The sequence below is a fragment of the Kogia breviceps genome, chromosome X (assembly GCF_026419965.1).
Source record: "Kogia breviceps isolate mKogBre1 chromosome X, mKogBre1 haplotype 1, whole genome shotgun sequence".
Lineage (NCBI taxonomy): Eukaryota > Metazoa > Chordata > Mammalia > Artiodactyla > Physeteridae > Kogia > Kogia breviceps.
The window spans coordinates 14,145,139-14,289,317 of NC_081330.1; the positions used below are offsets into that span (position 1 = coordinate 14,145,139).

A 144,179-nucleotide genomic window follows, 5' to 3' on the forward strand; every position below is an offset into this window, starting at 1 on the left:
AGTATGAGGACATGTGGCCATTTCTTGGAAGAATTTCGCAGCCTACCTTCTTTGAGCCCAGTTGTGCCAGCACAGCTCCCCACGAGGCTCAGATCTGTCTGACCTAAGAGCCAGTTGGCATCTTCCTCTTGACAGAAATGAGATTTTCACTGGGGCTAGACTATATATTGACAGCTTCTTCCCAGACTGGCCCGTGAGTATCTCATTTCTAAGGTCCCCTGAAGTGCTGGCTCACCTCCGTTTTCCCAGAACACTCGCTTCCTTCTCTCTCCTCCCTCCCCAGCATCCTCCTCACTTCCTTCCTTTACAGCTTCTTGCACCCGTTGGTTTTGCGTGTGTGTGTGTGTGTGTGTGTGTGTGTGTGTGTATTTCTTCTTCTTCTTTTTTAATCCCAATGAATTTGTTTTGCAGATTTTGAAAAAGAAACCCAGTGTTATCCAGGACTTTCTTCCCCCCATTCATTCTATTTCCACATCTTTGAGTGTGAGCTCTGTGGTTTTCAAATCCCATAATTGGAGTGGCTTCCACCGTTGTCTAAGAAAAGTTCTTTTAGAGCTTTGCACTGCAAGCACGAGAAGAGAACTCATAAAAAGGAAGACAACAGCAGATGCAATCGCGGATGTGGCTTAGTCCTTGCAGCTGCCCCAGAGAGCTGTTCGGAGTGTACAGTCCTCAGTAATGAATCCAGAAGAACGCATCGTGACATGGCTTATATCTTTGGGAGTATTAGAGTCCCCCAAAAAGACCATCTGTGATCCGGAGGAGTTCTTGAAGTCCTCGCTGAAAAATGGGGTAGTGCTATGCAAACTGATCAACAGACTTAGGCCTGGCTCTATAGAAAAGGTAAGGGAAATTTGCAGTATCTCTGGAGATTTTTGATTGCCTGGGTCACGGGACGCTCCTACTTTAATCTTTTTCTAAGACTTCGACTTTCTTTCTGTTTTTGTAGTTGGAAAAAGTCAGAAAATGAAATGTTATCCTTTAGTAATTGGCCACCGAAGATTAGTACAGTAAAAACCTGTTACACCACTGGTGCCAGGGACAAGGAGAACACCCATGTCATGAGCTTGCTCTGTCAGAGAGATGCATGTTATACCTCCCTGTGTACTGAGGACATGTTCTGAACTTGGGGTACATGTGAGTCTGAGGAAAAATGGGACGATTTACAACAGATACAGATGGTGTTTATTGACGGTATGACTAAATTCAGTGTAGATTTTCTTCACAAAGAAATAAAATATCCATTGAAACAGAGGCTATTTAGCAACCAGGAGAAATAATCCAAAATGTTACAACACGTTCTGTTAAAACAATAGAAACCAAATATATGTTTCAAATGCAACGTGTGTTCAAAGTGAAACTAACCTTACTCTCTTTTAAAATTCCAAAATTGTGAATGTTGGAAACCCATGGTCACGAGGATGTGATTAAAGAGGTGGGCACTTTACGTATAATTTCTCAAACTTGAAAAAACAGTGATAAAATGGTGGGAAAATGTTGAGAAATGTGATCAAATGTAAAGAACAGTGAAGGGGAGAATATACATTTTAATAAATTATCAAGAGGAGGACGGAGGGTGGTAATAGGTTGAAAGGAGGAACCAGGATAAAAAACCTTTCAGGGTCTCTCTAATTTGCTGTTACTACGCTTTGGCAGAAAGCATGAGAAAAAGTTTGTAAGTAGAGACGGCTTGGGACTAAGGGTTTGGTGACATTTGAAACAAGACCGACCGTTTAGATTTTTGCATCACTTCCTTCAGTGGTTAATTTCTCTTCCTGGATTGATAGCAACTGTTGGCCCCGCCTTAAAAAGCCTACCTTATCTACTTATCAGTGAATGATGCAATTATGTGATCTGCACATGATGACAGTCTCCAAGTGATATTTGACTCTGTTTCCCTAGTACTGTCTGGAGCCCCAAACTGAAGCTGACTGCACCAACAACGTCAATGACTTCCTGAAAGGCTGTGCAGCCCTTCAAGTGGAGGTAAGCCCACCCGGGTTGCCTTCCTCGTGGTCACTGTTTTTCACTCTGCTAATGAAGATGGTGTTGTAGTAAAAGTACTTGGTTTCTTTTCACTGTGAAACAGAGGAAGCATTTTATGGGAACCATGGTTAAGATCAGTGGTCCCCAGTCGTGGCTTGCTAGTTTGTTTTTTCCAGAAACCAGTTCCAAAACAAAACAAAATAAACATTCAAAATATGTACCTTCTGGACTTCCCTGGTGGTCCAGTTGTCGAGACTCTGCGCTTCCCCTGCAGGGAGAAAGGGTTCGGCCCTTGGTCAGGGAACTAATATCCTGCATGCCACCAAAAAAAAAAAAAAAAAAAGAAAAGAAAAGAAAAAGAAAAAAAGAGCAAAATATGGTACCTTTTATCCTACTGTATAGCACAGAGAACTATATTCCATATCCTGTGATAAACCATAATGGAAAAGAATATAAAAAAGAATGTATGGATATGTATAACTGAATCACTTTGCTGTACAGCAGAAAGTAACACAACATTGTAAAGCAACTATACTGCAATTAAAAACAAAACAAAAAACAAAACAAAAATATGGTACCTTTAAAAAACAGCACCCAAGCCCTGAAAGCAGGCTTCTGGTGCCGGAGCTTGTACGGTGTGAGTCCCTACTTAAGTGGAGCCCAAAGCAGGCCACTGGCTGCTCCAGAGGGTTATTGTAACCCCCCTGAGTTGGGAAGAGTGGAAAGCTTATAGTCACTTTTTCCCACTAACACTTTAGAACAGAGGCCTTGAAAGAACCTGGCCCTGAGGTAGAAATTGTAAATTAAATTACGTTGCATTCTTTTATGTTATGTGGATCCTTACAGTAAGTATAGGGGGTGTTGCTGAAAAGGAGGTGATACTTTCGCCTGTGTGTCAAATTATTTAATGTCTCTGTGCCTCAGTGTTTCTATCTGTAAAATGGACACAATAATAGCTACCTTATGGGGTTGTGGTAGGGATCAAATGAGATACTGCATAATAATTTGGAGCTAAGACCTCCAACCTCCAAAGATCTATGAAGTAATGTATGTAGAGTGCTCAGCACAGGATCAAGGACGTAAGAAGTGTAGATGTGCATTAGTAGTATTACTTGTGGAGAAGTATTAGTAGTGGTTTGAGCCTGAATTCGGATATTAGACTGCTCAGGTTCAAATCTCAGTTTTCTCCCACTAGTAGGTTTATGACGTTGGGCATGTTACTTTACTATGCCTCTCTGCCTCAGTCTCCCCACCTGTAAAATGGGAAGAATAGCAGCTCCTGTCTCATAGGATTGGTGTGAGATTTCAATGAATTTGTGTCCTGGAAGAGTACGTGTTACATAGTAAGTCTTCTCCAAGTGTTAGCTATTAGTAGCAGTAGTACAAGTACCTTTGCCCCAGATAAACTTTGCTTCCTTCAGAATTTTTCCTAAAGTTAGCCATAGCATCAAGCTATGCTTGGCTCTGAATATTTTATTCCAGATTTCCCTATTGCCAAATTTTAGCACTGTGTGTGTGTGTGTGTGTGTGTGTGTGTGTGCGCGCGCACGTGTGTGTGCATGGGCACATGAGTGTGTATGGCTTTTGAGGTAGGTGTAACCTACTCTATATCCCTTATGGAATCATGTCTGCTATGAGCAGATCATGGTATTTTCTTTTTTATTTGATAAATAAAAACATGGTGAGGTTGCCAGTGATTTATGCACTCTGAAGATGCCAGAAGGTATACCGAGCTTCTCTGTGGTTCTAAGAATACTAGATGATACAGAAACACCTCCTGGGGGACTTCCCAGGTGGCGCAGTGGTTAAGAATCTGCCTGCTAATGCAGGGGACATGGGTTCGAGCCCTGGTCCGGGAAGATCCCACATGCTGCAGAGCAACTAAGCCCGTGCGCCACAACTACTGAGCCTGCGCTCTAGAGCCCGCGAGCCACAACTACTGAGCCCACGTGCCACAACTACTGAAGCCTGTGCGCCTAGAGACCGTGCTCTGAGAAGCCACTGCAATGAGAAGCCCGCGCACTGCAACGAAGGATAGCCCCTGCTCACTGCAACTAGAGAAAGCCCATGCGTAGCAATGAAGACCCAACACAGTCAAAAATAAATAAATAAGTTAATTTTTTTAAAAAAGAGGAACACCTCCTGGGTCTGGCATTGTTGGAGAACGAGTCATTTCACATAAGTGGATTTTTCTGATAACTAATGCTTACTCCATTAATTTTTAGCCACTTTGGATACAAATCTTTCTTAAAAAGTATAACATAATTTTCATTTCTTACATGAAAGGCACCAGGCATATTTTGATTTCTTTTTGAGAATTCAGGCAGGCCTGAGCATCAGATGAATATTGTAAGGAGGCAATATCTAGCATCATGGTTAAGCACATACCTTCTCTAGTTTGACAGACTTGGGTCAGAGTCTTGGCTCTGACTGTGTGACTCTGGGAAAAGTTACTTGGCCTCTCTCTCTGCTCCAGTTTCCTCATCTGTGTAATGGAGACATTAGTAATATCTACTGCACAGGATTGTTTTAAAGACCAAATGAAATAATGCACTTAAGACACACTTCATGGGCTTCCCTGGTGGCGCAGTGGTTGAGAGTCCGCCTGCCGATGCAGGGGACATGGGTTCGTGCCCCGGTCTGGGAGGATCCCGCATGCCGCGGAGCGGCTGGGCCCGTGAGCCGTGGCCGCTGAGCCTGTGCGTCCGGAGCCTGTGCTCCGCAACGGGAGAGGCCACAACAGTGAAAGGCCCGCGTACCGCAAAAAAAAAAAAAAAAAAAAAAAAAAGACACACTTCATATGTCACTCCACATAAGACACGCATAATAGCTGCTCACACTGTTATTACTAGGTAGTGTTGTACACAAAATTATGCCTGTAAAAAAAAAGCAAAATTGGGCTTCCCTGGTGGCGCAGTGGTTGGGAGTCCGCCTGCCGATGCAGGAGACACGGGTTCGTGCCCTGGTCCGGGAGGATCCCACGTGCCGCAGAGCGGCTGGGCCCGTGAGCCATGGCCGCTGGGCCTGCGCGTCCGGAGCCTGTGCTCCGTGGCGGGAGAGGCCACAGCAGTGAGAGGCCCGCGTACCGCAAAAAAAAAAAAAAAAAAAAAAAAAAAAAAAAAAAAAAAAAAAGCAAAATTATGTCTGTAAGGGGTGTATAGCAGCCATACCGAGGCACTCCTAGAACCCTGAGAGAAGCCTAATAAAATCAGCACATAAGGAATGAGACTGAAAGCAAAGCTGGGGTGTACCCAAGCAGCCAAGAATACTGACCATCTAGTCTCAAGCTCCCAAGTAGCTAGGGAGACAGACCTCAACATAAATATTTGCAAACTTAAAAAAATTAATTATTTTAAAATTGAATATATTTGACATAGAACATGGTGTAAATTTTTTTTTTTCAACATGGTGTAAATTTAAGGTGTATGATGTGTTACTTTGATACATTTATATATTGTAATATGACTGCCATTGTAGCTCACAGCTCCTAAGTATAGTACAATACTGTTCACTGTGTTCACTACAGCGGGCATTAGAGCACTACAGCGTATTTGCTACTCGTTGCAATTTGCTACCATTAAACAACATCACTTTTCATACCCTACCCCCACCCCTTGGTAACCACCATTTTTTTTTTTTTTTTTTTTTTTGCGGTACGCGGGCCTCTCACTGCTGTGGCCTCTCCCGTTGCGGAGCACAGGCTCTGGACGCGCAGGCTCAGCGGCCGTGGCTCACGGGCCCAGCCGCTCTGTGGCATGTGGGATCTTCCCGGACCGGGGCATGAACCAGTGTCCCCTGCATCGGCAGGTGGACTCTCAACCACTGCGCCACCAGGGAAGCCCTAAATTTAATTTAATTTTTAAAAATTATTTTTTATTGAATGAAAAATCCTTTAAATTCTATAGTGCTTTACAATTTTCAAAAGTTTCACACACATGATTTCATATAATCCCATAATAACCCCCTTTTTCCCCCTCTACCCCTATATTGCCCCTCCCACCTTCCCTCTCCCCACAGGTAACCACTAATTTGTTCTCTATATCTGTGAGTCTGCTTTTTTTTGGTTTTATTCACCAGTTTGTTGTATTTTTTAGATTCCACATATAAGTGATATCATACAGTATTTGTCTTTCTCTGTCTGACTTATTTCACTTAGCATAATGCCAAGTCTATCCATGTTGCTGCAAATGGCAAAATTTTCTTCTTTTTTATAGCTGAGTGGTATTCCATTGTGTGTGTGTGTGTGTGTGTGTGTGTGTGTGTGTGTGTGTGTGTGTGTGTGTATAATATACCACATATTCTTTATCCATTCATCTGTTGATGGACGCTTAGGTTGCTTCCATACCTTGGCTATTGTAAACAATGCTGCTATGAACATTGGGGTGCATGTATCTTTTCGAATTCGTGTTTTTGCTTTTTTTGGTTATATACCCAGGAGTGGAATTGCTGGGTCACATGGTAGTTCTATTTTTAGAGAAACCTCCATACTGTTTTCTACATTTCTACAAACCTACAAACCTAACATACACCTAATATACAAACCTACAAACCTAATCTACAAACCTAACATATAATGTTTTCTACATTTTCTACATTTCTACAAAAACTTTATTTTTGAGAAACCTCCATACTGTTTTCCACAGTGACTGCACCAATTTATTTATTTGCTTATTTATTTATTTTAAATTTATTTATTGGCTGCATTGGGTCTTTGTTGCTGTGCACGGGCTTTACTTGTGGTGAGTGGGGGCTACTCTTTGTTGCGGTGTGTGGGTTTCTCATTGTGGTGGCTTCTCTTGTTGTGGAGCATGGGCTCTAGGGCACATGGACTTCAGTAGTTGTGGCACGCAGGCTCAGTAGTTGTGGTGCATGGGCTTAGTTGCTCTGTGGCATGTGGGATCTTCCCAGACCAGGCTCAAACCCGTGTCCCCTGCATTGGCAGGTGGATTCTTAACCACTGCACCATCAGGGAAGCCCCGCACCAATTTATATTCCCACAAACAGTGTAGGAAGGTTCCCTTTTCTCCACATGCTCCCCAACATTTGTTATCTGTGTTCTTTTTCGTGATAGCCATTCTGACAGGTGTGAGGTGATATCTCATTGTGGTTTTGATTTGCATTTCCCTGATGATTAGCGCGATGTTGAGCATCTTTTCATGTGCCTGTTGGCCATCTGCATTTCCTCTTTGGAAAAATGTCTATTCAGGTCTTCTGCCTATTTTTTAATTTGGTTTTCTGTTTTTTCGATGTTGAGTTGTATGAGCTGTTTATATATGTTGGATATTAACTCCTTATTGGTCTTATCATTTGCAAATATTTTCTCCCATTCAGTAGGTTGTCTTTTCATTTTGTCAATGGTTTCCTTTGCTGTACAAAAGCTTTTAAGTTTGATTACGTACCATTTGTTTATTTTTGTTTTCATTTCCTTTGCTTTAGGAGATAGATCAAAAAAAATATTGCTGTGATTTATGTCCAAGAGTGTTCTGCCTATGTTTTCCTCTAGGAGTGTTATAGTATCCAACTTTAATCCATTTTGAGTTTTTTTTTGCTGTACGCGGGCCTCTCACTGCTGTGGTCTCTCCCGTTGCGGAGCAGAGGCTCCGGACGTGCAGGCTCAGCGGCCATGGCTCACGGGCCCAGCCGCTCCGCGGCATGTGGGATCTTCCTGGACCGGGGCACGAACCCGTGACCCCTGCATCAGCAGGCGGACTCTCAACCACTACGCCATCAGAGAAGCCCCATTTTGAGTTTATTTTTGTGTATGGTGTTAGAGAATGTGCTAATTTCATTCTTTTACAAGTAACTGTCCAGTTTTCCCAGCACCACTTATTGAAGAGACTGTCTTTTCTCCAATGTATATCCTTGCCTCCTTTGTCACAGATTATTTGACCATAGGTACGTGGGTTTATCTCTGAGCTTTCTGACTTGTTCCATTGATCTATATTTCTGTTTTTGTGCCAGTTCCACATTGTCTTGATTACTGTAGCTTTGTAGTATAGTCTGAAGTCAGGGAGCATAATTCCTCCAGCTCTGTTCTGCTTTCTCAAGATTTTTTTGGCTATTTGGGGTCTTTTGTGTTTCCACACAAATTTTAAAATTATTTGTTCTAGTTCTGTGAAAAACACCATTGGTATTTTGATGATAGTATCTTTTGAAACATGAAGTTTTAAAATTTTGATGAAGTCAAATTCATGGTTTTTTCTTTTGGTATCATAGCTAAGAAACCATTGCCTGGTGCAAGGTCATGAAGTTTACTCCTACATTTTCGTCTAAGAGTGTTCAAGTTTTTGCTCTTACATTTAGTTATTTGATCCATTTTGAGTTAGTTTTTGTGTATGGTGTGAGATAGGTGTCCAAATTCATTCTTTTACATGTGGATATCCAGTTGTCTCAACATCATTTGTTGAAACGACTATTCTTTCCCCACTGAATTGCTTAATTTAGCTGTGTAGTAAGTTTTCAAATCAGAAAGCATGAGCCCTCCAACGTTGTTCTTTATTTTCAAAATAATTTTGGCTATTCTGGATCCCTTGTGTGCCCATATAGATTTTAGGATAAGTCTGTCCATTTGTGCAAAAAAGCCAGCTGGAATTTTAATAAGTATTATGTTCAGTCTGTATATTACTTTGGGGAATATTGCCATCTGAACAATATTAAGTCTTCTGATCCATAAACACAGGATGTCTTTCCACTGATTTAGGTCTTCAAAATTTCATTCAACAATGTTTTGTAATTTTCAATGTACACGCCTTATACTTCCTTGGTCCAATTTATTCCAAAGTATTTTATTCCTTTTGATACTACTACAAATAGAATTTTTTTCTTAATTTCATATTTGGGTTGTTCATTGCAAGTGCATAGAAATACAGTTGATTTTTGTATATTGATCTTGTGTCCTTCAACTTTAAGTTGTTCATTAGTTCTAATAGTTTATTGGATTCCGTGTGATTTTCTTGTACAAGATCATGTCATCTGTGCACAGAGATACTTTTGCTTCTTCCTTTCCAATCTGGATGCATTTTATTTCATTTTCTTGACTAATATGCCTGGCTGAAACCTTCTATACAGTGTTGAATGGAAGTGATGAGAGTGGACACCCTAGTCTTGTTTTTGATCTTACGGGGAAGCTTTCAATCTTTCACCATTAAGCATCATGATAGTTGTGGGTTTTCAATGCTCTTTATCAGGTTGAAGGTATTCCCTTCTATTCCTAGGTTTTGAGTGTTTTTATCACGAAAGGGTGCCAGTTTTTGTCAAATGCTTTTTCTGCATCTGTTAAGATGACCACTGATTTTGTCCTTTATTATACTGATATGTTGTATTACACTGATTAATTTTCATCTGTTAAATCAACCTTGCATTCCTGGGATAAATACCAATGGATCATGTTGTATATGCACATAGAGATTTGTGCACATCTGTCATTATTCTTGACGCATCTTTCTTCATAGAAATGGAATTACTGTGTGAAAATTTGATACTCTCAAATTCCTCTACAAAAATGCTGAAGTTATACTCTTACCAACAGTGTAGAAAGTGCCTTCTTCTTCATGTCCCTGGTGGCCCTGGGTATTATTTATCTTCAATGTTTGCTAAAACGTTGGGTGAAAATGGTAGTTCATTTATTGCTATAATTTGACTTTCATGATTCCTAGCAAGTATGGATATCTCTCATGCCTTTATAGTTCATTTGTATTTCCTTTTCTGCAAACCAAATACTTCTTTCTTATTTATTTACAGAATGGAGAGGGCAGGGAGGACACTCAGGCCTCAAGAGAAAATCTTCCAGAACATATGGAAGAATCCTCATGTCTAGGTAGAGTGTCGCTAATGTGACCAGGAAGCCCCTTGACAACACTGTCCTAGCAATGCTAGTTTTGTCTTTGTTCTGCGTTTGAACTTGGCGGGAATCAGGGACAGATACAGTTCTTGCGATCATTTGAGAGTGGCCAGGGTGCTACCTCTCTGACTGCATGGTCCTGGCTACAGCCCCAGGAAGGACTGGTCTGTCTCAGCTCTAGTCCTCTGGCTTTCCTTTCAGCCAGCCTCATCCCCAACAGGTACTTCTGCTTTGTCACCTGCACCCTTATGACCCGCACATTGCCAGGGATACCCTACCATCTCCTGTTCTGCTCCTGGGCCAACCCTACTTTGTAAAAAAGATGTTTTGTTCATGAAGGATATCATTGAATGCACATGAGGCTCAGTTAGTGCTTCTGTCTCTCTCCCTCCTTCTCTCTCTCTCTCTCATCAGCTGGTATCAGTATGGCTTTTTCTTTGCCCCCACCTGCTCACTGCCTCCTGTCTCCGTGAGTCACCCCATCTGCCTTGTCACTGGAACAGCAGGGGCGCCCTCCCCAAAGTGGGGCCTGTGGGATGGACGATCTGCCATTTCCCAGGGGCTGCTCTCATCATGAGTCAAGGCGAAATCTCCCGTAAGAGAGCTCCGGCTCTAGGAGAGCAAAGCCTCCCTGGAGCCAAGTGCCTGGAGTGAGGCACAAGGCCAGGCAACTGAGCAGTAGCTGCAGTGGGTGGCAGCAGACCTTCCTTCAGACCCTGAACCTGCCACCTTCTTTCGGAGAAGTGACAGTCCCCTTCCCTCGGCCTCGGTTGACTCATCTGTAAAATGAAGAGACTGGAGTAGTGATTGGTAATGTCTGACTGTTGGACACTTTTAAACTGGCCCGTTTCCATCAGTTTCTGCTGGGGAAAGCTTTGTATATTTAGCCGCTCAATTTGAGCTAGTGGGAAGACTAAAGAGGATTTTGTAAGTTGTTGGTCTTTTTTTTTTTTTTTTTCTTTCTGTTGAGCCAATCTGACACTCCTACTGGAATTGCCGTGAGTTACATCAAATGACACCCATGACTCTGGCCATCCTAATCTACCGACTGCATTGTATCTCTGTAAAACTTGGACTTCAAGTAAGGTCGGAAATATTTCCCATCTATCACGAACCTTTTCATTCTCCATCAAAGAGACGATCTGATGTGGGGCCTGTTATCCGAGAGTCCGGAAGGGCAGCCAGGACAGCTGGGGGAAAGGAGGGATGTGGAGGGCCGCTGGAGAGGGCTTCCTTCCTGGGGTGTCTCAGCGGCTCACCATAGAGCTTGGGGGGTCCGAGCTGCGTCGCGGGCTGGAGGAGGAAGCGGGCCATCAGGCAGGGCTGCTCTGAGGCCGAGATTCCCACCCGAGGCTCTGGCAGAGGCCCGCCGCAGGCCAGGCGGCGGCAGCCCGGGGCTCGGGGCCGAACCGGGCGGCAGCAGCATGCGCAGTGTGGCCGCCGCCGCTGCTGCTCCGCGGTTTCTGCTGCTGCCACGGCTACCCGGGCGGCGGCGGCGGCGGCTGCTGCTGCTGCTGCTGCTGCTTCTGCTGCTTCTGCTGCTCTACCCTGCGCCGCTGTCACTTCCAGTTCCTACTTCGGCGATCCAGGTCCGGGTCACTGCTTCCACGCCGCTGCCGGTGCCTTCAGGCCGCTCTCCCTCCCGGGCTCTGGGCGCCGGGCTGGAGGGGGCCAGCGAGGTACTGAGAGCAGGGTCCGGAGGGGCCGCGAAGGTGGCTTCCCAGAGCAGCCGCTGCCCGCCCGCCGCCGCCCCTCGCGCCCTCGACCGGCTCGCCGCCAGCGCACCCAGCGGGGCGCGTCTCCCGCACCCAGCTTTCCGCCCTCCCAGCGGCCCCGCCGTTCTGGAAACAAGAACTTGAGGGCAAGAATCTGGCTTCCCTTTTATTAAAAAAAGGAGGGGCATTAAAAAAAAAATCCCCGGACTGGAGAGGTTGCGGGCGCCGCACGGAGTTTGGAGACGGGCGCCCCCTCCTCGCCCGCGTCCAGGAGTAAAGTTGCAGCCGCCCCTCCCCGCCCCGGCGAGCCGAGCCCAGCTCTCCAGTTTCGCCCTGGTGGCGGCCGCGCTCGGGGCAGGGTCCCAGCTCCGGCCGAGTGGAACGGTTCCCGCAGCCTTGGCACGGGCTCGGCCGCCCGCTCGCCAGCCCTGCGACTCGGGAGGGCGAGCGGCTTCCCGGAGGCGGCGGCGGCGCGGCTGGACCGAGCGAGCAACCGGAGGACCAGCGGGCAGCGGCCGAGCCAGGTGACCTGCCCCGGGGCGAGGGGGTCAGGGGAAGGGAAGCGCGCGAGGGCCTGGGGTGGGGGCGAAGGACCCCGGTTGGAGAGGAGCCGCCCTTCTTCCCCGGGCCGTGGCCGCGGGGTCCGTCCTCCGCCAGGGCCTCGCGGGGCTCTGAGCTCCGGGGTGCGGGGAGCGGGGGCGGGGGCCGCGGGCGGAGAGCTGGGAAGCGCCAAACTTAGGGGCGAGTTGTCCGGCTCTGGCCGCGAGCTTTGCATCAGACCGGATTCCTTCTTTCCCCCGGAACCAGGGCGGGAGTCAACAGTACTATTTTTTTGATACTAACTTGGCCTCCCCCCACCCCGCAACCCCCGGCATCTGTACATTTGGGGATATTTTCGGTGTTGAGTACACAGGTCTGTCGCAGGAATGGTCTGTGGATGGGGAAAGTCCTGTATCTCCAAGGTGTTCAACGTGGCTGTGGTTAATTTCGAGTTTTCATTTTCCAGTCATTTAGGAACCCAACAGGTATGTGAGCGATTTCGTTTCTTAGCTCTAGAGTGGAGAGCCCTCAAGTTTATCTCTGTCTCTTCGAGAATCTTATATTTTTATTTTTGGCTTGATATTGTTTCTGGATCTAGGGGTGACTCACATGATTTTTTTTTCTTTTCTTAATGCGTAGTGGGAGTAAAAATAGAGTCCTAAGGGAATATATTTTTCTATGCAACTATGTATATTTTTGTCAAGAAAAGCTTCACATAAACCAAAAACCATTACAGAATAGGAGACAACTTTTAAGGCAAGATTCTAAGGTCCAAACTGCTTTTCTAACTTATATTTGCCTGGGAACCCCACAATTTGTCCTTGAACTTCCTGTCTTAATTGTTGACATTGACCATGGTAAGAGGAGCTCGGATGACATCATTTGCTCGAGCCACAGTTCTGGTGTTCCGTGACTGAGTGCCTGTCTCCAAAACGTAAGGCCTGGGCTTGCCCTTGTACTTCAGCTGAGGCATTTCCAAGGATTTCTCTTAAAGCAAAGTATTATGCTACATGCCAGGCAGTGCTGCAGTCTCTTCTTACATAAGCGAGCTTCAGGCTGGTGGAGTCTCTGCGTGCACTTGGAGCAGTTAATATCAGAGAGTTCTCAGTCTTGGGGAGGGAGGGTGGTGGTTGGTGATTGGAGTTTGGAACAAAGTAAATTTCCAGTCTTGCCTTTCTTTGCTGCTTCAGTTTTTGGAAAGCTTTCTATTTATCTTATCTGAAACTCACTGTGCCCTTGTAAAGGCTGTAGGAGAGCCTTTCATGCACTACTTTCATTGGCCAGAGAAACAGAAAAGTTTAGTGAAGCAAAGTCATACAGCTGACGGGTGGTAATCATCAAAACTCTCACCTCAATCTCCTGCTCTCAGCCCAGGATTCTGTTTTGTTTGTTTGTTTTTACGAAAACATGACATGTTATACAAAAGTGTTTCATTTGGCACATTTCATGGATGGTATGTCTTCCAAGCTATTAATTTTTTCTATTCTTTCTGCCAACTCACATGGCTGGCACTGTTCTTAGGAGTGAGGACAGGGACAAAGCTTTCCAAAGGAGGGTCTGTGGTTTGTATTTACCTACCGTCTGCCGCCCCTCCGTTCACCTTCGGGGGTAGCAGGTGCTGAACAGAGAGAGCGACCAGGGCCCAGAAATGTCCGACATTCGTTTGACATCACTAGCCCAAGTATAATATTACTTCAGTCTTTACAAAGAAGCTCATTCAGGAGGAGAAATTGGAGAGCGTGAGTTTTGTTCGTTAACAGGAATCTGCTCATCACTGGAACTTAGACACGAAGGAGGAAAAGGAGTTGAGTCCCTACCATTTCTCAAGCACCTACTGTGTTCTAGGTACTGTGCTAGGTGCTTTAAGTATATTATTTTATTTAATCCTCACAACAGTCCTGGGAGGGAGGGGATATTGTTCCCATTATACTGAGGTTTGGGGATGATCCCGGCAAATGGCACACACTGCCAGTGCAAAATGGAGCCAGAATGTAGTCGTTGATGTACCTTACTTCAGAGCTTGTTCCCTTTGCTACGTGCCAGGCTGTCCCCCCAGAGGAGCTATTGATAAATACAGGACCGCCTAACCTTGGTTTGCACACATGGCCGCACGTTAGAGCCACCTGGGGTGTTTTTAAAAAGTACAAATGTTGGGGTCTCCCCACACTGAGCTTTTGGGTTAATTGGTCTGCAGGGAGACCCAGGCCTTGGTATTTCTTATTCTTTTTTTTTTAATGTTTCAACGAATTTTGTATTGCCATGTAGCATGAATTCAGGAAACTGCACAAGTCCGAAGTAGGGTTTGATGAATCCTTACAAACTGAACACATCTGTATAGTCAGCACACCGATTAAGAAACACACCATCAGCAGCATTCAAAAGCCACCCGCCCCGTGCCCCTTCCCAGTCACTACTCCTCACCAGTGGACACCACTGCCCTGACTTCTAAGACAATAGATTCCTTTTTTTCTGTCTTGTACTTTATCTGAGTGGAATCATAGTGTGTATCTGTTTGTATAAGCTCTCTCTCACTCAGGGTAATATTTGTACGAGTTCCCCATGTCAGTCTTTCTTTTTTATTGCTAGTGGTATTACACCATGTGGATGCCCCCTATTTCGTTTCTCCGTTCACCTGTTGATGGGCATCTGGGTTGTCTCCAGTTTGGAGTTGCTATGAACAATGCTACTATGAATATCCCCGCGCATGTCTTCTGGTGCACATTTCTGCTGGGTTTATACATAGGAATGGAACTGCTGGGCCATAGGGTGTGTATATGTTTGGCTTGAGTAAGTGCTGCCCCAACGTTTTCTGAAGTTATTATTTGGTTTTGAAAGCTCCCCAGGTGATTCTAATGCGCAGCCAGAGTCAAGAACTATTTCCCTGGTTTATCTAGAGTTCAGCCATCTAGCAACCTCTAGTGTCTGCCCCCGAGCTGAGAACCTCCTCAGCGTCGGATTGTCTAGGAAATCTTCTCTGCTGGATTGGGCAGTTAGCATCCATTTTCCCATAATCCCTTGTGCCCAGCTACCTTTTCGCTACCTGCCCGCTCTCACCATGGTAATCTGTGGACACATTTCCATCTCTACTAGCCTTGGAGCTTCTCAAAGGCAGGAACCAGAACTTGATCATATAACACCAGCAATCAGTACAGAACGTGGCACATAGCGGGTGCTCGGTAAATGTTTATTAAATGAATGATTGCTAGAATGACTGAATGGTCGGGAAAGCTCCGGGCTGCAAAAGAGATGCCCCATCTTTGTCCTTAGACTTGTGCACTTTTATTCCTAGGAGACTGCCTCAGACCCTCACTCAGAGGCTAATTACTTTTATTTATTGAAGCCTGTTAGAATTATGGGTAATCTGGTTGCTCACCCCCAAACTGGTTAGAAATAGCAAATTAGATTACATGAGATAAGGTATGTGGAAGCACTTTGTAAACTGGAAAACAGCATTTGAATAGAAAGTTGTGATAGAGGGAGAAGAGAGGTTGCTCTAGATTAGACTTGCTGGCGATGGCAGAAAGAGTCTATGTGTAACATGGAAGCAATGAAATCAGCAGGAGACAAAAACTATAAAAAACAGACTGCCAGACATAGCCATCAGGGCCGTTTTGGTGTGGGATCAGGCAACCCAACACATGCTGTGTGGTCTAGTGGCCAGAATTTGTAACTTTCTCTGCCTTGGTCTGGGTCTGATTCCCGGTCAGGGAACCTTTGTTCTTGAGAAGTGGTATAGTAGTACAGTGGCTAAGAGCTTGAGCCTTGGACTTGAACTAACCTGAGGCAGTCACTTATTAGGTATATGCTAATTTCCTTGGTGGTAGTGGTAGGTAATATTAGGTATATATTACTTTATTATTATTAGGTATATGCTAATTAGATATATGCCACCTCTTAGCATTAAATGAGCGAAGGCAAGTAAAGCACTTAGCACCAGTGCCTAGCGCTGAGTAAACTCTCAATAAAAGCTAGTTCCTAACTGGAATTTTAATGTATCCCAGTAGACTAGCGTTCACAAATGATAACATTGCATTATCAAAAAAAAAAGTTCACTTTTTTGTTGACAGTTACGTTAGGCAAACTCCATTTAAGAAGTGAGTCGTGCTTTATAGAAAGATTTCCTTTAGGAATCTTAACATTAAAAAACCTTGGGGCTTCCCTGGTGGCGCAGTGGTTGAGAGTCCGCCTGCCGATGCAGGAGACACGGGTTCGTGCCCTGGTCCGGGAGGATCCCACGTGCCGCGGAGCAGCTAGGCCCGTGAGCCATGGCCGCTGGGCCTGCGCGTCCGGAACCTGTGCTCCGCAGCGGGAGAGGCCACAACAGTGAGAGGCCCGCACACTGAAAAAAAAAAAAAAAAAAAAAAAAAAAAACCTTGGATACGGGAGGAGGTAAACTGTGGGCTCTGGGGAATGATGGCTTCTCCAGGGGTCCTGAGGTTTTACACTAGTTACATTGAGAATATATATATATATATATATATATATATAATGTAAACATATATATTTTAAACTTTGGGCTGCGCCATGCGGCTTGCGGGATCTTAGCTCCCCGACCAGGGATCGAACCGGGGCCCTTGGCAGTGAAAGCACGGAGTCCTAACCACTGGACCGCCAGGGAATTCCCACATTGAGAATTTAGACGGAGATGAAAGTTAAACCAGGAAAAAAAAATCCAGCCATTTTGTTTCTCGGGTCTGTGCTTTATTTGGCAAAGATCGCTTGTTTTTGGAAAATAAAGTCAAAGGTTAAAATCCCCACATATTTTCTAATTCTTAACATCTCTCTTCTGAAGACAAAATAAAGTTGACCGTTTCTGGGAATTTTAGATGAAGAGTGGTGGTGGGCTTGACCTCTCTTGTCATGGTGAACAGCAGAAATGTTCATCCTGTCAACATTATTAACCTCTGGCACTCACTAATTGAAGTGTTTTTTTTTTCTTTTTCTAGACTTGAAATTCTCAGTGCCTCACTTCATAGAAAATAATTTGAATTTAGATTAGAGGGTGTTGAAATGTGTTTAAAATTATTTGTAGGTCATATTTACTGTGTTTGCATATTTTATTTGGAAGACTGCATAAAGGCAATTTAAATTTCGGTGATGTTATAGCCCAGTGATATCCATGGGACACAGACTGGAACCTGTGACTCTAATTTCTGACAATCTATGTGTAATCTTAAGAGTTTCATGAACTCGTCATAAGAGTTCCTGTTAAGTCTCCAGCTTAATGTCTTGCTGTAGTTCTCAGTGCTTAGTGTGACCAATTTTTAAGTGCTGAGAAGAATTTGTATATGGTTGCCTTTATAACAACTCAGGATTAGAAATATGTTTGGGGATCCAGTTCTAAAGAGGAACTGGAGAAGACAAAGCGACAGAATTCTTCCGAGACTATGAATTATTCAGTTGTTAACCACAGTAACTTCTTTAGCTACCATTTTGTGTGCTAATAATAGAAACGGTTTGGACGGATTCCTCTTGGAATTGAAAAATCAGGAAAGCCTTTCACTCTTTTCTAGTCTATGCATAACCTAGGAGAATGTGTAAAAAGGATATTTTCAGTTTCTCTTGTTTACCTGGATGAAATGGTTGGTGTGTCTTTTAAAACAAATGCATTTAAAGAAAGAAAAACAAACAAACAAAAAAACCAAATGCATTTGTTTTATAATTACGATAGCTTGAAATTTAAAAATCCACCCCAGAGCAAGATGCTTCTTGTTTTAGTTGAATTAAACAATTCAACAAATGGTTTTTTGTTTTGGGTTATGACTGACAAAAACTTTCCCCCTTGCTCCCAGGAAATAAGTAATAAACCTGTTGATTTGGGCATAGTCGAGGGGAGAAAATAAAAATCAATTGCCTCTGTACAAAAACAAAACAAAAAGAAACAAACAAACAAAAAACCCCACGATATGTAATACTTAAAAGGGAAAAATATAGTTTCTTAATTGGGTTGAATGTATGCTGATAATACCAAAAGGAAGGCATTTTATTGCAAAATTTGATCAATTGAATCTTCCTGATGGGAGATGTCAAAGTTATCTTGTTCTAAATCTAACTCAACTCTAATTTTTTTTTTATTATTAAATTTATTTATTTATTTTTGGCTGCGTTGGTTCTTCGTTGCTGTGCGCGGGCTTTCTCTAGTTGCGGCGAGCGGGGGCTACTCTTCGTTGCGGTGCGCTGGCTTCTCATTGCGGTGGCTTCTCTCATTGCGGAGCACGGGCTCGAGGCACGTGGGCTTCAGTATTGCAGCACGTGGGCTCAGTAGTTGTGGCTCACAGGCTCCAGAGCGCAGGCTCAGTAGTCGTGGCGCACGCATGGGCTTAGTTGGTCCACGGCATGTGGGATCTTCCTGGACCAGGGATCGAACCTGTGTCCCTTGCACTGGCAGGCAGATTCTTAGCCGTTGCACCACCAGGGAAGCCCCTTTAATTTGGTTTTAATGTTGATTCTAATCCAGGCTGTTTCTGGGGGCAACAGAGCACAATACAGCCCTTTATTCAAACCAGGCAATCTTGGCCATTCTCCCCTACTCCAGCCCCATTCTAATTTGTTCATATGTTATCACTGAGGCTACCCCCCAGGATCAATCTGAGAGGTGAAGACCTTGCCAGCACAGCATAAGGCATGCAGAGCCATTGGTGATGACCTTGGGGTTAGTACCAAAAGAAAGTACAAGGTCTGGCCTTTGAATTGCAAATGAAGAAGAGTGAGGGCACTTGCCCATTGCTTAGGGCCTTTGCTTACCTACGTTTTTAGAGGAAGTGTATGTCCACTCAGTCCAGAAGCTGCTGCATATCTGCATTTCAGTCTTGGCATTGCCCCTTCCTCTGTTGTCATCTGGAAGATAGACTTACAACCCCAGACATCTGTCTAATTAGCTCCCCACTTTGTCATACCCTGACAAACTGGACCCTTGCACACAGAGGGGTGTGTGGGTTCAGAGCTGTGGATCACCCCAGATGACATAATAGTCACGTGTCATTTTTATTGACTTCTTGGCAGAAGATTTACCTTCCTAACTTAGTTCTGCTTAGAGAAAGAGAGTAAAATCCCAGCTTTATACTTTCTTGGGGACTTGAATATTATTACAGAGATCAGACATGTCAACTGAGGGATTGAATAGGGCAATAGGGAAGAGAAGGAATTAAATTAAGGTGGGAGGAAATGCAGCAGTTTGCAAAGCAGTGAGTGAAAGTGTTATAAGGACTTGTCTCACCCTAGACAATAACATACAGGTTTCCTTATGCTTTGGAAGCACATGGATATCACTTTAAGAGGCATCTCGAAGGGGTCAAGCTCTTAACAGCTTTTATGAAGAGCCCGGCCTGTGAAGCAGGTCTCAACACTGAGGAACATTCTGTCTTGTAATTTGTCTGTTCTTCATGGCTAGGTTTCCAGCAAACTGGGGCTACTTACCAATAATTTCTGAGAAATGTATGCAAACCAAGAGAATGTGGTATTTTACTAACAAAAGAAATTTGCCACTTCTTTGGAGAAATGTGTGTTGTGATAGTGTAAATCAACATTTTTACTGTAAAATGACCAGTTTGCATTCTTTGATGATATGCTGGTATTTGGGAATGCATTGGGGAAAATCCTGACTGGGGATTAAAAAATCATCTTCAAGCAAAGAGAACAGAATGAAAAACAATGTTTGACAGTTGGTATACTTGTGGGTGATTTTATTTGCTAGATTTTATATAGCACCCTTTTTATTTCTTATCTTAAAACAAATTTATGTATTAGTGCCTGGCATATACCAGGTGTTCAGTAAATATTTGTTGAATGGGTAATGAGTGGATGGATTTTTAAAAATTTATTTTAGATAGATTGCATATCTAACAATCTATATGTAGATTATCGACAGCTGACTTTATTCATAGAAATGACTCTTTAGTGGATGAAAATAAAGCTAAAAAGAAAGCCAGGTCCTTCCTAATACAGTATTACTCAGTTTCTTTATGTCTAGCTGGAGCACCTGTCTCATGTTTTTAAAAGTTAAAAAAAAAAACCAGAAAATGAAAGGTATGAGAGATTAGGTGCCACAATGTCATTTGGAAGACCTTCTCTGCCTTTCCAGTGCTCGGGTCACTTCTTATTCCTTACGTTACCCAAACTCTCTCGATTTCACTGGGCTGTCCACGTGTGAGATGTGCACATCCAGGACTCCATAACTTTGATTCTCCCAAGCGATCCCAGGTAGTAACTTCACTTCCTTTGGGCGAGGTAAATGTCAGCCTTCTTCGCTTCTCTCAATCATATCCTTCAAAAAGAAGCAGCTATCTTCCCAAGTGATGGAAAATATATGAGCCCTGATTTATCAAGTTCTACCAGGAAAAAATTACCTTCTCCTTGTCTTTCCTTCTGGGGAAGGTATGACCACAGGACAGGTGTTTCTGGCGGAAGAAATAGCTGCTTAAGTTTTTGGTTGAAAGGAAAGAGGAATGAATAGTCAGCAAGTGCTTGTGCACCGTCTACATGGTGAGTACTGAGAATTATGGAAAAAGGCAGCACGTGTATGGGAAATAGTGGAGTTTCGCAGCGTGTAGAAGTGGATGGCTAGGTAGCCAAGCTTCCAGAATCTAGAGCATAATACAGAGTTGTGAGAAAGAGAAGCCCTGTGTGTACTGAGGTGTAGTGTTGGGGGAAGACCCCCGTGGAGGAGAGTGATGGAGAATGGGCTCCTAAGGACCACTAGGATTCAGACGGTTGAGGGAACTTTTTCATAAGGAGAAGTGTGCATAGCAGAGGGAGGCACCGTGAAGGAAGCAAAGGATTCTGGGGCATACAAGGAGGTGATGATGAGAAACAATGAGCTTGCTAGGTGTGGGACCAGCTTGAGAAGGACTTTGAATGCTGACTCGAAGAGCGTGGACTTGACCTTGTAGGCACTTATAGGCTGGGTTACCTTAGGCTGAGAGACGTGGATTTTAACTGAAAGCACCATTCCTGATGGCTTGGCTATCTGAGCTCCCGAGCACCCACCTTCCTGTGTTTGGATGGTTTCCTAGGCACAGATCCTGTTTGGGGTCAGGTGGAGGAAAATTAATTCGTTAATTAATTGGTTGATTGATGCCTGTTAGGCATTGATGGGCATCTCTGCAAAGGGCAGACTTGAAAAAGTGACTCACATAGAGACGTAAGCAAAGTGCACCAAAAGTCTTTGCCAGACGAATGGTTGAAGGTGATCTCGAAAGAAAGAGAGTAGGAGAGACTTTGTTACAACATCCTTCCCACCCGGATTAGCTGGTGGAAGAGGCACTTCAGGTGTGTGATTTGTAGACTTGCCAATTGCCTATCACCTCTTCTTACTTCTCGTGGGTTACTTCGCCGTGTTTTGCCACATCCCACTGTGCCCTGCTGGGACTCAGAGCCTCTTTTAGAGCAAGGGATGAACAGGTGAATGTGGCTCTTAGTGGCTGTCATTTAAGCTATTTTACAATAAACTGTTAAAAAAAAAAAAAAAAAGATAGCCCAGCCCAGCCAAACAGTAACATGTCACAGTTCTTTCCAGTGTCCCTTGTCTATCGTGCCCACATCATGGTGCTTTGGGAGGAGATTGAAAAGGAGCCTGTACTACCTGGGACAGGCCAGTAATCGCATTGGCAGACGAGTTAATGAAATCCACCACCATGGAGTTTGAAGCATCTTTGGTCACGTCATGGTCACAGGGCTTCAGTTTGCAGATGAGCACAGGTGTATATTCTTTTAGATAACAGACGTTTCCCGAAAAGTCACATGGAAATGGATTTTTTTTCTTCCTTAACGATATTTCTTTTTTGCCTTGACTGTAATTTCGGCAATGCCTTTTCCTCAATTATAATTAATCACCAATTGGCGGGAGCTTCTAAACTTTCATTAACTCATCAAACATGTATCGAGCGCCTACTATGGGACAGGCGCTCTTCTAGACGTTGAGGATCCAGCCGTGAAAAAGGTTGGGAAGAACTGGCTTCATGGGGCTTACATTCTAGGCGCAATTTATATTTAACTTTCTCTGACAGTCCCTCCCATCAAGCCACCAGTGAATGACTATGTATCGAGTGTCTCATGTGTTGAATGCTGGACCGGGGCTGGGGGGCCCTTTGCACTGCAAAGAGTTGGCTTTCCAATGGGAGAGCCAGGGCTAATCTTAACCCTCACAGAATAAATAGAGAATATTACAGTGGTAGGTGATTGAGAGAGTGTGTGTGTGCAGCATCTACCCAGACAGCAAGGCTGTCGCTGTTCAGAAGAAAGAGAGGTGAGGGTGAGTCCGTGGAAGACTTTAAGGCAGCCCGCGGATGAGACCGCTGGAGGAGGGGCTCCTGTCCTCATCGCCCCCCTCCCTCCCTCAGCTTTGGGTAGGGCTCACTTAGCACCAGTCTCTCCTGTGCATGGAATTTGTCCCGAAGCAGCTGCTTCCGCTAGGTTCTCGGGCTCCAACCCTAAATCGCAGGAGGCTCCTAGGAAACCAGGGGCTGCAGGAACCCTATCTTCACAGGAGAGTCTCCTCCTTAACCGCCTGGACGGTTAAGCAGGCAGGAACTGTCGGCTCTTAACACTTTCTGAGCTTATTTTCATGGTCTTCACACGTGTCGCTGGATTCATCACGGGGAATTCCAAAATATTAAATAGGACTCGGAGTGTCTAGGGTATTTTTTTCTTTTGCATTCCTCCTTTTGAAGCTCATCCTTTGCGTGAAAGGACAAGGAAGAAATATAAAGGATGAGGACGTTGATCTGGGACCCCATGTTCAGGCATTCTTCAGTATAAAAACGGATTATTTTCCAAATATTTGTTTTTAAGTTATTGTTAGGGACACAGAACACATTTTCCCATAGAAACAAGGTGCTACGCGGTGATTCTGTTTTCTGGCTGGCCCACAGCGGCTAGTTTAATAGCTAATGTGGCTGAACTATGGATGTCATAGAGAGTAAGTGGCGCAGGAGACACTATGTCCCCGGGAAAATGTGTTCCTCATTCCAATTTGCACAGCTAAGAAGTAAGTCCCCTTCTCCGACACGGTGGTGGCTTGGGGCTTGGGAAGGACACCCCCAGCTCTGGCGCACAGATGCTCCAGCAGCTGGGGCATCACCCATCCGCCTGCATCCCTCAAAACTGGCAGCCAGTGTGGCTCTAGTGACAGAGGCACAGGAGGAGGGGCGGGGGGAGGGCCACAGCGGCCAGCGGGCTGAGAGGCAGCTGGTTCTAAGCCTCGGGCTCCCCACCCTTGGCTTGGCAAACGCTATTGATCAGAGAGATTTCATCTTTCCCTTTCCTTCGTGCCTACTCTCTTTTCGGTGAGATTATCCAAAGCCAGTTGTTCTTTCTCTCTTTAATCCTGCGACCATCCCCACCAAGATGCCTGTATCACTCCTCATTCATTTGCCACTTTCCTCAACACTTGCTACTCAACTGAAGATAACTGTTGTGGAGAAAGCGGTTTTTGCCCTAGGTGAGTGCTAACAAGGAAGAATGGCGATCGCAAGGTGGGATGCATTGCTGTCAGTGCTGCTGAGGAAGCCATCCCGGAGGGGATTTGGGGACTTCTCGATGAGGTGTGAGCAGTGACAATTACGCTCAGACCTCTGCTCCTATTACAGGAGCTCTGTGGAGCTGGACTTCCTAGCTCGGGATGAGATGAGGTCCAAGTCATCTAGAAGCCTATATTACTTATCTAAAGTGACTCTGTATAAATGCACAGAGACAAAAGGACATAGATGGTCAAAGCTGTCCACAATTGCAATTCGAGTCCCACGCGGCAGGGGTGGCAAGTTAAAGCCAGAATTTATATATAGGCCATTTAAAAAATGACATTTTGAAAAACTCAACTATAAACAGGTAATAATTATGTTAGGCCGTGATACTCCAGACTCCCTTTGCTTTGATTCTGTATTATCCAACAAATTTCTAATTGTGATTTGGCTTACTGTGTCGATTTCTCTATTGGGAGAGAGTGATCTGACCTATAAAATGGGAGTATCCAGTCCTCTTCATGGTTCATTTTTTTTTAATTAGTAAATTGGCATTTTGGCTTATGCATTGGCCTTTTGTGAACGTGGTTAATATGAGTCTATTTTCAAGAGCCTTGAGAACTGAAGGCCAGATTCTGGACCTTGGAGACCCAGCCAAGATGCTGCCTTTGGGAGCCCCTATTCAGATGATGGACCAGCAGGCCTCTTCCTGCGCTCCTTTGGTCAAAGACATCTCTCACTGTCCTGATGGGAAACAGAGCCACAAAGAAAGTAGTGTTGCTTTCCTTAGGTCCTCACAACCGCTCGGCAGTGAGAAATCTGGGATTGGAGTCAAGGTCTCCTGACCCTCACATCAGGGCTCTTTTCAGTATACTGATGTTATTGCAACTACATGCATAAGTCAGATCTTGTTCCCTAAATTGCTGAAATGGAGAGAAAGGAAGGAAATAAGAGAGAAATAGAGAGCAGGGTTTGCTCCATATCACATCGGAACAGTTATTATTTAAAACCAGGCAGGGTACAAATGCCATCCACTGTATTCTAGTAAGTGGAATACCGGTGGCGAATTGAGTCCAGTTTCTGAGCTGAGAGCATTATTTGTTGCTGACTTGGTGGCTGCTTTTAGTAGAAGCTGAGTGGAAGCATCCCAGGTCGTGTCCACAGAGCCAGGAGCACTGCCACCCGGTGAAATATGACTAAGCAGCTCAGATTTGCTTTCTCTGTCGCACAACGTAATGACATTTCCTCCCAAGTTCAGGGGTTAACAGAGGCAGCGTGCTCAGCCGTGAGGATAAGCCAGTGTGATTCAAGACGGGCTAAGTTAATTTAAGATCTTATTCAGTAAGAACAAGGAAGAGATGGAATGTTCCTGAAATATTTGGAATTTTTTTGAAAAATGGGCCTGAAACATAAGCTATGTCCATGTGGTCCCACTGAATCACTTGCTCTGCAGTTGATTGGACTTTAATAGTTGAGTGATGGAGCCTATTGTGATCACTTCAAACCCTAAATTAACTTTATTCTTTTTTTTTTTTTGGCCATGCTGCCCAGCGTGTGGGATCTTAGTTCCCTGACCAGGGATCGAACCCGTGCCCGCTGCAGGGGAAGCACAGAGTCCTAACCACTGGACCACCAGCGAAGTCCCCCTAAATTAACTTTTTTTTTTTTTTTTTTTTGTGATATGCGGGCCTCTCACTGTTGTGGCCCCTCCCATCGCGAAGCACAGGCTCCGGACACGCAGGCTCAGCGGCCATGGCTCACGGGCCCAGCCGCTCCGCGGCACGTGGGATCCTCCCAGACCGGGGCACGAACCCGCGTCCCCCGCATCGGCAGGCGGGCTCCCAACCACTGCGCCACCGGGGAAGCCCGCCCCTAAATTAACTTTAAATGAAGTTCACTGAATGGTACTGAAGCCTCGTTAGTGGTGTCACAGGCATCACCCATCACTAGGCATCTGAACTAGCGTGCGGTGTGGCTTCTTCTCTTAACCAGGATGTGGCTGGGGCCGTGACTGTTCACCTCATGCGCTGAGAGCACGATGCCAAGGAATGGTTTCACTTGGTCCTATATAACCATGGGCTGGATGCCGCCCTCCCCCTGCCCCCCCCCCCACCTCAGCTAACACCTCACTTACGTGGACGATGGAACCAGATGAACAAATAGAAGTAACTCAGGGCAGCCCTAACCCCCTTCTGGCAAACCAGGTGCCTGCTGGGTCAGGGCTGCCCCTTGAAATGAGAAGGACAGCACATGAGTTAGGCAAAGCCCCTGGAGAGACAGTCTTCTCATAGAGGCCATTTTCTCTTTGTCACAATTAGTTGATTTAAGTCATCTTAGAGGTTGTAACAAGCTTGCTGCGTATGGTACAGATGCCGCAAGGGATTTCATATCGACGGCAGCAAGGGATTTCTTTTTGTGTACAAACTCACAGATTTGTTTCTCATCTTTTTCATGTCTCATGAAAACATAAAGTATGCATACAGGGCTAAAATGCCTCTTGGAGCACTTTCTTGTGTATTTTTATTGGTTCCATCACTTTCTTGATTCGTGACTTAACTACTTATCTGAGTCACTGTTTACTTATCTATAAGATGGGGGGAAATAATTGTACCCACATTACAGGCTTGCTCGGAGAATCAAGGGCAATGAAGTCTCCAAGCATGGTGTCAGCATATAGTGCATAGCAACGGCTTGATAAGGCAAGAAATCATAGCTGTAAGATTACCAAGTGGCTGGGGGGAGTGTCTTCTCCTGTGCTTCCTTGCTTTTCTCAGTTTGGGGAAAATGTCATAAAATAGCAAACATGTTGAAACTGAAAACTCCTCCAAAAAAGATCTATTTGTAAAGCCATATAAATATTAACTTCTGTGCAGCTTATACTGGCAGATCCCCAATGGTTCAGAATTAACACCTGGTGTTTAGTGGATGGAAAATAGGTTTTGCTGTCATTGTGGATCTCCAAAATGGAAAAATGTGGGGATACGTTTAAAAATGAAATGCCTTGTCTGATTTCAGCTGCCGATGTAGGATTAGACCTTAGGCTGGCTCTATGTAAATACTTAAAAAAAAAAACATCTTGAATGAACTTTAATCCTAGTCTCTCTTATTGCTCACCCAGCGTAAAGTAAATGTTTTTTTGTCGTTGTTATACTTGAATCTTGCCTCATCCCATTGCAGGCGTGGGACCTTGAAACCATCGAGCTGTAGTCTAAGAAGCAATCCTTTCTTTCCTGTCTGCCTCACCGTAGTGGTAAATGGAGGGAGGGAATCCTGCCGTTCATCCGACCCTCACAGATCCAACTGGAACCAAGCAGCTAATTTCTGCACCAAAATAGGAATCAAGAAAGTTCAGCTAATCTGGGACTCAGTTTCATACCAGAGACACCAAACAGGCGAGTGAGGCTTGCACAGAGTATAGGGAGATGAGTGTCGTCGGGGCTTTGTATTGTGAAATCACATAACGGCGTCAAAGTACCAATTTGCATTACCTTTTAACCATCCCACTGCTTTGCAGATAGAAAAGGGGAATTGGTTCTCCATTTTGCACATATAAATGATTGGGATTAGGCCTAGGCAAGTGGCTTGTATTGGAATCTACTTCTCTTTGCTCTCCCTGCACCGTCTCCATGCTGGGTTTCCCTTGCTTTTATCCCAGTTGGGCGCCAGTGCCCTTAGTTTTTCTCCACATCATCATCTCTAAGCTTGGTCTCACACCTCTCGTTTCCACTAAGATGTAAAAGACTGATAACAGCTGCAAGTATTGCACTCGGGCTTCCCTGGTGGCGCAGTGGTTGAGAGTCCGCCTGCCGATGCGGGGGACGCGGGTTCGTGCCCCGGTCCGGGAGGATCCCGCGTGCCGCGGAGCGGCTGGGCCCGTGAGCCGTGGCCACTGAACCTGCACGTCTGGAGCCTGTGCTCCGCAACGGGAGAGGCCACAGCAGTGAGAGGCCCGCGTACCACACACAAAAAAATAATAATAAAGTATTGCACTCCCTCCAAATAATATTTCCATTTTAGTAGGTGACCAATCTCAAGCGCATGGAAGAAAGGTCTGGGGTGGAATGTTCGGAACTGTTCCATGTGAGGGTGCAGGTGCCATAGAGGGCGTTCGTGGTTCTATCTAACCTTCCATCTGCTCGGAAATCATAACCCTCAGGCATTGCCTTCTCTGCTAGTCCCGAGAGACCTATTCCAACTCCTTCCTGTGTAGTTCCGAGTGCTTCAGAACAGCACCTGTGGGTAAATTCTACTGTATTGAGGTTTTCTAAAAAGGGAACTGTGTGTAGTGCAGGCAACTTCCCGCAAGCAGACACAGTGCCTCTTGTTGATGCACGTTTCATTTTCTGATCAGTTTATTTGTTCTCAACTTCAGCCAAGTACCAATACAACTGAACACCAGGGAAGTCCAACGTTTGCATTTTGGTCTGTAGCATTCAGGAACGTATTTGGATTGTAGCGTCATTTAACTCTTTAGTAATATCGGCATTCCCCCTTTGCTAGAACTGTATTAGCGTTTCATTTTGAGATGTGATTGGGCTCTTCGGTCATTTTAAGTTTGAATGCAAAACATTCATTGATTAAATGAATAAAGAGTGTGGGGGCTTCCCTGGTGGCGCAGTGGTTAAGAATCCGCCTGCCAATGCAGGGGACACGGGTTCGAGCCCTGGTCCGGGAAGATCCCACGTGCCGTGGAGCAACTAAGCCCGTGCGCCACAACTACTGAGCCCGCACTCTAGAGCCTGCGAGCCACAACTACTGAAGCCCGCGTGCCACAACTACTGAAGCCCACGCGCGCCTAGAGCCCGTGCTCCACAACAAGAGAAGCCACCGCAACCAAGAGCAGCCCCCGCTCGCCGCAAATAGAAAAAGCCCTCGTGCGGCAACAAAGACCCAACACAGCCAAAAATAAATAAATAAATAAATTTATGGTTTTTAAAAAAGAGTTGTAAGTCTCAGAAGGGGCACACAGTTGCATATATTGTTTATACTGATGCCCCCCCCCAAATTTGAAAAAAAATAGATACTCTATATTTTCATTCGAGAGACAGATTTTAGGTCTTCTAGAATATGTACACAAAGAAGATAAAATTGGGTCTTGACGCGGCTCCCAGAAAACATGAGGATCAGAAATGGAACAAATGTCTCTACCTGATGGGAAGACAGATCCTTCAGAATCTTAGGCTCATTACCAACCATGTCCCACGTGCAAAGGTACATTTTATTCCCATCACCACATTGGGGGAAAAAAAAGGATGCAAACTTCTAGACATCCTGGAATGAAATGTTTTTTGAAGGTGTATTTCCATCCAGAAGGTGGGCGTCTGGTTACCTATAGATATGTATAGATTGGCATCATTGGTTGGCAGATTAATAGGTTGTGCCTATGCTTGAGCGTCGTTCTCGTTTCAAATACATGTTTATGAGACTAGAAGACACCTCCATACATTTTAAAACATTGAATACATTTTAATTTTTATATTTTTAAAAATTTTAATTTTTTTTACTGAAGTATAGTTGATTTACAGTCTTTCAGGTGTACAGCAAAGTGATTCAGTTATATATCTATATATCTATTCTTTTTCAGATTCTTTTCCATTATAGGTTATTACAAGATATTGAATACATTTTATTTTATTTTTTTAAACATTTATTTTATTTTAAAAATTTATTTATTTTTATTTTATTTTTGGCTGCATTGGGTCTTCATTGCTGCACGCGGGCCTTTCTCTGGTTTGGTGAGCAGGGGCTACTCTCAGTGCGGTGTGCAGGCTTCGCATTGCGGTGGCTTCTCTTGTTGGGAGCACGGGCTCTAGGCGCGCGGGCTTCAGTAGTTGTGGCACGCAGGCTCAGTCGTTGTGGCTCGCGGGCTCTAGAGCGCAGCCTGAGTAGTTGTGGCGCATGGGTTTAGTTGTTCCGCGGCACGTGGGATCTTCGCAGACCAGGGCTCGAACCCGTGTCCCCTGCATCGGCAGGCGGATTCTTAACCACTGCGCCACCAGGGAAGCCCTGAATACGTTTTTAAATTAACAATTGTCTTTCAAATAACAACTGCTTGGTATCTTCCCTAGGGAAAGTGGGATATCAGAATGATGGTTGCGACAGTTCAAGTGAAATGTTGTATTTCTTTAATGTTTTGCTGCTGGCAGTTGAGTAATACCAGGAAGGTCAGAGGTCATATCTGGAAAAGTCATCTAAGGCCAGGAAGAACCTATAGGCTCAGGCCGCCCAAGGGTCAAATCCATGAAGATGAGCTGAGAGGGCCAAGGTCAAGGGACAGAAACTGGGCATTGAGGCTGGCAGCAAGAGGCAGGCCTGGGCATAAAGTTGTGCGACATGGAGTTGGGACCCAGTGGGTGGCCTCGGGGAGGATGTGCAGCAGAGAGGAGGGCCCTGCAGACAGTGCCCTGGCTGAGAACAGTGAATGAACTGTACAGAGGAAAGCGTGTCACAAAGGCTTCGCCTCCTTCTGTAGGTGATCGGCATTGACTGTAACCCAGCACAGAGTTTCCAGTAACTGGGCTGAGAGTACTGATGGGCTCAGGTCAGAAGAGCAGGTCTGTGCATTTCCTAGTGGGCCCTGGACTCCGACGTGGCTCTCATTTCCCATTACTGCTTCTCTCTGACTCACTGCTGGCCCGCCACATGTCATTAGGCGGCTAAGCTGCTGCTTTCATTTCTCCCCAAAGGTATAGAGAGGTTTGGGTCTTGACTTTTACATTTTTTTTTCTCCTGAGAGCTAGAGGAAGTGGCCTTCTGATAGTTTGGTTTGTTGAGTTGAATACTTACAGTGTCTTGACAGTTTCAATTTTCTTTCTCATAGGTATTTGATCCTGATGACCTTCATGCAGGGGTCAATTTCTCCAAGGTTCTGAGCACTCTTTTAGCTGTCAACAAAGCAACAGAAGGTAAGCAGGGCTTGGGACATATGGGCTCTGGGTGACACATTTGGGTTCACATGTCTCTGATTACCCCAGGAGCCAAGTATCTATGGCCAGGATTGTGCGATTGGGGTAGACTTCTCTCCTCCCCCTAAAGAAACCCTGATGGGTGCCAGATACTTTAATCTGTCATAGTTTACGATTTAAACATAACTGTCACGGAGGTTATTCTAATGCCCTTAATATAATAAGAACCAAGAAACAATTTCATTCAAAGCTACTGAATAGGCAACGGAGTATAACAAGACAGAAAATAAAAAGGAAAAAATATCAGTTCCCTTTTTCATAAAGTTTACAAAATGCAGCCGTTACTTCCCTTTCCCCGCCAGAGACATATATTTTCTCATAGTTTTCTGTATGTCTTTGTCCATGTTAAGGAACCCTTCAGTAAACTTGTACTGGAAATGAAACCTCAGGTTCATAGTGAGTGAAAAGAGCATCATTTATTCAAATGTTTAGTATCCATCACATTGATGGAATGAAATATAAATCCTAGTAAATGCGAAGCAAATGATGACAGCCTTAAAGTATAACTTCCCTCCTTCCGTGATGTAGTATCTAACCTACAGCTGGGCAGTAATAACCATAGTTAAAGCGTGTTGAGCCCTTACCATGGGTCTTGGCTGTCCTAAGAGCCATCGGTGGTCTCATTCAATCTTTGAAACAAGCCTGGGAGTAGGTGTTAGTATTAGGTCCGTATTACAGATAAGGAAAGTCAGACCCATAGTGGCCCAAGTAGAAAGTAAGCAGCAGACCTGGGATTCAGACCCACATCTGACCGACTCCAGAGCCCTGATGCTCAAACCGTTGGAGAGTCTACAGGCTGTGTGCCCAGCACTGCCAGGTGCTACAAAGGAAGTGTAAGACTTGGTCCCTGCCCTGGAGAAAATTACCGTCTATTTAGGGAGACCCAACTTACCCACGTGAAACAATGAGAGAACAAGAACAGACAATATAATCAAGTGCCAAAGAGGCTGGAGCATCTAGGAAGCTATCAAGTAATTATAGTTTTAGTCAAAAAGCTGTATATAATAGCAATAAATGTAAAAATACTTCTCTGAAGTAGTTCTTTTGCTCTCTGGAAGAAAATGCTTTGGAGCTATTGCAAGGCGTGTAGCAGAAAGTACAGCTAATTCAAGTAACTATATTTAACACACATGACAACTATCCAGTTCTGGGCAGGGAGGAGATCGTATAATTCGAACATTATGCCATACAAATGATATGTTCCTTTGCCAAACTCTCCTAGCAAGTTTTACAGTCTCTTCCCTTGCCATAGATATTTATAAAATACAAGGAGGTGAAAGTTAAAACCCACAGCATCAAGGAAATTAACTTGGATACTGAGCTTGTCGCCTCGGGAATGTTTGGGCTTTAGACTTTTGCAGTTTATATCTTTTAAAAATAAATGGAGAGGAAAAGAACCCTCATTTGAATTTGTCAAGAAGCCAGCTCCTCCCTCCAGTACGGCTCTCGGCATGCTGAAAACACCCAGCTCAGCGCTGGGCTGATCGAATTTCACAAGGTTTCAAGGAAGAGAAGACTCTTGAGTTTGATTTAAAAAAAAAAAAAAATCAAGATTGCATCTTTCTCAAACACACATTCTCTCTCGTTCTCATTCTCCCCACCCCTTCCCTCAGGCATAAGAGGGAGTTTACATTATATGTGCCATACAGACCGTTCCGTGTGAAGAAGAAAAAGAACCACTCAGTTATAGGCCAAAAAACAAAGCGAGAAATTTGAAATATTTCAAAGTAATAAGAGCCACAAACAGCTGTTTGGTACCCAATATAGTTCTGCCTGGGCTAACAGGGCATACTGTTGCAACGGGTTCAGGAGGGAAGAGTTGAAGGGAAATGGGTTAAGAGAAAATGTGGTTCTGTCGCTGTTTTTCATTCTACTGGAGAGCAATGGCCAGTAAGGTTAAGAAAAAGAAGTTGGCCACCAAAAAGGGAGGTGGGGGGGGATGAAATAAGCTCGGCATGTTCATCATAGAACAGTCAGAATTATGATCAGGTTGCCTTTGATAATGTCCCGCGAAAGATAATATTCAGCTGTAGATGTTTTTCTGACACAAGGGGTTCTCTTTACGGTGCCTTTTCCTCTTTTCACAGATCAGCTCTCAGAAAGGCCATGTGGACGTTCCTCTTCTCTTAGCGCTGCTAATAGTTCTCAGACAAACCCACAGGGAGCAGTTTCTAGCACAGCTCCAGGGCTGCAAAGGCAGTCAAAGCCAGTGGTAAGTCTGGTCCCCAATTCTCCCTGCCTGTTTTAAAATTTGTAAACTTCGATAGCTATCTCGGTTACATCTCCATAGGTGGTGACATAGCCATCCTGTTGTTTGGGGCGTTGTGAGGAAACGAATTTGGAACCTTGCCCCAATTCAGGCTGGCCCATGGGAACAAATCGAAGGCATGTGGGGCAGAGAGTCTGAAAATCGGGGTTGAAGCCCCAAAGTCCTGTCCCTTTCTAGAACTGAGCAACTGAGAATGCTATGCAAATGTCAGTCATTAGGGCGACTTCCGGAGGGAAGTTTGCTGTTATTTCCCCTCTCCTCCCGGCTTATTAGGAGAACTAAACAGTGCCTGGCACATAGAAGGCAATCAATGTATATTACTTGCTCTCATCATTGCCGCTGTAATTTTCTTTCTCTCTTTGCATTCCTGTTGAACCCAGGATGAACTCCTATATTGGGATAGCTCGGTTATCTTTGCGTTTGGTCTTAATGGGAGCTTTCCTTTGGGAGGGAACGCCCTAGCTTCTGCTCTTTTGAGACCTTTATTCCTCGTCAAAATCCACCCACTTGCTTTAAGCCATCATGAGCTATTACTTCCAAAGTACTTTAATTACTTCCAAAGCACTTAATCTTTTGAGATTGCAGATCTCTTTCAGAAGCTGATGAACTTGGGCCCTCTCAAATTGTATGCAAAATCTCCTGTGTGTGAGCTTACTGGTCTGTGTTTTGGGTCAAGGCTTATTGTGCTATCAGCTTCTCAAAGGGACAAGTGACAGGTTAAGAACTCCAGACTTAGGTAAATGTGGGATATTTGATCTTTGCGTATGACTAAGTCTTAGCCAATTTAAGATATTCTTAGTAATTGGAAGGGGGAGGCAGATTTTATGAGAGGAGGTTGGTACCTAATCTTGGTCACGTAATTATGTAAGACTTCGGGTGTTGGGTAGAGGCAGAGTGGGATAGTTTATTACTCTACTTTGTTTCCTGGCTCATTTAAATAAGTATTTTTGGGGACTTCCCTGGCAGTCCAGTGGTTAGGACTCGGTGCTTCCACTGCAGGGGGCCTGGGTTCGATCCCTGGTCGGGGAACTAAGATCCCTGCAAGCCGAGTGCCGTGGCCAAAAAAAAAAAAGAAGTATCTTTAGATAATTGGTGGGGGAGAAGAAATAAAAGAGATAAAATAATAAAATATATATTTGTATTATTTATAAATAATAAAAAAATATATGTATTATTTTATGTATATTTATTTAAATATACATAAAATAATAAAATAAAAGAAATAAAAGCTATGAGCCCCTCCAAAATACACATTCTCACAAATGCAAAAGTTTCCCTACAATTTTGAGGGCTTTATTAATCCCCTTCCCCTCATTCCCCCAAGGCCCACCCATGTTAGGCCCATTCCTAAGTTAAAAACTCAAGACTGAGATGGACCTGGGGTTTTATCCTTGGTCACCCTACTTTATTTGCCTAAATTCATAGACTATCTGTCCCTGCCTCATTGAGATGAGCGCCTAATCTGGTGTGACTTTTGTTTCTCCAGGAGATGACGGAAAATGGAAGTCACCAGTTGATAGTAAAGGCAAGATTCAACTTTAAGCAGACTAATGAAGATGAGCTGTCTGTCTGTAAAGGGGACATCATTTATGTCACTAGAGTTGAAGAAGGAGGCTGGTGGGAAGGCACATTAAATGGGAGAACAGGCTGGTTCCCTAGTAATTATGTCCGAGAAATTAAATCCAGTGGTAAGTCAATCTTTTCAAAGCTTTTTTGACTGTGACTTTTGTACTTTCTTGGTCTTCGGACCAAAAATCTTGTAGCTTTCATCAGTTAACAGAATTGTTTGTACTTGTATGTGTATGTCAAAAATAAGACGAGAACAGAACTGGGAAAAAAAATCTATGATTAGATATCTTGAAACCAAGTTGTACTTAGACTGCATCAAGGCAGCAAAACCTAAAAAAGCAAAAGAATTCAAAGCTCAGACAACTGTTCCACCTTAACTGTGTCCCCTTCTGTCTACTAATTCTAGCCCGTGTAATATAGTACAAAGCCCTTCCTGCTACTCTAAGAATCACCATGGCAGAATACAACAATAAGAGAGGTCATGTGCTAACTTCCTTTTTTAGCCCTAAGCTCTTTGAGCAGACCTAAGTCTAAATGCCTCAGAGATGTGTAGGAGAAATAATAATCATAGGACTGCAGGAAGCTGCCTGGCCACTTTGATTCTGAAAAAGATTGCCCTTAATTCATTAATGATACCCAGAGAATGCAATCTAATCACTCATCAGTAATCTTTCTAGAACTTTGTTGAGTAACGTACTTGCCTTTTATTATTTAAGAAACTAGGTCCTGGGCTTCCCTGGTGGTGCAGTGGTTAAGAATCTGCCTGCCAATGCAGGGGACATGGGTTCGAGCCCTGGTCTGGGAAGATCCCACATGCCGCGGAGCAACTAAGCCCGTGCGCCACAACTACTGAAGCCCGTGCACCTAGAGCCGGTGCTCCACAACAAGAGAAGCCACCGTAATGAGAAGCCCGCGCACCGCAACCAACAGTAGCCCCCACTCACCACAACTAGAGAAAGCCTGCGCGCAGCAACGAAGACCCACCACAGCCAAAAATAAATAAAATTAATTAATTAATTTTAAAAAAAGAAACTAGGTCCTGCCTATATTTTTTTTAAAATCCCTAGCATTATAAAAATGTCACGATACAGATAAAATAAGGTTCAGTTATTCACATTATTATATCTCTTCACTCTTCAAAGCTATTTACCCAAGGGCTCCTTTTAAGTAGTTAGCGCCTCAGTATATTTTTTTCTTTGGTTAATGTCTTTATTGCTTTTTTAAAAAATAAATAAATAAATTTATTTATTTATTTTTATTCATTTATTTTTGGCTGCGTTGGGTCTTTGTTGTTGTGTGCGGGCTTTCTCTAGTTGCGACGAGCGGGGGCTACTCTTCGTTGAGGTGGCTTCTCTTGTTGCAGAGCACAGGCTCTAGGCGCACAGGCTTCAGTTGTTGTGGCGTGCGGGCTCAGTAGTTGTGGCTCACGGGCTCTAGAGCACAGGCTCAGTAATTGTGGCGCATGGGCTTAGTTGCTCCGCGGCATGTGGGATCTTCCCGGACCAGGGATCGAACCCATGTCTCCTGCATTGGCAGGCGGATTCTTATGCACTGCGCCACCAGGGAAGTCCCTTTATTGCTTTTTTTAATGCCTCAAAATTAATACTATTATTTAATAAAATTATAGGCTCACTGTAAATAAGTTACAACTTATAGAAATAGATAATGTAGATAATAAAAATTCCCCTCTCCTTCACCTCCTCCCCCAGATAACCACTGTGAGGAGCTTTTCCCTAAAGCATTTGAGATAAAATTTAGTTTCACGCTTTTCTGTGTTGTGTGTTGGGTGAAGGTGGGGCATTTCCTTTAATGGAATAAGTGTTTAGTAACAGATTTATAATTATATATGTATGTGTAGATGTCTTAGCAGTTTTTAATTCGCTTGGCCAAAAAGTTTGTTCCAGTTTTTCCATTAAGCTGTTACAAAAAACCGGAACGAACTTTTTGGCCAATGCAATATTAACCGGGAATCGAGACGTTTCTGTTGAGCCCTGAAGTATTTTCACAGGCTGTGCTTGAAATTTCCTCGGTTTTGATGATTTTCACAGACGATTTTTACCCCTTGCTGCATCTTTCAATTGGTGTAATCTCGTTGTTAGGATCTCTAAATAATTTTACAGATTCACTCTAACTTGGCTTCATCTGTAAAACTAAAAGGAACAGCTCTTGCTTCCTGGCCTGGGAGTCCCAAGCATTGTTTGAGGAGTTGTGAGGGGCAGACAGACAGCACGCATTCCTTATAGTGTCCCTTATTGAGATGGCTTGTAGCCTTGTAGTGTATATTCTGGCCCCTGCCTTGTGGACCGACTGCCCTGAGCTGTTTGTCCTGGTCTTTGAGCCCTTCCCTTAGAGCTTTTCCTATACTCTCTTTGGTTTATAACTCAGTTAAGGACTCACCTGGCAGCTTTCTGGCTCTGGTTTGAGCACCTAGGGAACCTAACCCTTAGAAGCATTCTATGCAACTGTCAAGGATAGGTCTGGCTAGCTGGGGCCAGGAAGTCTGCTCATCAGGGAAGGCCTCAGACTGGAAGAAAATGGACCATCTCTCACCAGTTTATTGCAGTAGCTTCCTAACTGGCACCCCTGCTCCTGTCCTTGTCACCCCTGTAATCTAATTTAAACTCAGTAGATCCAGAGTGATCCTTTCAAAGTGTAACTTGAGTAATATAATGGCTCCCCATCTCAAAAAGAGTAAGGGTCAAGGTCATTCCCAATAGCCTACAAGGCCCTCCAGGATTTGGCCTCTGGTGGCCCCTCTGGCCTTCTCTTTGACCTCTCTCCCCCTCACTCATCTCACTTCAGCCACACTGGCCTCCTGGTTGCCTGTTCCAGACAGGCTCCTGACTCACCTGCTGTCCCTCCACCTGGAACGCTCTCCCCAGATATCAGCACAGCTGGTTCACTTACCTACTTCAGGTCTTTGCTCACTCGTTGGCTTCACGGTAGCACCTTCCCCAGTCACCCAGGAGAAAAGTGAACCCTATTATCACTGCCACTATCCCCCTTCCCTTTTGTAGTTTTTGTTTACCATTTCTTTCTATCTAACATAGTGTACATTTACTTATTTATTTCATTTACCATCTGTATCCGACCATTAGAATGTAAGTACCACAAGGGCAGAGATGTTTTTCCTGTGTTGTTGGGCTCAGTAAGTATTTGTAAAATGAATGAATATTGTGGGGCAGTTCATTCAATTCTTTTAAAAAAAATAAATAAATTTATTTATTTATTTATTTTCTGCTGCATTGGGTCTTCATTGCTATGCGCAGGCTTTCTCTCGTGGCAAGTGGGGGCTACTCTTCATTGCAGAGCATGGGCTCTAGGCATGAGGGCTTCAGTAGTTGTGACACACAGGTCAGTAGTTGTGGCTCGCAGGCTCAGTAGTTGTGGCGCACGGGCTTAGCTGCTCTGAGGCATGTGGGGTCTTCCCGGACCAGGGATCAAAAGGTCATTCAATTCTGTTTATCTTGTTCATTGAGCATCTCTTGGGTACTTGGTGGGGAGGGGGCTATAAAAATCTGTCCCCATGGACCCTTGCCCCCAAGGAGCTTACAGTCTAGTAGTCAAGATAGGTGTGTACACAACCAACCGTGACAGGATAAGGCAGAGTCACACAGACGAAGCTCTACATACGAAGCTGTTGGAGGAGTAAAGAAACAATGTGATTAACAATAACCTCAGAGGGAAAGAGCACTTGATTTGGGTCTTGAATGATGAAAAGAGGCTTATGATGGGCAGAAGGTTAGAAGGAGTCACTAAGTTCAAGTTGGGAAGTAGGGAAGCGTGGAGTGGGTGGTAGGAGGATTTGGGCCGAGGGTCTGGTGAGTGAAGAGAAGGGGTGGCGCCTTGAGCTGGAGCTACATTAAGAAGGGTGTCAGTGACAAGCTGTAAGCAGGGGATTACCTGTGGTTTAGGGAGATCTTTCTAATCGTGGTGTTGGGGCTGGTTGGCAGGGAAGTGTTGGGGATAACCAATGAGGATGTTAGGAAACCAGTTAAGACTACTGCTGAGGTCCCAGCAATCCAGATAGTGGCGTGGGTGACTTTGGCGACAGTGGAGAGGAAGAGAAAGTGGATGGATGCAGTAGATATTGTGAAAATAGAATCCAGAAAACTGGCTGATAATCAGGTACGAGGAAGAGGGAAGAGGTGAGCATAATGCCAAGTCTAGGGGTCCAGCTTGATGGTGAGCTCCTTAAGGGCATGTGATGTCATCCACCAGCAGAGGACTAGGATATCCGTCTCTGACCTGGGCACCGGTCAGGCGCAGAAACCTGAGGCATGCCCCTTGCCCTCATGGTGTTCATAGTCGAGTGAGGGGAAGATCTCATTAGCATATTGAATGGTAACTTCCAAATACAGGGTACTCTGGAGAGTGGTGAGCAGAAGAGGGGTGCCTAACTGGTCCTGACATGTACGTCAAAGGGAAATTATTCATCTTTGTATACCTTCCTATCTCCATAGTGCCTAATGCAGTGCTTTAGACATACATGCTGAACTCCATTAATAGAGAAGATAGGAGGAGTGTGTGTGTGTGTGTGTGTGTGTGTGTGTGTGTGTGCGCGCGTGCGTGCTGGGGGGTGATTGGTACTGAAGATGATGAGTTGTTCTGGACATGTTGAGTGGAAGCACCAGCGAGTCATCATTCTGAAGATGTCTAGCAGGTTGGCAGTATGGATTTGGAGCACGGGAGAGAGAGAAGAGGAGCAGATGAAACCGACAGCGGACAGCATGAAGTGGTAGATGATGAGGCGTCCAATACATAGCAGATCATCAGTGGACAGAGAGAACACTGTGGCTGGAGAGGTCGGGAGAGGCTTCCCGGAGGACATAGGGCTTGAGCTGAACCCTCAAAGACACGGTGACTGTGTGGATAGGCCCAGAAGGAGAATCTAAGTTGCAGTGATTGGTTGGGGAGATCAAAACCCATGAAGGAGCTGTGGTAGGTGAGCAGAGCGAGTTTAGGGGACCGTGGAAGAGATGAGCCTGGGTGTCATGCAAAGGTCTTGCTGGCAAAGTAGGCGTCAGGTCTTTGCTGACTTGAATTCTTTCCCACCCAAGTCTTGCCTCCACAAAACAGTAAGCAGGCCAAAAGCTACCTAGGATGCTGCTGAAGGACAATAGAAATTCAGTGTTGTGCTGTTTTATGCTTGGGCTAGAAAATACTTGTCAACTTTGGGATTTCTTTCCACAAAGTCCATACTGCTATGTAAGCTCAGGAAAGAAAATTCATTTTTAAAGAGTTAAAAAAAATGATTCTAAGTTAAATGCCTAGCTCAAAGAAACAAAACCTTCAATTTGGAATTTTAAACTCCTCTGCCATACAACTTCTGGGTCCTTTATGAAGCTGAATCAGGCATGGGGCCATCTGCTTACTATTGGGGCAGATGTCTAACACTGAGGTCACTCAAGTGGTCAGGAATTCTGACCAGGAATTCATGGTAGCCTGGGGTACCATTCAGGCTGATACTACAGGTTCTTTAGGATTGTCTTAGAAACCAAATGGAGCAACCGTAGCCCGAGACAGCCCTTAACCCTGCAGATGGCTGTGCCACGGAGAGCTGTGCAGTGTTTTCTTCCCTTGACAAGAGCACTTCATGCTCTGGAAGTTTGCCCTTGGGGAGTGGCCTTTTATGTTTTAGATTTGACTGTAACTTTTGTCTAGAGATGATTATGGCCAAAGCCCTGGGGACATCTTCTTCCTTTCTTCAGGAGGAGGTTGATTTCTGAGGACCTACAGAACCACCAGTGTAATAGTGTAGAAAGTTAAGAAATAGAATATTTGAGTATAATGTTTTACACACACACACACACACACACACACACACACACACACACACACACACACCTTTGAACATGAGCTTAAGACTGAAGATAGAGTAGGTTTTTGTGACCATGATGGTAAAAACCTCTCACCAAGGATGATGGAACCGGACACTGGTGACATTAGGAAGCCCTTGCTACCAGTCAATTTCTTGTTACATGAGAAAAGTAAACCCTATTTTGACTAAAAATATTTTTTCAAGGATCTTCATGAAAAATACCTGTATGAATAACTTAGTCATTATATAAACTACAGAAGATATATTAAGGGCCCTTGCTCCTTTATTTCATTTGAGTCAGATACATTATAAATAAGAGAATTAGCCATTTATCCAATTTTCAGTCCTTTTCTTCAAAATCAGTGGTAACTTGTAAATTAACTTGTGTATACATCAAAGTCATGTCTGCCACTACATCAGTAAGATAGCAAGTTATATCTCTCTTTTAAAAAAAATTTAGTTAATTTATTTATTTTTGGCTGTGTTGGGTCTTCGTTGCTGCATGCGGACTTTCTCTAGTTGCCGTGAGCAGGGGCTACTCTTTGTTGCGGTGCGTGGGCTTCTCATTGCGGTGGCTTCTCTTGTTGTGGAGCACAGGCTCTAGGCACATGGGCTTCAGTAGTTGTGGCACGCGGGCTCAGTAGTTGTGACGCACGGGCTTAATTGCTCCGTGGCATGTGGGATCTTCCCGAACCAGGGCTCAAACCTGTGTCCCCTTCATTGGTAGGCGGATTCTTAACCACTGCGCCACCGGGAAAGTCCTATATCTCTTTTTTAATTTGTGGCTTTGTTACCGAGAGAGGCTACATGTTTTGTCAGGACTTTGCATTAAAATTTTCCCGGCAAAATATCCATGCCAAGGGCTTCCCTGGTGGCGCAGTGGTTGAGAATCCGCCTGCCGATGCAGGGGACACGGGTTCGTGCCCCAGTCCGGGAAGATCCCACATGCCGCGGAGCGGCTGGGCCCGTGAGCCATGGCCGCTGAGCCTGCGCGTCCGGAGCCTGTGCTCCGCAACGGGAGAGGCCACAACAGTGAGAGGCCCGCGTATTAAAAAAAAAAAAAAAAAAAATCCATGCCAAGAAAATATTGAGGCAAGTATGATTGGAGCAGATATTTTAAGCAAGTTCTGTTTTCTACAACTGATTCAGTTAAGGGATCATTAAATCCTTCTAAAACTTCTTCTTAGGTAAATATAGATGTCAAGTGAGGGGATTAGGTAGATGGCTAATTAAATTTGTATCAAGGCAGATTAAGAAGTGACTCTTCCTACTTATTAAAATCCAAAACTAGGATTGGGCTTTATATTTAGACTTCCTGTTTTAATCCTCTGGGTGCATTACATAGATGCTTCATGTCCAGAGAAAGCTAGTTATCACTAGATTTCTTTTTGACCTGTCACCACCAACAGGCATAGGAATCTGTACCTCAGCAAGGGAGGGGAATGAATCGAGAGTTAATGGGAAAAGGATCTTTGCATCAGAAGTAGGAGGGTTGGGCTTCCCTGGTGGCACAGTAGTTGAGAATCCGCTTGCCAGTGCAGGGGACACGGGTTCGAGCCCTGGTCCGGGAAGATCCCACATGCCGTGGAGCAACTAAGCCTGTGTGCCACAACTACTGAGCCCACGTGCCACAGCTGCTGAGGCCTGCGCACCTAGAGCCTGTGCTCCACAACGGGAGAGGCCACCACAATAAGCCATTTGAATTCTTCACTACATTGACTAATTTTTTTTTTCCCACGGATTGAATGGAATTGATCAGTTTTTCAATGGCCTTAGAAACACCATGTAAAAGGTTTATGTTTTCATGTTAGGTCATATCGGGGAGGAATACATTTTCCTCTAACCCTTCTTGGTTCTCCTGTCTGCTCTGAGAACTAAGCCAATGTGAGATATTAACAGGAGGAAATCCAAGTTTAATAACATGTACACATGGGAGAGACCCAGGAGAACTGAATAAGTCGCCAAAATGGTGAAACCCTCACCTTAAATACCAACTTCAGCTAAAGACGAAAGAGGATGTTGGGGGTAGGGGTTTGGGACTTCAAAGGGGTGGGAAGGCAATTGACATAGAGATGGAAAAGCAAATGTTTGGTAAATAAACGTTTGCCGGGCCAGACAGAGACAGTGGGACACAGAGTGGACTCTGATCTCTGAGAGTTGCCCCCCTCACACCCAGCACGCGTTCTTTGCATATGTCTCTGCTGATAGCTCTGTTCCAGGAACAGGCCCTCTCCCTAAATTCTCTAGGCAGCTAAGGGGGTGGTGAAAAGAAAGACATCCTGAGTCTTTAGAGCCTTGATCGTTTTCAGCTCGAAATAATCCACATGCCAAAGAGACATTTTGGGGTGGCAACTTTTGCTCCCCTCCCATCACTTTGAACCACCCCCAGGGACTGGACTTGTCTCCTCTGAACGTCCACATTCTTATTCCTTCTCTGCGTGTTGCCGAGGGGTGGGTTTCAGCTAGGACTGCACGTGGCGGGAGTAGGCAGTGGTGGAGGGCAAAGGAGGTACAAGAGGCAAGAAACTGTCACTGAAACCTAATGCTGGTGTTTTTCTCTTTGCATCCACCCCTTGAATTTTTTTCATGGGGCCAGTTGTTTGCAAGGACTACATTTTTTTTTTTTTTTTTTTGTGGTACGCGGGCCTCACTGTTGTGGCCTCTCCCGTTGTGGAGCACGGGCTCCGGACGCTCAGGCTCAGCGGCCATGGCTCACGGGCCCAGCCGCTCCGCGGCATGTGGGATCTTCCCGGACCGGGGCACGAACCCGTGTCCCCTGCATCGGCAGGCGGATTCTCAACCACTGCGCCACCAGGGAAGCCCAGGACTACATTTTTAAAGACTTCCTAAGGTTGTCCTTCCAAATCTGTCTTCCTTCTTCTCTTGGTATTGATTCCCCATCCTACCCCGAGACTGTAGGGACAGCCAGACCTTCCAGCACTACGCTGAGTGAGAGTGGTGAGAGCAGACATCCTTGTCTTGTTCCTGATCTTAGGGGGAAAGTATTCAGCCTTAGGTCTTTCACTGCTAGTTAAGATGCTAGCTGTAGGGTTTCCGTAGATGTTCTTTATTGAGTTGGAGAAGTTCCTCTTTATTCCTTTTTTTTTCTGGAAGTTTTTTTTTTCTTGAATGGGTGTCGAATTTTGTCCTGTGCTTTTGCTGCATCAATTGCTATTATCATGTGACTTTTCTTTTTAAACTCTTAATACCATGGGTTTCATTGATTGATTTTTTTTTTTTTTTTTTTTTTTTGCGGTACATGGGCCTCTCTGCGCTCCGGACGCGCAGGCTCAGTGGCCATGGCCCACGGGCCCAGCCGCTCCGCGGCACGCGGGATCCTCCCGGACCGGGGCACGAACCCGTGCCCCCTGCACCGGCAGGCGGACTCCCAACCACTGCGCCACCAGGGAAGCCCTCATTGATTGATTTTTGAATATTTAACCAACATCCATGAGATGAATTCTATGGTATACAATTCTTTAAAAATATCACTGAATTCTATTTGCTAATTCTTTGTTAACGTTTTCTGCATCGAAATTCATGAGGGGTTTGGGTCTGCGGTTTTCTTTTTTGTACTGTCTTTGTCTGGTTTTGGTGTCAGTGTAATTAATAGTGACTATAAAATGAATTGGAAAGTCACCCCTTCTCTTTATTTTCTGTAAGAGATTGGGAATAATTGCTATGGCTTCTTCCTTAAACATTTGGTAGAACTCTCCACTGAAACCATATGGGCTGGAGATTTCTTTTTTCCACAGTTTTAAATTTATAACTTCAATTTCCAGAATAATTATAAGGCTATTCAAATAGTGTATTTAATATTGGGTGAACTGTGGTAGTTTGGGTTTTCTGAGGAATTGCTCCATTTCATACCTAATTATCAAATTTATGTGTTTTAAGTTGTTCATGGTATTTCTTTATTATCTTTGAGGCATCTCCAGAGTCTGTAATGATATCCCCTACTTCACTCCTATTGGTAATTTGTGTCTTCTCTCTTTTTTCCTCTGTCAGTCTTGCTAGAGGTTTGACAATTTTATTTTATTAAAAATTGTTTTTCGCTGTAATATTTTTTTTATTGAAGTGTAGTTGATTTACAGTATTGTGTTAGTTTCAGGTATACAGCAAAGTGATTTGGTTATATGTATATATGTATATATCTGTATTCTTTTTTTGATTCTTTTCTGTCATAGGTTATTACAATATATTCAATATAGTCCCCTGTGCTATACAGTAAATCCTTTTTTAATATATATTTTATTCATTTATTTATTTATGGCTGCGTTGGGTCTTTGTTGCTGCGTGTAAGCTTTCTCTAGTTGCGGCGAGCAGGGGCTACTCTTCCTTGCGGTGTGTGGGCTTCTCATCGCAGTGGCTTTTCTTGTTGCAGAGCACGGGCTCTAGGTGCAGTCTTCAATAGTTGCATCATGCAGGCTCAGTAGCTGTGACGCATGGGCTTAGTTGCTCTGCGGCATGTGGGATCTTCTTGGACCAGGGCTCAAACCCTTGTCCCCTGCATTGGCAGGTGGATTCTTAATCACTGCGCCACCAGGGAAGACCTACAGTAAATCCTTGTTAACAATTTTATTGATCTTATCAAAGCACCAGCTCTTTTTACATCTTGTTCAGCCACCCAGGAATCTCCATGGCAGCCACTGTTTTCTTTCAATTCATGTTTCTCCGTTCTACTTCACATAGTTAACATTTTTTTTTCAGTTACAGTGACCAGTTTCTGTGGCCTTTCCTTTCCTCTTCTGTCTTGGCACGCTCTCCATTACTGTTTACCCTTCCTTTTGGCCTTGCTTTCAAAAGGTGGTCACATCTTGCTGGTTTCTCTAGAACGTTTCCTTTTTATCAAGACTGGTTTACATCATAATTGCACAAAACAACCGAGTTCTAAGTAGCATTAAAGGTACATTATAGAAAACTTGCCTAATAAAAAATTGAAAGAATTTGGTAACTGTCGATTTTGAATATGCCTATGAATGCAAAACCGTGGTGTGCTGGGCAGTACAATACTTGGGTTCGATTCCTGACTCCGCCACTTGCAATCTCAAGTAATAAGCTGGGTGGCTCTGCATTGCTCACATTTACCCAGTAAAGCCTTGTGAAGCCACCATGTGGAGCCAGGCAGACCTTGAAGTTGCATGAAGCTTTCCAAACCTTGATGCCCCAGTTTGGGGGCATTGAGGAGTGCCAGATTTGGCCCTCATTCCTGCCTTTTTGCTTTATTTCCACTTTACCCAGCCCGGCCCAGCTGGACAGTTCACTGTCACAGGAACAGTCCTGCCTTGAGCACCGCCACTTCTACAGCTGTGATTCTGGAATCTTCCCTGCCTAGAAAACTCTCTACTGTCTTCTCTGCCTGTTTGAATTCTAGCCCCGCTCCAGGGACACATCAAGTACCCCCTGCCCACTAAAGTCTTCTCTGACCATCCCAGATCAACCTGATGACCCCTCTGAACTCCGGGGGAAAGCACTGCTCATGCCATCGACTGGGCCCTTCAGTAGCTTCATCTCTGGGCGTCCTGTTGGTTAGGAGCACAGGCTTTTGTCAAGACACACCAGGGCTTCAGTCTTGGCTTTGCCATTTCCAAAATTCATGCCCTTAGGCAGCTGACGTCACTTTCCTGAACCCTAGTGACCTCCTCTACAAAATAAGATCATCTCTGCCTTACAGGGTAGTTGTAAAGATCAAATAAAATGTCTTAAAAGCAGTTAAGTGACAAATAAACATAAGGGATATTTTAAATATACTAATAATTAGAAATTAAGGTTAAATGGGAAAATGTTCGTGAAATAATGTTGTAATAGGAGGATTACAAAGCTGAAGGTGAAGTAAGAAAGGTCTGTGTGTGTTTGTGTGTGTGTGTTCACAAGCACATGTATAAAAAGAATGGGAACACTAATATGTATAAAATAGATCATTAATGAGAACCTGCTGTAGAGCACAGGGAGCTGTACTTCACTTCGCTGTACAGTGGAAACTAACACAACATTGTAAAACAACGATACCCCAATAAAAAAATCTATTTTAATAGCAAAAAAATAAAGAATGGGAAGACGTACTTCAAAATGTTACTCTGGATGATGGTTAGCTCTGGGTAATGGGTTAATTGTTGGTTTTTCTTTTCTATATTTTGCATTTTTTAGGGTAGGAATGTAATAGATATAAGACTAGAAAATATTGTTTTTAAAAAGAAAAAAAATCAAGTCCTGATGATAATATTTGGTTATTTATACTCCACCATACATCAGAAAGAGTTGGTTTTTAAAAATTAATTAATTAATTAATTTTATTTATTTATTTGGCTGCATTGGTTCTTCGTTGCTGTGTGTGGGCTCTCTCCAGTTGCAGCGAGCGGGGGCTTCTCTTCGTTGTGGAGTGTGGGCTTCTCATTGCAGTGGCTTCTCTTGTTGCAGAGCACGGGCTCTATGCACACGGACTTCAGTAGTTGTGGTGCACGGACTTGGCAGTTGTGGCTTGCGACCTCTAGAGCGCAGGCTCAGGAGTTGTGGCGCACGGGCTTAGTTGCTCCAAGGCATATGGGATCTTCCCGGACCAGGGCTCGAACCCATGTCCCCTGCATTGGCAGGTGGATTCTTAACCACTGTGCCACCAGGGAAGTCCCCAGGAAGAGTTTAAAGCAGCATACAATATAGCAAGATAAAAATGGAATATAAAACAAAATGAAGCAAAGGAGAAAATGAGGGTAGGGAAGACAGTCTGTAGTGACACTGTTAAACATTTATGGTCACTGTCTTGTATTTTTATTAAGTGGTTTCTTTTTTTTTTAATAGATTTTATTTATTTATTTTTGGCTGTGTTGGGTCTTCGTTGCTGCGTGCGGGCTTTCTCTAGTTGCAGCTAGTGGGGGCTGCTCTTCGTTGCGGTGTGCGGGCTTCTCATTGTGGTGGCTTCTCTTGTTGTGGAGCAGGGCTCTAGGTGCATGGGCTTCAGTAGTTGTGGCACGCGGGCTCAGTAGTTGTGACTCACGAGCTCTAGAGCACAGTCTCAGTAGTTGTGGTGCACGGGCTTAGTTGCTCCAAGGCATGTGGGATCTTCCCGGACCAGGGCTCAAACCCATGTCCCCTACATTGGCAGGTGGATTCTTAACCACTGCGCCACCAGGGAAGCCCCTAAATTTATTTCATTTAGAGTGTAAATATATGCCACAGAGTACTGTGGTGTTTGAGAGGGGATAGTATAGGATATTCTGAAAACTAGTCAGGTCTGTTTAGGATTTTCAGTTCTAATAAAATTGTGGGTTATCGCACTAGATATAGTATTTATTATATAAACTATATTTCTTTAACTACTGTATGACAGAAGTGTGTGTTTACTTATTCATAGAACTCATCAGAAACCACATATAAAGATGTGGCACTAAAATTGTTTGAATTATCTAATAAAATCTTAGGGGGTCTTAAAGCAGCTTAGTGTTTGGCTGTGAAACCAAGAAGTCTTATATAGAGGCAGGGACATGCTGCATATTCTCCCCAATCTTCTTTCTTCTCTAGGCCCTTGGTACCTGAGTAATACCACTTTGCAAAATTCAGAGAGGGTATTAGGTGTAGTGAGAACCTATAACCAAAATGGCTTCTTTTGTTTGAATTTTATTTCATTTATTTTTTATACAGCAGGTTCTTATTAGTTATCTATTTTATACATATTAGTGTATATATGGGTAAGACAAACTTTGTAAAAGAGAGGTATCTTTTTATAGCACAGCATAATGATATTAAAATAATACATAAAAGAAGAATCTGTGCTAGTTTTCAGTGTATTAAAGATTGTGATTATTTTGTTTTTGGCCCAACAGACAGCCCTAAGAAAGGATGGCTGCTATTATTCTTGTATAGTAAGTTGCAAGATACAAATATACATATTTGGTTAGCACTGGCTTTGCTTATCTGTTTTGAATAAGTTGAATGGAGAGGCAGACTGGAGTGAAGAAACAGCCCAAACTGGAACTGAAATTCTTGCCTTGACCCTGTCATTAAGAAACTCTAGCTTGACCAGCTGTAGTTTAATAAGATTATACTTTCACTTATTTGGGAATGTACATTTCCATTGAGCCTTCCACTTGACAATATTTATGGTATGTTAGTTGCCCTATGTTATAAACTGTTCATCTTACACCTGTATAATATTAACATAATTTAAATGTCTTTTTCACAGAGAGACCTCTCTCCCCCAAGGCTGTCAAAGGATTTGAAACTACTCCACTTACCAAGAATTATTATACTGTGGTGAGTGTTCAGATGATGAACCAAAATTTTCTTGACTCTCTACATGGAGAACCACTGATGTGTTGAGGTGACACCAGTGGAAGACTGGAGAAAGTTGCATTGCAAGGGTCTCCACTAATGACAGTGGAGCTCTTTTATTTGTAGGCTTGTTACAGACGTCTAGAAGTTTTACAACCACTGTACTGAGAAATTCAAGGGTAGCACAAAGGTTCAGAGCAAGGTCTACTACACTGCAGCAAAAGAGAAATCAGCTAATATGTAGACATTATGGGGAAATTTAGCAGTTAGATCTAGCCTTACCAGATAGTTAGGAGGTGAATTCCCAAGTTCCTCTAAGGCAATACGTTTTAAGTGATTGCATACTGTGATTTTATTTTAGAATCAATCAACCAGTTATGATAGCCTCTGAAATATTATCAACCTCGTTCTTGAGGAGAGCCCAAAGGGAAGACTGCCCTTTGGCACAGAGGGAGAAATGAGGTGGCTCTGGCTTGAACACAGATATGTCAAAATATATTAGCTATAAATAGGGCATGTGCAATACTCAAAATAAGTTCCCGTTTGAAAAAGAAATCATACCCTTTTCCTTAATCTACTCTCTGCTTTCCTCCATGTCTCCTTTCCAGACTTGGCCCAGTCAGCAATGAAAAGGTCAAGTCATCATGACCTCTAAGTCTCCCTGTCTGGTAGCCCTGTCATCTTCCCCATCACAGCTGAAATACAGTTTCACTTTTCACCCAATGCTCTATGTGCATTTGTACTACGTGCTCCTTTCATCGTGTCCATGGATAAACAGTTTTTATTTTTATTTTTAAATTTTGTTTTATTTTTGGCCACAGCACGCGGCTTGCGGGATCTTAGTTCCCCGACCAGGGATCGAACCCGTGCCCCTTGCAGTTTTTAAATAAACAGTTTTAAAATATCTCTATACATTTGGTTTCAAAAAATGGAATTTCATTCTTCAGTGAATTTGCTCCATAATGATGACATGAACAGTAGTTGGTATGAAAAATCAAGTAGGAGCTTCCTAGGTAACCTGGACAATAATCACAGGGGATAATTTTGTCACTGTTCTTCCTCTTACATTTCCGAGGTTAAAACGTTACCCAACAGAGCTAGGCTTCCTTCTCCCTTCATCCCTGACCACTTTTTCTTTTTAAACTGGCAATATTTTGATGCCTTTTTTTCCTACACCTATATAGCTATATATCATTACATAGTTGCAATCATACTATATACAGAATTTGTGTCCTGAGTCGTCACTTAACATTATATCATTTTCAATTATCTATTTACCTTCTATTTCCTTTTTTTTCTTCCAGTTTTATTGACATACAATTGACATGCAGCACTGTGTAAGTTTAAGGTGTACAGCATAATGATGTGACTTCCATAATGATGACCCCAATCAGTCATTGAATATCCATCATCTCATAGAGTTACAAAATTAAAAAAATTAAAAAAAATATGTTTTCCTTGTGATGAGAACTCCTCAGGATTTACTCTCAACAACTGTCATAAAGAGCATACAACAGTGTCAATTCTATTGATCATGTTGTACATTACATCCCTAGTACTTATTTATCTTATAACTGCAAGTTTGTACCTTTTGACCACCTTCACATAATCCGCCCCCTGCCTCTGGTCCTGACCACTTTTAGCTTCCAGGCGACCCCCAAGGATTTAATTTTCAACGGGAGGGCACAGTCAAATGGTGGGTGAAAGTGTTCCCGTGGCTGCTTCTCCCTGCCGACCTGGAGCACACCATTGCTCTGCTTTCAGTCTCTCTCTGCCTCTGCTGAGTCTACCAATTTAAAATGCTGGGATTATCCAAGGCACACTAACCTCTGTGATTCTTATGGGCGTTATGTAAACCCCATATATACTATATACCAACTCTGGATGTACTGTAGTTTCTTTTTTAAAAAAAATTAATTTTATTTTTGGCTGCGTTGAGTCTTTTTGCTGCCCGCGGGCTTTCTGTAGTTGCGGCAAGTGGGGGCTACTCTTCGTTGCGGTGCGTGGGCTTCTCATTGCGGTGGCTTCTCTTGTTGTGGAGCATGGGCTCTAGGGCGTGCGGGCTTCAGTAGTTGTGGCACGCGGGCTCAGTAGTTGTGCCTTGTGGGCTCTAGAGTGCAGGCTCAGGAGTTGTGGCGCACGGGCTCAGTTGCTCCGCGGCATGTCCGGGATCTTCCCGGACCAGGGCTCGAACCCGTGTCCCCTGCATTGGCAGGCGGAGTCTCAACCGCTGCGCCACCAGGGAAGCCCCAGGGAAGCCCCTGTACTGTAGTTTCTATCACCCATCTCCTGTTGGAGTTCATGTACATTATTTCCAGTTCCTCACTATTATAAACAATTCTGCCTTGAACATCCCATATGTGTAACTTTGGCAAAGTATATAAAGATCTGTGAGGTGGATTCCTAGAAGTTAAATTGTTGAGCCAAAAAATATATATATGTATTTAAATTTTGATAGATTTTGTCTCACACCAAACTTAATAAAACAGAAGGTCTTGGAGAGCCCATCATGGCCTGGGAAGGAACTGTAGAGCTGCGGTGTAAATATTGCTGAATTATTGAGACCAGTTAGACATGTTGTTGTAACTAGATATCATGTGAAGGGATTTGGGTTGATTGTTGGTGTTTTTTTCTAATTCACATTTTTGAGTATTTGGGCAAATTTTTAGCAGCAGCTAATTCAAAATATGTTCCGAGTGTTCTGATTGCCCTCCCAATCTGTATTGAATACCTTAGACAAACTAAAATAATTCTAGGTTACCCACAGTATAATACCCACAGTATTTGGAGACCTGGAAAATCAAGTTCACCCACATATATGCTGTCCCCATCTGATCTTTTTTTTTTTTTGGTAAAAATGTAACAAATTGTATTTCCCATATGATCTTATATTAACTCTTATCCTCTCTAAGAGTCATTAATTGTAGACATTTTCTGTTGCTAGTACTATAAGGGCACCAGTGACTGATTTTTACTTCATTTTTTTAAAAAACGGGAAGTATTTCTTTTCTGACTACATAACATTATGTAAACAATGATTTTTAAAATAAATCAGACAGTTCAGGAAAAGTATAAAGAAGAAAATAAATATCACCTGTAATCCCACCACTCAGATGATCACTATTAACATCCTGGTGAATCTCATGACAATCTTTCTTTGAGGTAGATGTGTATGTGTGTGTGTGCGCGCACGTGTGTGTGCATATATACATATATATAGCCTATGACGTGTGTGTGTGTGTGTGTATTTTAAACAGGAATTATGTATACTTCATTATTTCTCCTTCATGGAGATTGTTCTATTCTCAGACCCTGACAATACTGTTGCTGACCAGACCTGTTCCTTTTTGGGTTTTTTTTAACATCTTTATTGGAGTATAATTGCTTTACAATGGTGTGTTAGTTTCTGCTTTACAACAAAGTGAATCAGCTATACATATATATATATATCCCCATATCTCCTCCCTCTTGTGTCTCCATCCCTCCCACCCTCCCTATCCCACCCCTCTAGGTGGACACAAAGCACCGAGCTGATCTCCCTGTGCTATGTGGCTGCTTCCCACTAGCTATCTATTTTACATCTGGTAGTGTATATATGTCCATGCCACTCTCTCACTTCATCCCAGCTTCCCCTTCCCCCTCCCCATGTCCTCAAGTCCATTCTCTACGTCTGAGTCTTTATTCCTGTCCTGCCCCTAGGTTGCCACAAACCTTCCATTTGTGGAAAAACCACAATATCCATGAAGCGCAATAAAGCAAAACGCAATAAAACAAGGTCTGCCTATACTAAACTCTGGGAATGAGCATCTGGCTGCAGAGTGAGAGATGACATTTCCCTACATCCAAATAGGAAAATTTAATCAGTAAGGGCCAGTATTATTTATTTTTTCTGACTTTCTTCTCCTTTATTGTAACGTGTGGCAGATGTCTTACCAGAACCTCCGTGCGGTCGGAAAGGTGGGAAGAAATCTGAGACCCGTTCAATCACATCAGAATCCCAGGAAACCTCCTGTAGTTCTTGCTCCTGACACCCATCTTCTGTTTACCCCCCTTTTCTCTCTCACTCATCTATTTACCCACTTGCTCCCACCCTGAATTTTCTCTACGTTTCTAGTGCTTATCTACCCTTCTAAAAAAATAAACTTTATTTTTTAGAGCAGTTCTAGGTTCACAGCAAAACTGATCCATTGGTTAGAGATGTCCTGTATATCACCTACTCACACACATCCACAGGCTCCCCCGGGATCAGCATCTCCCACCAGCGTGGGACATTTGTGACAATTGAACCTACATTGACCCATCATTAGCACCAAAGTCCAGAGTTTACATTACCATTCACTCTTGGTGATTTTGTGGGTTTGGACAAATGTATAATGACATGTATCCACCATTACAGTGTTGTTCAGAGTAATTTCACTGCCCTACAAAACCTCTGTACACCCTCCCTTTTTTAAAACCACCAGCCTAAACTACCTTACACATCTATCCAGCTATTCCTTCTCCATATCCCCTATTCTTTTTTACCTACCCATTTCCTGCCTAACTCATCCATATCTTCCATCTGAGGTCAGGGAGGTAACAAGAGTTTTCAGAGTCCATCTCTGTTTTGCAGAATCTGTCCATGACAGGGCAAGAGTGCCGCTTGTTTTGTGAAAGCCAAGGACCTGGAGGGGTGAAATTGATCACTGCACTTGAATGTAAACAGGCGGGCTCTTCTGCCATATGCGTCAGATATGACATAAATACTGTAGTGTATTGCCTTTTCCCGTCTCCTAGGAGTTTACCAACATGAACCCGTTTTTGCAGGCATCATACTTATCTCAGAATTCCTATAATATGATGGTTTTCCTTAGATTAAGGTTTCCTGGGGCCATTATAATCTTCCTTTATCATGGGATGTATCTCTGTTTCCAGCTTTTGTTTATGCATTTTAGCCTCTTAAAATAATTTCTTCAGACTTATATAGACTTGTTCCCTTATGGAAAACAGAGTTATAAAAAGGAACTCACTCTAAAGCCTTTCCAGGAAATGGAGGAAATATATTTTACTGGAAAATCAATAGCCCAGGATGGAGGTACAAAAGGCCTCCACCTCTTTTTTCTATGGCTTCTCACCATCTGTTTTATTCTGAATTTAGTCAGAGGTTAATTGAGCAAAAGGATACTCTGTTGTCCTTGTGAAGATGGAGTCAGAGAGGCAAAGGCAATGTCTGGGCACAGTCCATTTTAGTATTTGAGTGGATTTCATCTAGATCAGATTGTACTGCTCTGAACTTGGTTGGCCTGCCAAAACTGTTTGCGTTCTGACTCACCACTGAGGCCTTCTGTTTGGGAACACATAGCCTTCTCTGTCTGCTTCCCTTTTTATCCTTTTACAGTAGATGCCCTGTGGCCTGAAAAATAAAGAACCAGTCTCCACAGTTCGTCAGTTGGTCTTCTGAGATTGAGGAAAGCAATAAAAATCCAAGTGAATTTGGGAGAGAATCCCAGGCATCCACCCTGATGAGCATTTCTACTAATCAGACCACAGCAAGGGCAATGCTATTTAGTACATCATCATTCAAACAAATTTTGCATTTTTTAATGAAGGACTCATTAATCACCTGTGTCAGTTTAGCTTGTAAAGTCAGCATTCAGCCACCCTCAAGACTTGCAACAATATGAGTTTAGTGTATGTTTCCATTTGCCTCTCCAGAACTTACTCAAAGGCAGCAGGGAGTGTCTGCCTTCCTACCTCCGTTTGTTCCATGTGAGTGGTTCCAGCACAGATGGAACCTTTAGAAAGTGTGCTGTTTTGCCTAGCAAATAAATCCACTGGAGCAGGACAGTTGGCACCTTTCTTGCAACATCTTAGTGCTTTCTCTTAAAGGAACTACCTGTGATAGCATTTTAAAGGAAGTTAAAATAATAAAACTGTTTCAATGAGGGGAGGCAGGTTGAATTATAGCAACCATGGAATTAAAGCAGTGATGTTTAATTGTCTTAAAAATCACATTTTATGATGTAAATAATATCCGTGAATTTTCTAATTTAAAAATTCCCTCAGACAATGACTGTGTTTTGTTTCGTTTTCTTTTTTACTTTGTTTTTCTTTTTTTTCAGTGGACATTATACTTTGGGTAGTGTGACAGTTACAGACAACAGTGCTTGAAAGCAAGGTTGAGGATGTGAGATGGCTCATTACCAGACATGGTCTCTTTAGAAAAATGTGAACAAAGGATGTGATGAGATGACTTCATTCTCTCCTGAATATAAATGGGAAGCCAGGCCACCATCCTCTTTTTCCTCCAGTACAAATACTATAGACAAATGTTGCTAAAACGGTAGTCTGCATATGAGTTTTACCTCTTAATAAAATGTGGTACTGTTGAATTCTAGTACAGCTCGCGGGCCTCTCACTGTTGTGGCCTCTCCCGTTGTGGGGCACAGGCTCCAGACAGACGTGCAGGCTCAGAGGCCACGGCTCACGGGCCCAGCCGCTCCGCGGCACGTGGGATCCTCCCGGACCGGGGCACGAACCCGCGTCCCCTGCATCGGCAGGTGGACTCTCAACCACTGTGACACCAGGGAAGCCCTCTCTCCATTTTTAAGAATAAAAAAATGAATCCTAGTGCTGAGCATGAGTATAAATGATTATTTAACACATTGCAATGAACAGCAGCCCAACTGGGCAGAGACCGCTAACGATGGACACATTTGAGTTTGGAAGGACACTACTGGATGAGGACTTGGAGTCAGAGAAAAATCAGAAAAATTTCTATTAACAGATGAGAAATTTGTGCTTTGACTTTAAAATAACAACTATAATGACACATACTTCACATACCACAAAAATCACCACTTTAAAGTGTACAATTCACTGATTTTTAGTAAATTAACAGAGTTGTGTGATGATCACCACCATCTTACTCTTACTTTCCAGCATTTTCATCACCCCAATAAGAAACCCTGTACCCGTTCGTAGTCACTCCCTCCAGCCCTTGACAACCACTAATCGACTTCCTGTCTCTATGGGTTTTCCCTATTCTGGATGTTTCATATAAATTGAATCATACAATATTTGTTCTTTTGTGTTTGACTTCTTTCTTAGCATAGTATTTTCAAGGTTCATCCATGTTGTAGAATGTATCAGTACTTCATTGTTTTTTTTCTTAAAGAAGGAAAGTATTTTTTTAAATTAATGAATTAATTTGGCTGCGTTGGGTTTTAGTTGCGGCATGTGGGATCTTCGTTGTGGTATGCAGACTCGTAGTAGCAGTGCGTGGGCTCTTTAGTTGTGGCGCGCAGGCTCTAGAGTGCACAGGCTTAGCTGCCCCGCAGCATGTGGGATCTTAGTTTCCCGACCAGGGATCGAACCCGTGTCCCCTGCATTGGAAGGCGGATTCTTAACCACTGGACCACCAGGGAAGTCCCTACATTGCTTTTTATGACGGAATAAATCTTCCATATTATGGATATATACCAGGTTTTGTTTATGGACCTTTGGATTATTTCCACTTTTTGGTTATTATTTATAATGCTGCTGTGAAAATTGATGTGCAAAGTTTTGCACAGATATATGTTTTCATTTCTCTAGGAGTGGAATTACTGGGTCATATAATAACTCTATGTCGAACTTTTTGAGGAACTGCCAAACTTTTCCACAGCAGTTACAATTTTTGACTTTCCCACCAGCAACGTATGAGGGTCCCAGTTTCTCCACACCCTCACCAACACTTGTTCTTTCTCTTTTTTTCTTTTTATTATAGCCACCCTAATGAGTGTGAAGTAGTATTGTGGTTTTGATTAGCATTTCCCTAACGGTTAACCATGTTGAGTATCTTTTTATGTGCTTATTGGCCATTGGTATATCTTCTGTGGAGAAATGTCTGTTTAAATCCTTTGCCAACTTTTAACTGATTATTTTTATTGTTGAGTTGTAAGAGTCCTTTATATATTCTGAATAGTAGAACCTTTTCAAATATATGATTTGTAGATATTTTCCCTATTCTGTGGGTTGTCTTTTTACTTTCTTGATAATGTCCTTTGATACATAAAAGTTTTCAATTTTCATGAATTTCAGTTTATCTATTTTTTCTCTTGTTGCTTGCGCTTTTGGTGTCATCCAAGAATCCATTGCTGAATTCAAGATCAGGAAGATTTCCTCATCTGTTTTCTTCTTCAAGTTTTAACTCTTGAATCCATTTTGAGTTAATTTTTGTATATGGTGTGAAGTAGGAGTGCAAATTCTTTCTTTGTATGTAGTTATTCAGTGGTCCCAGCACCACTTTTTTTTCTTTAAAGAGGGATTGCACAATCAAAGGGTACATGTGTTTTTTGGTTTTTTGTTGTTTTTATTTATTTATTTATTTAATTTATTTTTGGCCGCGTTGGGTCTTTGTTGCTGTGCACGGCACTTCTTTAGTTGCGGAGAGTGCAGACTACTCTTCATTGTGGTGCCTGGGCTTCTCATTGTGGTGGCTTCTCTTGTTGTGGAGCACAGGCTCTAGGCGCGTGGGCTTCAGTAGTTGTGGCACGCAGGCTCAGTAGTTGTGGCTCACAGGCTCTAGAGCACAGGCTCAGTAGTTGTGGCGCACGGGCTTAGTTGCTCCGCAGAATGTGAGATCTTCCTGGACCAGGGATCGAACCTGTGTCCCCTGCATTGGCAGGTGGATTCCCAACCACTGCGCCACCAGGGAAGTCCCAGCACCACTTTTTATATGCCTTTTTTTTTACTTTTTATTTTATATTGGAGTATAGTTGATTAACAATGTTGTGTTAGTTTCAAGTGTACAGCAAAGTGATTCAATTATACATATACATGTATCTATTCTTTATCAAATTCTTTTCCCATTTAGCCAGAACCATTTTTTGAAAAGACTATTCTTTCCTTATTGGAAGTTCACAGCACTCTTGTGCAAAATCAGTTCACCATGAGTTCATTTCTGGACTCTCAATTCTATTCCATTGGTCTATATATCTCTTTTATACTAGTACTAAACTGTCTTGTTACTGAAGCTTTTTAGTAAGTTTTGAAATTGAGAAGTATACACCCTAACTTTGTACACTCTTCTTTTCCAGGATTTTAAGTGTTTGTGAAGGATTGATGTGAATTCTTTAAATTTTTGGTAGAATTAATCAATAAAGCAATCTCATCCTGGGCTTTAACTTATGGGAAGTTGTTTTGAATATTAATTCAATCTCTTTACTTGTTATAGAGATATTCAGATTTTCTACCTCTTTGTGAGTCAGTTTTGGTAGCTTGTGTCTTTTTAGAATTTTCTTTTTACTTTTTTAGTGATTGCCCTAGAGTTTGCAATATACATTTAGAACTAGTCCAAGTCCACTTTCAAATAATACTGTATTGCTTCACAGGTGCAAGTGCAAGTACTTTATAATAACAAAGTGTTCCTAATTCCTCCTTCCTATCCCTTGTATCATTTGCTGTCATTCATTTCACATATACATAAGCACACATAAGCATTATATACATATTTATATAATCTAATACATTGTTTCTATTATTATTTGGAACAAACTGTTATCTGATCAATTAAGAAGAAAAATAAAAGTTTTTTTATTGAGGTATAGTTGATTTACAGAAAAATAAGTTTTTATTTTATCTCCACTTATTCCTTCTTTCATGCTTTCTTTCTTTATGTAGATCTGTTTCTAACCTATAACATCTTCTTTCTCTCTGATCTTTATTTTTTATTTTATTTTAAAAAAAATCTTTATTGGAGTGTAATTGCTTTACATTGTTGTGTTAGTTTCTGCTGTATAACAAAGTGAATCAGCTATACGTATACTTATATCCCCATATCCCCTCCCTCTTGCATCTCCCTCCCACCCTCCCCATCCCACCCGAACTTTATTTTTTTAATTTTTTTTTTTTTTTTTTTTTTTTTTTTTGTGTGTGTGTGTGGTACGCGGGCCTCTCACTGTTGTGGCCTCTCCCGTTGCGGAGCACAGGCTCCGGACGCGCAGGCTCAGCGGCCATGGCTCACGGGCCCAGCCGCTCCGCGGCATGTGGGATCTTCCCGGACCGGGGCACGAACCCGTGTCCCCTGCATCGGCAGGCGGATTCTCAACCACTGCGCCACCAGGGAAGCCCTATTTTTTTTTAATTTTAAAAAATTGTAAATATTTATTTATTTGGCTGCGCTGGGTCTTAGTTGCAGCAGGTGGGATCTTTGTTGTGGCATGTGAAGTCTTAGTTGCAGCATGCGGGATCTAGTTCCCTGACCAGGCGTCAAACCTGGGCCCCCTGCATTGGGAGCACAGAGTCTTAGCCACTGGACCACCAGGGAAGTCCCTCTCCGAACTTTAAAAAAAAAAAAAACCCACTTTTTGCAAAGCAGGTCTGCTGGCAAGAAAATTCCCTCAATTTTTGTTTGTCCTAGAAAGTCTATTTTTGCTTGACTTTTGAAGGAAAATTTCACAAGATACAGAATTCCAGGTTGGTGGGGGTCTTTTTTCCCAACACTTTAAATATTTTACTCCACTCTCCTCTTGCTTGTATGCTTTCTGACAAGTAACATATAATTCTTATCTTAGCTTCTCTATAGGTAAAGTATTTTTATCCTCTGGCTTTTTTCAAGATTTTTTTTCTTTATCTTTGATTTTTTCGGGAGTTTGAATATGGTGTGCTTAGGGGGCATTTTGCATGGGGGGCATTTATCCTGCTGGGTTTTCTCTGAGCTTCCTGGATCTGTGGCTTGGTGTCTGACATTAATTTGGGGAAATTCTTAGTCATTGTTGTTTCAGATATTTCTTCTGTACCTTTCTCTCTTTATTCTCCTTCTGGTATTCTCATCACACATAGGTTACACCATTAGATGTTGTCCCACAGTTCTTAGATATTTGGTTCCATTTTTTAGTTTTTTTTCTGTTTGCTTTTCAGTTTTGAAAGTTTCTATTGGCACATCCTCAAGCCCAGAGCTTCTATCCTCAGTGGTCCAGTTTACTAACAAGCCCATCAAAGGCAGTCTTCATTTCTATTAGAGTGTTTTTGATCTCTAGCATTTCATTTGTATTCCTTCTCAGTATTTATTCCTGCTTACAATACCCATCTGTTCTTGCATGTTGTCTACTTTTTCCATTGGAGCCCATAGCATATTAATCATTGTTATATTAGAATCCTGGTCTGATAATTCCAATATTCCTACCATATCTGATTCTGGTTCTAATGTTTGCTCTGTCTCTTCAAACTGTGGTTTTTTTAACTTTTCATATGCCTTGTAATTTTTTGTTGGAAGCCAGATGTGATGTACTAGGTAAGAGGAACTGCAGTAAACAGGCCTTTAGTAATATGGTGGTAAGGTATGGGGTCAAGGGAAGTGTTCTCAAGTCCTATGATTAGGTCTCAGTCTTTTGGTGAGCTTATGTCCCTAAATTGTGAACTTCAGCAGTATTTCTCTGTCTTTTTTTCCCCTCCCTTAGATAGGACAGGAAGGCTAGAGGGAGCTGGAGTAGGGTATTTCTCTTCCCCTAGGTATATTAGGCTCTGATAAAACCCCAGTAGGTTAGGGTTTGGTAAAATACTTTCTCTCTTGAGGGCAGACCTTGTTATGAAGAATAGAATGCTCTGGTAAATTTCAAAATGGCTACTTTTCCCTTCCCTCTCCTGAAGCACAAGGGAGATTTTCCTCCTGTCTTCATTGTGATAACCTGGTACAGCTTCTGGAGGTAAAAGTCACAGAAGTGTGGGTGTGCTCCTCTGTGACTGGACCCCCTAGAGTTTTTAACCCTCAGATGTTTGTGCACTGAGCCCCCAGCAATTCATCAATTACAGTTCATGTTTTCCTACCCTGATACCACTTCCCATGGAGGCTTCTGTTCATGGTCTTCTGGTCCAGCAAGTTATGATTCTCTATCTGCCTGTCTGTCTCTCCAATTTTAAGTGTACCATTTTTGCCTGTGACCTCAATTCCCTGACAGATGTAAGCAAAGTTTTTTCTAGTTGTTCAACTATTTACTTGTTTTTAGGATGGAGTGATGACTTCCAAATGCCTTAAATGCTGGGCTGGAAACCAGAAGTCCTCTTTCTTCTTTTTGATGTAGGCATTTACAGCTATTTACAGTCTCTAAGAACTGCTTTAACTTCATCCCATAAGTTTTGATGTTGTGTTTTCTTTTTTATTCATCTCAAGATAGTTTCTAATTTCCTTTGTTGTGCTTTGACTTTCTATAGGGGTAACATTTCTGTTCCATCCCTGGATTAATTTCACAGAGCACTGGTACCTCCAGGCCCTTAAATTTACACTTACACCTTTAGAGAGTAGGCATTCCTCCCTGAGGAATAGAGAAACTGAAAGTAGACATGAGTGGCTGGGAGGAGGGGCTACAACTTAAGCCCTAGCTTTTGAAGCCACCCTGTGGCCTATGTCCTTGTCAACTAGGAGTGATATTGCCCTTCAGGTGACATCTGGCAATGTCTGGACACATTTTTGGTTGTCATAATAGGGTAGGGGGTGGCATGCAACTGACATCTGGTGGGTAGACTCCAGGGATGTTGTTAAACATCCTACAGTGCACAGGGCATCTGCTCACAACAAAGAGCTATCTGCTCTGAAATATCAGTAGTGCTGCCATTGAGAAACCTTTTTTTAACCCCTTAAATTGGAGGGACTGTTTCCCAACTCACCCAGCACCTACCTGTACAGTGTCTCACACTTACCTCTTCACAATGGTCCCTGAGGTAGGTGAAATGTCACAATCTGAGATGAGCCTTAAAACTGAAGCAACCTGTCCGTTGGTAGCAGAGCCCGGATGACCACCTTCCATTCCAGTTGTTTCCCAAAAAACCCACAGCTACCTGGGCCTCCAATTGCTTTGTCCACTCTACCTATCAATAGCAGATTATCATGCACTGTCTTGTGAGTATATGTCTGGCATATTGGTAGGCTAAGGGGCTTCTCCTGGCTAAGAATGCTTCACATTGTCTTGTGAGCCCATGTTTAATGTCTCCCTCTGAGGACAGAGTTTCTACTCTGTCTTCAGGCATGGCCTTTGGCACCAAGGAGGCACTCAGTAAATTTGTGTTGAATGGATTAGGAGATATGAGAGAAAATACACCAAAATGTTAACTTGGTGATCTCTAGGAGCTTAGAATGAAGGTTATAGCTGCCTCCAGAAGAGGCTGGGAAATGAGGTGTGACCCCAGGGTTGGTGGGGGCAGAGAAGTTGTGGACCTGTACATTGGTTGTTTTGCCGATAGGGTTTTCATTTGGCTATCATTAATGATACTGGTAAGCATCATTTTCCTTGTTAAATTCCTCACATTTCAGCTTCCTTTTCTCTTTGAAATGTTCGTACGAGCACTTTTTACCTTTATTAAAAAACCAGTTTTAACTGCTTAAAAATTCAGTGTCCTCAGATTTTGTCACCTAAAGATTTTCTCAAGAATGTAATTTAAAAAAATCTTTTTTGATGTTTGACGTCAGTTATCATGAAATTACCCTGACACTGAATCTCTATGTCTTGAGGTAGCTGGCCTCAATTTCCTCATCCATAGAATGGGAATGATGATCCTTTGTTAGCTGAGACCTTTGCTGAGGATAAAATGATTTAAAGCACGTGAAAGCATTCTGAGCAGTACTGTGTAAATGGCAAAGCCCCTCCAATTATGGGTAATTCTGAAAAAATGTGTTCGTATGAGTTATGCAGTTTAACCAGTTGACATGCAATTATTAGAGTAGTTTACTAGAATGAAACAAAGTGCATTCAGATTTTGTGCTCCTTACTTACAGTGCTAGCTGGATAAATAGGACATTTTTTTTCTGATAATTTGGTTAAAAGATCTAAAACTCCATTTTACCTTGGACTTCTCTGACAGTTACAATACCTTGACCTTTGTTTCTCCATAGGTGTTACAGAATATCTTGGACACTGAAAAAGATTATGCTAAAGAACTTCAGTCTCTTCTTGTTACTTACTTAAGACCCCTGCAGTCCAATAACAAGTAAGATTTATATTTTAAACCTCTCGCTAAGCAAAGCAAGATAATGTCAGTAGATGGAGTCATTACTCTTATGTCACTGAATAATTGATTTTGCCCTTTAGAAGAATTTCCACAGATCACAGGTTGCCAAGAACATGGTCAAGCCAACAGAAATTATGCAAGATGTAGCTTTTGGAGGAGCTTGGCTTTCTTTCTCTTCTGGCTGTGGAGGGAATGAGCCGATCTGCCTTTCTGTCTGTCACCATTTTTATCTTGTACGTTTTAGAAGTGATACCTCTAGTTTTACCTTCTAGAAAAAGGACTTGCTGGTGTTTTTATGCAGAAAGCACAGACACTGGAAATTCTTGTGCTCGCCCTGACCTTGGCTTGCCAGGGCAGAAACTCTTTCCCATGCTCCCAGAGTGGAAAAAGTGTGGCATTTTGTGAATGTTCCTAAGAGCAATTCAAGCCAGTATTTCCACCCAGGCAAAACTGAATGAGAAAGAGGTGTTAAAAATATTCAAACCTTATCCTGGTCTTAGAAATCTGAAGGCCTAAATTGAAAACTTACTTTTCACAAAAGAAAAATATTGAGCGTTCATTTTTTAGTGCTTGTAGGCCTGGCATATGTAACAAATAATAGCTAACTGCATTTATGTGTGTTTTTTTATTTTGATGGATTAAACTTTACTGGAGATTATGATCTATAAGTCAAATGGTAAATTTAGCAGTCGATACATAGAATGGAGGACAGAAACCTCTTCTTGTACCCCAGTTTAAGAGTTTCTTTTTGCCAAACAATTGCCTAAACTGTTGGCTTCAGGCTTAAAGAAGTTTAATGTATTTCAGTATTTTCTCCCTTTTTCTACATCATGCTTGTTTAGGCATAATGTCCTGTTAAATTTCCTACTCGGTTATTTTCATGGTACTATGGGAATCTTACTTCAGTATGAAAGGATTTTGTATTCTTGTGTTTTATCAGAGTTTAAATGATCAACAACAAAGTGGCTTTTGTTATTATTATGTAAAACATGAAGTGCTCTGAGTCATAGCCCTTAGGGCTGAATGGAACCTCAGTGAATCATTGGGTCTAGTGCCCTGGAAGAAATGACTATCCTCATTGAATAAATAAAAAAAAAAACAAACAGGGCTTCCCTGGTGGCGCAGTGGTGGAGAGTCCGCCTGCCGACGCAGGGGACGCGGGTTCGCGCCCCGGTCCGGGAAGATCCCACGTGCCGCGGAGCGGCCGGGCCCGTGAGCCGTGGCCGCTGCGCCTGCGCGTCCGGAGCCTGTGCTCCGCAATGGGAGGGGCCACAGCAGTGAGGGGCCCGCGTACCACAAAAAAAACCCACAAAAAACTAATTTTAAAATGGGCAAAGGGGCTTCCTTGGTGGCACAGTGGTTGAGAGTCCCACTGCCGATGTAGGGGACACGGGTTCATGCCCCGGTCCGGGAAGATCCCACGTGCCGCGGAGCGGCTGGGCCCGTGAGCCGTGGCCGCTGCGCCTGCGCGTCCGGAGCCTGTGCTCCGCAACGGGAGGGGCCACAGCAGTGAGGAGCCCGCGTACCGCAAAACAAACCCCCACAAAGTCTAGAGAGGCTCACTGTCCTGCCCATCACACGGTCAGTCAGTGGCCAGACTCAACCCACTGCGTCTCCTGCCGCCGAGTAAAATGTGGTTCCGTGTTCTAGAGGTGACAGGCAGAGGAGGAGAGGGGAACTGAAGTGGTCACCCTGGCAGTGAAGATGGTAAGATTTCAAATGAAGGAGTGACTGAGTTAGCAATCAAGAAATAGTCCAAGGAGAAAAGGAAAGAGCCACGGCAGAGGAGGTGAGAGACCCGAGTCAGAACCGCACTGTTCCCAAGGAAATTCAAAATAAACTTCTAGTCACTTTCCATTGGTTCTGCCTTGTAGACCCCAAAGTGATATGAGCAAAGGGGACTGCTTATCGTTTGATCCTGAAAGGTCCAGATAAGCCCCCAGTCAGGTTCTTGCCGCTAAAGGGTTTCGCTTTTGACACCCGTGAGAAGAGGGGTTTTCCAGCTTGTGGCTCAGGAGGGCATCAGAGCAGAGGAGGTCTGGGGGTTACTGGTAACGTCTGTTTGGGCCTTCCTTTCCTTTGTCAGCAAAAATTACCCTCCTGGAAACCCTCCCCTTGTATTATTATATTAAGGAGAAAGAACATGTGGCAGACATTGGCCTTTTAAGTAAATCTTCAGAAACGCTTTGGGTCCAAATTCTGGCTTCACCATTCACTGGCTTTGGGACTTTGGCTGATTTGCTTTAACCTCTCTGTGCCTGGATTTCCTTCTGTGTAAAACAGAGACAGCAATAGTACCTACCTCATAAAGTTGTTGGAAGGTTAAGACGAGTTGTTATTTCTAAAATGCTTACCTCAGTGTTAAGCACTGTATTAGTGCTGGCTCTTGTTTTTATCACCTATTATTTGGTAGGGGAAGAAAGGATGAGAAAATTCTTTGTCCAGAGGCACTGGATTAAAATGGTTCAGTTTGTGTTCGACTCCATTCCATTCCAAAAGCAAACAAACGCATCAGTACTATTTTCTGCCCTCCTATTTCTGCTCAAGATTTCCTTTAGTTGGTTTATGAATGGCATATGTAATGTCTTTCAATTACTTTCCCAGCTCCTCTAGAGGAGAGTATTCAAAAGTTTTTACACTTATTCCCAGCTATGATGTATTCTACCCATTTAAATACGTAGATATTTTTTATTGCGATACAATTGACATAAAACATTATATTAGTTTCAGGTGTACAGTGTAATGATTCTATATTTGTATATATTGTGAAATGATCACCACAATAAATCTAGTTAACATTCATCATCACACACAGTTACAAAACTTTTTTTCTTGTGATGAGAACTTTTAAGATCTACTCTCAGCAACTCTTTCCACTATGCAGTACAGTATTATTAACTATGGTCACCATGATGTACATTACATCCCTATGACTTACTTATTTTATAACTAGAAGCTTGAACCTTTTGACCCCCATTCCACCCCCCTTTTGACCCCCATTCCACCCCCCTTTTGACTCCCATTCCACCCCCCTCCCCCCACTTTGGCGACCACCAATATGTTCTCTGTAGATGCTTAGATGTTAAGCACTTATTCATTTACTCCTTGCTTTGTAAAATACCTAAATGTCCCTTATAAACACTCATTTTCTTTAGGATCATTATTCTTGTTATGGAAAAGGGAAATCAAGGAAGAAGCTTTAGAAAGTTGCTTGAGATCACAGAGTTGGTGTCAATTAAAAAGCAAAAGTTAAAATATAGGGATTGGGCTTCCCTGGTGGCGCAGTGGTTGAGAGTCCGCCTGCCGACGCGGGGGACGCGGGTTCGTGCCCCGGTCCGGGAGGATCCCACGTGCCGCGGAGCGGCTGGGCCCGTGAGCCGTGGCCGCTGAGCCTGCGCGTCCGGAGCCTGTGCTCCGCAACGGGAGAGGCCGCAACAGTGAGAGGCCCGCGTACCGCAAAAGAAAGAAAAAAAAAAAAGGGATTGCTTCCCTTCTCCCATTTGCCAGTTACTAGCAAACTATCAGCTAACCAGACTAGAGGTAGATAACTAGAGTCATCCGCAAGTTCTCTTCACTGAAACTACATATATATATTTTTCAGTCTGAGTACTGTGGAATTTACATCTTTATTGGGAAACTTCGAGGAAGTATGCACGTTTCAACAGACGCTCTGCCAAGCCTTGGAAGAATGTTCAAAGTAAGTGTCGCACGTTGCCATCAGGATAGCTAACAACATTGGTTTTTTTGGTGTGTTTTGTTTTCTTTTCACTGTTGTCTTAGATAGGGGCACTTTCTATTTATGCATTTATTATGCATTTATACATTTATTACAACTTTGAAAAATTGCCCCAGTAGAGAGAAAATCTACTAGGTGGTGGTATTCACAGAGTCAACCCACTAGTTGCTTATTAGGACTCTACATCTGGTCAGTTATTTCTCACTTTATTTCAAAATCATATTGACAACTAAGGTCTAAAGTGACCATGGATGATGCCTTTGTCATCGATTAGATATTTTTCTTTTGTATGTTGCGAATTACTTTTCCAAGTAATACCTTTATGTGAACCACAACGCATCACTGATGGCCAGCTAGCTCGTTGAAGTGTTCAACTTCTTAACTGCAGAGTGACCTGGGATGATCATCAAGCAATATGTTTCTGGAGCAAGATTCGTTTTCCAAGTAGTGGATCTCGGAGAATTGGTGACTTTCATCGTCTATAGGGAATTTGGGGCAATTGCCCGTTTCTTGAGCTTAATGAGACACGGGTGGTTGTCCAGGGACGAAGCTGGTGCGAACCCCCTCTAGAGACCTAAGGAACCACTGCAAATGCTGATAGGGATCCATATTATTGGTATGGAAACATGGTGACCAAGTGAGAAGAGCAGATTACTATTTAGATTTGTAATCTTTGCTTTTCATTTTATATAGAAACATGTAGAAGAGAGTCCAAGGAATATGCCAACGTTGTGATAATAGATATCTCTGAATGGTGGAATTCCGAGTAATTTTTTTTCTTTCTTGTGTTTTTTTTATTTTTCTGCAAACTAAAATGGGTGCCATGTAATTCTAAACATCCGGATGTCACCTTGCCTAGCAACACCAGGCCACCAAGACTACATAATACTCCTTTGTGATGTGTCATTTTTGGATTCAGTTAGTTTTGTCTGTACTTGAACTTCATGCAAATTAATCAAGAGTATTTTTAGTGTGCCCGGCTAAATTTGAATATTATAATTTGAATAAGCATCTTAAAAAACCCTAGTAATTCCAAATAAGTTTTTTTTTTCCAAACAAGTATTTGACCCTATATATTGGAGCTATGTTTGGTGGCTAGAGTTTAAAACAGTGGCCGAGAACTTGAATTTCATAGATAAAATGGTTATAATATAGAAGTTTCTTTTTAACTTTGGCAGAAGAATTCATAAGGTTTGCATGTTGCCAGGTTTAATTGGAATCATCTTCCTTTATTCTGTTTCCTATTTTACATTCTGTGTTTCACTTGTTTTGCTTACAGGCTTCCAGAAAACCAACACAAAGTAGGTGGTTGTCTACTGAACCTCATGCCTCATTTTAAATCTGTGTATCTGGCTTACTGTGCAAATCATCCTTCAGCTGTAAATGTACTCACCCAGCACAGGTAAATCATTAACATTTCCCCCAAAACGCTGTTTTGCAGTGATATCCTTTTCCAGGGCTACCTCATTTGGAAATCCAAGATCTCTCACTGAACCCCATTCAGCATACCAGAAATTGATTCATTGTTATATGGGTTTATTGTCCATTCGTGCAACAAATAATTTATTGAGCACCTACTATGTGCAAGGTCCTATAGTAGTTGATGGGGATACAGTAGTGAACAAGGAAGAGAAGGTCCCTTCCCTCATGGAGCATAGACTCTTGAGAGAAATAGACATGAAATTAAATGTTGTAAACATGTTGTATTAGAAAAGGGTAATTAAAAGGAGACTTTGAACATGGTATCAAAGTGTGGAGTGAAGGAAGGGTCGGGGAAGGCTTTCTTGAAGTAAAATTCTATTTAGAGCCAATGGTTTAGCGTTCCCCATCCCAGTGAATGTTTTATCCAAGTTGCCGCAGAGCTAAGCTGCCTAGCTTCATCTCTTTTTCACTCTCCCTTTGTCTGGTAGAGGAAGTCTCAAGTAGTAATATGGCTAAAAGGCAGGTATCAGCAGGGAAAGGTGGAAGGAAACTAACCCTGTGAACTGGGTGTCAGGTACTCTAAGCAAAGGTCTCTGATGACAATTACACATGAATATAAATTGTTTCCGATTCATGGGGAACAGCAGCACAGTATCTCCTTTAAGAGTCCTTGCAAGGGACCCAGATAAGCTCACATCTCTCCTACCCTTCCTCACCCTCTGACGACTCACCCTTGACACATTCACTGATACATTCACCTGGGCCAGAATTCTGTAGGATAGGCTTGAAGACACAGTTTGGGCTTTGAAGCCATGTGCTAGGAATCCAGGGGGCACAATAAGAAGAACACACAGAGACTCTTATGACTGAACTCGGAGACTAGATTCAGAACCGACATGATTGTGGAGGCTGCTCAAGACTGAAAAGATGATTCTTCTCTTAATTTGACTTGTACTCCCAGACCCAGGCTGGAACAGTAGGTGACAACAGCCCTCAGAAGTGACGGAAACTTTGGCTTTGTCCTGGTTCATTAGCAGCTTGATTGGCTTTATAGAGCTGTTATGTAAGGGCATTTTGAAGGTAGAATTCAGTAGGTCCTACTTGAAGGTGAATTTTACTTCCCTGATGAAAGTTGTGAACTCTTGTGGAATAGCAAATATGGAAGTTGGAGTTTAAAGAAAGAGAAGCCATGACTCTGGATGATTTAGGCAAGTGGCTCAACTGCTTAGAGCTAATAATAACACTGACAATGTGCCAGGCACATGATGTAAAAGCCTATGAGGGAGTTACTATTATTACCATCTCTGCTTTACAGATAAGACATTAGAAGGTTAAGTAATCTGCCCAAGTACTCATAGCTGTTAAGTGGGTGAGCCAGAATTAGAATCCCGGTCTGTCAGACTTCTAGAAAACTGTTTCATTACGACATGTATTTCACCTACAAAGTGAATAATCTAAATGCAAACTTAAAGAATGATCGTAAAATGAGTACCCGTGTACCCACCACCCAGCTTAAGAAATAAAATTTTACCGTTTCTTTTTTAATATGATAACTTTACTGAGATATAATTCACATACCGTACAGTTCACCCATTTAAAGTGTACAGTTAAATTATTTTTAGTATATTCAGAGTTGTGCAACCATCACCACAATCAATTTTAGAAGGCTTTTGTCATTCTCCAAACAAACCTATACTCATTAGCTATCGCTCCCCATTGCCAGCCCAAGGCAACCCCGAAAATAATTTATGTCGCTATGGATTTGCTTATTCTGAACATTTCATTTAATCACACAACACCTGGCCTTTTGTGTCTGGCTTCTTCCACTCAGCATAATGTTTTCAAGGTTCCTCCATGTTGTTGCACTCAACAGTACGTTGTTTTTTTAAATTGCCATCCATACAATGAAAAATATGGATTGTGAATGGTGCTACTCTGAAGATTCATGTTCAAGTCGTTGTGTAGACCTATGTTTTGATTTCTCTTGGGTAGATACGTAGGAGTGAAATTGCTGGGTCATACGGTAGCTCTGTGTTTCACTTTTAGAGGAACTGTGAGACTGTTTTCCAAAGTGGCGATACCAATTTATATTCCTACTGGCAATTTATGACGCTTTCACTTTCTCCACATCCTCACCAACATTTGTTATCATCAGTCTTTTTTATTTTTTTATTTTTTTATTTTGTTTGGCGGTACGCGGGCCTCTCACCGCTGTGGCCTCTCCCGTTGTGGCGGAGCACAGGCTCCGGACACGCAGGCTCGGCGGCCATGGCTCACGGGCCCAGCCGCTCCGCGGCATGTGGGATCCTCCTGGACCGGGGCACGAACCTACGTCCCATGCATCGGCAGGCGGACTCTCAACCACTGCGCCACCAGGGAAGCCCCCTCATCAGTCTTTTTGATTATAGCCATTCTAGAGGGTATGAAGTGATGATATCTCATTTTGATACTGATTTGCATTTCCCTAGTGACTAATGATGTTGCGCATCTTTCATGTGCTTTATTGGCAATTGGTGTACCTTCATTTGGGGAAACGTCTATTCAGATCCTTCGCCTATTGTTAAATTGGGTTACTTGATTCATTACTGAGATATGATTCACATACCATAAATCCACCATTTTAAAGTGTAGAACTCAGTGGTTGTTAATATATTAGGTTGTGCAACCATCACCACTATTTTGGTCCAGAACATTTTCATCACCCCAAAAAGAAACCCCTTACCCAGTAGCAGTCACTGTCCATTTCTTTAAGGGCTAATGATGTTAAACATTTTCTCCCTCAAACCCTTTGTCCTTTTATTAGGTGGGTTATTCATCTTTGCATTGTTGAGAAGCAACATTTCTTTATATATTCTTCTTTATATACTCTTATCAGACGTGTGATTTGCAAAAAACTTCATTTTGTGGGTTTGCTTGGTATCTTTTTTTTTTTTTTTTTGTGGTATGCGGGCCTCTCACTGTTGTGGCCTCTCCCGTTGCGGAGCACAGGCTTCGGACGCACAGGCTCAGCGGCCATGGCTCACGGGCCCAGCCGCTCCATGGCATGTGGGATCTTCCCGGACCGGGGCACGAACCCGTGTCCCCTGCATCGGCAGGCGGATTCTCAACCACTGCGCCACCAGGGAAGCCTGCTTGGTATCTTTTGAAGCACAAAAGTTTTAATTTTAAGTTTAATTTTGATGACATCCAATGTATCTATTTTATCTATTTTGCTTATATTTTTGGTGTTAGATCTAAAAAATTGTTGCCTAATCTAGGTTATGAAGACTTATGCCTATCTAAGAATTTAATATTGTTAACTCAAGTTTAGCTCTTTAATCCTTCTTGAGTTAATTTTTACATATGATATGCATTAGGGGCCCAACTTCATTCTTTTGCATGTGAATATCCAACTGTCCCAGCACCAGTTGTTGATTTCTATTCTTATAAATTTGTTATTGTGTTTTATGTCATAGAATTGATAATGTTCAGTTCAACTACATCCTTACTAATTTTCAACCTGCTGGACTTGTTGATTACTGATAGAGGGATGGATCACAATAGTGGATCTATCTATTTCCCTTTGCAGTTCTATCACTTTTAAAAAATATTTATTTGTTTATTTTGGCTGTGCCACGTCTTAGTTGTGGCATCGTTGTTTGTGAGTGTTTTTTTTTTCTGCGTTGGGTCTTCATTGCTATGTGTGGGCTTTCTCTAGTTGAGGCGAGCAGGTGCTACTCTATTGCGATGCACGGGCTTCTCATTGCGGTGGCTTCTCTTGTTGCAGAGCTCGGACTCTAGGCCTGCGGGCTTCAGTAGCTGCAGCACGTGGGCTCAGTAGTTGTGGCTCACGGGCTCTAGAGTGCAGGCTCAGTAGTTGTGGCACATGAGCTTAGTTGCTCCACGGCTTGTGGGATCTTCCCGGACCAGGGCTTGAATCCATGTCCCCTGCATTGGCAGGTGGATTCGTTTTGTTTTGTTTTTTTTTACATCTTTATTGGAGTATAATGCTTTACAATGGTGTGTTATTTTCTGCTGTATAACAAAGTGAATCAGCTCTACATATATATATATATATATATATATATATATATATATATATATATATATATATATATATATATATACACATATATCCCCATATCCCTCCCCTCTTGCGTCTCCCTCCCACACTCCCTATCCCACCCCTCTAGGTGGTCACAAAACACTGAGCTGATCTCCCTGTGCTATGCGGCTGCTTCCCACTAGCTATCTATTTTACATTTGGTAGTGTATATATGTCCATGCCACTCTCTCACTTCATCCCAGCTTACACTTTCCCCTCCCCGTGTCCTCAAGTCCATTCTCTACAACTGCATCTTTCTTCCTGTCCTGCCCCTAGGTTCTTCAGAACCATTTTTTTTACTCCATATATATGTGTTAGCATACGGTATTTGTTTTTCTCTTTCTGACTTACTTCACTCTGTATGACAGTCTCTAGGTCCATCCACCTCACTACAAATAACTCAATTTTGTTTCTTTTTATGGCTGAGTAATATTCCATTGTATATATGTGCCACATCTTCTTTACCCATTCATCTGTCATTGGACACTTAGGTTGCTTCCATGTCCTGGTTATTGTAAATAGTGCTGCAATGGACATTGTGGTACATGACTCTTTTTGAATTACGGTTTTCTCAGGATATATGCCCAGAAATGGGATTGTTGGGTCATATGGTAGTTCTGTTTTTACTATTTAAGGAACCTCCATACTGTTCTCCATAGTGGCTGTATCAATTTACATTCCCACCAATAGTGCAAGAGGGTTCCCTTTTCTCCACACCCTCTCCAGCATTTATTGCTTGTAGATTTTTTAATGATGGCCATTCTGACTGGTGTGAGGTGATACCTCCTTGTACTTTTTTTTTTTTTTTTTGCGGTATGCGGGCCTCTCACTGTTGTGGCCTCTCCTGTTGTGGAGCACAGGCTCCCGATGCACAGGCTCAGTGGCCATGGCTCACGGCACTAGCCACTCCGCAGCATGTGGGATCTTCCCAGACCAGGGCATGAACCCATGTCTCCTGCATCAGTAGGCGGACTCTCAACCACTGCGCCACCAGGGAAGCCCCTCATTGTACTTTTGATTTGCATTTCTCTTATGATTAGTGATGTCGAGTATCCTTTCACGTGTTTGTCGGCAATCTGTATATCTTCTTTGGAGAAATGTCTATTTAGGTCTTCTGCCCATTTTTGGATTCGGTTTTTTGGTTTTTTTGATATTAAGCTGCATGAGCTGCTTGTATATTTTGGAGATTAATCCTTTCTCAGTTGCTTCATTTGCAAATATTTTCTCCCATTCTGAGGGTTGCCTTTTCGTTTTGTCTATGGTTTCCTTCGCTGTGCAAAAGCTTTTACATTTCATTAGGTCCCATTTGTTTACTTTTGTTTTTATTTCCATTTCTCTAGGAGGTGGGTCAAAAAGGATTGTGCTGGGATTTATGTCAAAGAGTGTTCTTCCTCTTTTTTCCTCTAAGAATTTCATAGTGTCTGACCTTACATTTAGGTCTTTAATCCATTTTGAGCTTATTTTTGTGTATGGTGTTAGGAAGTGTTCTAATTTCATTATTTTACATGTAGCTGTCCAATTTTCCCAGCACCACTTATTGAAGAGGCTGTCTTTTCTCCATTGTATATTCTTGGCTCCTTTATCAAAGATAAGGTGACCATATGTGCGTGGGTTTCTCTCTGGGCTTTCTATCCTGTTCCATTGATCTATATTTCTTTTTTGTGTCAGTAGCATACTGTCTTGATTATTGTAGCTTTGTAGTATAGTCTGAAGTCAGGGACCCTGATTCCTCCAGCTCTGTTTTTCTTTCTCAAGATTGCTTTGGCTATTTGGGGTATTTTGTGTTTCCATACAGATTGTGCAATTTTTTGTTCTAGTTCTGTGAAAACTGCCATTGGTAGTTTGATAGGAATTGCATTGACTCTGTAGATTGCTTTGGGTAGTATAGTCATTTTCACAATGTTGACTCTTCCAGTCAAAGAACATGATATATCTCTCCATCTGTTTGGATCATCTCTAATTTCTCTCATCCATGTCTTATAGTTTTCTGCATACAGGTCTTTTGTCTCCTTAGGTAGGTTTATTCCTAGGTATTTTATTCTTTTTGTTGCAGTGGTAAATGGGAGTGTTTCCTTAATTTCTCTTACAGATTTTTCATCATTAGTGTATAGGAATGCAAGAGATTTCTGTGCATTAATTTTGTATCCTGGTACTTTACCAAATTCATTGATTAGCTCTAGTGGTTTTCTGGTAGCATCTTTAGGATTCTCTATGTATAGTATCATGTCATCTGCAAACAAGGACAGGTTTACTTCTTCTTTTCTGATTTGGATTCCTTTTATTTCTTTTTCTTGTCTGTTTGCTGTGGGTAAAACTTCCAAAACTATGTTGAATAATAGTGGTGAGAGTGGACAACCTTGTCTTGTTCCTGATCTTAGAGGAAATGATTTCAGTTTTTCACCATTGAGAACGATGTTGGCTGTGCATTTGTCATATATGGCCTTTATTATGTTGAGGTAAGTTCCCTCTATGCCTACTTTCTGGAGAGTTTTTATCATAAATGGGTGTTGAATTTTCTCAAAAGATTTTTTTTGCATCTATTGAGATGATCATACAGTTTTGATCCTTCAATTTGTTAATATGGTGTATCACATTGATTGATATGTGTATATTGAAGAATCCTTGTATTCCTTGGATAAACCCCACTTGATCATGGTGTATGATCTTTTTAATGTGCTGTTGGATTCTGTTTGCTAGTATTTTGTTGAGGATTTTTGCATCTGTGTTCATCAGTGATATTGGCCTGTAGTTTTCTTTTTTTGTGACATCTTTGTCTGGTTTTGGCATCAGGGTGGTGGCCTTGTAGAATGAATTTGGGAGTGTTCCATCCTCTGCTGTATTTTGGAAGAGTTTGGAAGGATAGGTGTTAGCTCTTCTCTAAATGTTTGATAGAATTTGCCTGTGAAGCCATCTGGTCCTGGGCTCTTGGTTGTTGGAAGGGTTTTAATCACAGTTTCAATTTCAGCTTGTGATTCGTCTGTTTATATTTTCTATTTCTTCCTGGTTCAGTCTCAGAAGGTTGTGCTTTTCTAAGAATCTGTCCATTTCTTCCAGGTTGTCCATTTTATTGGCATAGAGTTGCCTGTAGTAATCTCTCATGATCCTTTGTATGTCTGCAGTGTCAGTTTTTACTTCTCCTTTTTCATTTCTAATTCTGTTGATTTGAGTCTTCTCCCTTTTTTTCTTGATGAGTCTAGCTAATGGTTTATCAATTTGGTTTATCTTTTCAAAGAACCAGCTTTTAGTTTTAATGATATTTGCTACTGTTTCCTTCATTTCTTTTTCATTTATTTCTGATCTGATCTTTATGATTTCTTTCCTTCTGCTAACTTTGGGGTTTTTTTGTTCTTCTTTCTCTAATCGCTTTAGGGTGTAAGGTTAGGTTGTTTATTTGAGTTTTTTCTTGTTTCTTAAGGTTGGATTGTATTGCTATAAACTTCCCTCTTAGAACTGCTTTTGCTGCATCCCATAGGTTTTGGGTCGTTGTGTTTTCATTGTCATTTGTTTCTAGGTATTTTTTTATTTCCTCTTTGATTTCTTTAGTGATCTCTTGGTTATTTAGTAGTGTATTGTTTAGCCTCCATGTATTTGTATTTTTTACAGTTTTTTTCCTGTAACTGATATCTAGTCTCATAGTGTTGTGATCAGAAAAGATACTTGATATGATTTCAGTTTTCTTAAATTTACCAAGGCTTGATTTGTGACCCAAGGTATGATGTATCCTGGAGAATGTACCATGAGCACTTGAGAAGAAAGTGTATTGTGTTGTTTTGGATGGAATGTCCTATAAATATCAATTAAGTCCATCTTGTTTAATGTATCATTTAAAGCTTGCATTTCCTTATTTATTTTCATTTTGGATGATCTGTCCATTGGTGAAAGTGAGGTGTTCATGTCACCTGCTATGATTGTGTTACTGTTGATTTCCCCTTTTATGGCTGTTAGCATTTGCCTTTTGTACTGAGGTGCTCCTGTGTTAGGTGAATAAATATTTACAATTGTTATATCTTCCTCCCTTGATCATTGTGTAGTGTCCTTCTTTGTCTCTTGCAATTGTCTTTATTTTAAAGTCTATTTTGTCTGATAGGAGAATTGCTACTCCAGCTTTCTTTTGATTTCCATTTGCATGGAATATCTTTTCCCATCCCCTCACTTTCAGTCTGTGTGTGTCCCTAGGTCTGAAGTGGGTCTCTTGTAGACAGCATATATACGGGTCTTGTTTTTGTATCCATTCAGCCAGTCTATGTCTTTTGGTTGGAGCATTTAAACCATTTACATTTTAGGTAGTTATTGATATGTATGTTCCTATTACCATTTTCTTAATTGTTTGGGGCTTGTTGTTATAGGTCTTTTCTTTTTCTTGTGTTCCCTGCCTAGAGAAGTTCCTTTAGCATTTGTTGTAAAGCTGGTTTGGTGGTGCTCAATTCTCTTAGCTTTTGCTTGTCTGTAAAGGTTTTAATTTCTTCATCGAATCTGAATGAGATCATTGCTGGGTAGAGTAATCTTGGTTGTAGGTTTTTCCCTTTCATCACTTTAAATATGTCCTGCTACTGCCTTCTGGCTTGTAGAGTTTCTGCTGAAAGATCAGCTGTTAACCTTATGGGGATTCCCTTGTATGTTATTTGTTGCTTTTCCCTTGCTGCTTTTAATATTTTTTTCTTTGTATTTATTTTTTGATAGCTTGATTCATATGTGTCTTGGTGTGTTTCTCCTTGGATTTATCCTGTATGGGACTCTCTGTGCTTCCTGGACTTGATTGATTATTTCCTTTCCCATGTTAGGGAAGTTTTCTACTGTAATCTCTTCAGATATTTTCTCAGACTCTTTCTTTTTCTCTTCATCTTCTGTGACCCCTATAATTCGAATGTTGGTAAGTTTAATGTTGTTCCAGAGGTCTCTGAGACTGTCCTCAATTCTTTTCATTCTCTTTTCTTTGTTCTGCTCTGTGATATGTATTTCCACTATTTTATCTTCCAGGTCACTTATCTGCTCTTCTGCCTCATTTATTCTGCTATTGATTTCTTCTAGATAATTTTTAATTTCATTTATTGTGTAGTTCATCAGTGTCTGTTTGCTGTTTAGTTCTTCTAGGTCCTTGTTAAACATTTCTTTTATTTCCTCCATTCTATTTCCAAGATTTTTGAACATCTTTACTATCATTACTCTGAATTCTTTTTCAGGTAGGATGCCTGTTTCCTCTTCATTTGTTTGGTCTGGTGGATTTTTACCTTGCTCCTTCATCTGCTGTGTATTTCTCTATCTTCTCATTTTGCTTTATTTACTGTGTTTGGGGTCTCCGTTTCGCAGACTACAGGTTCATAGTTCCTGTTGTTCTTGGTATCTGCCCCCAGTGGATAAGGTTGGTCCAGGGGCTTGTGTAGGCTTCCTGGTGGACGGGACTGGTGGGCAGGTGGATTCTTAACCACTGCACCACCAGGGAAGTCCTATCACGTTTGTTTTTTTTTTTTTTTCCCTCATGTATTTTGATGTTCTGTTGTTAGGTGCATTGATGTTAAGGATTGCTTTGTCTTGTTGGAGAAATGGCCCTTGTATCTTTATGTAATTCTCTCTCTTTATCCCTGATAGTTTTCCATGTTCCGATGTCAGCTTTTTCTGAAATTAATATAGCTAATCCAGCTATCTTTTAATTGACGTATTTAGACCATTCACATTTAAAGTGATTATTGTTATAGTTGGATTAATATCTAAAATGTTTGTAACCATTTTCTATTCATTTCCCTTGTTCTTTCTTTACTGCCCCCCTTTTACTGCCTTCTGTGGTTTTATTATTATTATTATTTTCTAAAATTTTGACTGTGACACATGGCATGTGAGATCTTAGTTCCTCAACCAGGGATCAAACCTCTGCCCCCTGCAGTGGAAGCATGGAGTCTTAACCCCTGGACTGCTAGGGAAGTCCTGCGTTCTCTGGTTTTAGTGAAACATTTTATATGATTCCATTTTCTCTTTCTCTTTTTCTGAAAAAATTTTAGTGATTTCCCTAGAGTTTGTAATATCCATTTACAGCTAACCTAACAGCACTTTCACATAACACCATTTCACAGGTAATGCAGTTACCTTATAACGGAGTATTCTAAATTTTCCCCCTCATCTCTTATTGTTCTCATTCATTTCATGTATCCATAACATAAAATCACTCAATATACTGTTGCTTTTATTACTTGGAACAGGTATCTATTAGATCTATTAAGAATAAGAAAAAAGATTTTATTTTACCTGTAATTTATTATTCTCTGACACTGTTCCTTTTCATGTAGATCCAAGTTTCCTTGTCTCTGAAATACTTCTTTTAACAATATTTGATAGGAGGTCTACTGGTGACAGTTTCCCTCAGTTTTTGTTTGCTTAAGAAAGTTTTATTTTGCCTCCACTTTTTTTCCTTCTATTTTTATTGTGGTAAAACAAACATATAACATGAGATCTACCCTCCTAACAAAATTTTAAGTGTACAATACAGTATTGTTAAGTATAAGCACAATTTTGTACATCAGATCTCTAGAACTTTTTCATCTTCCATAATGGAAACTTATATCCACTGAACAGCAACTCCCCATTTCTCCCTTACCCCAGCCCCTGGAAATCACCATTTTACTTTCTGCTTCTATGAGTTTGACTACTTCAGATACCTTATATAAATGGAATCATGTAGTATGTTTCCTTCTGTGACTGGCTTATTTCACTTAGCATAATGTCCTCAGAGTTCATCCATGTTTTCACATATGACAGGATTTCCTTCTCTTTAAAGAGGTATGCACGTGCATACCACATTTCTTTATCCATTCATTCATCAATGGCCATTTATATTATTTCACAACTTGGCTATGGGAATGCAAATGTCTCTTCGAGATCTTGATTTCAGTTTATTTAGATAAATAACCAAAAGTTGGATTGCTGGATTAAATGGTAGTTCTATTTTCAGTGTTTTGAGGAACTTTCATACTGTTTCCACTGTGGCAGCACCAATTTACATTCCCACCAACAATGCACAGAGGTTCCAACTTCTTCACATCTTTGCCAACATTTGTCTTTATTTATTTATTTATTTTTGGTTAGTGGCCATCCTAATCAGATGTGAGGGGATGTCTCATTGTATATGTGTATGTGTGTTTACAATAACTATTACACTTCTCTACTTAAATGTATACAATCTCATGTAGTAAGGGTCATGATCTCTTTTCCTCAAATAAATACTAATGTAATATTTAATTGAAGTATAGTTGCTGTACAATATTATATAAGTTACAGGTGTACAATATAGTGATTCACAATTTTTAAAGGTTATACTCCATTTATAGTTATTATAAAATATCATTGTCATTTTGATTTGAACTTCCCTGATGATTAGTGTTGTTGAGCATCTTTTCATGTCCCATTTGTATGTCTTCTTCTTCTTTTTTTTTTTAGACACATTTATTCAGCATCATGATCAGACTATTACATTTAGCAATCAACAGCAGCATGGGTGCAAAAATTAAAACCCTTTGTTGGAATGATTTACACTTTCCACAGAACAGAAACTAAAGTAACCTGTTATACAATTAGTCACAAATACAGTCCCCGAGTTTTTTTGGCCATACACATGAGTATTGTCTAAAACATGTCTTCTTTGTAGCAGCTAGGCCCTGCCACCACTGTGCTTGGCTGAGTTCACAAATCTGTTGTAACCTGTAGCTTCCCCGTCACTTCTCTGGCTCTCCTCTCCTGCTAAGCTTTGTTTCCTGGCAATAATCAAAACGTTCTGCCACTGCCATAGCTACTGCTGCTGCTGGAACCACCATAGCCACCTTGGTTTCGGGGTTTGGCAAAGTATTGGCCTCCACCACCATAGGGGCCAGAACTTCTGCCTGTAAAGTTTCCTCCTTTCATGGGTCCAAAATTTGAAGATTGATCGTTGTAACTGCCAAAATCATTGTAGCTTCCACCACCTCCAAATTTGCTTCCATCATTACCGAATCCATTATAGCCATCCCCACTGCCAGCATATCCACCGCCACCGTGGCTGCCACCAAAGCCACCTCGACCTTTACTGAATTCGTTTATTAGTTTTACCAGGTTTTGTGTAGTCTTTAGGGTTTTCTACATATGAAATCATGTCATCTGTGAACAGAGATCATTTTACTTCTTCCTTTCCCGTTTGGATGCCCTTTATTTTTCTTTCTTGCCTATCTGGCTAGGACATCCAGTACTGTGTTGAATAGAAGTGACCAAAGTGGGCATTTGTGCCTTGTTCCTGACCTTAGAGGGAAAAGCTCTGTTTTTCACCATTGAGTATGATGTTAACTGTGTGCTTTTCATATATTGCCTTCTTATGTTGAGGCAATTTCCTTCTATTCTTAATTAGTTGAGCATTTTTGTTTTTATCATGAAAGGATGTTGGATTTTTGTCAAATGCTTTTTCTGCATCTATTGAGATGATCATATGATTTTTATCTTTTGCCCTTCGAGTATGATGTATCACATTGATAGATTTTTGTATGTCAAATCATCCTTGCATCCTAGGTATATTTTCCACTGGTCATGGTGTATGATGCCTTTAGTGTGCTATTACATTTGGTTTGCTAGTATTTTGTTGAGGACTTTGGCATCTATATTCATCAGGATACTGGTGTATAGTTTTCTTTTCTTGTGATGTCTTTCTCTGGCTCTTGTATCAGGGTAATGCTGGTCTCATAAAATGAGTTTGAAAGTGTTTCTATCTCTTTAATTATTTTGGAAGAGTTTGAGGAGGATTGGTGTTAATTCATTTAAAAAATATATATTTATTTATTTATTTTTTGGCCATGCCATGGGGCATGTGGGATCTTAGTTCCCCGACCAGGGATCAAACCCATGTCCCCTGTGGTATAAGTGTGGAGTTTTAACCAATGGACCACCAGGGAAGTCCCCAGTGTTAATTCATTTTTTTAAGTTTTATAGAATTCACCAGTGAAGCCATCTGGTCCTGGGCTTTTCTTTGTTGGGAGGTTTTTTTGTTTGTTTTTTGGTTTGTAAATTAATTTATTTTTGGCTGCATTGGGTCTTCATTGCTTTCTCTAGTTGTGGAAAGTGGAGGCTACTCTTCATTGTGGTACGTGGGCTTCTCATTGCAGTGGCTTCTCTTGTTGCAGAGCACAGGCTCTAGGCACGCGGGCATCGGTAGTTGTGGCACGTGGGCTCAGTAGTTGTGGCACACAGGCTTAGTTGCTCTGCAGCACGTGGGATCTTCTGGGACCAGGGATCAAACCCATGTCCCCTGCATTGGCAGGCAGAGTCTTAACCACTGTACCTCCAGGGAGGTTTTTGATTACTAATTCAATCTTCTTACTCATTATTGGTCTGTTAAAATTTCCTATTTTTTCATGAGTCAGTCTTGGTAGGTTGTATGCTTCCAGGAATTTGTCTATTTCTTCTAGGTTATTCAGTTTGTTAGTGTATAATTGTTCATAGTATAGACATACCTTGGAGATATTGCAGGTTCGGTTCCAGACCACTGCAATAAAGCTAGTCACATGAATTTTTTTTGTTTGCTAATGCATATAAAACTTATGTTTACACTATACTATAGTCTATTAAGCGTGCGTTAATATTATGTTTAAAAAATGTGTATATCTTAATTAAAAAATAATGCTATTGGAAAAATGGCGCAGATAGATTTGCTTGACACAGGGTTGCCACAAACCTTCAATTTGTAACAATCGCGATATACACGAAGCAAAATAAAGTGAAGTGCAATAAAAAGAGGTATGCCTATAGTCTCGTATGATCCTTTTTATTTCTGTGGCATCAGTTTTAATGTCTCTTATTTCATTTCTGATTTTATTTATTTGAGTCTTTTTTCTTAGTGTACTAAAGGTCAATTTCATTTATCTTTTCAGCTCTAATCTTTATTATTTCCTTTCTCCTGCTAACTTTAGACCTAATTTTTTTGTTCTTTTTCCAATTTCTTGAGGTATAAAGTCAAGGTGTTTGAGATCTGTCTTCTTTTTTAATAATAGGCATTTATCACTATAAACTTCCCTCTTTGAAATATTTTGTTGCATTCCATAAGTTTTGATATGTTGTATTTTTATTATAATTTGTCTCAAGATATTTTTTAGTTTCCCTTTTGATTTCTTCTGTGGCCCATTGGTTGTTCAACAGAGTGTTGTTTAATTTCCATATATTTGTGAATTTTCCAGTTTTATTTCTATTAATTTCTAGTTTCATTCTATTGTGGTCAGAAAGAATACTTGGTATGATTTCAATGTTTTTAAAGTTGTTAAGTTTTGTTTTGTGATAAAACATGTAACCTAACCTGGAGAATGGTTTTGGGGCACTCTAAAAGAATGCATATGCTGCTCTGTTGAGTGGAATAATATTTATATGTCTGCTGGGTCTATTTGATCTATAAGTGTTTTTCAAGTCCTTATCTTCTATCTGAATGTTATATCCATTATTGCTAGTGGGGTATTAAACTTCTCTGCTATTATTGTGTTGCTGTCTATTTCTCCCTTCATTTCTGTCCATATTTGCTTCATATATTTGGGTGCTCTGATGTTGGTTGCATATATACATATTTTAATTGTTATATCTTTTTGGTGAGTTGATCCTTTTGCTGTGATACTTTTTTTGTCCTTCTTTGTCTCTTTTGACAGTTTTTGATATAAAGTCTATTTGTCCAATATAAGTGTGGCCACCCTTGTGCTCCTTTGGTTACCATTTGCATAGCCTGTCTTTTTCTATCCCTTCACTTTCGGCCTGAGTGTGTCTTTAAAAATAAAGTGAGACGGGCTTCCCTGGTGGCACAGTGGTTGAGAGTCCGCCTGCCGATGCAGGGGACACGGGTTTGTGCCCCGGTCCGGGAAGATCCCACATGCCATGGGGCGGCTGGGCCCGTGAGCCATGGCTGCTGAGCCTGCGCGTCCGGAGCCTGTGCTTGCAATGGGAGAGGCCACAACAGTGAGAGGCCCACGTAACACAAAAAAGTAAAAAATTAAAAAATTTAAAAAAATAAAGTGAGACTTTTGTAGACAGCATATATTTGGGTCTTTTTTTAAAAATCCATTCAGCCATTCTATATCTCTTAATTGAGGAGTTTAATCCATTTAAATTTAAAGTAATTATTGAAAGGGAAGGACTTACTATTGCCATTGTTCATTGTTTTCTGTCTATCTTGTAGCTTTTCTGTCTCTTGTCTCTTGCTGTCTTCCTTTCTGTTTTATTGATTTTGTGTAGTGACATGATTTGATTCCTTTCTCATTTTCATTTGTGTATCATCTATAGATATTTTCTTTGTGGTTACCTTAGGGCTTACATAAAACATTTTATAACAATCTCTTTTAAGTTGATAAAAACTTAACTTCAGTCACACACACAACTCTACACTTTTACTTCCCCTCCAGTTTATGTTATTAATGTCACAAGGTACATCTTTTTATATTGTGTATCCATTAGCATCATTTTATAGTTATTTTTATACTTTTATCTCATAATTTCTATGCCAGAATTAAAGCAATTTATGTACTATGGCTAACAGTATTATAGTATTCTGTATTTGTCTATATATTTAACTTTACCAGTGATCTTTATACTTAAGAATGCTATTGTGTTGCTGTTTAGTGTCCTTTCATTTCAGCTGAAAGGACTCTCTTTAGAATTTCTTGTAAAGCAGGTCAAGTGGTGATATACTCCCCCAGCTTTTGTTTATTTGAGAAAATCTTTATTTCTCCTTTGTTTATGAAGGATAATTTTGCCAGATATTATATTCTTGGTTGGCAATATTTTTCTTTCAGTACTTTCAATATATCATTCCACTCCCTTCTGACCTGCAAAGATTCTGCTGAGAGACTGGCTAATAGTATGGGTATTCTGTTATATGTGACAAGTGTCTCTCTCTCTCTCTCTGTCTCTCTGTCTCTCTCTCTTTTTGAGTTTGACTTTTTATTTAGATTCCACATGTAAGTGATACCATACAGTATTTATTTTTCTCTGTCTGGTTTATTTCACCTAGTGTAATGCCCTCTTTCTTTCTCATGGCTGGTTAATAGTCATATATATATATAACTCACAGCTTTTTTATCCATTCATCTGTCCATGGACACTCAGGTTGTTTCCATATCTTGGCCATTGTAAAGAGTGCTGTTATGAATATTGGGGTGCATGTATCTTTTCTAATTAGTGTTATTGGTTTTTTGTTTTTTGTTTTTTGTTTTTGTGGTACGTGGGCCTCTCACTGTTGTGGTCTCTCCCGTTGCGGAGCACAGGCTCTGGATGCGCAGACTCAGTGGCCATGGCTCACGGGCCCAGCCGCTCCGCGGCATGTGGGATCTTCCCAGACCGGGGCACGAAACCCATGTCCCCTGCATCAGCAGGCAGACTCTCAACCACTGCGCCACCAGGGAAGCCCTGGGTTTTGTTTTGTTTTTATTTTTGTTATATACTCAGGAATGGAATTGCTGGGTCATATGGTAGATATACTTTTAATTTTTTGAGGAACATCCATACAGTTTTCCATAGTGGCTGCACCACTTTACATTCCCACCAACAGTGCAGGAGGGTTCCCTTTTCTCCACATCCTCTCCAGCACCTGTCATCTCTCGTCTTTTTGATAACAGCCATCCTAACAGGTGTGAGGTGGTACCTCATTGTTGTTTTGATTTGCATTTCCCTGATGATTTGTGATATTGAGTACCTTTTTATGTACCTGTTGGTCATTGGTATGTTTTCTTTGGAAAAATGTCTGTTCAGTTCTTCTGCCCATTTTTAAATCAGATTGTTTGGCTTGTTTTTTTTGTTGTTGTTTGTTTGTTTTGCTATTGAGTTGTGTGAGCTCTTTACGTTTTGAATATAGCCCCTTATCAGATTATGACTTGCAAATATTTTCTCCCATTCCATAGTTTGCCTTTCATTTTATTGATGGTTTCCTTTGCTGTGCAGTAGCTTTTTAGTTTGATCTAGTCCCACTTATTTATTTTTTCATTTGTTGTTTGTGAATTTTATAAGTACTAGGGGCTTCAGTTTCTTCTAGTTTCTTTGTTTTTTTCCTCCCTCTGTATCTTTGTGTTTCCTAAGAATTCCTTCATAAATAGAGTCTGTGTCTTGCAGCTCTCTCAGCTGTAATCCACCATTGTTATATTGGAGCCATGTTGATGTGGTGTAAGGTGTAGTCGAGGGGATGGATTCTATAATATTATGAATAAATTTCACTTATTTAGTGGACCGGTGCCCCTGAGCTTGGATCTGTAGAAGAGTTTCCTAGACTTTTTTTTTCTCCTCTCACATATGACAGGAAGTTGAGAGAGGGTCAGATAAGGCTCTGGCAACATAGATTTCCCTTGGAGAGCAAGCCTTTGTTATAGAGAATTTTCTGGGAGCATTTCAAAATGGTTAGTTTTCTCTCCCCCTCCCTGAAACACAACGGGATTTTTCTGTGATCTTCTCCATGAGAACCTGCTTGGGTTCCTGGATGCAAAACCCACAAAAATTTTGGTCTCTCCAAGACTGGGTCCCTGGGAGTTTTTAATTGTCAAGCTAGTCCACGCTCAGACTCTTGCAGTTCATCACAATTTCCATTTGAGTGGTCCTACGTTACTGTCTCCAGTGGATTCTCCTCAGCGAAGTTGATCTCAGTTCTAATTCTTTGTGTTTGCCTGTCTTTCTAGATTTGGGGGTGGTGGTTTTCCCTGTGATCTCAATTCTCAGTGGATCTAAGAAAAGTAATTGATTTTCAGTTTGTTCAGTGTTTTTCTTGTTGCAAGGATGGTAATGATAACTTCTAAGCTCTTTGGATGTCAGAGCTGAAACCCAATGTCCTTTTATGGGTTTTTGAATTATTTTATTTTACTTTTTTAACGAATTTGTTTACCTTACATTTAGTAAATGTATAGAGTTGTGCAACCATCACCACAATCCAATTTAAGAACATTTCTGTCACAGAAGATCCCTTATGCCCATTGCAGTCAATCCTTGCTCCCAGCCCCATGAATTATTTTTTTAGTGTTTGCTTTGAGGCTTTCCATATATATATCTTAATTTGTCTGAATCTGCTTCATGTTTACAGTAACTTAATTCTAGTGAGATATAAAAATGTTACTCCTAGTATACCTCTATTTCCACTTCTCTTTTTGTGCCACTGTTGTTATACACATTATGTCTATATGTTATGAACCCATTAATACATTGCCATCGTTATTATTATTATCATTTTAAGTTTATTTATTTATTCATTTGTTTAATTTTTGGCTGCATTGGGTCTTTGCTACTGCACGTGGGTTTTCTCTAGTTGCCTTGAGCAGGGGCTACTCTGTTGTGGTGTGCAGGCTTCTCATCACGGTGGCTTCTCTTGCTGCGGAGCAGCAAGGCTCTATGCACGCGGGCTTCTGTAGTTGTGGCTCGTGGGCTCAGTAGTTGTGGCTCACGGGCTCTAGAGCGCAGGCTCAGTAGTTGTGGTGCATGGGCTTAGTTGCTCCACGGCACGTGGGATCCTCCCAGACCAGGGCTCGAACCCATGTCCCCTGCTTTGGCAGGTGGATTCACAACCACTGAACCACCAGGGAAGCTCGCCATCGTTATTATTAATATAATTTTCTATTAATGGAACTGATAGAAGAAAGGAGAGCGAGGATATATTTATAGCATTTGTTATATTAACATTCTTATTTACTGTTTGTGTGAGGAGATACCTCATTGTAGTTTTGATTCGCATTTCTCTAATAATTAGTGATGTTGAGCATCTTATCATGTGCCTGTTGGCCATCTGTATGTCTTCTTCGGAGAAGTGTCTACTTAGGTCTTCTGCCCAGTTTTAGATTGGGTTGTTTGTTTGTTTGTTTTTGTGGTATGCGGGACTCTCACTGCTGTGGCCTCTCCCGTTGAGGAGCACAGGCTCCGGACGTGCAGGCTCAGTGGCCATGGCTCACGGGCCCAGCCGCTCTGTGGCACGTGGGATCTTCCCGGACCGGGGCACGAACCCGTGTCGCCTGCATCGGCAGGTGGACTCTCAGCCACTGCGCCACCAGGGAAGCCCGGGTTGTTTGTTTTTTTGATATTGAACTGCATGAACTTTTTGTATATTTTGGAAATTAAGCCCTTGTCAGTCACATTGTTTGCAAATATTTTCTCCCAGTCTGTAGGTTGTCTTTTCATTTTGTTGATGGTTTCCTTTGCTGTGCAAAAGGTTAAAGTTTGATTAGGTCCCATTTGTTTATTTTTGCTTTTATTTCTATTGCCTTGGGAGACTGACCTATGAAAACATTGGTACAATTTGTGTCAGAGAATGTTTTGCCTATGTTCTCTTCTAGGAGTTTTATGATGTCCTGTCTTACATTTAAGTCGTTAAGCCATTTTGAATTTATTTTTCTGTAGGGTGTGAGGGGTGTTCTGACTTCATTGATTTACATGCGGCTGTCCAGCTTTCCCAACGCCACTTATAGAAGAGACTGTCTTTTATCCATTGTATATTCTTGCCTCCTTTGTCGAAGATTAATTGACTGTAGGCCTGTGGGTTTATTTCTGGGCTCTTTATTCTAGGGGTAGTTTTTCGAGACCAGTCTTTGAAATTTGCTGGTTCTCTCTACTGACCTAGCTGGCCTCTTGTGTAGCTTGTTGTTCTTAATTAAGAGGACCAGCCTTCTCTCATTTTCTTACCACCAAAATCTTCATTGCTTTTGCAAGAGAGACCTTAGGCTTGAATTTCCCCACAGTTTTTCAACTAGAACCAATTCCTTTGAGGAAAGCTCTCTGTTCCTATAGTCTGTCTGCCTCTCCCCTGGGCAAAATCTTTGAGCCACTACTCTGGGTGCTAGGCAGGGTAGTAGCCTCTGGTCTTCTCTGTTTACCTTTCCCAGCACAGAACCTCTACCCTACAAGTGAGCTGGGGTGAGGGTAATTTGGTGCCAGTATTTTCAGCCTGTGTCCTCCCTCTCCATCCAGTCTCTCAGCCACACTCACTAGGCATTCAGCGTCTTCAACTCAGAGCTGAAGCAGTTGCGATACGCTAGTGAGATATTGTGTCCTTGGGTTGGGAGTTGAGGGCAAGGGGAGCCCTCTCTTCTTGTCCACATTTGCCTGGAGGGGCTTCTGGCAAACTAAGCCAGGAGGAGGGAGGAGGGAGAGAGGGAGAGAGCAGGTCAGGGCTCAAATACCAAGCTCTCCCTGTTCTTACTGAGTTTTAGAAGATGTTCTTGAATAAATGTTTTCTTCATTTACCAGATGTCATTGGAACACTTTCCAGAGACTAATTTTTTTTTTTTTTTTGCGGTGCTCGGGCCTCTCATTGTTGTGGCCTCTCCCGTTGCGGAGCACAGGCTCCGGACGCGCAGGCGCAGCGGCCACGGCTCACGGGCTCAGTTGCTCCGCGGCACGTGGGATCTTCCCGGACCAGGGCACGAACCCGTGTCTCCTGCATCGGCAGGCGGATTATCAACCGCTGCGCCACCAGGGAAGCCCTGCAGAGACTTTAAATGGTTGTTTTTATGGGTTCCACTAGCTCTGATTGTTTCCCCGGGGGATGGGTGCACGCACGTAGCAGCATCTCACGCCACCATGCCACTCCTTGATGTCAGCCTAAAAACTTTTTCCCACTTTTATATTGTCTCAGTTTACAGTTCTGCCACTTAGAAGCTGTGTTACCCAGGGTGATTCACTTAATCTTTAAGCCTTAGTTTCCTCACTTGTAAAATGAGGATAAAATCACCTACCTTGCAGGGTTGGTGGGAGGATTCAGTGAAATAATGTATACCAAGTACCTGGCATATAGCACAAGGTTACTTGCTGCCACCTCCCATGTCTGCTTTATTCATCTTCTACCAGCTTCTCGTTGTTTTTTAGAAAAAAAAATTATGCAATATTTCAAGCATACAAAGAACAGAGATTATTAAAATAAAGTACACCCACGTACCCACCTTTCAGCTTAAGAATCAAATTATAGCTGCAATTGGGGTCCTGTGTATACTTTCCAATATTTCCTGCTCCTCCCTCCCTCCCCCAAGGGAACCTGAGTCCTGAATTTGTTTTTATTATTTCCAGGAATGTTTTCATACTTCACTACTTATCTTCAATAAAGAAAAATATGGTTCAGAGGCATTTTTCCTGTGATGGCTACGTAAACATCCTGTGTGGATAAGGGTAAATTTCTTAATGCCAATGAAAAGAGATCCCATCATGTTAGCTTGCCATTTATATGAGCATGTATTCTTTTTCTTCTGATCTGAGAACAGCAATTCTGGATAAATACCAGAAAGAAATGGTGTACCTCAGACGGCAGACTTTTGTAGTGTTTCAAGAATTTTCTGTTGTAATTCTGTGTGCTAAAATACTACTGACTCTGCATTTACCCATGTTAGGAGTTTAAAGTATAAATAGCAGTAGAGATTTCTTCAAACATTATGATTTAAAGTTTGTTGCACAGTTAATTGAAAGATTCTCAACTTTGGGGGGAAATTATTATACCCTGTTTGCTTGATTTTGGTTAGTGATTTTTTAAAATTGAAGTATAGTTATTTACAATGTTTCAGGTGTACAGCAAAGTGATTCAGTGTACATATATCTATGTATAGATATAGATATATATTCCTTTCAGATTCTTTTCCATTATAAGTTATTACAAGATATTGAATATAGTTCCCTGTGCTATACAGTAGGTCCTTGTTTATTTTATATATGATTAGTGATTTCTTTGGAGAATTTTATAATATCCCTTGAAATGATGGAAGACTCACTGGAGTCCCACAGAACTGAATTTTTATCTTAGTGGTTTATTTACATGTAAGGAATGAAAATTAAATTAAAATACTTGGGGTTATCCTCAGAGGTGCTTCTAATATAATCTCAGCTATTTTCTAGGCATCTTGTCGTAATTTATGCTGACATACTAGAGTAGAGGCAAAGCATAGCTGAGTGAAATTCTCAGAAAATTCAGATTAAAATCCTGTTTTATATGAAGGTTTCAGCTGAAATAGGGACATTGGTGGATTTCTGCTAAAGCTGTAGATGCTTAGAAGCGGGAAAATCTCTGAGTCAGAGCAAGCCAGTTAGGTGAACTTCTTCATTTCGGCCGGCAGGTAGCAGTATCATACTAGAAATGCTTGTGACGATTGCCAATGAGACCAGACGCAGCCTGAAAATTGTATGACTGTGTGTTGGTGCCTTGTGAAAAGTGCAGTGATGCATTATCTGAATTGGAGATATAAGCAGACCCCAATCTTGATATGTTTGTTCCCCATATTTACATATATTTGAATGACCGCCCCAGTCTTTTGCTCGGCCCTGGGCGAGGTCTTTTGGGATTTCCCCTCTCTCTCCCCTTCTGGCTTGCTATTGTGGCTCTTATTTCTTCCTGGGAGTAACTTCACCCTTACAAAAATACCCACTTCTCTCCCGTGCTTCGTTGTGGCATCCATCCTTTTCACAAGGGAGAGGAGCCCGGCGGCGTGAAAAGACAGAGAGGGGAGAGGAGGAGAGAGTTAGCGCCGAGGCAGATCTGGACCTCACTTCCGGCTCTATTGCGGCGACTACCACAAACACCACGTGTTCTTTTCCTCTTGTTAGTTTTATTCACGCTCTGTTTACCACTGTTGTCAGCAATGAAGACTTTGAGAAAAACTCAGAGCTGTGTACTTGCTTCCGGGACGAAGCACAGAGGAAAAATTCTGAGACTAGATTCTGTTCTGTCTTTGAGGAACCAGGGAAGGGAGCAAGTGAGACTGACCACAAACAAAAAGTGGTGGAGAAGAAGCCGGCAGCCTAGTCTCTGGGACTGGATCAGTGAAAAAAGGGCTAAGTGAGATCCACCCAACCCAGTGTGCGCTGCATCCCGGGGATTTTCCACTGGCCACGCCCAGCCTCGCAGTTCCTCGTGCCTCACCTCCCCTTTCCAGACCACGGTGATTCCCATGAAAGGCTGGCGGCGAGAGAGTGAGGCGAAAAGCGGGGACAATCTGGTCCTTTTCTAGCTGCTCTAGTGAGAGTTACCATCGTTCAAAGTGGAAATCTAGGCAACGATTCTACAGAAACACTGTTATATGAGATGGTTAAGCCCTGTAGTGTTATTATAATGTATGATACGTTTCTTCAGTTTTCCAGCCCAACCTAGAATATACGAGAGCCCCATCCACCATGCATTTCTATAAGGGCACGTTGAGTTTCAGACAACATTCATACATTGAAAACTGCTTCTGTTGTATCACATCACATATACAGAACCTGTTAAACTTGAAAAGCACTTCAAACAGGCTGCATGAAACGTAAAAGCTACATTTGAAAGACAGATTGTGTTTTGGTATACTGATGTATATTTGCATGTTATATTTGTGTATGATATTAATTTGTGTATTAAATTTATTTGGCTAAGTAAAATGTGTCTTTGAGGATCTATTTAGCATGATGGGCAGTGGCTTTATAAGGCAGTTTTGTTCTTTTGTTGCACTAGTCTAATGTTACTTTTTCCCCAATAGCCAGTGTTTTATTCTGAGATAGTGATCTCACGTTATATTGAAAAAAATTTTTAAATTCTTTTGTAATATTTAACAAGCCTAGAAGTTAGAATGCTGCGTGGAAAGTAATAAAGTACACGTTGGCATTTGCTTTTAATTGTTGTAACCCTTGTATCAATTAGAGTAGAACGTTGAGAATGCAGGTAGTTATTTACTCATGGAGAGGGAAAAATAAGACTTGTTTACGAAATTGAAAAAAAATTAGGAAAGTGATTTTCTCAAAATTACATACTCAAATGCACTTTCCAACTTCGAGTTATTTTCCTAATTATATTTTATATGTGATGATCATTTTTTAGTCTAAGCCAAATCTGACCCACAGGCAGGTTAACCTGTGTTTCCCTAGTCGCTTGCATTAAGCACTATTTCTTTGTTAAAAATTTTTATTGAAATCTACTTGATTTACAATGTTGTGTTAGTTTCAGGTATACAGCAAAGTAATTCAGTTATACATATAGATATGTATTCTTTTTCATATTCTTTTCCATTATGATTTATTACAGGATATTGAATATAGTTCCCTGTGCTATATAGTAGGACCTTGTTGTCTATCTATTTTATATATAGTAGTGTGTATCTGTTAATCCCAAACTCTTAATTTATCCCTTCCCCACCCCCTTTCCCCTTTGGTAACCATAAATTTGTTTTCTATGTCTGTGAGTCTGTTTCTGTTTTGTAAATAAGTTCATTTCTATCATATTTCAGATTCTACATATAAGTGATATCATACGATATTTGTCTTTCTCTGTCTGATTTACTTCATTTAGTATGATAATCTCTAGGTCCAAAACACTATTTCTTCTAGAAGTTCTCCCTGCATTATTCAAATCAACTCAGCTCCCACCCTCCTTTTTTTCATGGTTTGGACCTCAGAGATGGTCCGTGCCACGGCTGTATTCCACATCAAGCATCAGACAGTAGTGATGTCCAACTTGCTTTCACTCACCCTTTCTGAGCCTCATGTTTCTCGTCTGTAAAATGAAGATAACACCTGTGTTGAAATGTTATTGTGAATATTAAACAAGAACAAATGCATGCAGAGATCTTAGCATGAAAGATTTTAGTCTTATAAACCCCAATATTTAAGGTTCACAATTTTAGAAGGAAGTAGGTTTTATCTCTGCTTTACAAATGAGTCAGCTGAGGTTGGTAACTGATCAGGGTCACTGAATCTGTTTTATGATTTCAAGTCCAGGGCACTTCCCTCCCCTTGGCTGCTTCTGGAGCAAGACTGCAAAAACTAATAAAACAGGTAGCCTTGATGGTTAGATGTGACCACTCAGATGAGTTCTAGCTTCTGTGACATCCCTGTGATTTCCGCGTGACTCAAGGTTGCTGTGTAACAGCTGAAACGATGTCTTTTTCTCTCCTGCTCGCAAAAGCCAAGTAGAGGGAGAGTATCTATAATAGGGGTAACCTGCAACCCATCACACCCCCAAACCCCCTAGTAGGTTATCACTGATAGCAGGTTTCTTTGAACACAGCACAACTTTTTGCAGCATGCCACAGTTGGGAACCGCTGTCGAAGATGTATTCTAGGAGAATAAGTAGGTCATTTGGTAGTAGAGGGTTCCCTCTTGGAGAGGGGTGAGAAGATTGGTGGGGCCACAGTGGGAATCCAAAAAGTTAAGACTTGATCTTGCAGGCAGTTGGAGGTTCCTGAGTAGGAAAGCAACAGGAGATAAGTGGTGGTTTGCAGGGTGCTTCACAAGCCAGAAAGCCTGGAAGCTGGGGGGTCCATTGGACTATTGCAGTGAACCAGACCAGAGAGATGAAGGCCTGAGCTGAGTCAGTGGCAGTGAGAGTGGAAAGGAATAAACAGGCACAAGATGGCTTGTGATGGATTCGATATGCATGGGTGAGCAAGGAGGGAGAGGGGTCAAGAGATAAAGCAGGTTTCCTTCTTTAATTCTACGTTGCAGAAATATAAACTAAAATGATCTTGCAGCCCCAGGACTCAGTATCCTATTGGTGAAAAGGAGACAGTCCAGAGGGTGCTGAGGGGCAGCGAAAACCCGGGCTTAGACTTAGGCATTTGCACAACATGGTTCCTAAGATATTAATACAGTCTTTTTGTTTTTTGTTTTTTTTTTGGCCACACCTCGCGGCTTGTGAGATCTTAGTTCCCCTACCAGGGATTGAACCCGGGCCCTCGACAGTGAGAGTGTAGAGTCTCCACCACTGGACCACCAGGGAATTCCCTACAGTCTTTTTTTTTTTTTTTTTAAGCCGAGTTATTTGGGTAGGCTGCTGCACTGTTTTCAGATCTTAGGCTAAGTGATTAGTCATGCAAACATGCTGCTATCTGAGTTTAGGACTTGATTCTGGCACATTACAAGTGGGTGTCCCAGTGATAGGGAGTACTTGGTGAGTTACTCCCCTTGGCATCTCATCAGCCAATAACTAGAATGTTTGCAGTGACTAAGAAAAGATTTTTTCAAACCTGACGTTGAGGTCATATGATAGATTGTATGCCCATGCCTCTGGGTGCAGGCTTCTTAAGGGCAGGGGTTTTGGTTTTCTTCAGGGCTGTATTCCCAACAGAGAACAGAGCCTGTCACTTAGTAGATGCTCAATAAATAATTGTTGGATGAGAAAATAAAGCCAGGGATCGTAAGTGCCTGGATCACCGCTGTAGCCCAGTGCTCTGTGCCATGCTGATTGAATTGAGTTGAAGTGCGTTGGACAGCATTTGTGCTGGTGATACAAAATTTATTTGGTTTTCTATGCTGTGAAATACAGGAAAATCATGTTCGGTTGGTAACTCTTTACAAGGAATATTAAGCAGTAATAAAACTATATTCGTTCTTTTGCTAGTGATGATCTGGAACGATTTATGGAAAATCAAGGTGCATCTAGCCCAGGTATCCTCATTTTAACAACAAGTCTCAGCAAACCTTTCATGCGACTGGAAAAGTATGTTACTCTCTTGCAAGAGTTGGAACGGCATATGGAGGTAAGGGAAGGCGAGCTATTTTAAGCTCCTGTACAAAGGATGAGCCTCTGCTCTGGAGGAAGCAGCCAGTACCGCCTCCAAACTAGCCTTACTGAGGAGTTCAGAAAAAACCTGGGTTTCAAAATTTACTTGATCCAGTCTTCCCTGTTCCCGGGCTTTTAGTTTTCCTCTTTATTCAGCAAAATAAGAAGGGGACATTTTTTTTTTTCCCCTCTGAAGATTTTTTTTTTACTTATTTTTTCCAGCTTTATTGAGGTATGATTGGCCAATAAAAATTGTATATATTTAGGGTGTACAATGTGATTTTTTTTAAAGGTGTACAATGTGATGATTTAATATACACATACATTGTAAAATCATGACCACAATCACGTTCATTAACACACCCATCACCTCACATACCTACCTTTTTTTTTTAGTGAGAACTTCCAAGATCTTTTCTTTTCTTTTTTTTTAAGCAACTTTGAAGTATACAATACAGTGTTATCAACTATAGTCACCATGCTGTACATTAGACCCCCAGGACCTATTCATCTAATAACTGAGAGATACCCATACTTTACTATTAAATATTCATGATCATTCTCCCTCCCCTCTCTTCTCCCAGCCCCGGTCCTGTTGCTTCCTCAAGTCTCTGCTCACTGGTTGACTTAGGTTTTCTTCTGCCCTCTCATCTGTAGATGGTGGTTCTACAGAGAAATCTTCCACCAAGAAATCTTCTGTTGCTCTGATATATGAACCAGATTTCTTGTGGGAGCTGAACAAAGCGAAACAGCATCAGAAAATGTACAGAACGTTTTTCATTATAGACAGGAATGTCTATCCCTAGAGCACTGTGGTCATTCAGCTTTCTGACTCGGGATTACAATGGAAGATTCTGGTATTTCTTTAAAGATGAATAAATGGGTCCACTCTCAGTTTCTCTCTTTATGCAGCCATACATCTCCATCAAAGCCCCCTCACATTTTTGTTTAAAAATGTACAGTTTACTTGCAACAGCTGTAGCATAGCTATGACCTTTTCTAAATATTCAGATTTGCAATGAGGCCTGAGGATTGAATAGTTTTGCCTCAAGAGCCCAAATCCTCTTTATTAAAAGCCAATCAGCAGGGGTAGCTTCTTGAGCTGTTCTTGTGTGATGGAGCGTGAGGGATGGGGATGGGTGAGGAGGGCCCGAGGGGTGAAGCTGCATTTACCCTACTTGTTCTTCCTGTGTCTGGGGAAAGGTTTGGAGGTTTGAAAGGGTTTGATTATCTTTAAAGAAAAAGGTTGCACGCTGCCTGTCTTGTGAGCATTTGTAAGGATTGAAAGCATGTACCCTGAGCGAAAGCACGTTCTCAGGTTCTTTGGCCTGCTGGAATGAAATTTCAGTTAGGGCCCAGGAAGGTGTGGACCTCTGGATGGCTTTCCAAACGCTAACGCTGTTCACTGAACCGTTTGAGGTTTGCCCCTCCTCGTTTGTCACAAAATTCCAGAAACGCGCGGGCCCAGTTTCTGGAACTGCTCAGTGCTGAAGTGCAAATAGACACTTCATCTGGGGAAGTAAGATCCCAGGCGCTCCTACTGCCTGGATCCTCTGTCTTGGCCCTTCTTGTCTCAGAGCCCGTTTCTACTCCTGCTTCACGCGCTGGTGGCCACCTGCCTTTGGCTGCCTTTCGTTTCCCACCGTCAGATAATACGTATCCTGAGTACAAGTTCACCATCTGGTGAGACACTTTATCCAGCTTTCTGATCATTGAGTATGGCTGCTGGCTCATGGCAGAGTAGAACCTGAACTTCTCAACGATCAGCCGATTTGCAGAAGGATACATTTATAAAGGAGTGCAACCTTTCTTTTCATAAGCAGTGCTGTTCTTGGCTTGGGTCAGACCCTTAGTCTACTCAGCTCTGTATTTTATCACCCAAAGCTGATCGAACAGCAGATTTTGTCTTCCTTTTACTGCAGCTGAATTCCAGAGGTTAGCTGGACATCTCCCGCAAGGAGCCCTACTTTCCCTTCATAAACAGTTATGCAGATGTGGATTCCTCAAAGCCATTTTTGAAACTGTTCGCTTTTCAGGGTTGTGATTACTGTGGAATTGCAGACCAAATATAATCCGCTTGCTTAAGAAGGAGCACATGGTATGAGACCTGGAATTTTTTCCCGTCTGCCATGTTGGGTCTGCTGAAAGAAAATGGAGGCGGTATAGGAAATGAGATTGGATTGATTTCTCTCTAACCACCACTCTGTTTCTACAATTCCCTACCTCTTGTCATCTACTGACAACATGACCTAATGAGGCCACTCCTCACATAATTATTACTTAGTATCCATATGGTATAACAGCAAAAAGGAAAATGGGAACTCTTGCCTCGACAACTGTCCTGAGTGTGTTGTCACCCAATATATAATGTGCTCCCAGCCATCTTAATTTCTTCATCACCTAATCGTTAGAGGTGCTGAGATTCCAAACGCTCAAATGCTGTTTTATTTTTTAATCTTCAAGTTAGCATACGGTAAAACTGACTTTTTTCTTTTGGGGTACAGGTCTATGACTTTTGACATGTGTATAGATTCGAGTTACCACCACTACTGTCTCGATGCAGAACAATTCCATCATCCCTCAAAATGTCTTCTTTGGATCTCTTTGCAGCCACGCCCTCCGCCCACCCCTAACCCCTGCAACCACTGCTCTGTTCTCCTTTAATATTGTTTTAAAATGTACTCCTTTAATAGGATACGCATCCAGATCACCAGGATATGCTGAAAGCAATCATAGCATTCAAAACTCTCATGGTAGGTGATGCTTCTAAAATTATAATTCCCCATTTTGTATGCTTTGCTCCTAAAAGAGTGACTTGTGTGTAATGTTTCTTTCCTTCTGCAAAGGTCTCTAGAGTGGAAACAATAAGCTCTAGTGACCGTATCGCAGTGATTGTTTCATTTAATGTTGTCTTCCAAACATCGCGCTTACCTGTGGAAGGTTGCCAGGCTGAGGGTGTAAAGCACTCGCATTTGAAGTCTCTGCCACATTAAGCATGGCTGTGTAGGTGGGGGGTTTCCTTTTGTCTCTTTGTCTTTACACCCGTGTTACTCACCTCATGTCTGTGCAACTCGTCCTTCACTGATCGGCATCAATGCCGGATTCGTCTACTTACGCCCGAAAGGTGTGAGTCTATTCTTTGCATATGAAAAAGAAATCCTTCATCAAATCTGAAAGGAAAAAGAAACCCGACTAAAACACAATTGCTGTATACAGAGTGCTATCAAAGTTACCTTTTATCTTGAATCTCGAGCACAATGGCTTAATGTCCTCTTGAACCCACTGATGTAAAACTGCTTGGTGGCATTTTAGGAGGAAAGCAAAGGTTATTTGGGGTGATTGATTAAGTTGAGCTTAATTTTAGACATTTCTGTGGTACTCCAAGTGAAGGGGATCAACGTTTAGTTGTTGATTCTTGCTGTAAGGTTGTGATGCAACATTCACCATCACCTCCTTTTTATTGCTGTTGAAAGATCTGTACCTGACGTGTCCACAGTTAAACAGCAAGTTGAAGAGTATAAGGTATCAGGTTAAAATTGCTGTTGTAGGTAAAAAATGGTGGAATATTAGCAGTTTGACATGGTTCAACCTAAGGGAACAGCCCACTGAAACCCATGGCATTTATAATTATTTGTGTCCCTTCTCTTTTTTTCCTATGTAAGTTGAATATAAAATGTCTCATTTGAAAAATGATATTTCATTCTAACCATTTTACATGTTGTAAAACTTGCTTTCATGGTTGTAGTATACTTATTCCCATTCTAGGCCTCAAAAATATGTGGACAAGGAATTCATTTCCTCAAGTTTCCATTTACCTGAAAGGGGCAGCAGAGATTTTATAGAAAACACGCTCCCAAACACTACGATAGTCATTTGGAAACAGGAACATAACTAACCGTATGCTTCTTCTCATATTCGATTTGGAGTGAATACTGTTAAATTATTTTAAGACAACTTCACGTTTTCTGAAGCAGTGAGATATATATATATATAGTATATACTATACACAAATATATAGTAGTCATACCCCACGTGTTATTTCTTGGCTTGTATTTTCAGTTTGTATCTGTGAAACTCAGTTGTATCTCTTTTTCCAATCCTTTTAGGGATAAAAATTAACTTAGTACTTTTTCATAGCCATCTACTACTGGTCCCCAAACAAAGTATAGGGCAGTGCATATGTTTCATTATAAGACCAGTTTGATTCTCTGTGGCATAAGGGGTTTAATTTTCTCCTTTTCGATAACTCTTGGAGTCATTTTGTAAATTAAGACGTCACTTGGTTGGAAACCGAGTTAGAAAAATAGAAATTGCTTTGTAACAAAGCACGAGTTATGCAAAGGTAGCCAAGATGGAGAGGAGCTGGAGCGAGCAGGGACACCAAGTAGCAGATCCGAACCTACGGGTCCTGTTTGCTGTGATTCTACTACTTGTGGGGAGGGAGAGGCAACCCCCTTCTACCACTTTATCTTGATGTTTTGCGAAATGCGAAGTGGCTCTTCCTTACAAAATGTTTAGGGGCTGAAGGCTAGAGACTCAAGGTAGCGGATCTTTCCATCTGTCCGGAACGGACCTGGTGATGGGGCTCGTGGTGAGGAATAGGGACTCGGCGGAAATCTGATAGTCAAGAGCCGCTTCTTACTTTAGCCTTGTTTTAGGTCTGTTTCAGAAGAATTCCTGTCTCAGTATGTTCTGCTTCGGTTCTGTAGGGGCAGTGCCAAGATGTCAGAAAGAGAAAACAGCTGGAGTTGCAGATACTTTCGGAACCTATTCAGGCATGGGAAGGGGAGGATATTAAAACCTTGGGAAATGTGATCTTTATGTCGCAAGTAATGGTGCAGCATGGAACATGTGAGGTAAGAGGTTGCAAAGCTCAACACCCTTTCTTCCGTCTTTTATATATTTCTTCCTTTACTTCTTCTTCCATCAAGGTCAAATGCTCAAACTTTTTGCATCAGACACCGAGCACCTGTTCTTTGCCCAGCCCTCTGCTTGGTGCTGTGGGAGCAGTGAAGAGAAAAGAACAGCCATGATCTCTGCCTTCAAAGAACTCATTAGAGGCAGATTAACACCCAAGCTGCAACTAGAAAACAAACCAAAATAGTCAATGCCAGATCGTGCCATCCCCTACAATAGATTCCATAGAAGTTCAGAGAAGGGAGAGACCAAGAAAAGACTGTATGCAGATAGGACTTGAGGAGGGGGCCGTGAAGAGAGAGGAGGAAGATTTTGTAAGGGAGAGGTCATTCTTATCTCAGGAGAGAGCAGGAATGTGGCCTTTTTTCTTCAGCGCACTGAGGCCGCCAGTTTATTAGGAGCAAAGGAAGCGTCGTGGGCAGAGTGAAAGAGCGAATTCACTGGGTTCGAGAGAGGCAGGTTGCGAAGAGCCTCGGACGTCAGGCAAGGATAGTTCAGCTGGACGCAGCAGGAAACCATGCAAGGCCTGAGTAGTAGAGAAACGGGGGTGAAACGAAAGGGGTGTTGCTGACCACCTGGCAGCTGTGTATGTCAGCTAAACTGGAGGGGATGGGGCTAGAGACAGGCCAGCTGGGTTGGAAAGCGGTAAGTACCCCCCAGGAAGGTGGTGGCAGAGAGAATGAAACTTAAGGGCCAACGATGAAACCTGTTTAGGAGGGAAAGCCTATAGGAAGTGGTGAGCCAGAGGCTAGAGGAGATGACGGATGTCATTTCAGACCTGGTAACTTTCAAGTGACGGTGGGTGCCCAGGAGGAGATGACTTGTAGGCAGCTGTTGAAACGGTAGAGAAATGTGAGTAGGAGGTCAGAGTTAGAGGCAGAGGTTTACATGCCCCTAACAGATGTGCCTTCTTGGGAAGTAAATATCCAGAGAGAAGCACGGGAGTCTGAGGATGGATTATGTCTTTTAGGAAGGGAGCGGGGTAGGGGAAGAATGTTGATGACATCACCTGGTGTGATTTATGGGGTATTACAATCGCCTTCTCCCTCCCCAAACATCTTCCTCTACTGCCCGACAGGTCTCTGTCAGAGATTCATTCCTGTGGGCTAATGGGGTTTACCAAAGGGGAAAGCGGGGAGGGTAGGAGTTTGGGATTAACAGATTCAAACTACTATACCTAAAATAGATAAACAAGAACCTACTGTATAGCACAGGGAACTGTATTCAATATCTTGTAATAACCTAAAATGAAAAGAATCTGAAAAAGAATATGTATCTGAATCACTTTGCCGTACACTTGCAACACTGTAAATCAACTATACTTCAGTTAAAAAATTGGGGGAAAAAAGCAATCTCATTTACAATGCAGATACCCTGGCGAAGGTTAATGCAGCGACTCTAGCAGTCTTCCATACCTTTGGGATAAACCTCTTGGGTAAAGCAAGGACGAATCAGTGCCGGAAAAAGAAGACGAAGCAGGGACTCCCTGGCTGTCCAGTGGTTTAGACTGTGCGCTTCCAGTGCAGGAGGCTGGGGTTCAATCCCTGGTCGGGGAACTAAGATCCCGCATGCTGTGCGGCGAGGCCAAAAGATTAAAAAAAAAGACAAAAAGCCAAAGCAGAAGCTAGAGGAGAATCAGGGGAGTGTGGTGTGTCGTGGAAATTCTAGGAGGAGCATTTGAAAATGGTCAGCCTGCTGAGCGCTGCAGAAGGGTCAGAGGTCAAAGAGTGTGGAGACCAGGAAGAAGCCATTGGATTTCTCTAGAAGGCAGTGATTGAAGACTTTGAGAGAGCAGCAGGGGCGCAGTTAGAGAGGGATCAATGGGGAGAAAACGAAGGCAGCAAGTAATTTGGCAATAAAATGTCAAGAAATAGGGTGTTACGTCTAAGGAGCCCCAGGGGCAAGTGAAAGCTTATGAAATGGACAGGAGTTGTGCATATGCTAAAGGCAGCAGAGAAAAAGCCAGTTAGACAGGAGAGGCGGCTGGAAGCAAGGGCGGGAGATGAGACCAAACGAGAGAAAGGATGTGAGAGAACGCAGAACACTTGATAGAAAAATTAGCCTTGAAAGGTTGCTCTGCTCAAGCGGGAGAAAGGAGACGGAGCCAGGCGTGAGGGTAATTGCAGTTAAGATGGCCGGACGCACGAACCCAGCACAGTCTTTGGCACCTGCTCATTGCATATCTGTTTAAGGGGTTCAGAGAAGCCTTCGTGTGTAAAATTTCCTTTAGTGCCATTTTAAAAAGTGTTTCCTTCTTTGTTTTATATGGCTATAATAATTATTGTGTAGTTATTGATTAACGGTAATTTTAGGAAGAGTTTACCATACATATTAGGGCATAATAAATTTCCTATCACCTGAAAACCCCTCTATTTGGCCACTTTTCCAAGTGAAATCATTTTCACTTTGGGAACATTGAGACTTACATTGTGCTCTGGTTGCAGCTTGGGCAGGAAGGCATTAACTGTGTGACTTTTCAGGCTTACCATGCTTGGGAAACAAGCATGGTTGTTTGTATTTAACTCTTATGTATAGGAAGGACACAGATAAACTGGGGGCCTATATCCATTTTCAAAGTAAAATTAAATGGGTTTTGTACTTTTAAGTTGGGTATCCTTTTTTTAAAAAAAATCACTGTGTTTCATTGCCTTATATAAGATCTATGTTACAAAAATGGTTCCAGAAATTCTTTCTTTTTTTTTTTTTTTGCGGTATGCGGGCCTCTCACTGTTGTGGCCTCTCCCGTTGCGGAGCACAGGCTCCGGACGTACAGGCCCAACGGCCATGGCTCACGGGCTCAGTCGCTCCGCGGCATGTGGGATCTTCCCGGACCAGGGCACGAACCCGTGTCTCCTGCATCGGCAGGCGGATTCTCAACCACTGCGCCACCAGGGAAGCCCCAGAAATTCTTGATAAACAAAATGTGCAATTTATATTTTTCATTTAATCTTTTTCCTTCCACTTCAGGAAAAAGAGGAGCGGTACCTCATGTTATTTTCAAGTGTCTTGATACTGTTATCTGCAAGTCCTCGGATGAGTGGCTTTATCCATCAGGTTAGTAGATGTCATATAAAGCAAATAGCAAGACCCGTAATGAAAACAGGTTTCCATTCAGATGCAATATTTCCACTCCGGCATTAAAAGCTCCAGCCAGAAAAGACAGAATGTTCTGTCTGACCCTTCATGTAATTAAACATTTTATAAGAGCAGATGTTCCTTCTCTCAGAGGCGTACGTGTTAGCATAATGAGATTATCCTGAATGTCCACTGCTCTGGTTACAAGCTAGGTTATGAATGTGTAAATAGAAATTGAAGTCTGCAACTAGATGAATTAGCAACAGCATTTTTCAGGCCCATATCGTATCATTATTGCTGAGAAAATATAAAGTTGAGACTTGCCCCTATGGTTGTCTTATTACAGGCATATCACGTGGCTCAAGTTTCTGAGATGGAAGTCATTCACCTCCTTAGGAAATTCAACTTCCTTTACTCTGCTCCCAAAACACGGAGTATTATAAGTTACTGTTGCCTATATCCTATCTTGGCCTAGCAATTACTAATATTCATGAAATTCGAGTTTCTACTTTGTTTTCTGATTCTCAGGAAAATGTGTTAGAAAAGTGAACTGTGATTAAATCCTGACCTTATTGGTTTAGGGTGTTAGCAAAACACAGCCCACATTTTTCCCCTTGCTTTCGTGTCTGATTAAAATTTAAAGCGGGGAAACATATTATCTATTGACAGACCAAAGAAATATGTCTCTCCATAATTCACCAGTGATTCCTAAGAGGGTCAGAAAATCTAACAAATAAGCAGAGACATGTATAACCACAGAATTAATGGAGATGTTCTTTTTCTGATAGGGAAAAATACCAATAGCAGGAATGGTGGTGACTAGATTAGATGAAATTGAAGGGAATGGCTACACATTTGAAATCACTGGTAGGTAATTTTCTCTTCTTCATGTAGCTACTTCAAATGCTTTTTGAAATGCAGTGGGGGTTAAATAAATAAGTGCTATTGTTTTCTGTTGTATAGTCCATGAGCAAGTTTTACATGGGCATGGCAAAGCACATTCCATTTCCTGGGTTAATTAGGCTACAGCGATAGCAGGGAAACCTCCTGTTCATTCAAAAGCCCCGGCTTTGCCATTAGTTTCAATCTTCTCTTGCCTAAGAGCTACTTGTTAGAGCTAAGAAATAACAAAATGGACCGATGTAAATATAATTTTCTCTCCCTTCTGTTGTCTGTTCCCTGGTGGCAGAGCAGCCAAAGATGTGGACTTTTATCAGCCATTTTATCACCAGCCTATGAATTAGCAAGATTCAGGCATGTTTTTAAAAAGTGCTGGAAAGCCGTGAAACTTTCTTCATTGAGCAAAATGCCACACCTCTGTAATGCTCCATGACATTTTGGCCTCTTGTCCCTTTTGCCAAACCTGTTCGATATCCACCTGACGGTTGCGCTTTCTGCACTGACACGACACGATGGCTAACGCTGGGATGCTGGCCGCAGGCTTTACCCCCTTCTTTCCCAATAGGGAGCCCGAGATTTGGTGTTGGCCCAGAGATTGGAACCAGTCTTAGTTGGATCTTGCTTCATCTTTGATATTGGGTAAAGCAATACAATATTCTCATTTTAGACCATGAACTAGATGGACCCCGTGCTTACATTTTTGGATTGTGAGTTTGTTTAGAGTGAAGTGTTGGGTTTTTTTGTTTGTTTGTTTGTTTTTGCGTTACGCGGGCCTCTCACTGTTGTGGACTATCCCGTTGCGGAGCACAGACTCCAGACACACAGGCTCAGCGGCCACGGCTCAGGGGCCCATCTTCTCTGCCGCATGTGGAATCCTCCCGGACCGGGGCACGAACCCGTGTCCCCCGCATCGGCAGGCGGACTCTCAACCGCTGCGCCACCAGGGAAGCCCTAGAGTGAAGTTTTATACTACTTCCAAGATTCTGTAAGCGGTAGAAATCCAGGATGGTTTTATAAATCAGATATGAGCATTTATGTCTTTACTTTATTATCAGCGCTTATCTGTTCCTGATAGAGAAGTTTCAACAGGATTAGATCATAGGTATGAAAACGCCTGAAAATAGACACCCAAGTCCTAGCTGCAATGAAGTGTGTTTATGAATGAGGCAAGCTCAAGCTCCTCCTTGCCTTTTGTTTCCAAATGCTCCTAATCGGGCGATGCAGGTAACATAGTAGAGAGAATTGTGGTCCACTGCGGCAACAACCAGGACTTCCAGGATTGGCTGGAGCATCTGTACAGGCTGATCAGAGGACCCGCCTCTTGCAGTTCATTATCCAAAACATCTTCGTCATCCTGTAGTGCTCATTCCGTAAGTAGTCCGTCTGTTCTGTCCCGGGACTATTGAGTCTCTTGTCAAATCCTGCCTGCTGAGGACTTACAAGAAGTGGTGAGCATGCCCTTAGCCTTTGGATAGTCTGTATTTGTAGGGTCTGAAGTACAGTCAGACCTCACTAATTCTGGTTTCTTGTTATGGAGGGAGACCCATCCCAATTAACAGAGTTTGACTTAGCGGTGTGCAGCTTTGTTTGACAGTATTAAGGTATCCAACTAACCGCTAGCAAAGTTTTTCTAGCCAGAAGTCCTGCTAAGATGTTTTCATGATAAACAGCATTTATTTTAATCAGCAACCATTATGTTCATGTTAATAATGTGCGAAGTCAAAGGAAATAGTTTACCTTCGTAAGTACTTGAACATCTCCATGCAGTCTCATTTATGCATCACATTCCCTGGGTAACCTTTAAGGGTGAACTGCGAGCGTTGTCTCCTTCCATTTTATCCTAAATTTAGAGTTCACGGAATTTGAACTGATGAGATTTTACTGTACTTGCCGAGTGAGGTTGAAGATGTGCTGTGTTGTCTGTTAACACTCAAACCTGTGATGCCCAAATTCCAGTTTTGAGCACAGTGTGTGGTGGAAACAACAAGGGCTTCTGGCATCAGATCTGGGTTCAAATCTTGGCTTTGCCAATTGCCGGCTGGTTACTTCACTTTGCTAAAGTTTGTCTTAAGTCCTTCTCAGGAAATAACCTATTTAAGTGCCTAATTGAGCACCACACACATGACCAAACTCATTAAATGTTGACTGTTACTCCACTTGCCTCCCTTAGAGGGGAGCAAACACCTGACTTGAATGAAATCCCAGGACAGAGGGAGGGCAGGATCATGGGGTGTGGAGTGAGTTAGTTTTGTGCTGTTCCTTAGAGACCCCAGAGTCTTGACTGGAAAACGCCAGCTCTCCAACTGGAGACTTGTTTTCCCATCTTTTCCTTTCTGGGGCTGCCTTTGCGGATGCAACGAAGCTATTGCTGTTCTCTCAGTGTGTGGCCCAGGGGTCGGGTTCAGACGGCAGATTGCCAACATCTCATCAGACATTCTCCCAGTCTTTTAGCTCTACCGGACAGCCCCGAGGACCCTTGGAGCCTCCTCAAATTATAAAACCGTGGAGCTTAAGTTGTCTGCGACCTGCGCCTCCACTTAGACCATCAGCAGCGCTAGGTTATAAAGAGGTAATTTTGCTACATATGGTATAAAATGCTTCTGACAAGCTGATTTTGTAGCTTATTACAAAGAGTTCCATGGGCATGTGCTAGAATTGATGATAGGTGATACATGTCAGTCAATCTCGAATTGCCAGACTCAGTGATTTTTTAAAATTAATTTTCCATTTCCTCACTGTCCATCTACACATTATTTCTTGAATATCCACAAGGTTTCTGTGCACTGCCTGAGTTTCCCTGGTCTCCCCCTGGAGTGCCTCTGGCTTGCCTTTATGATTATATGATAATTCTATAAATAGGTCATGATGTACACACATCCCAAACAAATGCCACTTCATTAGCGTTGAATTGCTAACCAAGCAGTCCGAATTCTGCATTTGGAATCATTCTGATCTCTTAAACCAAATCAGTAAAAGTCTTATGGGACCAAGCCATGGGTCTGAACTATGAAAGTCTGAATTATTTGCTTCAGTTGGAAAGAGAAAAAGAATTTAATGAAAGGAGTGTTTTTATAAAAAGAGGCTTTTTTTTTTTTTTTTTTGCGGTATGCGGGCCTCTCACTGCTGTGGCCTCTCCGGTTGCGGAGCACAGGCTCCGGACGCACAGGCTCAGCGGCCATGGCTCACGGGCTTAGTTGCTCCGCGGCACGTGGGATCTTCCCGGGCCAGGGCACGAACCCGTGTCCCCTGCATCGGCAGGCGGACTCTCAACCACTGCGCCACCAGGGAAGCCCTAAAAAGAGGCTTTTAAGCGACCACCCTAGAGGACATCTGATATTTGGGTAGAATGCAGATTTCAAGGGTTTTTGTTTTTTTGGTTCTTTTTTTTTTTTTGTCTAGAAGTGGCAGTCAGGAAATGTCAGTCACTATCTGCCGTAACTGTGTGGGGCGTTACCTTTTCCATCCAAACGGTGGCTTTTTTTTTCCCTAACAAGTTTCTCATCATTTCAGCTTTCGGAAAAGATCCTCATTTATTAGTAACTATTCTTTAAATAGGTCTTACCGAGTGAAGATTTAAGTCTGTGACAATTATGAGAGGCGTGTTAGAATTACGGTGCAAAGACAGCATATATTTTTGTGTCAAATGTGTGTTTTGATGAGTGCCACAGACTTAGCTCAATTTTGAGTTTTTGATTTAAAACACCATGCTTCACTTAATTGTTTCACTGAATTGTTGCCTCCAATTCTTAGTGCAGTAAAAGTAGGACAATATTTGGATATGGGAGGATTTTTTGATCCTTTCAACCTGACATGATAGGAGAAATAATTCTTGAGCTGAATCTTTATTATGTACCTTATGTACCTCTATTCAGAATTTGGCCAGGAAACAGCCCCACAGGTTGGCTTTGGAAATTGACCGGTGATTCCTGCAATCATCCAATTTTCTCCTCTGATTACCTAAACCAGGAGTGCCACTTCATAGTTACCTAAATCCCCCTTTTTTTTTTTTTTTTTTTTTTTTTTTTTTGCGGTATGCGGGCCTCTCACTGCTGTGGCCTCTCCCGTTGCGGAGCACAGGCTCCGGACGCGCAGGCGCAGTGGCCACGGCTCACGGGCCCAGCTGCTCCGCGGCATGTGGGATCTTCCCGGACCGGGGCACGAACCCGTGACCCCTGCATCGGCAGGCGGACTCTCAACCACTGCGCCACCAGGGAAGCCCCCTAAATCCCCTTTTTAATGATGGATATTTTGTAATTGTCAGTTACTAAGTTCAAATTAAGGTGAGCTTTGAAGGGTGAAGTTGACTTAATCCTTCCTAGAACTAATCCATTAAAACTAAGGCATGATCACTTTGTTTCTGCTGGGAGATGTGTATTTCAGTTATTTTCAGCATTTGTTTTTCTGCACAGAACTGTATTCCTTGGGCTTTTGCATGATGATATTGCATCTGAAACTAATGTGGGAAACATGATGATATTCTCTCTGTGTAATTTATGATAACACTAACATTTCAAATGTTGTTTTAGAATTATTGATAAATGGATTTGGTCATTATAACCATCGACCTCTCACGCTCATCTTCTCTTTCTTTACATATTCACTTTAGAGGATGTCTTATATCTTAAAGGTAAGGGTAGAATGATATCTTTGGCGTACAGTGACATCATATAATGCTGTGCTGTAACCTTTGATGAATGAAGCTTTCCTTTATGCTTGTTTTGTCCCTTGTTACAATTGGTGGCTAAAATATGAAGATACAATTCTGACATGTAAGTACTTTCTTCAAAAAAGTAGGCTCTTGTGAAATATGTACGAAAATGTCATCTTATAATGCCTCTAAAATGTCTGTTTTCCGTGGGGTTGTTTTTATATGCTATTTCTATTTTTCCTGTTATTTTTGTCACATGTGAGTTTTTCATGTCTGTCTGTTTTCAAGTCTAAGTGGATCACTGAGGCTAAGTGGAAGAAATTAAATTCTTTGTTGCAGTTATTTTTAAGGTAGTAACTGTTTTCCATGCATCCTGTATATACATTGCATGGAAGGTTGGAATAAGATGATCGCTATTTACTCATGTACTTAATGAGCACCCTTTTAGACCTGCTGGTTATTCATACGGCAAAGGCAGATCCAATAATTCATCTCTCTTTTATCTACTAATTAAAAATATGACTTTATAGATGTATGTTTAAGCTTGCTGTAGGTATGTTATGCCTAACCCCAAATTATTTATCAGGAAATCCTTCATTTGGCTCTTCTCTCTGACTACAGGGAACTCACTCAGTCTCTCTGCCTTAATTTTCCTGTCTCACAAATGGAAATTGATATTCTTCTTTGTGGAACTGTCGCTAAGGAGAATTTATTTAAATAGTTTTGAAGCTCTTCAAAAAGCAGCCTATACCCCATTAATACTTACAATTGTTATTTCATTCCCTTAACGCTGTATCAGTGGGGAATATAAGCCAAGTTGGGAATACTGTTATTTCTCTAGGATTGACATCCGTTACTTTCTCTGCAGATGGTACCCTAAAGGCATTTGACCTCCTAGAGAAGCAGCTGCATCTGCAGTGGGCCCACACCATTCTTATTCCCGTCTCCACGGCAATTGAGAGGATAATAGCATTGCCTCGGTTTTATTTAACCTTTTAGAGTTTATTGGAGCCATTTTTGTTGTGTGTAGTATTAAATCTTGATACCCTCCTAAGTGAGACTGTCAAAAATAAGAGAGAGCCATTCTATTTAATTTCATTTGCTTTTTAAATTTGTTTTTTGGGGAAATTTTTAATTCATAAAGAAACCTCCATCCTTACAGGAATCTGGTAAAAGCCCCAAAACGATGAAGAAGTTTCTTCACAAAAGAAAGACCGAAAGAAAGCCCTCGGAGGAGGAATATGTCATCCGCAAAAGTATGTGTTTCGTACTTTTAGAGGGTTGGTTGTGGATGAGGAATATTTCGAAAGAAGAGGATTCGAGCAGTGTGTTCTCAGCGTCTCCTTTGCCAGAAAGAAAAATGCATGGGAAGGCTTGGCCACCACCTCTCAGATTTTGGAATAAGCTGTCTCCTGCTGTTTTTCCTGCCGTCTTAGGCAGACAAACCATCTATATAGTTTTCATGTTGAATATTTGGCTCTACGTGGTTTAGAACCACTAAAGGGACCCATTTGCTATGGATGCATTTTTTTCTTCCCTCTTAGTTTCTGACACCTGAGATATTTGCCTTTACTGAGCTGGACTAAATAGGCCCGAAGCCTGAGATCCTCTGGAATTTTAATGTTCAGTGATGTTCTCAGTTAGTCAAGGAAGCAGCCTGCTGGCATATAGAAACAGGGCTGGGTTTAGAGACAGGCTGCAAAGTTGGTCAGCCAATCGATACGCACACATTTGCCTCTCTGGGAACAAGGTACTCTGGGACCACACGTGAAAGAGAAAGTGATGTGTCACAAAGAGGTGACAGAGCTGTGTGTATCAGTCCGAAATACAGTCTGGATAACTCTCTGCTGGACTCTAGCTTCTGCTTCCCCTACCCCTCACCTCGCCCCTGGATGTGCACACCAGCGTGTTAACAGTCATTTCTAGAATGAGTTGGAGGGGGGTTGGGGGAACGAGAGGCAGAATCAGTGACTAGGCTGGCTGGTTGGGAAAAAATGGGTGGGACTAATGGTGGAACGTTTCCTAGAGAAAGTGAGCCTTGAAATTTGATGGAGAGGAAGGGTGTGGCATATGGGATGAGAACTGAGGCCCGCGCCAGGCCCAGTGCTGGCCTTGTAGCCTCTGAGACACTGACAGGACCCTCCACTTTCGAACTCTGGGTGGCTCACTCCAGAGCTCCTTGGGGACAGTGGCACTCTTACTCCACCATGCCAGCCGGTCCGCCTCTCCTGCCTTTCATTAAGACCATTGGTCAGAGAAGCCAGTGCCTAGCACCCGAGTGCACTGCATCATTTCGAGGGTCCAGAGGCATGGGTCTCCCTGAGGAGTCACGATTCATTGCACTTGACAGGTACGGCTGCCCTGGAAGAGGACGCTCAGATTCTGAAAGTGATCGAAGCCTACTGTACCAGTGCCAACTTTCAACAAGGCCACGGCTCAAGTAGGTTCCCCCAAACCACTTTCTCTAATGAGTGATGTTTCTTTGCGACTGCTCACTGCCTCTTAGAAAAAGAGACGAGCAACCCAGATGGGCTGCAGGGTGTGCAAAGCAGGTGACTTGCAGCGGAGGGGCGGGCACAGGGCTGCATCTTTCAGATAAGCTGGTTTTAGCTACCAAGCGGTTTGTTTACCCACTGTTTCTTTTCACCCAGAGACAAAGAGAGATGCAAGAGTAAAAAAGTTGGAGGTGATAGAAATGAAAATAAATTTTTTTTTTAAAGTCACTCTCCTTTGAAGTACGCAGATACCTTCACCAACACTAGTTAGGAATTAAAGAGCCCAGAGAGTTCCTGTGTCTGTGAACTGATGCTAATCTCTTCTTATAGGCAGATTTGGAAAGGAAGTCAAAATACTATCTTTGATCAGCTGCATATTTAAGCAAACAGAGCTTCACCAAACTCAGGTTTCAGAGTTGCTCTGAAAATCTGGAAATGTAGCTGCTTAGCAGGGCCTGTTGAGAATGTCTGCAATTTATCAGGGAGCCATTAGGTGAGGGTATTTCCCCCAACAACTTTCAGGCTACAAACTGAAAGCGAGATAATACTTTCTGATTCATCCTTGTGCTTTTAGAAAAGCCAGGTCACATCGCTTATGTCCTTGGTCTTTCATTATTATAGACGTTCAGGATACCTGGTGTGAGGGTCTTGCATCTGTGTAAGAGATAAGCTCTCCCTAATGTTCCCTCTGGACAGCCACTGAGCCCTGGCTTGAGTGTGGGCAGGGCTTCCTCAGCGGACTGCCCTGACCGATGCTTCCAAAGTAACATGTCTCTCAGGTCCTCATGGGGAAAGCATTCTACGGGGAAGCTGACGCCTTTGACTCTGAAGGGGGGGACTGTCACACCTTCTGCTTCTCAGACCAAACCTGCCTCTGGCTTTGGGCATGCCCAGCCCTGATAACAAGGTTCGGGGAGTCAGGAAAAGAAAGTGAGAGCAGTTTTTATTGCAAAAACGAGGAAAGAGAGGGGGGCAAGGAGACGCCAGAAGCAGCAGCCCTCCTACGAAATCTGACCTCACCTCTCACCGCCTCCTGTCCTCACACTGATAGAGACGGGAGATTTGCTCAGAGGTGCGGGCAGGCATTCTGGCCTCAAGAGGCTCATTCCCCACCCCACCCCCACCCCGTCCTCCCTGGCCTCCCCTTTTATGTGTGGAAAGTGTCTAGCATAGTGCTTGGACGTGGTAAACGTTTTCGCATCCTGGTGACCGACACCCTCCATCCCTCTCCGGCCAGAAGTCCTGCACCCGTAGAAGCGGCCGCTGTTGTTTCTTGCTGCATCCCGTCAGTTGGTTACTCGGCCAGTCTGCTATGCACTTATTAAGCACCTACGAAGTACTGGGCCCCGAGGAAGGCAGAGACACATCCACCTCGGGAAAGGGATGGAGGTTGAGTGAAGGCACTGAGTGTTCACAACTGGAAGGAACTTGGCTTAGAAGAGAGGAAGCCAGTGGCTCTGAGAGGAAGGATCCAGAAGGGAAGGGGAGGTTGCAGGTGCAGGAGAGCCGTCTGGTCAGGTCCCGTGGCTGCACTGTCACCTCTTCCATCCCAGAGCCTGGAGATGGTGAGCAGAGAGCAGTAAGGACAGCAGTAAGGACACCTGCATCTTTGCTGCTGTTGTGATTATCTCCCCAACGCCCCCTCCACCCTCCGTGAAAATGGTCTTCACTGACCCTGCTTCACCCTGTCGGAAGGTAAAGAGAACAAATGGGAGTGAGTGATGCTTCTGAGGCCCTTTAAGCGTGCCGCGTCCCAGTGCAGTGCTACGCTCTGCACGGCTTTTACTCAAATACAGAACCCACGGGGTGTGGCGTGCCGTTCCCCAGAGATGCGCACGGAGGAATGGTCACTGGCCGGCTCTTTGCTCTGGAAGAGGCAAAACAGGAAAGGATGGGGTCTTGGTCGAGGACACTTCTCACAGCGGCCTCTTCACATTGTGTTTCTGGATACAAAATGTGCCCCCCCCGCCCCCAGGATTGAATCAGTGTATTTGGCCATTTCGAATTTCTCCCGTCAGCACGTGTTGGGTGACTATTCTCGGGGTGCCAGGCAGCCAGATGCCGTCACCAAAGACCCCTCAAAAACAACAGTAGAAAGGAACTAACCCGCAACAAATAGTCTCCCCCAGTAAACTCCCTCCCTCGCCTCTTGCCGCCCTTGTCTGTAGGTGCTCGCAAGGATTCCGTTCCCCAAGTCCTACTCCCCGAGGAAGAGAAACTCATCATCGAAGAAACCAGAAGCAACGGCCAGACCATCATTGAAGAAAAGTGCGTAGAGCGGGCTAAACCTTTTCTGATTTTCCTGGGGGCTGGAAAGAAGGTTCTGCCAGGGCAACGTGGCTTTGGCCAAGCCTGCACGGAAGGACAGTCCCTCCTCATCTGAGAATGTGGCCCTCTTGGCTGACTGTGCAGTTGGGAGCCTGGGAGGGCTGCCCCCCAGCACAGGGAAGGGGGAAGGGGAGGCAGAGGAGGTCAGGAAGGGACTTCAGGACACGCAAGAATACCAATCCACAGGGGTTTTGGAGGCATTGGGAAGGCCATAGCAGCAATTCCCTTGTCCAGAGGGATGCCTCTCACATTTAGTGACTCGGCCACTAGATTTTCACATACTTGACCTCATTTAAACTCCTGCTGCAAACCTGGGAGATAAACGTTACTGTCACCACTGTTACAGATGAGGAAACTGAGATTCAGGGAAATTATGTCCCTGACTTAGCTTTGCACAGTAGTGAGGGTGACCTAATGGGGGAAAATCAGGTTCAGTACATATTTATACTTGAGTCATTTCTGAAGTCAGGCCTAAATTTGCATAGGACAGCGTGTTTCACAGCGCTTGGCATCGTCGATGTATTTTTCCATCTGGTGTATGAAGTGATACGACCAAATGGTAAAGCACTTGGGCTCAAGAGAATAACAGTCCTGATTCAACTCCAGATTCTGATACTTGTTAGCCATGTCACCTGGAGCAAGTTCTATCACCTCTCCGTGCCTCAGTTTCCCCATCTGTAAAATGGGTATGATAGTAATACTTTCAGGGTTTTTGTGAGGTTAAATGGAATAAGAAGTACAAAGGCTAGCACATGATAATTACTCAATAAATGATGATCGTTATAATTACTATTATTATAGCTCTATTAACCCCTACAATGACTTTATGAGGTTTTCAGGGAATGCGGTATTATCCCCATTTTGTATGTGAAGAAAATTAGACCAAGAGAGGATGAGAAGAAAACTGGTTACCTAAGGTTAGAGGACTGGTAAGTCGTAGGGTCAGAACTGGAGCCCAGATCTCCAATGTCCTTGTCCAGGGAGAGAGCCAGAGAGGAAATGACTCTTCCACAGTTCTGCCAAGGTGCTTTATCCTTTTTTGGAATATATGGAATCTTTGAGAAATAATGCCCCTGACTTTGTGTTTGTGTCCTGTACGGTGGTGTAGGGTCAGATAGGTGAGAAGGGCAATGCCATAGCACAGATAGCGTAGGATAGGCAGGGCCTGGTGACACCTCTCATTATAATATGTCAGGTGATGGTCCTTCCTGCCCCCAAGAGAGAAATCAAAACCTTATGAGGAGCCCTAGTCTCTTTTTTTTCTTGACTTTTCTTTTTATTTATTTTAAAAAAATTGAAGTAGAGTTGATGTACTGTATTATATAAGTTACAGGTGTACAATACACTAGTCTGTGTTTTGGGACTTGCCGAAGCTGGGAAGCGAGCAGCACAGGAGGAGGAAAGTATGGAAAACATGCGGCGACACACGGTGTTAGAAAGAGCTTGTGTGACGCTGCTTGTTAGCCCGTAAAATGAGAAACACATGACTCTTTTTGAATTATGCCTTTCTCAGGGTATATGCCCAGTAGTTGCAGCTCTATTTACAATAGCCAGGAGATGGAAGCAACCTAAGTGTCCATCGACAGATGAATGGATAAAGAAGATGTGGCCCATATATACAATCGAATATGACTCAGCCATAAAAAGGAACGAAACAGTTATTTGTAGTGAGGTGGATGGACCTAGAGTCTGTCATACAGAGTGAAGTAAGTCAGAAGGAGAAAAACAAATACCGTATGCTAACACATATACATAGAATCTAAAAAGAAAAAGAAAAGGTCATGAAGAACCTAGGGGTAAGACGGGAATGGAGACGCAGACCTACTAGGGAATGGACTTGAGGATGTGGGGAGGGGGAAGGCTGGGCTGTGACGGGGTGGGGGGGTGGCACGGACACGTATACACTACCAGGTGTGGCGTGGATAGCTGGTGGGAGGCAGCCGCGTGGCACGGGGGGATCGGCTTGGTGCTTTGTGACCACCTAGAGGGGTGGGATAGGGAGGGTGGGAGGGAGGGAGACGCAAGAGGGAAGAGATATGGGAACATATGTATATGTGTAACTGATTCACTTTGTTGTAGAGCAGAAACTAACACACCACTGTAAAGCAATTATACTCCAATAAAGATGTTGAAAAAAAAAGAGAGAGAAACACAGGGACCATTCATAGCAGTATCTCTTCTGGTCCACCAGCAAGGCCACTGCTTTTCAGGATCTGTATTTCTATAAAGCTGCTTTTCTTCTTAAGTCTCACTTAACAATAGCTCAGTGCCATCTATTAATCTATGAACTTTATCTTTGTGTTCTAGGAGCCTTGTCGACACTGTTTATGCCTTGAAGGATGAGGTCAAAGAGCTGAAACAGGTAATGAAATTCGAAAGTCGTTTTGTCAGATCCTAACGGGCCTTCCCCCTCTTCCCTGCTGTGCACCGGTACATGCCCTCAGGACAAGGCCAGGAACAAGGTGGTGAAGTGGAGATTCTTAGTTCCCTTGTGTCAGCTGGGTGGGTTTTGTTGATTTTACCACGTGGCCTTGGGTTTCCGTTTTTGAAGCTTGCTTATATACCTATTTAGGGATTTACAACAGGATCACAAACTTAGTTACGACTTGCATGTTCCCTGACTTTTGCAAACAGAATTTAAGAAAAGATAAGTCATTCATGAGCATGTAAGTGTAAACGGAACCAAAAATCATGATTTGTGGGCTCCTCTGCAGATCTGATCCAGTGCTCCATGAGGGACACTCTTCCTTGGGTTTGAGGACTGACTGTACCTGGTGACAGGGTAAAGGATGGATTGAAGGGAGAGAGACCAGAGGCTAGAAGACCACTTAGGAGGTTATTATAAAACTCAGGGTGAGACATGATAAAGTCCTGAGCTGAGGACGGAAAGCCGTTCAGGCTGCGGAGGAGGGACACAGATGTCAAGGAAGGCACATCGCCGAGTTAGAGCCTTTGGAAAATGGCGCCACGATGTGGGGATTAAGAAAGAGCCAGGGATGGACGATGAGTCTTTTTACCCGGGTATCTACTTTGATATGGTGGCGCCCTTCACGGAAATCAAGAGCCACAGGTGGAAGAGAAGTTTGGGTGGTGGGGGAGAGACTGAGTTCACTTTAGGGCGTAATGAGTCCGAGGTGCTTGTAACACATCTAAGTTGGCATTGGGGACTGTGGACCTGCTGCTCATGAGCTGAGATGAGGTCAGTACCAGCGAGACTGGGGAGGCCCCTACGTAGTTTTCTGAGTTGAAAGAGAAGAGACACTAAGTGTCTTTTCCCATCATAGGAGAATAAAAGAATGAAGCAGTGCCTGGAAGAAGAGTTGAAATCAAGAAGGGACCTAGAAAAGCTGGTCCGGAGGCTGTTGAAGCAAACTGATGAGTGTATGCGGGCCGAGTCCAGTAGCAAGACCTCCATTCTCCCATAACCATCACAGTGCAGCTGGCAGAGGGTGCCTGCAGGGCATCGGGAAATGTCCAGCTGAGTGATCTGACTCAGTTTGCTTGTTCACTTCTCTGTTTTTTATTTCGTATCTTAGTCTCTCTCTCTCTCTCTCTCTCTCTCTCTCTCTCTGTGTGTGTTTGGTTCAGTGTTTGTTGTTGTTTGGTTATTGGTTGGTTGTTTTGTTTTTTTTTTTTTGACAGAGGTCAAAGCAAGAGGGGGTGAACGTCTCCCCAGAGCCTTTTCCATTCAGTAAGCAAAGGGAAGCTAATGTAGGCAAATGACTTACATGGTCTTCAGATGGCTTTCAATTCATAGTGCCTCTCTCCCGGCCATTATCTCGGGTCACTGCTTTTGGGCTGGCTGCTGTCCCAAAGTGGCCGGCCATGGCTTAGTACATGTGAACTTGACTTTCTCCCCCAATGCTTTCCTGTGCCTGGCAGCCCCTCAGTAGCTGATTTACTGAAGGCAACACTTCTGGAACTCGGACAGGCGTAGGGTGAAAGGCTAACACGTTCGCCCAGCGATCCAGCAGCCCTTCCCTGGGCCGTCCTCAATGCACACTTTTTTTAATGACTACCCTATTTTGTCTATAAGACCAAGAAACCTGTAGTGCCCTCCCTCCTTTCGTGCCGGTTTACATTTTAACTCTGTGGGACAGAAGCTCTGGTCACCCATGCCAACACCAAATCCATTAGCAAATTGCACTGGACAGTCCTCCCCTTCAGTAGCAGAGCTGCCCATCTCTTGCCAGTGCATGATAGCTTTTGTCCCTAACCTTCTGCCTGTGTGTAAGTTTTCTATTTCCCCAGTGCTTTTAGCCAAGCATACCAAGTGGTGTGTCAACTGGTATGTGTGTGCTTTGCTTTTTAAAAATACAGGCTGTGAGCACTTACTTTTTTCTAAGTTGCGACTTCTCATCCTTCAGCTTACACTTGAGGAGGTGTTGTGCCCTAGCAGACGGCTTTAATGCCCTTGATTGCTCTACCATATATGCTGTGAGAGGCTGTAATAGTCAACAGCCTCTTCGGGTAGGACTCTAAGCACTATTTGCAGAAATGTGCTGTTGGTCCAGCGTGTATAGCCATAAAGAAAGGGCCCCTCTAGTAGCTGTGTGCTGGCTACTAGTGAAGCTCATTATTTGGAACTGATTTACGCAAGTTGCTCGTTGAATCAAACCCTCGCCTTTGTGAGTGTCTGAGAAATTAGAACTGTGATAAACCAGGTTTAGAAGAGGGTCACGGGAGGGCAACACACATCCAAATTCAGCACAGTTGAAGGTTGGCCTGGGGCTGTAGGACAGAGCAGTGCAACCTGCCCCGTCTGTCCCAAAGACGGGAAGTTTGGCCAGGTGGAGGAGATCACTGCAAAGAGAGGCCAAGGACCAGTGGACTGAGCGAAGTTGTCTCCCAGATACATTTGATGGGTGCCTATAAATGTGGGTTTTGCGAATGTTGTTTAGGAACCAAACTTGAAGCTTGAACTCCCCAGCTTGTTAAGCCCTTTTCCTTTCTAGTACAGGGTGAGTCTCAATTCCCATAACTACATGGTACGGGGCTGTTGACTGCTTGCTGCACAGCAGAAATTACACCATCCACGGGAAAAGGACTGTTCCTGCAGATCAATCTCAGCCAACCACACCCAGCTGTCTTTGGAAGCTGAAGACCGAACAAGGTCGCTAGCAATGGCTGTTGTTCTGTTTTTAGCCCAACAGTTTAGAGATGCTGTCCTTCATCTCCAAATGGCAAACAACAATAACAGCAACACAGATCATAGCATCTGCCCTGTCTGTGGTTAGTCAGTGGCTTGCAATAAATGTGCAAACTGTATCCATAGGAAACATTTTTGTGATTACAAAGTACTTTAGTTGATAAGGTATATAGGATTGCTTAAAATATTGAAAGGTCTTTATTTTAAAGTGACGTGTCCATATGCATGTTTGGGGGACGTGGCCCCTCTGATGAGAGGCCCTGTGTACTCTGGGTAACGTAGCTTGTGCAGAGTGGTGTCTGCACTCACACTCAACAATCCTATATGGGAAATGAAGCCATGTTAACCTGACGGCAGTGTCTCCATAGTTTTGTTGTTTACAGTACTCTATAAATGGGTCCCTGTTACTCTGTAGTCAAACTGCTGCCCTTTGAGGCCTTTCAGTTCCTCTTCTGTCACGTCCCTTCTTACACAGCTCAAATTTTCTAACTTGTTTTTATTTTGAAGACTTTTAAAATGGACATTTTCAATAAATAAGAATAACAATGCTTTATAAAATAAGTCCTGTGTTTCTTCTTCATTTTCATTTTTTCTTTTTTATTTTTTTGCTACCTTTTTCACTCAGGGCAGATGATATTTGTTCCCCACTTTAAAGGGATAATACATCTCTTGAGAGAGAACCTTCTGTAACTTCTCCACCCCTCTCCTCCTGCCCCCAACCTATAAACTGTCTGTAACCCTTCTCACCATTTTCCTTCCAATATAAGAGAAAGAGATAGTCACTCTCCTGTTCAAGCTTATCCTTTGATCTTTAGTCTTGTTTCCATCCCTCTTTGTATTTTGCAGGATTTTGTCAATTTTGCTCTATTTTGACCACAGGTGGAATGCTGGTGGCAACGGTCAGGTTGAAAATATTTGCTCCACCCTCAAGATAGATGCACTGGATATTATCTGTTGCTACTCAACATCCATTCCTCCCCCCACCCACAGCCCCAAGGCTAAAAAAAGCACCTAGCCCAGACTCCCTTGCAGCTAGGGTTCCGATACAGTGTGGGTTCTGATACATTTTCAGTTCTGCCAGTGAGATGCCTTTGTGCAATGTTTGAAAGACTTCAGTTAGGCAGAGGCTATCTTCCTGGGGCTTGTTGGCTGGCAGGAGGTTCCAAAGATATGTTAGTGGCTTCTGTACTACCTATGGGTGACAGACTGTAGTGGCAACAGCATCTTCTGAAACTGGATTGGATTACAGATACCATGTTATGACCTTGAAGCCATAGTCAGTGGAAGCCCCCTGACTTCCACTTCTTTAGCTGTCTATTTTTTTTTTTTTGGCTGCGTTGGGTCTTCGTTGCGGTGCGTGGGCTTTCTCTAGTTGCGGCGAGCAGGGGGCTACTCTTCGCTGTGGTGCGCAGGCTTCTCATTGCGGTGGCTTCTCTTGTTGCGGAGCACATGCTCTAGGTGCACAGGCTTCAATAGTTGTGGCATGTGGGCTCAGTAGTTGTGGCTCATGGGCTCTAGAGCACAGGCTCAGTTATTGTGGCACACGGGCTTAGTTGCTCCGCGGCATGTGGGATCTTCCCGGACCAGGGCTCCGACCCGTGTCTCCTGCGTTGGCAGGCAGATCTTAACCACTGTGCCACCAGGGAATCCCCTGTAGCCGTCAATTTTATAGGCACCTGATATTACCTTTCTGCTTGAGATCACCTCAGCGTAGGAAGCCGAAGCAATAGCTGTAACATGGCACCTCCCATGTGCTAGGCTCTGCACTCTTTTACATAGTTAAGCTCCTGTAACCCTTGCAACAACCCTATGAGGTATTCACTATTGTTACCCCCATCTTACAGGTGAACAAAGGTACAGTGGTTGAACAATATGCTAGTATGTGTGGAGCAGGGCTTTGAAACCCTGGTCCGTCTGCCTCTCGAATCCATGTTCTTGCTACTTCAGCTCCTCTTCTGCACTTGGTACTTGCCAAGTCAGCTTCTATCTCGGCCATCTACTCTCCTGAAGTCACTGATGAGCTCTTACTGACAAATCCAGGGAGCGCTTTTCAATACCCATCTTGACCTCTCTGCAGTTTCTGACCCTTGCCTCCTTGATAAATCTCTCCTTCCTGGGCTTCCATGATCCCAGCTTTCCTGGCATTCATTCAACCTTTCTGACCGCCCCAAAGTCTCCTTTGCTGGATCTGCCTCCTGCCTGTGCAATGAATGTTGCTGATCCTTGACGCTCTTTGCCTCTTCTCTTCCTTTCTATAGCCTCTTCCTGGACAACCTTGTCTATTCCTCTAACTTTATTCATCAAAGTGTAGATGACTCCCTGGTCCATATTTTTCCATCCTGACCTTTTCTCCTGAGCTCCAGACCCGTGGGTGCAGCTACCTTGTGGACATCTCAGCTTGGATGTCCTACAGCACCTCAAACTCAGCATGTCCCAAACTGTACTCCTCATTCATAGTCCTAGATCTGCTCTTCCAATGTTTCCTATCCCAGTACATAGCACCCCTGGCCACTTAGTTGCCCGAACTGGAAAAACAAGTATTGTCCTTTATTCCTTCCTCTCCCTCAACCCTGTATAAATTTATACATTAACCCTTTATACCTTTAGTCATCAAGTCTTACCATTTTTAACTCTGTTGTAACCCCTGAACTTCTCTCCATCCTCCGTTGCCTGTTTGTGATGCTTATCATCTCTCCCTCAGACTAATGCATCTCTTTGCCTCTTGTAGTCTAGCCTCTTTGGTGCCAGTAGAATGATTATCTAAAGGATCTATGTCATTCACCTGTTTAAAAATTTAATCTCTTGCTACTCCTCAGCACACTCAGTAAAGTTGGATCTCCTTGAATTTATCTTAAGTCCCATAATATGCCATTTGCCCTGCCTAGTATCCCTTTCCCATCCCTGTCCATCAAGCAAATTCATTCCTTTCCATTTAGAGTCAGCTCAAGTATCTATGTGAACTCCTGATTTCTAAAACGCAGGTACATATGTATCTCTGCATGTATATGTGTACATTTATATGTATGTAGTGTGTATGTTTGTATGAATTAGGGTTGCCAGATAAAATACAAGACGCTCAGTTACGTCAGAGTTTCAGCTGTACATCAAATAATGTTTTGGTATAGATCATGTCCCAAATATTGCATGGGATATATTTATACTAAGTTTTTCAATGTTTACCTGAAATCCAAATATAACTGGGTATCCTGAATTTTTTTTTTGAATTTTTTTTTTTTTTGGCTGCGTTGGGTCTTTGTTGCTGTGTGCAGGCTTTCTCTAGTTGCGGCGAGGGGGGGCTACTCTTCTTTGAGGTGTGCAGACTTCTCATTGCAGTGGCTTCTCTTGTTGTGGAGCATGGGCCCCAGAGCGCACGGGCTTCAGTAGTTGTGGCGCACAGGCTCAGTAGCTGCAGCATGCGAGCTCAGTAGTTGTGGCTCGTGGGCTCTAGAGCGCAGGCTCAGTAGTTGTGGCGCGTGGGCTTAGTTGCTCTGTGGCATGTGGGATCTTCCCGGACCAGGGATTGAACCCATGTCCCCTGCATTGGCAGGCTGATTCTTAACCACTGCGCCACCAGGGAGGTCCCTACCCTGAAATTTTATTTGTAAGCCTGACAGCTTTAGTACCTACATGCGTATACATAGGCGTCTAAATGCATACATTTCCTAGGAGAAGTGACACCCTAATAGCAATGAACACAGCTGTGCCCAGAACTTGGTTTCTAAACACTATACGCTGCACTGAAAGGAACGAGTTCTCCTTGGAGAAATAGCCGATTCTACGGCTGAGGCAGGAAAGGTACAAGATGAGCCTGGAACATCTTGTTCTGCCAGAAAGTAATGCTCAGAAGTATGATAGGGGTATGTTACAAAGACACAGGTGCAAACTTGAAGAGGCTCTTACTGGCCAAATAAGGGAAAATTTGAGCACGAAAATACAGTAATGAATTTGAAAACACTGGAAAAAGTAGAAATCTGTGTGTCCATATGGATAAATAAGTAAGTGGGGAGAAAGGGAAGGCTCTTGTTTACAGTACCATGCTGAGGGTTCACTGGTAAACGTGGAAGGAACTCTGGAGTTGGAAAATCCCCGTTTTGCAGCCATCATAGTAAAGACCAATTCAGGCAAAAATTATCATTGGGTGTTAAATATAGAGGGAAACTTTGATGACGAGCAAGTTACTTGTATGGTCTTAAAGTGCTTCCACAAAGAGAGTGCTTACTAGTTGCAAGGTGGAAAATAGTAACTCTAGATAGAGTGGGGAAATTGGACAGCACTTTAACTGAGTGATCAAAATTCACATCAACAATGAGAGGCAGGGACTTCCCTGGTGGCGCAGTGGTTAAGAATCTTCCTGCCAACGCAGGCGACACGGGTTCAAGCCCTGGTCCGGGAAGATCCCACATGCCGCAGAGCAACTAAGACCGTGCACCACAACTACTGAGCCTGCGCTCTAGAGCCCACGAGCCACAACTGCTGAGCCCACATGCCACAACTAGTGAAGCCTGTGCGCCTAGAGCCCATGCTCCACAACAAGAGAAGCCACCGCAATGAGAAGCCTGCGCACTGCAATGAAGAGTAGCCCCCGCTCACTGCAACTAGAGAAAGCCCGCGAGCGGCAACAAAAAACCAACACAGCCAAAAATAAATTAATAAATTAAATAATTAATTTAAAAAAAAACAACAGTGGAAGGCAAACAGCCGTCATGTGCCTCCAGATGTGATATGCTGCGAAGGACACAACATCATTTATGTAGTTTTCCATCCAGGAAAGCATAACCTGAATTTAATCATGAGGAAACATCAGACAAACTCAAAATAAGGAACACTTTTTTTTTAAGGGGACAGATTGTTACTATATTAGTCTAAAAAGTCAATGTCATTAAAGACAAAGACTGTGGGCTTCCCTTCTCAGTGGTTAAGAATCCGCTTGCCAATGTAGGGGACACGAGTTCGAGCCCTGGTCCGGGAAGATCCCACATGTCGCAGAGCAACTAAGTCCGTGCGCCACAACTACCAAGCCTGCGCTCTAGAGCCCGCGAGCCACAACTACTGAACCCGCGCACCTAGAGCCTGTGTTCCGCAGCAAGAGAAGGCACCGCAATGAGAAGCCCGTGCACCACAGTGAAGAGTAGTCCCCGCTCGCTGCAACTAGAGAAGCCCGCGCGCAGCAACGAAGATCCAATGCAGCCAGAAGTAAATGAATAAATAAATTATTTTTTTTAAAAAAAGGACGAAGATTGTGGAAATGTTCCAGATCAAAGGTGACTAAAGAGACATGACAACCAAATGCAATACCGACCCTAAACTGGATCCCGTGCTGGAGGGGAAGATGCTATATAAGATATTATTGGACGACTTACCTGAATTGGAATGCAAATGGAAGATCAATATCAATGTTAAATCGACTGAAGTTGATAACTGTACCTGTGGTTATAAACAAGAATATCTTTATTCCTAGGAAATACACGCTGAAGTATTTAGGGGTGAAGGCCGTGAGGTACACAACTTACGCTCAAATGATTCAGAAACCACTTTTTATTTGTACTGTTCTTATTTTTGCAACTTTTCTGTATGTTTGAAATAATTTTCAAATAAATTACAAAAAAAAAAAAAAAAAAGCTCAAGCATTGCCTCCTCAGGGAATCCAGACTCCATCACGCTGCACTTTATTTGCTTGTGTCTTTTTCCACACTAAATGTTAATTACCTTAAAAGGGGGAGAATAGGCTCCTTTCATCCACGGAAATTCGAGGCCTAATACAGGGTCAAGCCCATAGAACCTACTCAAGAAATATTTGTTGAATGAGCCAACGTTCCCCATAATTTGAGGTCTCTGCTGTTTGGAAGAATTGTGAAGACTTCCCTTGGTGCCAATAAGCAGAGGCCAGTGGGGTTCTAAGCTTTCAGCAACCTCCAAGCCTGCAGGGTCCAGTGTGACCCAGCTCTTGGCATGCAGGCGACCTCGGCCAAGCTGTAGAGCCAGCCCCTGGGCAAGCAACTCAGAGGGAAGTTTGTGTCTGCCAGATGAGCACGAAGGCTCTTCCTAGACTGGGCTTCAGCTTGTGCCGTCTGACCTGTACACCAAGGTTCTTTCTCCCACAAGGCCCTCTGCGAGCTGACTCCTCCTGCTGCCCCCCTGAACCTTCTATCCATCTTCACAGTCTCTGCTTTCGTACGTTCTGTGCTCTCCCTCTGGTCCTCCTTTCCTCCCTGTGTGTGGCCCCTCCTCCCCTCAAGATCCCTCAAGACTCAGTCTGTGCCACCTGTCCTGGAAAGCCTTTCCTGACACCTACCTTGCCCCTCTTGTCCGAGTTACATGTCCTTCCTCTGTATTCCCTGTTCCACTGGTCCTGACCCCCGCTGCAGCATGCACGCTGGGCTTTCAACATTTGCACACCTGTGATGCAAAATTCTGTAAGCTGCTCGAGGGCAGGGACTGGATCATATCCATCGAGTGCATAGCACAGAACGTATCACCCCAATCCGTGTTGGATGGGTGGGTGAATGGATAAAAAACCGAGTCTTTAACTCCTAGTAATAAGAAATGTGAATCAGGGACTCCCCTGGTGGTCCAGTGGGTAAGACTCTGTGCTCCCAGCACAGGGGGCTGGGGTTCGATCCCTGGTCAGGGAACTAGATCCTGTATGCCTGCTGCAAGTAAAGAGTCCGCATGCCACAACTAACAGTCCACGTGCCATAACTAAGACCCAGTGCAGCCAAAATAAATAAAATAAAATAAAATAAAATAAATAATGTGAATCAGATCGAAGATGTGTTAAAGGTTTCATGTTGGATTTCAAAGAGGTTTACCATCAGAGAGGTACAGAGGATAAGAGTTAATGACCAAAAATTATTAGACTTTAAGTGGGGTTACATTAGCAGGAAGAATATGACAGATAATTCAGTGGAGCTCCAGGAATGGGGAATGGAAAGCAACTATATATTTAACTGGTTTTCTTGAACGTTGCTGAATTGCCTCTTGGGGTTACTCAGAGAAGTGTGGTATGGAAGGGGGAAGGTTTATTTTTAAAATTTATTTTATTGGGCTTCCCTGGTGGCGCAGTGGTTGAGAGTCCGCCTGCCGATGCACGGGACGCGGGTTCGTGCCCCGGTCCGAGAAGATCCCACGTGCCGCGGAGCGGCTGGGCCCGTGAGCCGTGGCCGCTGAGCCTGCGCGTCCGGAGCCTGTGCTCCGCAACGGGAGAGGCCGCGACAGTGAGAGGCCCGCGTACCGCAAAAAAAAAAAAAAAAAAAAATTTTATTTTATTGAAGTATAGTTGATTTACAGTGTCGTATTAGTGTCTGGTGTACAGCAGAGTGATTCAGTTATACATACATATACATATTCTTTTTCGTATTCTTTTCCATTATGGTGTATCGGGAATATAGTTCCCTGTGCTATACGGTAGGACCTTGTTGTTTATCTTGGAAGGGGGAAGTTTATAAGCTGATGTCCTCTAGATTGAGGATGAGTGATCATAGTTTTGTTTTTAAACCTTCCTAAATATCGTAAAGCAGGAACTGCTCAAGCCTACTGAAAAATTTGGCAACCCCCAGCCTCCGATGGTTAATCGTTTTTGACAAGGAAACTGTAGGAAAGAGTCTTTGCTACACACAGGCCTGCTCCAGTGTTCGGTATGTGCTCTAATCTTGCCTTTTTTCTCCCCCCCCACCTTTTTTTTTTTTTTTTTTGCTTTCACTTTGCTTCAAATTGGGTGTGATCTTTGCTCTACTACATGGGCAAGGCCTTTCATGTGTACCTGGACCGCCAGGCATTCATTCGCCTTGGTCTCAGAGGTTTCAATCATTTTAAGATGCCGTCCTATTTACCTATGCCACTGGGCGCAGGCTGGTGTGCTGGGGGCTTTCTGGGAATGGTCTCATCAAATCCTTATAAACTTTGCAAAGGGTGTATTTTTAGCATCCCCACTTTACAGAAGAGGACACCGAGGCTCAGAAGAGATGCAATGACTTGTCTGTGGAGCCTAGATGTGCTTCACAGAGAGAAAGAACATAATAAAAATCATGTTCCCTTTTTGTATCTCCAAGTACTTCAGACTGCTTTAAAGGCCTAAGGCAGTGCAAATTCTTGCTTAAACCAACACACAGAATTATTTCATGGACTCCTGGGTTAGAAGCAGCTCCCGGCATCAGAGGAAACACCTCCACCCTGTAAGTGCTGTGAGCCTAAGTGCGGGGTGGGGGGGGGCACAAGCAGAGAAAATAGCATTCCCGTCTCTCCTAAGGCAGGAAAGCATTTGTAGCCTTGCTTAGAGGAACTGAGGGTTGGAACTTAACACACTGAGAGAGGTATCGGCAGGAGAAGAAATAATGGATCTTTATCCTGAGGTCGTTAAGAAGTAGGGGAGTGGTGACATCAGAATTGTATTTAAGAATTGCTTCCACTGCAGGGGGCGCGGGTTCGCTCCCTGGTTGGGGAGCTATGGTTCCATATGCCGCGTGGTGCAGCCAAAAAGGAAAAGAATTCGCTCTCGCCTCTGGCTGCACATGGAGAATGGATGAGAGGGAACAGGGGTGGAGGCAAGAGAGTCTGGGAGGCTGTTGTAATCTTCCAGAAGAGAGATGACAGGAGTTTGGGCTAGGATCGTGACAGTGGAGACAGAAAGAAGTAGATTAAGAGGTATTTAAGAAATAAGGGGGCTTCCCTGGTGGCGCAGTGGTTGAGAGTCTGCCTGCTGATGCAGGGGACACGGGTTCATGCCCCGGTCCGGGAGGATCCCACGTGCCGCGGAGCGGCTGGGCCCGTGAGCCATGGCCACTGAGCCTGTGCGTCCGGAGCCTGCGCTCCGCAACGGGAGAGGCCACGACAGTGAGAGGCCCGCGTACCGCAAAAAAAAAAAAAGAAATAAGGTTGACGTGTTGGGCTGGTAGGACTGGTTGTGGGAGGGAGGGCAGTGAAGAGTCAAGCCTGGTTTCTGGCTCAGGAGGCAGGGGCGTGAGGCCGCCCTTCACCGGAAAGGGCAACACAGAAAGTGGGTCCCATCGTGGGCGGTGGGGGCGGAGATCAAGGGTTCCATTTGGATGCCTTGGATTTGACTCCCGGGCCCAGCATTCGGAAATGCGGGCAGAAGAGGACACACTCTGGGGGCAGGTCAGGACTAAAGGCATAACGTCAGTAGCACGGAGGGGGTCATTCAACCCATGCGCTGGGAGAGACAGCCCCCCTGTGAGCAGGTGGGACAGGAGGAGGAGAGGGGGAAGGGATGGGCCCTGGAGTTCTTGGGAAGGGCAAGGGTGACGTTAGGAGGAGGCCGCCTGAGGGGTTGAGGGCACTTGGCTACGTGAAGCTGAAGCTTAGGAGAAAGTTCTGGGCTGGGCTGCGGGAACTGGCCTTTAGAGGGTAGCAGAAAGCATGGGAGCAGAGGAGATCGCCTAGAAAATTTGAGTTTCTGTGTCTCTAAGCATTCCTTCTGATAACAGATATTGTTAGCCATAGTCACATGGTTACTAGAGGTAGAGATGGTCTGCAAGATAACGATTGCCAAAGAAGAAGAAGAAGGGGGCGTGAAGTGCAGGGGCAAGGTTTCAACAGAGGATGTGAGTGTATAAAGACTATAAAAGGTTTGTCCAGGCTGGACATGAGTTCCCTTCTTAGGACCCTCCTGCCCACCCATGGCCGTGCTCCAGAGTGGACGCTCAGCTACCCTGAGGGAGGGACAGTCATGGCCTGTGTATTGCCTTCTTCCCTCGGGACTGGGCCAAGCCCTCCCATCAGCTAGACCGAGTCCTGACCTACCTGTGAGAGTATCACGAGCAGTGTCTGCTCGCTGCCTCCCTTCCTTCAAGTCTCCCGTGCCGAGGGCAACGCCGAAGGAGGATCTTTGCTCCAGAGGACAAGATCGCACTGTGGACACATCCCTGACCGAGTCCCCGAATCCACAAATGTCACGAGGGCTCAGACCAAAGTTCTCTTGTTGGAGGAAGTATCCAGACACAACCCAGCAAGTCTGTCTAGCACGACTTCAGCCTTGTGTTAGAAATTCGTGCTCTAAGGCCTGCCAAGTCACTCAGCCAGGAAGGGACTGTGCCATCCAGAGGACCGAAGAGCAGGGCCAGCGGCCGAGAGCTGCCCCCAGCTCTCCTCGCGCCCCTGTCTTATTGCTACTGTCATATTTTTCTGCCTGGACACGTGGTATTTGCCTTAAGAAGGGCCCCCTACCGGTAAGGATGACGAAGCCACTCTGGGCTTCTTACATGAAAAACCCCTCGACTGGAAGTGACAAGACTGAGAGGCCAATGCTTCCCTTCAGTTTGTCCCAGTTCCATGTCCTCTTACCTAAGGTGGAACCGCCTTGACAGCTATTAAAAAGATAAGCAACTGCTTCTCGTTTAAGCTTCGCTTAGCTGTGATTAATCAAGAAAAAACCCCAGCCTTTTTTCAATCCTCTGCAACCTTTCCTGAGCAAGCTTTTCACTGGCTACGCTTTCCTGTCATCCATCAAAGGCTATCGCAGCCTTCCAGGGAGTGTGCTGTCACCAAGATATTTTGTGGTGCCACAAGCTTCAGAACCAAGTTTCTGAAAGCATCACAGGGTTGGGAACATTCCCTCCAAATGATACCCCCTCCCCCCAACCTGGCCTGGGGCTTCAGAGGCTCAATAACCACAGTCATGTTAAGAGATCTTTATTATTCAAAAAATAAATAACAAGATAATCACCAGTTCACTCTGGAAACAATGGGGACTGCAGGTAGATACAATCGATTTCCTTTAAATCCAGTCATTTCTCTGGAAGGAGTGGGCAGCCCTCTGCCCGCCTACCCCATCGACAGTGGTGGAGAACAGGGTGGAAATAAGATCTTGATTAGCAACGGCCTGACTCTGTGTGTGTGTGTGTGTGTGTGTGTGTGTGTAGGAGAGAAAGAAAGGATGAGAATGAGTGTCAGGGTGACTGGGGGGGCAGGGTTTCGGTTCTCCACTGCATCTCCACTTCCATCGCGGCCGCAGGGACCCAGAATCCACCGTAATTGAATGTGAGCTGAGGCTCCGCGTTTCCCTCCGGCATCTTCACTGAGAAATCAAATACATCCTCCACTGAAGGACACTGCACGCAAAGAAACGAAACTAAACTTGGCTAATTTTCTGCTGTTTACTCAGAATTCGAGCTGTGCGTAATGGCTTTGTCTTTTCATAGGACTCTCTGGATGTGTCCGCATCTGTGGGGTTGCTGCTTCAGAATCTAAGCTCTTATGGAACAGGGGTTTCCTCCGCCTGGTAATTCACTCATTGCAGCCCTACATGCCTCGGGATGTACAATAAATAGTTCTCCGTGAGGAGGATCCTAGGGTTATAAATAGGCAGTCCAACGGGGTGCGGTGGGCGGTCTTAAGTGCTTTGCTCAATCGTGAAGCGGCCAGCATGGGCCCAGCCGCAACCTGCCGGCTTACGCCGATCAGAGCTTGAGTAAACCAAACGACGTGAAGCCAGTCCCGTGGCTCACTTGGCTTGGATCCGTCACGTTGACAAACACCGAAGCACCCGGTTGCAATTCAAAGACTCCCCCCAAGTGAATGGACTGCTGCCCGCACGGTTTGGAGGGACTGTGGGTATTTGCAGCTCTCAGTAAGATTCTCTCCGATCCACCTGGGGACTTGAGGCAGAGGCTGGCTATAAATGGAGCTTGACTCGAAGTTTCCCGATTGGAACAGAAGGTGACTTGGGCGTAGATGTAATAGAGTCCTTGTCTTTTCACGGCCAGCTGTTTCCCGTTTTCGAGGGTTACCAAGTTGGTGCTTAGGGTGTAGTATCCTTTGGGGGCCCACTGGAGAACTGTAATGGAGAGGGGAAAATCCGTGGTGAGGTGGGACACACGTGATTCAGATTCTAACAGGCAATGTGGTTTTGTGTCAGATTCTAACAGACAACGTGGTTGCGTGTTGGATACTGGCTTCACGTAGGAGTGGGAGTTTGGGTCGTCAGGGATTCTGAAGGACCCGTCCAGCCCTCAGTCTATGGAGGAGCCACGGCTGACCGATCAGCGTGGGTGGCACAGTCAGACGGAACTGGGTTCCCATCCAGGCCTTATTCAAGCTCGGGCAAGTCAATCTCCCTGAGCCTCTCGGTTCCTTACCTGTAACACGGGGCTAATATTACAGCCTATTTCAGAGACTTGTTGTGTAGGTTAACTCAAATAACAGAGCACAGTGAGTTTCCTTCTCCCCTTAAGAGCTCTTAAAGCCAATTTGCCCTTGAACTTAAAAGAATGTGAATGACTTAGAAATCCCAGGTCATAAATTACGCCTGCCAAAATACTCAAAGTCCTTGCTAATAGTAACTCGTATCTTGCTTTCCTTGAATTAACCAAAGTCGAAGACCTGCCGATCTCTCTTGCTCAGCCTCAGCACAGAGGAAAGACCCCATTTCTTCCTACCTGATCATGCTCTTGCAAACCCGATCCGCCTCCCACAGCAAGGACTAAAATTAGGCAAGGAAGTATGAAAATAAACCTGTCATTTCAGTGTGTGTTTTGATCTCCCATTGTAGTGGGCGCCACCAACTTGAAAGTGCCTGTATTCTTGTGGCTAAGCCGAAGTACCCACCAACGATGTGCCATTTTTCTCGCCTGAGATGTTGACTGCGTTCAAAGTAGTGTGTGCAGCCGATTTCAAATCTCAGCCCCCACAGACAGCTAGACTGCCGGAGGTGGAGGAGGGGGAGAAGTGAAAGTATCGATGCATTTGCTTCCTTGAGCTTTTTGGTGAACTCCTATTTGGTGGTCTTCGGCCTATCAGGGTGCAAGACCCCACCTGTTAACACTCACCCCTTAGTAATTAGGAAAGGCATCCTGAAATGCCTGACATTTCATGGGCCTCCAGATCACTCTAGAAATGCTTCATTATGATGTTTTCGCTCTTGGACCATCTGATTGAGAAAACACGGGCAGGTTCCCTATCTTGGAGTCCACAAAGTTCATCTTTGTAAGTCCCTACCTAATGTTCGTCCTTGCTGTGAGATGTAGGTCAAGCTTGGAGCAGCGTGACCAAGTAGGTCCGAGAGGCTTGTGGGGTAAGGGATGTGACTTTCTTCTCACCTGATCCCCTGCAGACCTACTGTGATGCAGACTGTCAACCATGCCAGGACCAACAGCCATCATGGGCCTTTCGGCAGAATATGTGAGCACTGTGAAATCTATGCAAGGCAAGCTGTTCTTCTAGGAGGTGTCTCTGGACATACCAGATATGGTTGTGATATTCTCCCATAAGCGTATTTTACGAGAAGGGGGTACTTGGCAGAATTATTGAATATTGTGGGGTAAGTGTTATTAAAAAAGGTTTTATGTTGCTCTTCTGACAGCTAAACTGCAGTGAAGTAGCTAAGGAATGACACCTTACGTTTGTATAGCGCTGGACAGAAGAACTTTCTTCTATATTAGCTGATTTGATGCTCAGAGTCACCCTGTGAAGTGAGACAGGAAACTGCTGCGAAGGTAAAGGGACTTGCCCAAGGTCACCCAGCAAGTGGTACTCATGGTTCTTAAATCTCAGTGTTCAACAACTTTCTATCCAGTGCTCATTACTCCTGTACCACGATCCAGGATAACTACGTATGCATTATACCCACTGAGAAGCCCAAGCCACCTCCAAGATGAGGTCCTATCTCCTTTCCTCTGTGTGTGTGTGTCTCTCTCTATATCTCTGTCTCTCTCTGACACGCGCGCGCGCGCACACGCGCGCACACTCACACACACACACACTGCTTAGAACTCCATTCCAGAGCGCTGTGTTAAAATTTTCAAAAACTGCTCTGATGCTCTTGGCCTGCATTTATGTAGATGGGGGATTTTATGCTAGTGTGCATGTTTCCATCCATTTATCAGATGTGCCATATTGTCCAGCTATCGTGAGGTACAGATTTGGGGAAAAAAAAAATCTAAGGGCTAGAATCATGGCAGAACGTATATGGAAAGAAAATCATTGAGAGTTGAAAAGATTACAGTATGTCGTCTGTTGTTACTTCATTGGAAAATCTAACATCCTGGCACCTATTGATCTTTGCAGAATGATTTTACCTTTAATTTCCCTGAGGTTGGCCCCAGTGAGGCTGGGGTTAATCATACAGGGATTGGCAGGTGGCAGGAAATGCCCCTTGAGGCCCATTTGCCTACAGTGAAGAGGGGTTAGGATGAGGGATGCTCCCAGTTAGGAGGTCACTGCGTGCCATCTCTTCTGTGTTATCAGAATAATGGGCCTTCCTACCCAGTAATTCATCATTTAGAATCAGCCACAGAGCAAGAACCTAATGAGAACACTGGGATTGTTTCCCACCTCCTTTTGTCCCTTCAAGTCCCATCTGTGCATTTGAGCCTACTTTGAAGACAAAGGCAAGTGCACGAGGCATGTCTGGGTAGCTTTGTAAATTGGCCCCCAGAGGAAGCCAGGAGCCTAATTGTTAGGCTGCCTTGCTCCAGCCTCCTGGCCTTCCCCCTCGGGTGGCTGATGCTCAGATGCTCTGGACTTACCAGATGCTGTTTTACTACTGGCCTCACTGATGACATGTGCCGCGATTTGAGGGTCGTGATCACCTGAAATGAAACCAAAGACCAGCTGTCAGGCCAAAGAAAAACTGGCCACAGAACGATTTGGTCTAGTTCTGCAGCCGGGTCACAGAGACTGTACTTAAATAGGTTATGTGAAAGGAAGGAGAAGATGGCCTTGAAATCCCTTAAAACCAGAGGGAAATGTTGTTTCCTAAAATCTGAACAACGGAGTTGGCTATTTCCACCGAGCCCCGTCTTCCAATCGTCATTCGGTACTTGACTCCGCTTTACATAGATTGACACAGACTAAAGAAAACGATCTTCATTAAACACGTTTTGAATTTGACTTTAAGAACAACTCCCATGCATTGGTCATCTTAGTGGGCCCAAGGGTCGTGTCTGCACACTTAGCTAGTAAAATGCTTATGGTGTCTCATTTGGTCAAGCACTGGCCGCAGTATTATATCTACCTCTAATTGTTGCTCATGTAAAAGGTTTGCCCCTTAATTACATGGGCTGAATCTCCTAAGTGCAGACACGGTGTGGAAGTTCTTTTTTTTTTTTTCCTCTGATGAGCCTGGAGCTGGACACTTTGTAGGTGTCCTATGAATAACGAGTCAAGCTGCATGACCTAAGTGACCAGCTTTGTTAAGTGTATCATTTTCCTAAAGACTGCTGGGCAGCACCCACATGAACTGTTTCCTCAAATTTCACGGCAATTAACAGACAACATGGTACCACTCAACATATTTTACAGTCATTCTGAAAGCAAAGCCTTCATGGAAATCAGGTGACCCTTTGCATCCAGACCAAGGCTTAAAGCAAGCTCTTTGCCTCAGCAAACAGTATCTATATCTCTCTATGTATGTATGTATTTCTTTGTGTGTACTAAATTTACACAAGCCATACCATCTTTTACACTGACTTTGTGATATAGCAGTTTGTCTAACAACACCCATCTACAAACACTCCATTTTCCCCATACTCAGCTGCTCGGGTCACTCCGGGCATTATTGTATTCGGTTTGGGGTGCTACATTCTAAAAAGAACAGAGAAAGTTATTGTGGCCAGAAAAGGACCTAAACGAGGACAAGAAAAAGCCTGGAAAGGGTCATAGGAGGAACAGTGGGAGACACGGAGAAGGTTTACCCTGGAGAAGAAGAGGCTCAGGGACCACGACTGTGGTTTTCAACATATGGACAGCTGCTGTGTAGAAGAGGAATTATATACTTTGTTTGGTATGGCTCCAAAGAGCAGATCTCGATTCAGTTAGTGGAGATTGTAAGAACAAATTTCAACTCCAGAGGAGAAAAGCCTTCTCCCGAGTATAGAGTAATCTTATTATTATAATTATTAGGGCCGTTCAAAGATGGCCCAGGCTGCTTTATGAGCTAGAAGGTGTCCAGGCATGTGTGACCAGAGAGTCAGTGGTCAGTGCTGTTGTGAAGGAGCTTCGTGATCCGGGGATGGTGCGGGATTTGAGAACCGGCAAGGTCCCTTCCAACCCTGGGATGTTTGAGATGCTCTGACATCAAGAACAGGGCAAAGAACAGTGCTGTCACACTGAGTCACTCCTGGGTCTCCGAGGCTCCACTGGCCGTGTTTCCCCATGAAAAAACTGTTATCATTGAGTGATGAATGACACCGCTACCAAATGCTGACTGTCTTGTCATCTTATCCTCTGTAGGTGGTACCAGGCTGTATGGTTGCTTTGATTAGCGTGTTGAAAATAATGTGACTTCTTCATACTTGGTATTGTCAGCACTAAAGGAACACAGCCTTCCCTATAAGTATGTCCATACAACTCCTTTCTAAATCACAGGCACCAGAGAAGGCAACCGTGTTCCTGGTTTATTTCCAGGGCTACAAGTTCCCTGATCCAACACTGGGTTGTTCAGTATGATCGGCCTAAAGCTTCCTTTTAGTTTTTAAGTATTCGTAGAAATGGTAAAGGGCAACCTACCTTTGTGCATTTCAAAGTTTTTTTCTTTCTTCTTCACTTCTTTGCTTTGCATTATACCCTAAAATAAGAATCATGGCAAAAGGTCATTTTGACAGAAACTCTGGCGGGGGCTTTAGAGGGAGGTTTCATTCATTTGGCACTTGCCACTACTCTGTTGCCCGTTTCTGGTGAAGATTGTCATATAGACTCAGATCCTGTCATTAATTCCATCCTACCGATTGGGAGCCCATGGCTTTGACAGATGAGCTGACAGCCCAGGAAGCCCAGGAGTGAACCTGGACACAGAATCTGGGCTTTATTATCTTCCAGTGCTCTCTCCAGACCAACGACTGCCATCCTGACCCCTCCTATGACCCCAACCTCCCTGGCTTTGACGAGTATTGAAAAATAATGCTGAATGGGGAGCAGATTCTACCCTGGGAACTGGTATATAGAATATTATTAACATAAAGCATGGTGTGTATCTATTAGAATAAAACTGGTCTGAAATCTCTTAGGAAATGGAAACAGTAAGTTTGACCTTGGGAAGAAATCCCAGACTGTGAAAAGATCCTCAGACTTTTTTAAAAAAAATTTTGTTGTCCCTGTCAATGGGCTGAAGAGATTCTCTTGTTGCTGGCCTTGTGTGACCCGTTCTTACTCAGAATCATCAGCGTATAGGAAACTCAGGTAATCTCCCAATGCGGCTGATGTTCCAAGCCAAACGCAGCACTTCTTAAGGGGTTTCTTCTCATTAGCAACTGCAGGAAGGCTAGAGGCACTTAAAGAAGCTGGCAGAGAGTGCCATCTACACAGATTGGAAGGTAATAAAGGCTGCTGTTGCCATTTTAAAGATTTAAAGATACTGAATAAAAGGCACGGTGGGCTTAACTGGCAGGCATGAGGTCACCCAAGGAATCTGAGGCTGAAGCCGACGGTAGAAACTGAGATCTCATTCCGAGGCTGGGCTTAACGCTGTACTCTGAACACAGACGAGGAAGGCGATAGTATTTTCACATCTTCTGGTAATCAAAGTCCTGTGTGTCTTGCAGTTCCTGGAATCGATTTTCTACAGCTCCCTTCCTTTTCGTTCCTCCCCAAGAAGGAATTCGTGTTGTTACTGCTGAGGGGTTCCCTGTACGCTCGGCTCGAGTGCCAGATGTGAGGGTGTAAGTCATGGAGCCTAACCGGGAGCCCGCGCCCCCAAACTCTCACGGGACCCAGAGCTTCAACTTTCCACTTGAGCTGAAGTGTGGCAGCGTGAAAGTGCTGCAACAGGAAAATGTTTGTGAGATAACAAGCAAACAAATGAATATTTCGTGCCTTTTCAAAAGATGGAGTGTGATGATCGAGGGTGAGATACTTTTAGGCTAGGTGGTTGCATTGGTGTCAGGGCTTGGCCAACATGAAAACGTGAAGTCAGCAAAGTTTGCCCTTTATGCGCCCGGCCTTGCCTTTCTGTGAACTTTCCCCCAGCCACACTCCCCACCTCAACTGAAAGACTTTTGAAAGTTGACTTTCAGAAAAATCTGGAATTAGTTATTTCTCTCTTAGGGGGAACTCCATGTGGCAGGGTTGGATAGCTTGACCTTTAACTCGAAAAGGAGATGCTTTGACCTTATCAAAGACACCACCTCGGGCATTGGCGAGCAGACAGTCATGGAACTGATCGTTCTAGCAGGGAGCTGGGGGGAGGGAGAAAGTTTTAATGTGCAATTATACTACTTAAAATGCTGCCTTCATCTACTCTAACATCAGCCCCGAATCCCATCTTCCACCCAGGGTGACAGCTTGGTGCGACCTGCCTCAGGAAGTAATGAGTTCCCCGTCACTAGAGGTGTTCAAACAGATTGAGTGACCACTGGGTAGCGGCTGTGGGGAGAAGCAGCAGCTCTGGGTTGATCATTGGATCTGATGATTTCGAAGACCCCTTCCTGTGATTCAGACCTTGGGTTGCTCTGGACCAATCAGACTGTGACCCAGAAAGAAAGACTTCTAACATTAGCTAAGAATAGAAATGATCCAATTTGGGGGTTATTTTGTAGTTGGCCTGTTGGGTTAAAAAAAAAAAGTCCAAAATATTGTTGTAGAATGAGAAGTTTCGGGGAATGGATATTGGAACGGGGGTCAATCGTTGGAGCGGGACTGGGGAGCTGGAGTACTTTGTGTCTGATCGTCGTACGCATCGTCGGTGCAGATGACGTTGACTCGGACTCCACCCCGCAGCACCGGAGGCAAGGGGCTTCCTCTGTTGCGTGGAAGGAGCCCTGACGGACATGCCTGAGACGGTCTGCCTTTCCAGAGCGTGAAACTTGGGAGCTGTCACTTTTTTCATGCAAGCATAAGCAAAGAGGCCCAACTGACTTTCTTCCTTACTTTTGTCCTGGGTAGCTGACTTGGGAAGCTTTACATATTCAACCTGAAATACAGCCTTGAGAAGCTGGAAGTAAGAAAGAGGGAGGGAGGGAAGAAACCAACAGCCACTCTCACTGCCCTTGGGGGTAACTGAAGGCTGATCACATAATTACAGGATGTCAGAGCTCGTAGTGCCCTGGCAGATCATCTCAGCCCTCTCATTGGATAGATGAGAAAAATGAGGCCCAGAGAAGTGTAGTCATTTGCCCAAGGTCACACAGCCCAGCACCTTAAATATGCTATTTGGATTATTAAGCGTTGTTCTCAAAGTGGCTTTATTCCCATTTCAATTTGCAACACCTTCCAATACCCTGGAATACTGGCCAGAAGCCTTGACGAACCAGAGGAACTCCAGTCGTTTTCAGGCCTTGCGAATAAAGAGTTAGGAGTCTTTCTCTAAAGCCTAGATTAGTGTAAAGAACCTAAAAGCCAGCAACAGATTTGAGCTGCATTCTGATTCCCATAGGTGACCCAGGAATAAGCTTTCAGAGTCCTCACTACTGGATTAAATGACACACCGGGGACAGTACAGGAGGACAGGAAGAAGCTCAGAAATAAGATCTCAGGTCCTTCACTCCCAGGCTAATTACACATTATCCACATGTGAGAGCCGACTCCTGTTGGTTTCTCCAGATACCCACCCATCTGGCACAGCGCTGCCCTCAGCCTGGATGCGGCCTCCTAGTCACGACCCCCAAGTCCCCTGAGGGCCCAAGGTATTTGACTCAGTGTTCTGAGGGGGAAACAGGCAGAAAGGCTTCTTGCTGTTCTTCTTCTGCAGAAAGAGCTCCTAGACCCCTTGTCTGCAGCGATGGAATTAATGTTGTGGGCATGTCCTCAGTAAACGGTCTAGAAACTCCTGCTTTAGGTACCTATCATAGGCCACTGCAGGTACTTCACGCTGGGCAACCGTCTGTTGGGCTAGAAGGCTTCAGACTTTCTGCCTCAGGTCTTGATTGGCCCTAGAGGGGACTGGCTCCATGAGCAGGTGGTATGATACGGGGTCTGGTTCGAGCGGTACCGACACAGTCCATCGCCAGTTGCCCACACCTCTCCTCACAGTAAAAGGAAAAGATCTCACTTACATGGCACCTGAAATCCCATCATGAGAGAAGCGTTCCTTCACATGTTAGAGTCTGTCAGTGTTCAGAAGTCCCCACCGCCCCCAGGAAAGGCAAAACCCTTAACCTGTGGCCTGCCAACGCTGCAGTGGCCAATGGTTATTGCTTCGCTGCGAAACGGGAACCAGACCCTGGGTCCACAGTGGGAAGACATCAAGGTTTGGATGGAAAGATAAGAAAATGCCAAAAACAAACTGGGTAGACGTCATCGTTTTCCCTGAGGCATCTGCATGTCTGACCTCATGTGCATGTGTGAATGTGCCCATGAGAGCATGCATTTTCCCCAGAGAGAGTCTCTTTTGTTCTTCTTAAGGGCATTCCTATCAACGGGCACACTTCCAACTCTCCTTTCCCTTTTGACCATAGGATTTTGGCTTCGCTTTTGCTTTTTGGATACACATACCCATATATACATGTATGTACATGTGTATGGCGATATGTATCTGTAGTACATATATAAAACACATGTTTAAATTTTACATGGTCACGTTTTAGTGCCCCAACCTAGCAGGCTTCCCAACCAAAACTTTTCAGTGACACTTTTCCCAACAACTGAGGTCCTTACCTTGACCAGGTCTTCAAACCGGCTTCTAATTTCCTCACAGTTCAGTAATGATAAGGACCCCTCTCCTTTGCTGCACCGCTGTATCGTTTTCATGAACACAAAATCTTCATGGAGATTCCTTTCATCCTCTATCTATTTATGAAATAACAGGGACATGAGCCGTTGTAATTCTGTCTGCCTCTACAATCACTTCCATGGCCTCAACGACACGAGGGGGGCTTTGCAGACATAAATGGGGCATAATAACAAGTTAGTATGCTGGATTACTGATATTTGGTATTAGCGGTTTAAAAAAATCGACAAAAGGCAGCAAAGAAAGTGTCATGTGGTCTGCAATGCTAGGTAGAAATCACAGCTATTCTAACGAAATTTCATCACAAAGTGTACTTTTTCCCGTGTATTGTAGCAGCAACATTCTCTAATGGTCGTATTTCCCATTGCTTCAGTAATGATTGGTCATTATAAACGCAGTCTATAGAATAGTTTTCTGCTGAGCTAATTTGCCCACTTAGTTCTAGTGTTTGTGTTGCAGTGCTTTGGAAAAGGTGATTTGCAATGTGTATCAATGGCTTGAGTTCTAATTACATCTCTCCTTTTTAAGTTTAGTATTTGCAGAAAACATTTTCATTTTTAAAGAAATTATCTTTCATTCCCAAAGGCAATGAGATATTTTATTTTCCGATGTCTTAGAATAAGTAAATATATGGAATTCCCTTGTTTAATCAACTAATTCTGTGCCATTTTCTTATACTCAGATTACATTTTTAGATTCAAAACAAGATCCAGCTAGCCGGTGGCTTTCACTGTCATTAAGAGAACACCCAAGTGCTAGGGTAAATTTGAGTCCACCCAGGTCAGTATTTCCCCTGTAGAGGCTAGGCTTATGTCCAGGCATTGGATTGGCAGAGCCCACCAGGCCAAACACAAACAAACCACCAGACCCAGAGCCCTGCTCTTTTCTCAGCAGTGACACCTACAATTGGGGTAACCCAAGAATTGCCTCGATTGTTCCTGGTCTGCCTTATCCTGATAGAAAACCTCATGGTCTGAATTCAAGATTGGCATCCCAATAGTGGCCACTCGTACGTCCCTGTGCGTCCACAATTCCCACGTCTAGACTTTTAGAAGCAGCCAAATAATGGACGGAATTTCTCCTTTTCATCTATGATTGGTATTTTTTCAACACAGCCAATAATGCTTATCAGTGGAGGTGGGTAAACACACGGAAACAGGATAAATCCTAATGGTTATTTTTCTTAAGAATGCAGAGCAACCTGCTTACTTACTCCGCTCTTTTGTTCTGTATGACCAACTATTTAAGAACGTAAAGCATCTCAGAGGGAAACTGAGCAGCTTGCAACTGCAATCAGCGTTTGAAGAATTATACAGAGAACGCCACTTTCAGGGACCTACCCATGTCTATGCTAACCTGAAGCTCAGATTGATGCTCTCCTTGTCTAGTTGGATATTTAGAAGAAAGACCGTTGTCTCCATCAGAAAAAAACAAATAGTTTACTTTTTAAGCAAAACCTTAGCAAATCATTCCAGCTAATGTCTATGTAGTGCTTACTTTGTGCCTGGCTCGGGTCTTAGCTTGAATTTAATCTATGAGGTGGGTACCATTAACATCCCCATTTCTCAAATGTGGAAACTGAGGCATAGAAATGGCAAATAACTTGCCCGGGATCACAGAACTAGCAGGGGACCGAGTCAATATTTGAACCCAGCAGTGTGACTCCAGAGCCAAGGCTCTTGACCAGAGAAAAGAGTAGAACATCTCACTAACTAGACCACAACCACTATGCCACAAGACCACTTATCTATTTGGGTTCTTACCATTGTCCATCATTTGGGTAGAACTGAAACCAACCAACCCACACATCGATAAGAGCCCCAGATTTAGTTAATAAAAGGCCTATGGTTCATCTTACCTTGTCCAATCTTCTGTGAAGATACACAGCAAAAAGCGCTGACCCAATCATCTGGGTGATAAGAAAAATAGTGAGTAAATACATAAAGATTTTCATACTGACGGGTGGTCCAGTGGCCACAGAGCGGGGAGAAGGTTGGCTGTACGTTTCGATCATGCTGCGTTCGAGTTGAAATGATGTCTTCTGACCGAGAAGGTGGCAGAGGTAGCATGAGAAGACTGTCACAGTGGCCACCTTACTCAGGATTAGTTAAGAGCGCACAATCGTCGCAGCCCACACTTCCTGGAAAATGTGCCTCGCGGTCTTGTCTCCCAGCAAAAAAAGTTACGTAAAGGTTTTTTTTTTTTTTTCTTTTCTTTCTTTCTTTTTTTTTTTTTTTTTTACCCACCCATATCATTCACTTCCAGGCTTTCCCTTTCGTTAGTAAAGAAGAAACAAGTTTCTTCTTCCATACATTCATTCTTGCCTTGAAATGTCATAGACTTCTTAACAGACAATGGCAGTACTTTCCTATCGCTGTCTAACGTTTGGGGTTCACCAGTTTCAAGGAAAGTGACAAATGAATCCACCAGCAATAGAATTATTTCAATTTCAGTCTTGCTAATATAAAGCGGGAACCTGGTAGATGGGGAAAGAAAGAAACATCAACAAAAGTTTGGATTGATTTTGTGACTGGCTTGCCACTGGCTAACTGCTTGTTAACATTTCTTTCATTTTTCTTTAAACCCAATGAAGTCCCGGCGGCTCTTCAAGGCAAGTCTACGTGGCGTAAAGCAAAAAGGAGTGCTGACAATTAGTAAAGAAAATTTAGCTGGAAAGATAATTCAAGAAAAATACACTTTTCCAAGGCCAAGAGAAGTAGGGTCTTGGGGTAATTCAGGCCAAAACTCTGGGATTGAAGTTAAAGTAGGAATATTAGCTTGATTTAAGCCAAGTTGTCTGTCTACACTGTTCCAAATCCATCAGATAATTGTTGACGCCAATGTATCTGTTTGGACTGGGGCAAATAGGCTGCAGTTAAGAGACCTGAACTCTAGTCCTTGGTGTACCAATAAATTGCTGTGGACCTCGAACCTATCCCTTTCCCTCTCCAGATCTCAGTTTCCTCATATCCAAATGGGCAGTTGTACCCACCTTGCTTATCCTCTAGGTTGTTATGAAATCAAGTAAAGATGTGCATGAAAGACAGTTGAGACACGTTAAGCTATAGAAAAACACTCTCACCTTTGGGTTTTTTTGCTATTTGTTCAGCCTGTGATATGAGTTTTCCAAATAATTGCCAGCTCCTTACATACTAGCAAAAAACAAATGAACAACATCAAAAACACCCAGCATCTTGACAACGAAATGAATTATTGAAGTGTGTAGAATTACGCATTTCTGAATGGCTTTTGATGGTCTTATCAGATCGCCTTCAAAATAAAAGTGGCTGTGGAAATCCCTACCCCGCATCCCAACCTGGTCTAGAAACCATGATAAGATTGCTTTGGTGATTCCTATAAGATTGTTTTGAGACACAAATAGGAAATGTAACAAACTCCTCTGATAGGCATGCTATCTGCATAGTTACCACCTGCTGTCTTCCCCTCCCACGCCCCAGCATCCTGTCCTGGGCGCAGATCTCACTACATCTGCCAAGTAGGTGGCTTCAATGCATGTGATAAACTTTGATCAGTCAAGTCAGAGGCTTCAGTTCTTAGACAAGGAACCTTAGTTCCACTAAAGGAAAATTATCACAAGAGCTAAAAGGGGCTCGAGGACTTCTCCAGGAGCCGCTTCGTACCATGACAGCATGCCAGAGCTGCAAGGACCCTGTGACCATCAGATCAGTCAAGCCCCGAGGGAGAGGTCGCTGAAGGGACCAGAGTTGCCGACAGTGCCACGTTTGTTCATGTGACCAACTTCAAGAGAGAATTGTCCAATCTCCCTGCCTCCACTTCCTGACTTCTGCTTACAATATCCCCCTGAAACTGCTTCCACCACTGTTAGCACAATAGTTTGGGCTGAATACTTTTTACTTCTTTTTTTTTTAAACATCTTTATTGGAATATAGTTGCTTTACAATGGTGTGTTAGTTTCTGCTGTGTAACAAAGTGAATCAGCTCTACATATACATACATATGTTCCCGTATCTCTTCCCTCTTGTGTCACCCTCCCTCCCACCCTCCCTATCCCACCCCTCTAGGTGGTCACAGAGCACCGAGCTGATCTCCCTGTGCCATGCGGCTGCTTCCCACTAGCTCTCTATTTTACATTTGGTAGTGTGTATGTGTCCATGCCACTCTCTCACTTGGGCTGAATACTTTTTAGAGTTAATTCTTAGTGACTTTTCCAGTAGTCTGTGGACCTATTATTTTGTTGTCATCCTTCTGAAAACGCTCCGCTCTTGCCTCTCCGAATCCTCCTTCATGTGATCCTTTTCCCCTTAAAACTTTGGTGTCTCCCATCCTCGTGCTCCTCGCGTCCCCTCTTCTCATTCTACATGTTTGCCTTGGATGACTCCTATCCATTTTCATGGTTCTCACTATCACCTCCATAGCGATAAACCTCAAATGTATAAGTGCAGCCCTGAACGCTGGATTTGTAAATGCAGCTACCTCTGAATATGTCCACTTGGATACCCCCAAGCCACCCCACATTTGGCATGCCCCAGACTTAACTCATCTCCCCACTCCACTTCCAACCCGGACTTGTTCTCCCTCCAGGCTCTCCCCATCTCAGTGAATGGAACTGCGACACCCACATAATTGTCCAAGACTTGGGAGTCGTGAAAGATTCCTTCCTCTCTCTTGCGCAGATTCCTCCCCAGTCCCAGGGGCTCCCTCATCCCCCAAAGCTTCTCCTTTCTGTGCCCCTGGGCAACATTGTAGTCTAGGCCCTCATCCCCTCTCTCCTGCATGACTGTTGTACGTTCCCAATCGATTGCCTTGCTTCCCTTCCTGCCTCACCCCATCCATCCTCCATCCCGCCAGAAGAAGGTTAACTCGAAATCTTGTAACTGACCATATTATCTAACCTGATTTTACCCGCCTAAGACGATGCATTAGACCCAGGGAAGCAGATTGACAGTTTCCTGGCATGTTCAATGTGAATGGGATTAGCTCCGGAATAGCCTGATGGTCCTGTAATCCTTGAAGCCTCCTCTTTCTCCCATCCTTCTGCCTGGCCCTCTAGATCGCCGCAACATTGGCTACCTTTCCAGCTTCCACATTTTAGCTCTACTTTCTGATTCTGTATCAGATGTCCTTTGTGTGTCTCTCCCCCAACAAGAAGTGGCCCGGCCCTGGTGTTGGGTCCCCTTTAAAAATCTTCAGTTGCCTATTGCATTCAGAAGTGATTTTTAAACTAGGTTACCAAGAAATCTGTAGACCTGGGGAGTACAGGAAAGTGCCTGCAGCTAAAGTCAACTATTGACTATCCTTTTTTCTTAGTTCACAGAAAGAATTAAGTGAATGGATTGAGTTGTTTCATTTTTCAGTTTTTCTTGCATAAAATTTTCTCCAATCTCTGTCACCCTTTTCTACTACTGATTTTCTTCTAGCTGATGATTGATCTGCAACAAATAAGCATCAAGGAAAAAACTAAAAAAACAATGGATCGCACACATTCTGATGTGACTGGGCTTGTGGTTGTGATTTTATATTGATAACCTAGAACACAGTCAGAGTTTCTGCTAGGAAAGTTATTTCCAGTACATAAGAAAGAGTTAAATATATCAGCATTTTGTTTGTTCTACAAAGGGCCTCTCAAGGACGCTTTTCCCTGAACATGTCTGGAAAACCCTAGCCTAGAGGATAGTGTTTCCATTGTAAGCATAGCACAGGTTCCGACCCCTGCCCACCTTTCTGGCTTCATCCCCCACCACTCACTCAATGCTCAGACTTGAGCACCACCCATGTCCGGCTAAGCTTATTTCCGCAAATGTGCTGTGTCTGTTCAAGCTGTCCCCTGTGAACATCATGACTCCCTCCTTTTTTTTTTTTTTTTACATCTTTATTGGAGTATAATTGCTTTACAATGGTGTGTCAGTTTCTGCTGTATAACAAAGTGAATCAGTTATACATATACATATGTCCCCATATCCCCTCCCTCTTGCGTCTCCCTCCCTCCCACCCTCCCT

The 144,179-nt window shown here is 43.3% G+C and overlaps 2 protein-coding genes across 11 annotated transcripts; one reads left to right on the plus strand and one right to left on the minus strand.

Annotated features, from left to right (window-relative positions):
* The first annotated feature begins 411 nt into the window (after positions 1-411).
* Positions 412-118,151, plus strand: ARHGEF6 (Rac/Cdc42 guanine nucleotide exchange factor 6). 10 transcript variants are annotated; one of them, XM_059049581.2, is made up of 22 exons: positions 412-843; positions 1,903-1,986; positions 30,358-30,442; positions 32,590-32,714; positions 34,258-34,459; positions 48,338-48,408; positions 62,273-62,367; positions 65,990-66,085; positions 67,404-67,526; positions 93,917-94,055; positions 96,772-96,831; positions 98,788-98,934; positions 101,963-102,049; positions 102,859-102,937; positions 104,195-104,340; positions 105,414-105,539; positions 107,577-107,597; positions 108,781-108,874; positions 109,969-110,058; positions 112,282-112,381; positions 114,749-114,803; positions 115,726-118,151. In XM_059049581.2, the coding sequence occupies exons 1-22, from the start codon at positions 679-681 to the stop codon at positions 115,864-115,866; spliced, it is 2,331 nt and encodes a 776-aa protein (XP_058905564.1). In that variant the 5' UTR covers positions 412-678; the 3' UTR covers positions 115,867-118,151. The 10 variants fall into 10 exon arrangements, with proteins under 10 accessions (XP_058905564.1, XP_058905566.1, XP_058905567.1 ...); XM_059049583.2 differs by having other exon boundaries at positions 623-843; positions 105,402-105,539; XM_067022897.1 differs by lacking the exons at positions 412-843; positions 1,903-1,986 and adding exons at positions 11,763-12,065; positions 26,715-26,929.
* Positions 118,152-128,219: 10,068 nt separating this feature from the next.
* On the minus strand, positions 128,220-140,273 carry CD40LG (CD40 ligand). The gene is made up of 5 exons (XM_059049594.2): positions 140,060-140,273; positions 138,129-138,260; positions 134,049-134,106; positions 132,068-132,130; positions 128,220-129,378 (listed from the first exon to the last, which is right to left on the minus strand). Exons 1-5 carry the CDS (start codon positions 140,213-140,215, stop codon positions 129,002-129,004), a joined length of 786 nt encoding a protein of 261 aa, XP_058905577.1. The 5' UTR covers positions 140,216-140,273; the 3' UTR covers positions 128,220-129,001.
* Between the last annotated feature and the right edge of the window lie 3,906 nt (positions 140,274-144,179).

Bases quoted from the DNA above. Each gene is read 5' to 3' on its own strand.
- ARHGEF6 (XM_059049583.2), top strand. From the start codon at position 679: ATGAATCCAGAAGAACGCATCGTGACATGGCTTATATCTTTGGGAGTA. The intron at 105,540-107,576 runs GTAATTTTGCTA...TATTCACTTTAG, and splicing joins CAGCGCTAGGTTATAAAGAG to AGGATGTCTTATATCTTAAA. The intron at 114,804-115,725 runs GTAATGAAATTC...TTCCCATCATAG, and splicing joins AGGTCAAAGAGCTGAAACAG to GAGAATAAAAGAATGAAGCA.
- CD40LG (XM_059049594.2), bottom strand. From the start codon at position 140,215: ATGATCGAAACGTACAGCCAACCTTCTCCCCGCTCTGTGGCCACTGGA. The intron at 138,261-140,059 runs GTAAGATGAACC...TTTCATAAATAG, and splicing joins TTCACAGAAGATTGGACAAG to ATAGAGGATGAAAGGAATCT. The intron at 129,379-132,067 runs GTAAGTCCAGAG...TCTCCATTACAG, and splicing joins CAGTAGTAAAACAGCATCTG to TTCTCCAGTGGGCCCCCAAA.